This window comes from Neofelis nebulosa, chromosome 5, assembly GCF_028018385.1.
Source record: "Neofelis nebulosa isolate mNeoNeb1 chromosome 5, mNeoNeb1.pri, whole genome shotgun sequence".
Lineage (NCBI taxonomy): Eukaryota > Metazoa > Chordata > Mammalia > Carnivora > Felidae > Neofelis > Neofelis nebulosa.
The window spans coordinates 84,134-228,312 of record NC_080786.1 but is presented as its reverse complement, the minus strand read 5'-3'; the positions used below and the strand labels follow the sequence as shown (position 1 = coordinate 228,312).

The 144,179-nt window shown below is 41.0% G+C and overlaps 3 protein-coding genes and 3 long non-coding RNA genes across 24 annotated transcripts; 2 read left to right on the top strand and 4 right to left on the bottom strand.

The window, feature by feature from the left end:
• Positions 1-3,266: 3,266 nt before the first annotated feature.
• Positions 3,267-16,704, bottom strand: LOC131511524 (uncharacterized). Its single transcript, XR_009261548.1, has 2 exons — positions 5,272-16,704; positions 3,267-3,729 (listed from the first exon to the last, which is right to left on the bottom strand). It is a non-coding gene; the product is annotated as an uncharacterized LOC131511524 (long non-coding RNA).
• Positions 16,705-37,024: 20,320 nt separating this feature from the next.
• On the bottom strand, positions 37,025-48,285 carry LOC131511522 (zinc finger protein with KRAB and SCAN domains 7-like). Of its 4 annotated transcripts, none has more exons than XM_058729185.1 (4): positions 48,147-48,285; positions 41,688-41,779; positions 41,270-41,396; positions 37,025-39,203 (listed from the first exon to the last, which is right to left on the bottom strand). In XM_058729185.1, exons 2-4 carry the CDS (start codon positions 41,700-41,702, stop codon positions 37,762-37,764), a joined length of 1,584 nt encoding a protein of 527 aa, XP_058585168.1. In that variant the 5' UTR covers positions 41,703-41,779; positions 48,147-48,285; the 3' UTR covers positions 37,025-37,761. The 4 variants fall into 4 exon arrangements, with proteins under 4 accessions (XP_058585168.1, XP_058585164.1, XP_058585166.1 ...); XM_058729181.1 differs by lacking the exon at positions 48,147-48,285 and adding an exon at positions 42,581-44,439; XM_058729183.1 differs by lacking the exons at positions 41,688-41,779; positions 48,147-48,285 and adding an exon at positions 39,489-40,167 and having other exon boundaries at positions 41,270-41,369.
• A 5,865-nt stretch (positions 48,286-54,150) lies between these two features.
• Positions 54,151-66,933, bottom strand: LOC131511519 (uncharacterized). Its single transcript, XR_009261547.1, has 2 exons — positions 66,804-66,933; positions 54,151-54,480 (listed from the first exon to the last, which is right to left on the bottom strand). It is a non-coding gene; the product is annotated as an uncharacterized LOC131511519 (long non-coding RNA).
• LOC131511518 (zinc finger protein 660) lies at positions 66,828-98,409 on the top strand. 11 transcript variants are annotated; one of them, XM_058729169.1, is made up of 8 exons: positions 66,847-66,938; positions 67,116-67,191; positions 67,475-67,556; positions 68,716-69,256; positions 73,364-73,532; positions 74,998-75,089; positions 75,381-75,507; positions 77,574-84,137. In XM_058729169.1, the coding sequence occupies exons 4-8, from the start codon at positions 68,834-68,836 to the stop codon at positions 79,013-79,015; spliced, it is 2,253 nt and encodes a 750-aa protein (XP_058585152.1). In that variant the 5' UTR covers positions 66,847-66,938; positions 67,116-67,191; positions 67,475-67,556; positions 68,716-68,833; the 3' UTR covers positions 79,016-84,137. The 11 variants fall into 11 exon arrangements, with proteins under 11 accessions (XP_058585150.1, XP_058585154.1, XP_058585152.1 ...); XM_058729177.1 differs by lacking the exon at positions 66,847-66,938 and adding an exon at positions 93,567-98,409 and having other exon boundaries at positions 67,055-67,191; positions 77,574-78,986; XM_058729172.1 differs by lacking the exon at positions 66,847-66,938 and adding an exon at positions 93,244-93,422 and having other exon boundaries at positions 67,055-67,191; positions 77,574-78,305.
• A 13,960-nt stretch (positions 98,410-112,369) lies between these two features.
• LOC131511517 (uncharacterized) lies at positions 112,370-118,560 on the bottom strand. The gene is made up of 3 exons (XR_009261546.1): positions 118,231-118,560; positions 115,434-115,615; positions 112,370-112,923 (listed from the first exon to the last, which is right to left on the bottom strand). It is a non-coding gene; the product is annotated as an uncharacterized LOC131511517 (long non-coding RNA).
• Positions 118,561-118,631: 71 nt separating this feature from the next.
• Positions 118,632-142,322, top strand: LOC131511515 (zinc finger protein 197). 6 transcript variants are annotated; one of them, XM_058729166.1, is made up of 6 exons: positions 118,632-118,779; positions 125,455-125,933; positions 127,143-127,299; positions 127,728-127,819; positions 128,056-128,182; positions 139,317-142,322. In XM_058729166.1, the coding sequence occupies exons 2-6, from the start codon at positions 125,535-125,537 to the stop codon at positions 141,632-141,634; spliced, it is 3,093 nt and encodes a 1,030-aa protein (XP_058585149.1). In that variant the 5' UTR covers positions 118,632-118,779; positions 125,455-125,534; the 3' UTR covers positions 141,635-142,322. The 6 variants fall into 6 exon arrangements, with proteins under 6 accessions (XP_058585149.1, XP_058585144.1, XP_058585146.1 ...); XM_058729161.1 differs by having other exon boundaries at positions 127,710-127,819; XM_058729163.1 differs by having other exon boundaries at positions 118,633-118,779; positions 125,464-125,933; positions 127,710-127,819.
• The last annotated feature ends 1,857 nt before the right edge of the window (positions 142,323-144,179 follow it).

Sequence of the window (144,179 nt, the reverse complement as noted above, 5' to 3'; positions counted from 1 at the left end):
TTTTTTTGCTCAGTATTGTGATATGGGAGGACTTTTCAGGTGTCTAACCCTCAAGATGCTTATCATGATTCCAAGAAAGTTCTGCTCTTCTAAGGACTCCACAGAACAGTGGCTGTTGCAAGATGGAGTCAGAGTTGTCAACCCCTTCCCTGGCCCCCTCTCTTCTTCCCCCTCATGTCACCGAACTGAAGTTAGTTGCAGTTTTGGCTGTCCCGCAAACAGAATCTGAAACCAATCAGGAATTTCCCGATCTGCATTAGGTAGGTAATCGCTCTGATAAGAACCCCTGCCATCCCCAGAAGAAAAGTAGCCTTGTAATAACCAATCCACCTGTTTGTCTAGTGTAACATTCTTGTTTCTGTTCCCTTCTGTCTATGAAATGTATTGCCTTATACTGCTCTCTGAAGTTTCTTTCTATCTGCTAGACTGTATGTTGCCCGATTTGTGAATCACTGAATAAAGCCAATTAGATCTTTAAATTTTGAATTTTGTTCTTTAACCAACTGGTTTCAGATTCTATTTCTGGGAGACCAAAATGCAAGTAAGTTACCAAAACTGTTAAGTCTTATTTTGGTGATGGGGGGAGGGAGGAGGCGGCGTAGCATATGCAACTCCATTTTGGTCCTGTTGTCTTGTCTTTAACAATCACCCCATTTTAGTCAGACTCTCAGCCTAACTGAGAGATGTGAACAAAATTTAAGACATTAATGCACTACTCCCAGCTATACCACTCTGGAGTTCTCACGGTTTTTGTTGAATCTCTGTGTGGTAATCAAAGGCCACAATGTCAGGTTCACATTCTTTAAATTGATTATTCTCTCTGTTACTTTTCTAACTTGGAAAAAAATTTTTAATGTTTTATTTATTTTTGAGAGAGAGAGAGATGGAGTGTGAATGAGGGAGGGGCAGAGAGAGAGAGAGAGAGTCAGAGACAGAGAGGGAGACACAGAATCCAAAGCAGGCTCCAGGCTCTAAGCTGTCAGCACAGAGCCCGACATGGGGCTCAAACCCACGAACCGCGAGATCATGACCCAAGCTGAAGTCAGAGACTTAGTTGGCTGAGTCACCCTGGTGGCCTGTGACTTTGTAATATTAGGGAGATGATTTCCTTAGTGGTTAGTGGATGCAAGCATGCCTTTAAAGCTTTGAATGAACAGAGTGCATCAGGGGGACTACTATGGTTACCAAAGGTAGAATACCTCCCAGTGTCTGGAGTGCACTTTGGAGTCATGGTGCTCAAGACACAAACCAATCAAGGTCAAATAAATGACCCAGTGAGGAAGACCTCACTGAAGGAGTCGCTTTCTTAAACCAATTGGCTGGGCGAGTGATCTTATTGTAGCTGAGACTCACCCCTCCCTAGAAGCATTCGTCCAAGTGCAACCAGTAGTGTTGGCTACAGCACAAGCACCTCCCTGCACAGCTAAAAGGTAACGAAGGGCTATTCTAGCATGGGGAACAACTCTGGCCAGAGTGTTTAGGGATTTTTGTTGGGCAGTTCTGCTTTAGTAGTAGATTCTGGAATATCTTCAAGAGTTAAGTAGAGGTTCATGATCATAGCCTCATCTGCACTCTAGCTCCTAGAGATCCACCAAAAGAAGCAAATTCTGAATCGTGAATGCTTTCTGGCAATTCCTATTTGTTTCAGCAACACAGATTGAGGGAAATTGACCAGTGAGGTGTTCCAGTTTCATAGTTGGCAGTTTAGGGGTTCAATTAGATAACCCCAAAGGCACTGCCCGGTTAAATGCCTCCCATCTAGGTATTCATAAGCCAAAGAAATATGCTTTTCCTCAAAACCACCACAGACAAAAATAAATGCTGCTGGGACACACGCTGCTCCCATCAAAGTATTATTATTAATGAATTTATTCACTAGGACTTTTCATTTGCCCAGTTAAGCCATGGATCAGTTAGGCTTTCACTGCACTTGGGAAGGTAATTTCTTGTTCTAAAATAAAAGATAGTTCTAAGCTCTTTGGAGAGTGGGTGCATGTGGAGAAAAGTGCAGTTCTAGGCCAGGAGCAGTTTGGGTTTAGATAATCATAAGAACGTCATTGTAAAAATGTACTATACTGATGTTTTCAAAGTGTCCCTGCCTGTCTCAGTCCATACAGTTATGGCAGAAGAAAGGTTAAAGCGAAGGCGCTGGATGTTCTGGACTCTGCAGGTGGCTTTGGTTGCAGTTTATGGTTTCATTGGGAATGGAAGAAAAACTGGTCACAGGGAGGACCAGGGGGGCTCTGGCATCAGGGACAGATGGGAGGGTTTTGATGACAAATAGAGCAGTCCAAAAGGTTATCCCCTTTAAGAGTGGCTTGGGAGATGTGGGTGATGCCATCTCTCCAAGCCAATGCCAACATGAAAGAGAGAAAGAGAAAAAGAAAGGCTTTCATGTTTGAGGCTAGTGAAAGTATGAATTCTTGCTCTGGTGTCTTGAAAGGAAACTGTCTACCATATGAAATCATCAGCTTCCTGGGCAACTTGGCTTCAAGGTCACCAGTGCAAGAGGAGGACCAAGTGTCAGGAGGATCTTTTTCAGCTGGGAGATGTGTGCCCCAAAGTTCAGTGCTTTCTAGTTTTTCAGAAGTATTGGTTATCAGGAGCACTTGGTAATGTTCCCTTCCAACAGGGCTCAGGGACCATATTCCTCTGGGGGCTTTTCCAAAATACCAAATCATGAACAAGAGGATAGTTTGAATTGGGGATATGGAAGAGATTCTGAACCTGGTGTTGAGAGGTTTTAGCATGAGACACTGAAAGAGCGGACCTAGGCCGGCCGACTCCATTTTGTTCTGTGTCCTCCATCTTGAGTGACATAGTCATGTCCGACATGTCCGACATGGCCCCCTTCCCGAGAAAACCGCAGAAAGAAATTCCCGTTCTAAACCTCAGACCACGCCTCCTCCCCTTGAGTAACTTCCCACTCACCCGTTCAAACTTCCCGTTCAAACCACGCCTGGCAACCTGCGTAATGGGACTTGGACCCTTCCTCAGCCAATCGGTTAAGGCCATGACCATTACCCCACCAACTGCCCCCAGATCCCTATAAAACCTTTGTGGTTTTAAAACTCTCTCTCTCTCTCCAACATCTCACCGCTGAGTCGGTGCAGGTAGGGGATTGAGCTCGAGCTAGCTCGAATAAAGGCTCTTTGCTTTTGCATTGGACTGGGCTCCCTGGTGGTCTTTGGGGATCACGAATTCTGGGCATAACAACACTAGACTTACAGTACAACAAGGGATCGACAAAAGGTTGTACACCAAAAGACATTGGTCTACTGGTGACTATCTCACAAAGAGGGTACTGCAAAAGTCAGCAAGGCCAGAGGCAACACCTCAGGCCAAGGGAGTCCAGCAGTTTCAGTGAGTTTGGAAATTTTTGAGATTGGTGATTCCATTTGTTCTTTCAACCTTGCCTGATGACTGAGAGTGATAGCAGCAGTGACAGTTCCAAGAAGTTTGCAAAGCTTTAGTTACAGCTCATCTGATCTTCAAAGTGAAGTGGGTGCCTCAGTCACTAGATAGTGTGAAGGGTAAACTCCAGGTAGGAACTGCATTTGCCAACGGTTTGTTTTGCCACTGTGAGTGTGAGGGTGTCATCCTTTCGGCAAGGGAAGGCTTCAATCCATCCAGAAATTATATATACAATAAGAATATATTAATAATCCATACCGGGTGGCATTTGAATGAAGGTGCTCAGATGGTTCAGAGGAAGAAGGTCTGAGGACTCTGGAAAGAAAAATAATTTTTCCAGGTTAAGAACCTGACAGGTCAGACATAAGACACTGATAAACAGTTTTTATAATTTTTTAGAAGTCTGTCCACCAGTATTTATTTATGGTTTGAGTCATCTTAGCTGCACCACGGTGGTTAAATGAACGCAAGAACAAGAAGGTAGGGTTTGCCAGGGAGTCAGCGTAGGGGCTTAGGGTAGGCTCCCACAGTGTGCCAATTCGGCATATTTGAATATTTTAGCAAAGGTTACTTAAGAAACAATCAGTTCAAGGACACTTAGACACATCTCTGTCCTCCTGAAAGCAGGAAACAAATCTCCCGTATGAAAAATAGCCTCCTTATACTAAGAAGTAGAAAGACACCCTTATCACCAGTGATATGGACTTTAAAGTGGAGAAAGCTGTAGAAATAAACCTTGTTACTTTTTCACCAATCTACTTCCTCAGCCCAAATTTATTTTGCTTTGAATTCCTTACCAATTAAAGCTTCCAAATACCTGTTTTCCTTATCCTGTAAATTCCTCACTAATTTATCATCTCTCTTTATCTAAAATGTGTAAAAATTGCCATCTTGGTCATTTCTTTAGGTCTCAATTTCATTATTGGACCTCCAAGCACACACAATAAAACTTTCTGGTTTTCTCCTGTTAACCTTTCACATGTAAATTTAATTCTTAGTCCGGCTAGAAGACCTTGAGGGTAGAGGAAAAATTATCTCCCTCTTCCACTAGGAAGAAACAAGCAGCCATGTTAAGTCTCCCATAGTCCCAACTGTTCATTCCATTTACAAACATTGTTTGCCCATTGTGATTTCTATGACTCGGGAGCACATGTCACAAGACCTTCAAGAGGACAAAAGGCAATGTCGAGCTCAAAGGGTCAGGGTTTGTTTTTTTGTTTTTTTGTTTTTTGTTTTTTTTGCAGAAGCAAGAATTGACTTCATCCCCATATGCCAAAACCTTTATAGTTTTTGTTGCTCCTACATGAAAGTCAGTTGGGACATTTCCCTAAACTCATTTTCAGTCCTCTTTGTGTGAGCCTCAAATTGATGACAGTAATTTCAGAAAAATAAGAGAATAGCAGCAAGGAATCCTTTGCTTACTGTCCATTTTTCATTGGAGTCCCAGTGGATGTGAGAAAACCTTTTTGTTTCCATTAACATCCAAAAATCATGGTTGATCCTAAAGGCATACCAGCTGTCATTATAAATATTATATCAATAGTTTGTTCTTCAGATAATTGGCATGCTCAGGTAAGGGTGTATAGCTCCGCTTGGTGGGCTGATTTAGCTTGTGGGAGCTTTCCACTCTCAAGTAGTTCATATTGTGTAGTAATAGAATAGCCAGTTTGGAAAGTCCCTTTTTCATTTTTACAGGATAACCTATTAACAAATAAAATTAGATCGGGATTCATCAAAAGAGTGTGTCATAAATCCAGACTTGGTATCACAAAATGGGACATGATTACCTTTCTGTCATGGGGTTCATTTTCATCAGACAAGGACAGGATTAAGAATGTTGCAATGTTGCATACTAACCTGTATGTTAGTAGTGAGAGCAGAAGGATCTCATAGGAGGTTGGTCTGCATGCAGAGAAATGATGAGTCAATTCAGAATTAAGAAGACTTAGGACGGCATGTGGAGCTTGCGAACTAAACATTATTTCCTAGGACTAAATCCATGGAAATATTTACTAACTTTGCAGCTTCAGTAAGGCCTTAAGGCAATTGGGATGGGCACGAGCAAGTGAATCAAGTTGTATGATATAATAGGCAATAGGCCTATTCTTATCAGCACGCTCTTGTGTGAGCATTCACAGGGCTTGATTATCTCTCTACTGCACAAAAAAGGTGAAGGCCGTTGAATAGTTAGATAGCCCTAGGGCAGGAGTTCTTATAGTGCTTTTGTAAATCTTATAATGGTCTGCTCACCGCATTTTCAGGTCATAGAGTGGAGAAGTTGATAGAGAAAAATCAGGAACCCAGAGTCTATGATATCCAGCCAGGGGTAGAAATCCAGAAAGCTACTGCCGATCATGGGCCTAGAGAATGCTTGAATAAGCTTAAAATTATCTTTGGAGACAATTGGATTCCTACAGCACTTAATTATGACTAGGTAAATCAAGTCATTTCTCCGTACAGACTTCCTGTTCTTTCTCAGCTAACTGTTGCAGCAGATAAATGGAATCTTATACAGATGCTTCTTTGGTAACTGAGCATTACAGGAGATAGTCTACATACTGTAGAAGGGTTGATTTCCCAGGGAACTGAAAGAGACTTAAATCTTGATGGGCCACTTGGGAGAAATAAGGGGCCTCAGTGAACCCTTGAGGCACCACTGTCCAGGTATATTACTGATTATTCTAAATAAAAGCAAACAAGTATTGGTAGCTGAGGTCTACAGAAATGCTGAAGAAGGTTGAACATAGGTCTACAACAGTGAATCATTTTACATCTGGTAGTGTTGCATCCACATGACTCCTGAAACAGAATGCTACGGGCACCAGTGACAGTCACAACACAGTTTATTGCAATTGAGAGGCAAGGCCGACCCATCGGGACTGACACTCTTGATCAGAGTGCGGCCTTGAGCAGCCGGGGTACAGAGTTTTTATAGCCGACCACATCATCTTATCATCACCTGGGAACAGAACAAAGAAATAGTTCCCAGTTGGGGGTGGAAGCAGTTCAGACCTTCTGTGGTTAAGCCGCAACCAGTTGACCTCCTTGACCCTGCCTCTGGCCCACTTTTTCAAAGTTCTCAACATGCCCTTGCCCCAATCCAAACACCAATCCAGTTGATTTCCCTTGAACTTTTGTTCCCTTGATTGATAGGACAGGCCTGTTATCTCTTAACCTACAGTGTCAAAACAAAGCTGTTATTTCTCAAGGCTACAGGTTAGCCTTACAGTACAATTTAACCTTTACAGTAGGACTTGTGACAACAGGGTGTTAGGGTTTGGAACAACTGGGAAAGGGGAATAACTCTATATATTTTTTCCCCTAAATAAAGTTCTGCACTCAACATGGGGCTTGAATTTGTGACCCTGAGATCAAGAGTTGTATGTTCTACTTGGGGTGCCTGGGTGGCTCAGTCAGTTAAGCATCTGACTCTTGATTTTGGCTCAGGTGATGATCTCATTGTTCATGAGTTTGAGCCCTGCATCGGGCTCCGCACTGTCAGCGCTTAGGATTCTCTCTCTCTCTCTCTCTCTGTCAGTCTCTTTCTGCCCCTCCCCTACTCTCTCTCTCTTTCTCTCTCTGTCTCTCTGTCTCTCTCAAAGTAAATAAATAAACTTAAAAAAAAAGATTTGTATGCTCTACCAACTAAGCAAGCTAGGTGCTCTGGGAATAACTATCTTGTTTAATAGCTCTCCAGTCTTAGACAAATCTCTATCCCTACCTACAATATTTCTGGACTGGCAAAGTTGATATGTTACAGGGGCTGGGGCAGGGAATGATTAGGCCCTGGGCAATTAGGTCTTCTATTAGCGTGAGGTCTTGTATGGCTTCAGATTTTAACAGATATGGAGATAACTTGGGAATAGTTTTCGTTAAGTCTCTCTGAATTTTTATAGATTCTGTTTTTTTTATTCTCCCAATGTCAGTATTAGAGGTCTCCCACAGATATTTGGACACCTCGATTAAATTAGGGATCTTTTGCTGGAAATTCTCCCCCTGCTTATTAAGCCTGGATTGTAAGGAACATTAAAACATCAGCTTCAGGTTAGTCAGGATATTCTAAGGTAAGCTCTATATTAGGGGCAAAAGAGATCTCTATTTTATAGACTGATGGGAGCTGTATCATAGCAAAAAGGAATGATTTCAGTGAAAGTTCTTAGTCATTTGTACTAGTTGAGATAAAAACTCTCCCTGAATTTAATTGGATACCCATCTATGGAGATTTTTGTCATTGTTGTTGTTTTATATCTTTCTTTCTTCTTTTTAACTTAATTTAATTTAATATTTATTTATTTTATTTATTTATTTATTTATTTATTTATTTATTTATTTTTACTCTGAGGGATTTGTTGGCCTATGAGAGATCAGGTTTCAAGCAGAGTGCAGCTCTGGTATCAGAATTTGGCAAGGTTTTCTATTGATTTTAATTTTAGTTTCCCCTTGGCTGTTTATGAAAATAACTAGCAGCAGTTTACTGGAGAATCCTTCGAAGTCCTGTCACCTCTGGGAGGGGCCCATATAGGGCCCTTCTTCAAAAGCAGATATAGGGGCATTTGAGTTCTTTGAAGGATTTGCACAAAACCTTTGGGGGCAATCTTTTTCCAGTGTCCCAGTTAATTATAAATGAGACAACATGTCTGGGTGTTTTGATGATGGACCCCTAGGAGGGTGCAATAGGAGAAGCCCAGGTATTGTTTTAGGTTTCTGGCCTTACACCTATTAAAATTGTAAGGACACTAACTTAGCAGACCTTTGTTAACAGTCCATTCCAAGATCCTTTCAAAGTGCTCAGCTATGGTCACAAGTTCACTCAGACCTGTGGCTTCCCATCCTATTTTCTGCCTTGTAATCAATCCACTAATCCTAGGAGGTATTACATCTACACATAAGGCAGCTGGAGCAGGTTGGGTAGTATCATCCATTATATAGAAACCAGAATGCTATAGGAAGAGAGTTCAGAAATGCTTTAGTCTGCCTCAGATTCAGCTTTCTTTGGTTCACAGGTTTGATAATAGACCAATCAGTGCAGGCAGGGAAGATGCAAGGAATGGCTTTTAAAATATCTGCTGCCATATTTTGCAAGCGTTTTCTGATCCATAAGGAGACCACGTTGCAGACTGAGAATCTTGAATATCATTCTTGGGGTTATGTCATTCTGCTTCCTGTCTCCTTTTCTGAGCTTCACTGTATGCACAAACTGGTAAAAATCTGGAAGTCCAGGATCATAGGCCCTAATGAGAACTCTAAATTCTTCAGAAAACTTTAGGGGATCCTATCTGGGTTTAGGAAATTCTTTAGGGCCTTTAGTTCAGTCTTCGACCAAGGAGAGGAGAGAACTGAAAATGATCACCAGTTGGCTCAGTGGTCTAAATTTTATTTTTGAGGTGGGGAGGGGCACCAGGGAGAGGGAGAGAGAGAATCCCAAGCAGGCTCCACTCACAGTGTGGAGCCCAACGCAGGCCTCGATACCATGTTGGTGATCTTATTTTAAAAGATAACTCATAGTCTCTTCAAAGTGGAACAGCAATTCAAATAGAGGATTAGTAGATTGCGAGTACTCAGGTACAAGTCACATCAGTCTTACAGTCTTTGGTTTCAGGGACCTCTTGTGTCTTTAATTTTTATTAGCCTTTTGCAATGAAGCTATTTTTACATCTGGAAGCCTTCTGGAGGCTTCTACATACCAATCAACATAGGTATTCCATTCTGTTTGATTTGGGAACCCTTGCTTTCAAGTGCTCTTCTTAAAAGAATGACCTAACTGGAATGTTCTCCATAATGGCCATTACAATTCTAGGTTGTCTTTAGTAAGATTTTGCCATTTTTGTAGAAATCTATAGCTTTCGGGACCACAGTTCTTAGAAGCAAAGTAAGCAGGTGTGCTGGAAGGTAGAGCACTCAACTCTTCAGAATTTGAGGAGCCATCTCTTTAGTTAAGCCCCGAATCTCTTAAAGCCAAATGAATACCTAATTTGGATGGGCTGGGAATTTTATGGTGGTAACTTGTAAAACACACGTTTCCTTGAGATTGACAGATGCCCTAATGTCAATCTAAGCCATTCAGTGACCAGCACAGGAGTCTCAGAGTTAGGTGACAGGTGTGCTAAGTGTTCAACCTACACCCACCAAATTTACAGTTTTGGCTTCTAGGATTCCCATAACAATAGATCTATTATTTCTTTACCTTATGTGCACATTAGCTGAAACCAACAATAACCAACGACATACAATTGTGGATACCATCAGTAACCAAAGAAATGGTACTATAGACTAACCAAGGGCTAGGGACTAGTATGCATTGTTGGAGACTCCTGTCAGCCTAAACTAACCCATTAGCCCCAGACTGGAAAGCCATTAAGGCTAGAGAGTTCCAACAGAAGGGAAAGAGAACTCGGATCTGAGAAAAAAATGACTCATGGCCTTCGGAAACAGAAAGATGGAGAACTAAGAGTTCACAGGCACCAAAGCCTTTCCCATTGTCCACATGGCCATTATTGGTCTCCTTTTGATCCCATCCTTATTGCCAAAACTGCTAAAGAACAAAATTTGGGGTGCTTGGCTGGCTCAGTTGGAAGATCATGTGACTCTTGAGAATACTTTTTTAAAAAAAGAAAAATTGATAAGCTTTAAAAGAACAAAACTCAACAGAGTAAATTTTAAAGGTCTTACTGGCTTTTATTCAGCAATTCATAAACTGGACAGTATCCAATCTAGCAGATAGAAAGGAGCTCTGAAAAGTTACAAGGCAAGAGATTTTATAGGCAGGAGGGAGCAGGAAAAGGTAAGTTATACTAGACAAAAAGGGGAATTTGGTTATTCCAAGATTACTTTCCTTATGGGGGATGGGGGTTTATCAGGCAGATTACCTAACCTAATCAGGAAATTCCTCGTTAACTGATTTAAGAATCCATTTCTGGGACAGCCAAAATTGTAATTAAATTTGGTTTTTGTGAGTTGGGCTTAGCATAAGCAACTCCATTTTGGGCCTGTCATCGTGTCTTCAACATTCCTATAGGTGATTTCTAGGGAGGCTCACCTACTGGATGAACAATGGCATCATATGCCAATATGTGGAATCCTGGGAAAATAGGTTTTGGGGTGGAGTGGCCATGTGAAGAAGAGCTGAAGCAACATCAGCCCACTGCCCAGCCTCTGTTGGAGCAAATGTCTTCTATCTACAGTGCCAGCAACCTGGAGGATGTGTAGGCAATGTAATAAAGGCCATCTGCTGCCTTTGGGGGGTATGCTACAAGCTCCTGTGCCAAGGAGCCAGGTAGCTATTCTGGTTATCTCTGGTATATGCTTTCTAGTGGCAGGCTTCAGCATGTTGCCACTTGATCTTTCAGTAGGAAGGATGTACATCTGTGCCGAGGCTCCACTCCATCCATCTGAAACACCCCAGGATTCTTTTCAATGCTCCAGTCACCAAGGATGGCAACAGAGAATGGAGTCTGATACTAGAGAAAGGGTGATGATGTGGAAGAGAAACAGATGGCATGCTGAAGCAGGGTAACTGAGGAGAGTTCAAAGATGATTTACAAAAGGCGGATGGCTTAAGGAAAGTTGACATGGTGGTATAGAACTCCAGGGCTAGCAACCACTTTCAGGAGCAGGCTAACTGACAGAAGCTGTGGCCTTCAGTGAAGGGGCATAGCCAACCCATGGTCGAGTACAGAGGGAAGTGGAAGAATAAGTATTTTGGACCTGACTCTCCTTCTGATCTCCTGCCAGAGCCTGGCACTGGTTTAACCCAACTGGAAGCTGGAGGGCAGTCCAAGGTCAACCTCCCACATCTCGGGACAGGGTTGGGAAGGACCAAGAATGAATATGGAGTGGCAACTGGAAAATATCTGTGCATTGAAACTGTAGTAGGTGACTGATGTCAGCCTTCTATGACCATCTCGAGTGACCTCAAGGAGAAATCAAGAACAGGAAGAAGCAGAAAACCAGTTAAGCAGAGATATACAAGCAATATTTTTAAACAACCAGATATGATAGAAATATAATGTACTAAGATGACCTAAGGGCCTTTCTCGTGTCTATGTGGAAATCAGTAAACCTTAATTCTTAACAACTGTAGTAGATTACACCTTGTGAAGCACAAGTGTTTGGAGAGCTGTTTACAAGCATGTATACCCCTTTCCCTTTTTTGTATATAATATCCCCCATAGCTAACAAGCTTTGGAACAGTTCTTCAGAGCAATCTGAAAGACCGTTTCCCAGGCTATAGGCTTCAGTAAAACAACGAATAAAGCATTTATTAACCTACTTTGAGGTTGGCTTTCTTTCAGTCGACATATCCAACATAACTAAAAAAGAAAATGGGAACAACTTACCACTTGTCAATGCCTAATTTCTCTATTACTTTCCTTTTGAAATAATAATCTTAGAAAACTTGACTCCAGGAGGCAGGTGGTACCAGGTGGGGGGCGCGGGCAGATTGAATATTTACAACCACCCATGGAATGAGTTTTGAGTTTTGTCTGTTTGAGAATGAAATGTTCCCATCATAGAGGAGCTTGAGAAGGTTCTCTGTGTTTGGGGTGTGCTTACTGGATGTTTTACAACATGACTAGGCAGTCAGCACAGATGACACCCAGACTGATGTGGTGGAACAGATCCATCAGAGTGGCCCCACCGGCAATGCAAAGCTGGCAGCAGCCACTGGGAGAACAGCTCTGTTTTGAGATCCTGCACAGTGTTTGAAGCTCAGCCCACTTCTGCCAGCACCCGATTTCTCTGAGAGCCACAGCATGGAGCCTGTAGCAATGCCTCCTCTGGTCAGACTCCTAATCTCACAAGCTCTATTTCCTGAGTACTTTACCTCCTTACAGATTGGGTCAGTGTGATTGGTATGAGCTCTAGGTAGAGCTTCTCCAATTTTAATGTGCATATGGACACAAATCACCTGGGGTTAACTGGTTAAATTGTAGATTCTAACTGAGGAGGTCTGGGAGGGGCCAAAGACTATTTCTGACAAAGTCCCAGATGTGTCCATGTTGTGTCCTATACGAGGCTTTGAGCAGCAAGGTACCATGTCCATCATTGGCTCTTAACTTGCTGCCCACTGTATTATATGCCCCTGCAAAGCTTTTATTTATTTTTATTTAAAAATTTTAATTAAGATATTTTACATTTTTAATGTTTACTTATTTTTGAGAGAGAGAGTGTGAATGGAAGAGGGTCAGATAGAGAGGGAGACACAGAATCCGAAGTGGGTTTTAGGCTCTGAGCTGTAAGGACAGAATTGATGTGGCCTCGAACCCAGGAACTGCAAGATCAAGACCTGAGCCAGAAGTTGAATGCTTAACTGACTGAGCACCCAGGCGTCCTCTCCCCCACCCCATGCAGAGCTTTTAAAGAAATTGTATCCCATATCAATTAAATCCACAGCATTTTGGGCAGGACCCTGGGGATTCCTAGTACTTTAAATCTCCAGGTGGTTCTCTGAGGCTGAGAACCTCAGAATTTCGGATGCTTCATTTTACCCTGATTCCCTCCTGCGTGCAAAAGCCACATGCTGAAGGTTTTGGCTAGTTTGTTTTCAAGTTAAAATGTATCAGCTTTTTGCATCTAAAAATAAGAGGGGCATTTCCCCCTGAATTTTTTTCCCTCCTATTTTGAAATGCGGAAGGAATTTGGGTATGGTGAGTAGGGATGAATGTCAGGATTGTGACCAGAGAAAAAAGAAAAGAATGTAAAACTGAGAATTAGCTGTGGCCAAGTGACAAGAAATGAAATTGTTCTGATGAAATTTTCACTCCTTTTCTGGCCACAAGCTCTGAGACCCTCTTTTGTGGGTGAAAACAGGAAGTAAAAAAGGTGTCTCCTCTTTTGGAAGGTGATCTCTTTTTAAATGAATTTTTAAATTAGTGTGTAATTTATACTTAAAAAAGTACTGATGCTTTAAGTAGTAAAAAAAGGATTTAAAATGGAATTCAGCTTCACCTCTTATTGGACCCCACCTCACCCCCTCTGTCATCCCTAAATCCTCTCCCATAGTTCTGCAAATAGAGTATGCTTTGCCTAGCAGGGGTGGAAAGAAAGGATCAGGAAGCCAAGAAGGGGAGTTTAAATTCCATTTGTAATGGGGTGGAGGATCTGTCTATCTTTGGGTCAGGCCATAGCCATGGGGAAGAGATTATGGAAACTGTTTTTTGTTGTATCCCAAAGTACTCAGAACAGGATTTAGCATATAGTAGGCGCTTAGTTAATAGTTGTTGAATAAATAAACGAATATTCTCTAAACCTAAGCCAGGTTGGTAGTCCTTTTCTCTCGTGACACTTTTTATATTCAGCCTATACCTTAATTATGTTTTTATAGAACCTATGCCCTTTGCTGGCTTCAGCTATCTTGGATGGAAAGGACCAATTCTGATTTTTATTTTTACATGTCCAAATTGAGATTTCATACTGTTTTCCAAGTAATACCAGATTTGTCATTCAAATAGTGTATTTCGAGCAATAGTGTATAATGGTTTCCATGGTTTTATATCCCTCTAATACAACCAACACTTGCTACTGTTAAAAGATAAGTTGTGACTTGGGGCACCTGGGTGGCTCAGTCAGCTAAGCAGCTGACCCTTGATTTCGGCTCAGGTCATGATCTCACAGTTCATGAGTTTGAGCCCCGCATATGGCTCCGTACTGATGGTGTGGAGCCTGCTTGAGATTCTCTGCCTCTCTCTCTGCCCCTCCTCTGCGTGCACACTCTCTGTCTTTCAAAAGAAATAAACTTAAAAAAAAGAGAAATTGAGGCATATTAACATTTTTAAAGAGTTTATATGAGGAAACATTGCTTTGGACTGAGTAGCACTAAATTGGAACTGGTTAGGAGGACTCCATCAACAGGAGCTAAGGACAACACTTTTATAGAAAAGATTGGTAGCAAAGCAAGGACGTTATTTGATTGGCTATACCTTAAGCAGTTTGCGTTATTTGGGAAAGCCCAGTTGGCTGCTGGTGATTAATTGTTTTTCTTACCAGAAAAACATTGAGGCATTACAGGAATTGACTCTGACTTAGATTTTGGCTTCCTTATGAGGCTACCAAGGCATTAGAGCTACCTCAGTCTAATGGTCTCCTTGTTTGATTTTTTTATCAATTCTCACCTTAAGGGTGACCCCAAATCTGGTATTAGTGCCACTCTTGGTCACTGTCATGTTTTAATTGTTCTTGTCTTGTTGTGAGAAACCCATGAAACTTGTGATAAGTTATGCTATCAGATTTGTGGAAGGATTGTTTCTGCTCTTTACTTCTTTGTCATTTGTTTATCTTTACCCAACCACAGTGAGACCATTTGATATATTGCTGATGTCTCCAAACATGTATTTGAGATTCTTGAGAGAATACAGAGCACCATGGAGACTACAGTGATGGCTATGAGGAGGATATTACTAAGAGACTGAAGTATATCCTTTAGCGAGGGCCCCCATGAACCAAGCCAGTTATCAAATAAATTAAAGAATGTACCTACCTACAGAGGTATCAACCTACTTTAGCCTATTTTAGTGGCTTGTTAATTTCTTGTATTTGCTATAGTACCAGAGGTGTTGATCCAAGTACAGTATGAGGTATTTGCTAAAGCAGAGACTCCTCCTTGTTCAGCTAATAAGTAATTTAAAGCAATTTTATTATCTAAAAGCATCTTAGCAAGAAACCCTAGGGACTTTTGTTGTGCATCTATGGCCTTGGTGCTAGCTTCTGTGATAGTTGCCAGAATTGAGAAGCATAGTTTTGCCATACGTTAGCAGAGAAAAAGCAAGTATCAAAAAAGCAAAAGGAATAAAAGATTTCATATTGCTTGGAGATGAAGATCTTGATCACTGATTTTAGGAGAGTCGTCCACCTCAAGATGCCATCTGCTTCTGTTGAGAAACCTCTCTAGTCAATTTTAATCTTAGATCTTTAGCTGGCGTGCAGGTCCAAGAGTCTGCAAGGGCCCTTTTAAATTCTTTTCAATGTTTTTTTGTTTGTTTGTTTTTTAATTTTTGAGAGACAGAGCACAAGTGGTGGAGGGGCAGAGAGAGGAAGACACAGAATGTGAAGTAGGCTCCAAGCTCCAAGTTGCCAGCACAGAGCCCTGCGCGGGACTTGAACTTCCCAACCGCGAGATCATGGCCTGAGCCGAAGTCGGACACTTCACCGACTGAGCCACTCAAGAACCTCAGGGGCCTTTTTAATTAGGAGATGTGGACCCAAGATTCAGGGCCCTGAAATCTGGCTATTGTCTTTGTAGTGAGGAGGACCTGGTATGGTCCCTTTCTATGAGGTTCAAGGGCAGTCTTTCTTCTTAGTGATTCCAAGTCAGAAGAGTAGGAGCGGGGGCGCCTGGGTGGCTCAGTCGGTGAAGCATCCAGCTTTGGCTCAGGTCATGATCTCATGGTTCATGAGTTTGAGCCCTGCATTGGGCTCGGCGCTGATAGCTCAGAGCCTGGAGCCTGCTTTGGATTCTGTCTCCCTCTCTCTGCCCCTCCCCCACTCACATCAGCTCTCTCTCTCTCTCTCAAAATAATAATTTAACATTTTAACAAATAATAAAAAAAAAAAAGAAGAGTGGGATAAAGTTGGAGAGTCAAAAACAGATATTTGGGAACCTAGAGAAATTCAAAGTCTAGACCAGTTTACAGGTAGTAGCAAAATCTCAAAGACAATGAACAGGACAAGAATCTGATATTCACAAGGGTGTGTAATAGTTTTTTACTGCAAGATAATTTTTCTGTTCACAATTACTCCAATTTTTAGAAAAAATAATCACAGACTAATTTGCATATTAGTCTAGTATTATTAAACTTGGTTTTATTATTTACACAAGTGCAACAAAAATATGATTGACCAGACTTTTTAAAAGTCTCTTTTGCTAAAACTTCTTACAAGGACTCTTAGATTGGACTTTTAAAAGCCTCTTGAGGATAGGAAGCCAACCCAGTGATTTGCTAGATGTCACGTGAAATACCTATAGATTTGGGTGAATTTTTTATTTCTTGAAGTTTGGAAATAGCTTGATATTCCTGGGGCTGCCAGGTATGACCTTTCTTACTCAATTGGTAAGACTGGGAACCCTGTAAGAAAAATTCGAGGAGATTTTTTCGAGGGCCTTTACTGGCTCCATAAAGCCAACCTCAGTTTCTTCTTTTTCCTCTCCTTCTTCTTTTTTTCTCCCTCTCCTTTTATTCCTTTCCTCCCCTGCCCCTCCCCTCCTCCTCCTCCTCCTTCTTCTTCTTTAATGTTTATTTACTGATTTTGAGAGAGTGAGAGAAGGGGTTCATGGGTGTGCAAGCGGGGGAAGGGCAGAGAGAATCCCAAGGCTGAATCTCGCCCTCCCCTGCTCCCCACCCCCCACCCCCACCGCTGTCAGCATGGGGCCCAGTGCAGGGCTTGATCTCAGGAACCATGAGATCATGACCCGAGCCCAAATCAAAAGTCGGACTCTTAAATGATTGAGCCACGCATGTGCCCCGATAAACTGTCTGGTTATATTGAATTCTGTGCACATCATTTCAAACTATGACATTCCATTCAAAGTTGTGGCTATAAAACCAATGTGTCCATTGTGTCCTCTTACAAGGAGAATAGTTTTTTGTTGAATTTATGCAACTCAGTAGAGTCTAAAAAAAAAATACTTCGTAAGAGTTTCAAAATTCTGAAGGGATTAGGTAGGTAGGAAAAAAAGGTAAATTAAACCTTTAATTCTGTTTACAAAGTTATAATTTACCAAACTACTGTAGGGTATATATATATGTAGCTGAAGAGAAAAAAGTGAAAGATCTTAAATCTGGAAGACAAAACATTAAAGAACTAGCAATGTTTCAAACAAAAAAATATATAATCACCTTTATCAGTTATTTTTCTTATATTCAGTCACTTTACATTCATTTGTTTTATCTAACAAATTTTTCTTTTTGGGGGAATTATTGGAGGGTATTATTTATTTTTCAAAATTTTATTTAAATTCTAGATAGTTAACATATAGTGAAATATTGATTTCAGGAGAATTTAGTGATTCATCACTTACATATAACTCCCAGTGCTCATCCTAACAAGTGCCCTCCTTAATACCCATCACCCATTTAGCACATCTCCCATCCACCTCCTTCCTTCAGCCCTCAATTTGTTCCCTATCATTAAGATCTCTTACAGTTGGTTTCCCTCTCTTTTCCCCATTCCCATATGTTCATCTATTTTGTTTCTTAAATTCCATATATGAGTGAAATCATATGGTATTTATCTTTCTCTGATTGACTTATTTCGCTTAGCAGAATACACTCGAGCTCCATTCACGTCACTGCAAATGGAAAGATGTCATTCTTTTTGATGGCTGAGTAATATCCTAGATATATATATACCACATCTTCTTTATCCATTCATCAGTCAATGGCCATTTGGGCTCTTTCTACAATTTGGCATTGTTGATAATGCTGCTATAAACATCAGTGTGCATGTATCCCTTTGTACAAAAACCTGTATTTTTGTATCCTGTGGGTAAATACCCAGTAGTGCAATTGCTGGGTCACAGGGTGGTTGTATTTTTAACTTTTTGAGGAACCTCCATACTGTGTTCCAGAGTGGCTGCAGCAGTTTGCAGTCCCACCAACAGTGTAAGAAGTTCCCCTTTCTACATCCTCACCAACATCTGTTGTTTCCTGTATTGTTAAGTTTAGCCATTCTGAAGGTGTGAGGTGGTATCTCATCGTGGTTTTGATTTGTATTTCCCTGATGATGAGTGATGTTGAGCATCTTTTCATGTGTCTGTTAGCCATGTATACATCTTTAGGAAAATGCCTATTCATGTCTTCTGCCCATTTCTTCACTAGATTATTTGTTTTGGGAGCGTTGAGTTTGATAAGTTCCTTATAGATTTTGGATACTAACCCTTTATCAGATATGCCATTGACAAATGTCTTCTCCCATTCTGTAGGCTGCCTTTTAGTATTGTTTCCTTCACTGTGCAGAAGCTTTTTATCTTGATGAGGTGCCAATAGTTCATGTTTGCTTTTGTTTCCCTTGCCTCTGGAGATGTTTCAAGTAAGAAGTTGCTATGGTTGGGGTCAAAGAGGTTGCTGCTTGTGTTCTCCTCTAGGATTTTGATGGCTTCCTGTCTCAGATTTAAGTCTTTCTTCCATTTTGAATTTATTTTGTGTATAAGAAAGTGGTCCAGTCTCATTCTTCATGTTGCTGTCAGTTTTCCCAACACCATTTGTTGAAGAGAATGTTTTTTCCATTGGGTATTCTTTCCTGCTCTGTTGAAGATTCACTGACCATATAATTGTGGTTCCATGTCTGGGTTTTCTATTCTGTTCCGTTAATCTATATGTCTGTTTTTCTGTGAGTACCATACTGTCTTTAGGAGTACAGCTTTGTAATATAGCTTGAAGTCTGGAAGTATGATGCCTCTAGCCTTGCTCTTCTTTTTCAGGATTACTTTAGCTATTCAGGATCTTTTGTGGTTCCATGCAGATTTTAGAATTGCTTGTTCTAGCTCTGCAAAAAATGCTAGTGGGATTGCATGAAATGTGTAGATTACTTCGGGTAGTATAGACATTTTAACAATGATTGTTCTTCCAATCCATGAGCATGGAATATTTTCCTATTTCTTTGTGTTCTCCTCAATTTCTTTCATTAGTGTCCTATAGTTTTCAGGGTACAGATCTTTCACCTCTTTGGTTAGGTTTATTCCTAGGTATCTTATGGTTTTGGTGCAGTTGTAAATGGGATTGATCCTTTGATTTCTTTTTCTGCTGTGCCATTATTGGTGTATAGAAATACAACAGATTTCCATAAGTTGATTTTATTTCCTTCAACTTTGCTGAATTCATGTATTCTAGAAAATTTTTTTTTTTAATTTTTTTTTAACGTTTATTTATTTTTGAGACAGAGAGAGACAGAGCATGAACAGGAGAGGAGCAGAGAGAGAGGGAGACACAGAATCTGAAACAGGCTCCAGGCTCTGAGCTGTCAGCACAGAGCCTGATGCGGGGCTCGAACTCACGGACCGTGAGATCATGACCTGAGCCGAAGTTGGACGCTTAACCGACGAGCCACCCAGGTGCCCCTAGAAAATTTTTTGATGGAGTCTTTAGATTTTCCATATAGAGTATCATGTCATCTGTGAATAGTGTAAGTTTGACTTCTTCCTTGCTGATTTGGATGCCATTTTTTCTTTTTGTTGTCTGTGTGCTGAAGCTAAGACTTCCAGTACTATGTTAATGAGTAATGGTAAGAAAAGAGCAATGGGGAGATTGGACATCCCTGTCTTGTTCCTGACTGTAAAGGAAAAGATCTCAATTTTTCCCCACTGAGGATATTAGCCATGGGTCTTTTGTGTACGGTCTTTATGATGCTGAGGTATTTCCATCTATCCCTACTTTGTTGAGGGTTTTTATCCAGAGTGGATGATGTAGAGGCGCCTGGGTGGCTCAGTTGGTTGGGCAGCCGACTACAGCTCAGGTCATGATCTTGCAGTCTGAGTTCGAGCCCTGCATGGGGCTCTGTGCTGACAGTTCAGAGCCTGAAGCCTGCTTCTGATTCTGTGTCTCCCTCTCTCTCTGCCCCTTCCCTGCTTGCTCTCTGTCTCTCTCTCTCTCTCTCTCTCAAAAATAATATTTAAAAAAATTTTTTTAAAGAATGGATGCTGTCTTTTGCCCAATGCTTTTTCTGCATCTATTGAGAGAATCATATGCTTCCTATTCTTTTTTTAAAAAATTGATGTGGTGTATCACATTGATTGATTTGGAAATATTGATCCATCCCTGCTGCCCAGGAATAAATCCTACTTGATCATGGTGGCTAATTCTCTTAATGAGCTGTTGGATTTGATTTGCTAATATCTTGTTGAGAGTTTTTGCATCCATGTTCATCAGGGATATCAGCCTGTAATTCTCCTTTATAATGGGATCATTGTCTGGTTTTGGAATCAAGGTAATGCTGACCTTGTAGAATGAGTTTGGAAGATAAAACTGTATGTTAATTGTTCTTCAATTAAAAAAAAATTCCTGGGGTGCCTGGGTGGCTCAGTTGGTTGAGTGTCCAACTCATGGTTTCAGCTTAGATCATGATCTCATGATTCATGAGTTTGAGTCCCACATTGGGCTCTGGCACTGGCAGTGAGGAGCCTGGTTGGGATCCTCTCTCCCTCTCTCTGAAAATAAATAAACTTAAAAAATATTCCTAATATTGCAAAAATTAAAATAGAAAATTATCTTAAAAATGTTTTTGACATATGATTTTATTTTTATATTTTTAAGTTTCTTTTAATTCCAGCTAGTTAATATATATATACACAGTGTTATATTACTTTCAGGTGTACAATATAGTGATTCAACAATTCTATACATTACACAACATGTGTAACGTTTCTTCATCACAAGTGTACTCCTTAAACCCCATCACCTACTTAGCCCACACCCCACCCATTTCCCCTTTGGTAATCATCAGTTTGTCCTCTATATGAGTCTATGAGTCTGTTTCTTGGTTTGTCTCTCTTTACCCTTAACTCATTTTTTCCCATAAATTCCACATATGAGTGAAATCATATGGCATTTGTCTTTCTCTGTTTTATTTCACTTAGTATTATACTCCCTAGCTCAGTCCATGTTGTTGCAAATGGCAAGAGTTCATTCTTTTGTATGGCTGAATACTATTCCATTGTATACATATATACACTTGTTCTTTATCCATTCATGAATCAATGGGCACTTGGGCTGTGTCCATATCTTGGCTATTGTAAATAATACTGGTATAATCATAGGGGTGCATGCATCCCTTTGAATTAGTCTTCTTGTACTCTTTATGTAAATACCCAGTAGTGTGATTGCTGTATCATGAAGCAGTTCTAGTTTTAACTTTTTGAGAAACCTCTATACTGCTTTCCAGAGTGGCTGGACTAGTTTGCATTTCCACCAACATTTCAAGAGGGTTCCCCTTTCTCCACATCCACCAACATTTGTTGTTTCTTGTGTTACCGATTTTAGCCATTCTGACAGGTGTGAGGTCATATTTCATAGTAGTTTTGATCTGTATTGCCCTGATAGTAAGTGATGATGAGCATCTTTTCATGTCTGTTGGCTATCTGTATGTCTTCTTTGGAGAAATGTCTGTTCATGTCTTTCCCCCATTTGTAATTGGATTCATTGTTTTTTGACTGTTGAATTTTAGAAGTTCTTAATATATTCTGGATACTAGTCCTTAATCAGACATGTCATTTGCAAATATCTTCTCCCATTCTATAGGACGTTTTTTGTTTTATTGATTGTTTTCTTTGCTGTGCAGATTTTATCTTGATGTAGCCCCGTAGTTTATTTTTGCTTTTGATTCTCTGGCCTCAGGAGACGTATCTAGTAGGTAGTTGGTACAGCCAATGTCAAAGAGGCTACTGCCTATGTTCTCTTTTAGGATTTTCATGGTTTCAGGCCTCACATTTAGGTCTTTCATCCATTTGAATTTATTTTTATGTATGGTGTAAGAAAGTGGCCTAGTTTCATTATTTTGTATGTTGCTGAACAGTTTTCCCAACACATTTTGTTGAAGAGACTGTGTTTTTCCCATTGGATATTCTTTTCTGCTTTGTTGAAGATTCACCATATAATTGTGGTTTTATTTCTGGATTTTCTATTCTGCTCCATTGATCTATGTGCCTATTTTTCACTGGTACAATATTGTTTGGTTTACTATAGCTTTGTAATAAAACTTAAAATCTAGAATTGTGATGCCTCCAGCTTTGGTTTTCTTTTTCAACACTGCTTCAGCTACTCAGAGTCTCTTGTGGTTTCACATAAATTTGGGGTTTTTTGTTCTAGCTCTCTGATTTGATAGGGATTGCATTAAATGTATACATTGCTTCGGTAGTATAAACAATTTAACAAGATTTGCTCTTCCAATCCATAAGCATGGGATGTCTTTCCATTTCTTCATGCCACCGTGAATTTCTTTCATCAGTGTTTTATTGTTTTCAGAGTAAAAATCTTTTACCTCTTTGGTTAGGTTCATTTCTTATGGTTTTTAGTGCAATTATAAATGGGCTTGATTTCTCAATTTCTTTTCTGCTGCTTCATTATTGTTGTATGCAAATACAACAGATTTCTGTACAATGATTTTGTATCCTTCAACTTTACTGAATTCATGTATCTAATGAATTGTATTCTAACAATTATTTTGGTGAAGTCTTTTGGATTTTCTATATAGTGCATCATGTCATGCAAATAGTGAAAGCTTGACTTCTTCCTTGCCAATCTGGATGCCTTTTATTTGTGTTGTCTGATTGTGGCTAGGACTTCCAGTAATATATTAAATAACAGTGGTGAGAGTGGACATTCTGTCTTGTTACTGACCATAGAGGAAAAGTTCTGTTTTTCCTCATTGAAGATGACACTAGCTGTGGGTTTTTCATAGATGGCCTTTATTATGTTGAGGTATGTTCCCTCTAAACATACTTTGTTGAGACTTTTCATCATGAATGGATGTTATACTTTGTCAAATGCCTTTTCTATGTCTGTTAAAGTGATCATATGGTTTTTGTCTTTTCTGTTATTGATGCATCATGTTGACTGATTTGCAAATATTGAATCACCCTTGCAATCCAGGAATAAGTCCCAATTCATTGTGAAAATTTTTTTAAGGTATTGTTGAATTCAGTTCGGTAGTATTATATTGAGATCTGCATTCATCAGGGATATTGGCCTATCATTCGCTTTTTTAGTTTTGGTGTCAGGGTAATGTTGGCCTCATAGAATAAATTTTGAAGCCTTCCTTCCTTTTCTACTTTTTGGAATAGTTTAAGAAGAATAGGTATTAACTGTTCTTTAATGTTAGAATTTGCCTGTAACACCATCTGGCCCTGGACTTTAATTTGTTAGGAGTTTTTTGATTACCGATTCAACTTCTTTGCTGGTTATCAGTGTGTTTAAAGTCTATTTCTTTCTGTTTCAGTTTTAGTAGTTTATATGTTTCTAGGAATTTATCCATTTCTTGCAGGTTGTCAAATTTGTTGCCATAAAGGCTTTTTTTTTTTTTTTGGCTTTTTTGGCATACACTTTTTAATAATATTCTCTTATGATTGTATTTCTGCCGTATTGGTTATTTCTCCTCTCTCGTTTGTGATTTTACTTTTTTGAGTCCTTTTTTTTTTTTTTCTTGATAAATCTGGCTAAAGGTTTATCAATTTTATTGGTTTTTGCAAAGAACCAGCTCCTGGTATCATTGATCTGTTGTCTCTTTAGTTTCTTTATTATTTATTTCTGCTCTCATCTTTATTATTTCCTTTCTTCTGCTGGTTTCAGGTTTCGTTTGTTGTTCTTTTTGTAGCTCCTGAGGGGCGTTATGTTGTTTGAGATTTTTCTTGTTTCTTGGAACTAGGCCTGTATTACTATAGACTTCCCTCTTGGAACCACATTTGCTGCATCCCAAAGGTTTTGAACCATTGTTTTCATTTTCATTTGTTACCGTGTACTCTCTTATTTCCTGGTTGACCTATTAATTGTTTAGTAGCATGACATTTAACCGCCATGTATTGGTGGTCTTTCCAGAGTTTTTCTTACAGATGACTTCTGGTTTCATAGTGTCATAGTCAGAAAAGACGCATGGTATGCAAGGCTGTGATCTACTTGAATTTACTGAGGCTGGTTTTGTGGGCTAATGTGATCTATTCTAGAGAATGTTTCACGTGCACTTGGAAAGAATGTGTATTCTGCTATTTTAAGATAGAATGTCCTGAATAGATCTGTTAAATCCATCTGGTCCAGTGTGTCATTTGATGAGGGAACTATCAATTAGTTCCCTTATGTTTGTTTTAACTGTTATATATATTTTGGTGCTACCATGTTGGGTGCATACAACGAATTGTTGTATCTTCTTGTTGGATCGCTCCCTTTATGATTATATACTGTCATTCTTTGTCTCTTATTAGTCTTTGTTTTAAAATCTAGATTGTCCAATATAAGTATTGGCACTCCAGATTTCTTTTGACATCCATTTGTATGACAGATGGTTCTCCATCCCCTCACTTTCAATCTGCAGTTGTCTTTAGTTCTAAAATAAGTCTCAGGAGTTAAGATGGTGGAGAAGTAGGGGGACCCTAGGCTTTCCTCATCCCTCAAACACAGGTGCATTGAGGTCAAATGACTTGGAATACCCAGGAAGTCAATTTAGGAACTGGCATAAAGATCTCCACAGTTGTTAGGACACAGTGTGGCAGGTGTGAGGTGTGTGGAAGTGAATTGAGGGGAGAGAAAAACAGTGGTGCTGCGGAGGAGAGGGAACCCTTTCTATAGGGAGAGAAAGAGATAAAGGTTGAGAGAGTGAGGCGTTTTGCACAAGATGAAAACCTCTCCAGACCATGGAGTAGGGAGTGAGGGGTACTGAGTGTTGTGCACTATTTGCAAACAGCATGTGCAGCTCAAATTCTGAGGTTTTGAAAGTGCAAGACTTTCTCTAGGTTGGAAATGTGGTGTGCACTCCTGAGAAGGAGGGAACTGGCCCTGGAGTGCAGAGAGTGGTGGGTTGCACTGGTAGACAACATTCCCCTTGGAGTACATTTGGAAAAGGGTATACTGCCTCTCCGAGGACAAAAGACCCTGCAGGGACCAGCAAGAGGCCCCTCATTGGCAGAGGACAGAGGCGCACACAGAGGGCAGATAACCTGGTTGCTGCTTTTCAGGGGGCTACACCATATGTTCTGCACAGTGCATAGGCGTGGGACTGTTCTTCTGTGACAAAGGACATGAGACAAAGCACAGAGAAGGGTGGCAGTCTTTGTGGTGCTGGGTCCTTTAAGATTTGAAGTTTTGAATCCCAGCTGCACATTAAACATAAAATGCAGAAGGGCTGTGGTGCAGAGCCTGACTGCTCTCTATTATGTGAGGGCTTACTGAACAGTAGGGGGTTTAAGAACCCCTGTCCTGGGACAAGAGTAGGGTGGCACAATTTTCCCACTCACACCCAATACAGTGGGACTTCAGAGAGCAGCACAGCAGCCCCAGTGGAGGCGGGACACCCTTACACCAAACCCCACCCCACTGTGCCTGGCAAGTGCATATTTGCTGGGGCAGGTCTCACTCTGAATCAGTGTAGCATGTCTCTCCTCCAGAACACCACCACAGGCAGTACTCTGTATGAACCAAATCTACTATCATAGAGTGCTTCAAAGCGTCACCTGCAGTTCTGGAGGAAATAGGAAGGCTTACTTTTTTTCCTTTTGTTTATTTATTTTTTTGGAATCAATCTTACAGTTTTTTGTTTGTTTTAGTTTGGTTTTATCATTTCCTTTTCCCTTTTGTTGGATCAGCCTTCTTTTTTTTCTTTTTCTCCCCCTCCCTCCCCCATTATTTTTCTTTGGAATCAGGTGTATAGCTTTTTGATTGTCTGTTTGTTTCTTTTTCATTTCTTCTTTTTTCCCTTTTTTGGGGGTGTGTGATTAGCCCCCCACCCCCACCCCACCCCCACCCCCCGGCCAGGCTTATTTTAACAAACAAATCAAAGCATGCCTAGTTTATTCCATCACTGCAAGCAAGGAGGAGCTCTGTAGAGGACTGAGCAGTGGGAAAGAGCAGTCAAAAAGCAACACTAGAGTGCACACAACATACACCAGAAACAATTCCTGAAGTGCCAAGTCCTGGACAATGTATGACCCCTTTTTAATACAGCAGTACTGTCAGGTGCAGGAAACAGGACAAGATTTCCAACATGCAAAAGACAGAGACTTAGCCAAAATGACAAGATGAAGGAATTCTCCCTAAAAGAAAGGTTAAGAAGAAATCACAGCCAGTGACTTCTTAAACCAGATATAAGCAGGGGTGCTTGGGTGGCTCAGTTGGTTAAGCGTCTGACTTTGGCTCAGGTCATATCTTGTGGTTTGTGAGTTTGAGCCCCATGTCGGGTTATGTGCTGACAGCTCGGAACCTGGAGCCTGCTTCAGATTCTGCGTCTCCCTCTCTCTCTGCCCTTCCTCTGCTCATGCTCTTTCTCTCAAAAATAAATAAACATTAAAAAAATAATAATAAATAAAACATATATAAGCAATATGTCTGAACAAGAACTTAGAACAAAAGTCATAGGACCACTAGCTGGGCTTGAAAAAAAAAATGCCTAGTCAGGCTGAAATAAAAATGCTATAACTGAGATGCAAAACTGAGTGGATACAGACACAAGGATTAAAGGAGCAGAGGAGAATAGGTGATATAGAAGATAAAATTATGGGGAAAAATGAAGCTGGAAAGAAGAGGAAAGAAAAGTATTAGGTCATGGAGGTAAACTTAGGCAACTCAGCTATTCCATAAAGTGAAATAATATCCATATCATATGAGTCTCAGAAGAAAAAGAGTGGGAAAAAAGGGGCAAAAGTTTTATCTGAACAAATTATAGCTGAGAACTTCCCTAATCTGGGGAAGGAAACAGGCATTCAAGTCCAAGAGGCAAAAAGAACTCCCCTCAAAATCAAAAAAAAAAGTCAGCAACACAACATATCATAGTGAAAACTTGCAAAATACAAAGATAAAGAGAGAATTCTGAAAGCAGCTAGGGACAAAAGGTTCTTAACCACAAGGGTAGATACATAAGGTCAGCAGCACACCTGTCCATTGAAAATTGGCAGGCAAGACGGTTGGCAGGGAATATTCAATGTGGTGAATGGGAAAAATATGCAGCCAAGAATTCTTTATCCAGCAAGTTTGTCATTCAGAATAGAAGCAGAGATAAAGAGTTTCTGAGACAAAACTAAAGGAGTTCGTGACCTAACTAACCCAGTGTGCAAGAAATTTTAAGGGGGACTCTTTGAGTAGAGGGGGAAAAAAAAAAGATCAAAAGCAATAAAGACTGGAAGAACCAAAGAATATCACTAGAAACACTACAAGGAATACAATGGCACTAAATTCATATCTTTTACTAATCACTCTGAATGTAAATGTACTAAATGCTCCAATCAAAAGACACGGGGTATCAGATTGGATTAAAAAACAAAATCCACCTACATGCTTCTTACATGAGACTCATTTTAGACCTAAAGACACCTGCAGATTGAAAGTGATGGGATGGAGAAGCACCCATGTTGTGAATAGATATCAAAAGAAAGCTAGAGTAGCCCGACTTATATCAGACAAACTAGATTTTAAAGACTGTAACAAGAGATGAAGAAGGGCATTATAATCATAACTAAGGGGTCTACACCATCAAGAATAGCTAATGATAATAAATATTGATGTCCCAACATGGGGGTACCCAAATATATAAATCAATTAGTAACAAATATAAAGAAACTCATTGATAATAATACAGTAATAGTAGGGGACTCTAACACCCACTTACAACAATGGATAGTTCACCTAAGCAGAAAATCAACAAGGAAACAATGGGTTTGAATGACACGCTGGACCAGATGGACTTAACAGATATATTCAGAACGTTTCATCCTAAAGCAGTGACTTATACATTCTTTTCCAGGGCCCATGGAACATTTTTAATAAAAGGTGAAAAACTTATTTGATCTGAAGAGAAACCAGCGTATTGGAACATTTTTAAGATTATATCACATACTGAGTTACACATCAGCCCTCAACAAGTATAAAAAGATTGAGACCATGCCATGCATATTTTTGGATCACAACACTATGAAATGTGAAGTCAGTCACAAAAAAAGATTTGGAAAGCCCTCAAATACATGGAGGTTAAAGAAAATCCTACTAAAGAATTAATCAGGAGATTAAAGAAGAAGTAAAAAAAAAATACATGGAAGCAAATAGAATTGAAAACATGACAGCCCAAATCCTTTGGAATGCAGCAAAGTCAGTGCTAAGAGGGAACTATATTGCCATTCAGGCTTACCAAGCTTCTTAAAGCTAGAAAGGTCCTAAACACACAATCCAACCTTACACCTAAAGGAGCTAGAAAAGGAACAGCAAATAAAGCCTGAAGTACAAAACATTGTAAGAGAATGCTATGAAAAATTATATGTAACAAACTGGGCAATCTGGAAGAAATAGACAAATTACTATAAACTCACAAACTATCAAAACTGAAACAGAAAGAAACAGAAATTCTGAGCAGACCCAAAACCCGCAAAGAAATTGAATCAGTGATCAAATATTTCCCAATAAACAAGAGTCCTGGGCCACATGGCCCAATTCTACCAAACATTTAAAGAAGAGTTAATACCTATTCTCAAATTGTTCCAAAAAAGTAGATGTAAGGAAAACTTCCAAACTCATTCCACAAAGCCAGCATTACCTTGATTTCCCAACCAGACAAAGACCCCACTAAAAAGGAGAGTTATAGGCTAATAACCCTGATGAATCCAGATGCAAACATTCTCAACAAGGTACTAGCAAATTGAACTCAACAGTACATTAAAAGAATAATTCTTTTAATTCTTATCAAGTAGGATTTATTCCTGGGCTGCAGGGATGGTTCAATATTTCCAAATCAATCAATCTGATATACCACATTAATAAAAGAAAGGATAAGAACCATACGATCCTATCAATAGATGTAGAAAAATCATTTGACAAAAGACAGCATCCATTCCTAATAAAAACCCTCAACAATGTAGGGATAGATGTAACATACCTCAACATGATAATGGGCATATACAAAAGACTCACAGCTAATTGCATTCTCAATGGGGAAAAACTGAAAGCCTTTCCCCTACAGTAGGGAACAAGACAGGGATGTCCACTCTCACCACTGTTATTTAACATACTACTGGAAGTCTTAGCCTCAGCAATCGGACAACAAAAAGAAATAAAGGAACAAATAATAAACAAATCAGCAAGGAAGAAATCAAACTTTCACTATTTGCAGATAACATGATATTCTATGTAGTATCCAAAAAATTGCTAGAATACATGAATTCAGCAAAGTTGTAGGATATAAAATCAATGTGCAGAAATCCATTGCATTTCTATACACAAATAACAAAGCAGCAGAAAAAGAAATTAAGTAATCAATCCCATTTGCAACTGCACCAAAAACAATAAGGCACCTAGGAATAAACTAAATAATCAGGTAAAAGGTCTGTACTCTGAAAACTATAGAACACGTATGAAGGAAATTGAAGAGGACACAAATAAATGGACAAGCATTTCATGCCCATGTACTGGAAGAGCAAACATTGTTAAAACACCTATGCTACCAAAAGCAATCTACACATTTCATGCAATTTCTATGAAAATACCACCAGCATCTTTGGCAGAACTACAACAAATGATTCTAAAATTTGTATGGAACCTTGAAAGAGCCGAAGAGCCAAAGCAATCCTGAAAAAGAAAAACAAAACTGGAGGCATCACAATTCTGGATTTCAAGCAATATTACAAAGTTGTAGTTATCAAGACGGTATAGTATTGGCACAAAAACAGACACATAGATCAATGGAACAGAACAGAAAACCCAGACATGGACCTGCAACTATATGGTCAACTAATCAACAAAACTGGAAAGAATATCCAATGAAAAAAAAGACAGCCTCTTTAACAAATGGTGTTGAGAAAACTGGATGGCAACATGTGGAAGAACGAAACTGGACCACTTTCTTACATCATACATAAAAATAAATTAAAAATGGATGAAAGACTTAAATGTGACACAGAAAACCATCAAAATCCTTGAGAAGGACAAGCAGCAACCTCTTTGAGCTCATCCATAGCAATTTCTTATCAGACACATCACCAAAGCCAAGAGAAACAAAAGCAAACATGAACTATTGGCACCTCATCAAGATAAAAAAAAAAAAACCTTCTGCACAGCAAAGAAAAATCAACAAAATTAAAAGGCCGTCTACAGAATGCAAGAAGACATCTGCAAGTGACATATTTGATACAGGGCCATTATCCAAAATCTATAAAGAACTTATCAAACTCAACACCCAAAAACCCAACAACCCAGTTAAGAAATGAACAGAAGACATGTATGGACACCTTGCAAAGAAGAAATCCAGATAGCTCAACATCACTCATCAGCAGGGAAATTCAAATCAAAACCATTACCACCTCATACCTGTCAGAATGGCTAAAATTCACAACACAAGAAACAAAACTATTACCCAAAGAATACAATATGGATTCTAAGCAGTACATGCACCCCAATGTTTATAGCAGCACTATCACCAATAGCCAAACTATTGAGAGAGCCCAAATGTCCATCCACTGATGAATAAAGATGTGGCATATATATATATATATATATATATATATATATATATATATATATATATATATATATATATGGAATATTACTCAGCCATCAAAAAGAATGACATCTCACCATTTGTAATGATGTGATGGAGCTAGAATGTATTATGCTATGTGAAATAAGTAAATCAGAGAAAGACAAATACCATATGATTTCAGTCCTCTGTGGAATTTAAGAAATGAAATAGACAAACATATGGGAATGGTTGGAAAAAAAAGAGAAGGAACACAGGAAACTATTTATTTATTTTACTGTTTATTTTTTATTTTTGAGACAGAGACAAAGCATGAACAGGGGAGGGGCAGAGACAGAGAGAGGAAGACACAGAATCCGAAATGGGATACAGGCTCCGAACTGTCAGAACAGAGCCTGACGCGGGGCACGAACCCATGAACTGTGAGATCATGACCCGAGCCAAAGTCGGACACTTAACCGACTGAGCCACCCAGGCGCCCCAGGAAACTCTTAAAGATAGAGAACAAGGAGTGCCTGGGTGGTTCAGTTGATTAAGCTTCTGACTTTGGCTCAGGTCATGATCTCAGTTCATGAGTTCAAGTCCTGCATCAGGCTCTCTGCTGTCAGCACAGAGCTCACTTGGAATCCTCTGTCCCCCTCTCTTTCTGCTCCTCCACCCCCTCATTCTCTCTCTCTCAAAATAAATAAAATTTTAAAAAATAAGGAAACTGAAATCTCCATTAAAAAAAAAAGAGAGAACAAAATGAGGGTTGATGGAAGGAAGACGGTGGGTAATGGACTAGATAGGTGATAGGTATTAAGGAGGCACTTGTTGGGATGAGCACTAGGTGTTGAATATAAGTGATGAATCATTAAATTCTACTCCTGAAACCAATATTGCACTGTATCTTAACTAAAAATTTTTTTAACTAAAATTTAAATAAATAAAATGAGTCTCTTGTAGGCAGCATATAGATAGGTGTATTTTTTTAATCCATTCTGTCACATCTTTTGATTGTAATGTTTTGTCCATTTATATTCAAATTTATTATTGATAGATAAGTATATCTTGCCATTTTATTACTTGTTTTCTAGCTGTTTCTGAAGATTTTCTCTATCTCTTTCATGTTTTGCTGATTTTATTCAGTAATATATTTGAACTTCTCTCTCTTTATTCTCTGCATATATATTAGTGGCTTTTCATATATCGTTACCATTAGGTTTGTACATAATCTCTTCTGCATTTAATAATCTATATTTACTTGATGATTGTTTAAGTTTGAACCCATTTTTTTCTCCTCTCCTCTCCACATTGTAAGTACATGTTGTTATATTTTATATCATTTTCTTTATGAGTTCCTTGACTGATATTTTACAGAAGTATTCATTTTTACTGCATTTGTTTCTTACCTCTATACTGTCACATTTGGTCTCTCCTTTCCATTCAACGAGTCTCTCTTAATAATTCTTGCAAGCTGGTTTAGTGGTCACAAATTCATTTAGTTTTGTTTGTCTGGGAAACTCTTTATCCCTCCTTCTACTATGAATGATGACCTTACTGGATAGAGTATTCTTGGCTGCAGATTTTTCTCATTCAGTACTTTGAATTTATCATGCCACTTTCTGACTTGCAGAATTTCTGTTGAAAAATCTCCTGTCAGCCTTATGGGTTTTCCCTTCTGTTGTCTTGCTGCTTTTATCATTTTTTTTCTGTATTACTGTATTTTGTAAAGTTAATTATAACATGTTTTAGTCTTCTTTTGTTGATTCTGTTAGGCATTCTTTGTGTGTCCTGGTCTGGATATCTGTTTTCTTCCCCAGATTAGGGAAGTTTTCAGCTATCATTTCTTCAAATAAGCTTTTTGTGATACTTTGTTCTTCTGGGATTCCTATAATATGAATGTTATTGCACTTGATGGAGTCAGAGTTCTCTAAATCTATTCTTGTTTTGCATAATTCTTTTCTCTCTTTTGTTCAGCATGATTCCTGTCCATTACTCTGTTGTCCAGGTCACTAATTTGTTCCTCTGCTTCTTTCATCCTGTTGTTCATTCTATCAAGTGTGTTTCTCATTTCACTTATTATGCCCTTATCTCTACTGTTATTCCTCCCATCCAAGTACTAACCAGGCCCGACCCTGCTTAGCTTCCGAGATCAGACGAGATCGGGCGCGTTCAGGGTGGTATAGCCGTAGACTCTACTGTTATTCCTTATTCCTATCTTAATGGTCTCACTCATGTCTTCCACTCTTTTCTCAAGTCTAATGAGTATCTTTACAATCACTTTTTAAAATTTCCTATTAGACATGTTACTTATATCTGTTTTGCCTGGATCTCTGGTTTTGGCCTTGTCCTGTTCTTTCATTTGGCATAAATTTCTCTGTCTCCTCAATTTGTCTGCCGCTCTGTGTGTTTCTCTGTGTTAAGTCAACTGTATCTTCTGTTCTTGAGAGTAGTGACTTTATGAAAAAGAGTTCCCAGAGTGCCCTGGAGTGCAGTCTCCCCTGTTCACCGGAACTTGGCACTTCAGGAGAATATCCTATGTGTGTTGCTTATGCTCTGCTGCTGTGTCTAAATCACTTTTCCTTTCAGTGCAGTTGTCTGCACTGACTCTCTGCCTGTTGTGGGGTGTGCTTGCTGTGGTATTAATGGTACTCAGGCAGGTGAACTCAGTGGGGGTGGGAGGTGTGCCTGCTGGGAACCTTGGGAGGGGGGCAATGGTGTTAGCAAAATTTGCGGTAGGCCACTAGTCCTATGCAGGATCCCCTGAAGCACTGCTGTGACTGGGGATGCACAGCTGGGTACGATGTGGCAGCTGGGACTGGCACAGTGTCTGGGCTAGGCTAGAACTGTGTACCTGGTGGCTGGGCAAGGTAGGCAACTGCAGCAGGGGTATGCAACTGGGTGTGGTGTAAAATGGTGTCTGGTGGCGCCTGGCCTGGGGGCACATGGCCAGTCACACAGGCACAGCACACAATTGTGGCCAGCGTGCAGCTGGGTGAGACACATGAGGGTGGCTGGGGGCACACAGCTGGGCAAAGCATGGCAGATATGTGTGACGTGTGGTGGCAGCTGTGTACCTAGCACACAGCTTTAACAAAAATTTCCCGGGGCCCAGTGCACTGCTAACAGGTTAGGTAGCAAGTGGCTATGCTACTCTGCCTCCCCCATGTGTTTCTGTGCTTCTACTGGGGGGTATGGGAAGAAAATGGGACTGCCAACTCTGTTTTCAAACTTGAAAACTCTGTTTTCAAGGTCCCCCAACAGACTCCAAAATCAGTATGAACAGATTCATTTCCTGTTTGCTCATGGTGTTGCACAAACTGCCGTTTTTATGTCCCTTTCCATGCAGGCCACTAAGGGCAGCAACCCAGCTATCACTTGCCCTCCTGGCTTGCCTGGTGCTTCATCAGCTGACCTCCAAAGCTCCACATTCCCAGACTCACTGGTTTTAAAAACTCACAGAATTCAGCCCATCTGATTTTTAAAGCCAAATGCTATGGGGATGTCTTCCCCATGTGAGTTCCCTGGTTAAAGGGCCAGTTCCTCATCCTTTTTGTGTGTGCAGCTCCCTCCCTCCCACAGGCAGCCTCTTTCTGCCTTTCTGACCATTCCAACCTTTCAGATGCAACTTCTCTATATTTACTTGTGGAGTTTGTTCTGAGTCTTTGGATCACTCTCTGGTTTACTGACTTGGATGTGGATGGTATCTAGCTCAGAATGCGGGACGTGGTGAGTTCAGGGTCTTCCTACTCTGCCATCTTCCCAAGCTCCCTAATTACTGTATCAATATCATATGATGATGGCCCAATTATGTCTTTGCCTGTTTATGTTTCAGAAATTATGTAGGCAGATAGATATGATTCAGTTATCATTACTAGATATTCTATCTTCCTAGATTTACCTCAATTTGCTAATTCTTTCCACCTTAAGGCACCAGCACTACCCAGACCCTCTTAACAAACTCCTCTCAAGAATTCCAACAGCCTGCAATGTTCTGGTGACCCTAGTCATACCCATTCCCCCAGACCTTCACAGAGGAGCTGAGGTGGGGAACCCTGGAACATGCCAAGCACCTTCCCTGGCTTTCATTAACAGAGATATACCCATTTTTATAAAATTCTAAAAAGGTAAACAAATCTACAGTAACAAAAAGCAGATCAGTAGTTACCTGGGGCTTTAGCCAGAATAGGAATGGGCTATAGGAGGTCTCTTTTGGGGACGATGCAAATGTTCTGTATTTCAATTGTGGAGATGGATTCCTGCATGGAGTTTCCTATCAAAACTCACTCAATGGTATACTTTAAATAGATGTAGTTTGTACACCTATTTTATGACTCAATAAATGTGATTTTTAGAATGCAAAAAAAAAAAAAAACCTGAAAAATAGAAAACTTACCAACCAACCTAATAAAAACTCTAAGTATTGTAATTATTACAGTGGGTACCATTATTATAGTGTCAAGTACCATTTTAAGTGTCTTACACTTATGAACTAATTTTATCCTCACAACCTTATGAGGAGCTCCCTTTTACAGATCAAAGAACTGAGATACAAAGAAGCTAAGTAACTTGCCCAGCGCCACACACCTAAGAAAATGGTGGAGCCAAGACTTGAACAAGGGTGCAAGGTACAAAGTCTGTGCTCTTAACCACTATACCGTATTACTTCTTCTAAAAACAATGGGAAAAAACTTCCTAAACACAAGAATATTTAGCAGCAACCAACAAGAGTGAACACTGTATGCAATTTCAAAATGCCAAAACATTTCCCCTGAAAGTTACAAACAAGACATGGAATGTCCGTTGACCACTATTCAAAAATTTGGGGGGGGGGGGGCACCTGGGTGGCTCAGTAGGTTAAGCATCCAACTTCATCTCAGGTCATGATCTTGCAATTCAGGAGTTCAGGCCTCACGTCAGGCTCTGTACTCACAGCTTGGAGCCTGGAGCCTGCTTCAGATTCTGTGTCTTCCTCTCGCTCTGCCTCTCCCCTGCTCACACTTTGTTTCTCTTTCTCTCTCAAAAATAAATAAACATGAAAAAACTTTTTTTTTTTTTATTTTTAAAATTTTTGCTAACACACAACTTAAGTGACATACAGATTGGAAATTAAGAGAACACTAACCATTATTTATTGTATAATTACAAAAGCTAGGAAATGAAACAAAAAAACTATTAAAACTAAAAATAATTTAGCAAAGCAATTGGATCCAAATAACATTTTAAAAACTCAGTAATTTTTTTTAATACTAGCAATACCAAAAGAAATTGAGGTATGGCTTTCATATATAGCCCATCTTCCTCCATGCAAGAGCCTGAGTACTTTTCCAGGAGGTAAGGACATTCATTCCTACTGAACACCTATACCAGATTGGTAGTGGGGAGTAATATGAATAGTGCTGGATTTCCCCCTCCAGAGAGACTCAGGATGATAACAAGATGAGCACACAACAAACAGTTACAGCATCCAATAGGCAGGGTTTTTTACTGAAGACATGACCAGTGATGTGCAAATCACAGAGGAAGGATGGGCCCATGTGCTATTACAGAGTCAGGTTCCTTCCCAGCATCTGGGCACTCCTAAGATAAAACACTTTTAAGAAAGTCCTATCTGCAGATTTTATAAAGGAAAATGGAAATAAACACCACAAAGACATCTTAAAACAAAAATCTAATTTAAAAGTTACAGATGGGAAATTTCTAATTGTGTCTTTGGTTCAGCAGTTTTTATAGACCTCTCCAATAAATATTCTTTTGACTTTTTTCTGAGATGCCTCCCCCCAAATGACATGTATTTTGTATTTTCTTGAGACTCAATTCTCTTTCCTTTCTTCTCCATTGTCTGACAGAAATCACAGCTCACAAAAATCTCTCCCCTCCAGGCTACCTATCTAATATTGCCCTTCAAACCTCCTCCTCCTATACCACATTATTAATCCTACTGCCCTAAGAGGAAAGGGTTGGACACCAGAGGCAACAGCTCCCCAGCACTGGGGCCTTCCTGCGAGACTGGGAGAAGATGTTCAAGCTAATGTCTCATATATGACCGTAAGACTCTAAAAAGTCTTACTGTTTCTTATCCTTATAGGGAATCAGAGATGACCCAGAAGATAATTACAATAGCTAAGTGTACTCCTCTCACCTTGAAATTAGATGGCAGTTGCAGGTAGAGAGAACTACCTGATAGGGATATCAGAGTCACCGTGAATTCCAATCACAGAAAACAGGGAAAAGTATGTTATCAGGGGAAATGAGTGCTGACTCCATCACCTGGACAACACGTATACACAAGGACAAACAGAGGGATGCTCTAGCACAAATCAATAGCTCCTTGAGGCTGAGGGAATAGCAGGAAGACTTCCAGAGGTATACTCAGAAAATATGAATGAGGCTTTTGTATGTGGTATCCTATGATATTCATCTTTAAGTCTTTGGTCCAGTGGTGGAAGGGGAGTTCATGCTCAGTTAAAAAGGGCTGGAGAGATGAATTTTTAAAACTTATTTATTAAACAACTAGTATATGAGAATTGTCTATGTGCTAAAAGACAAAGATCTCATACCCGACCCCAAACAGCCTACATTAAATTGGTATGAAACTATACACATATGCATTGAGAATAGTTGTCAAGACAATTTAATAACAATTGCAAATTACAGCACAAAGTAAGTTGAAGCATGAGGTCAAATCAACAGAAGTTTAGGAGGAAGGAAAAGCATTTCAAGAAGAAAGTCTTTCTGAGATGAGCTGGATCTTAAAGGGTCTGAGAGGCCAACATTAACAAATAAAAAGAGCTTTTCTAGGTAGGGAATGCAAGTGATGAGGATCTAGATCACAATAGAACTTTTGAAAAGGCCATGCCCAAGATAGGTAAGTATCAGAGCACTGGAGAGTAACTTTATGTAAATGTGAAATGAATTAGCTGCAATAGAAAAGAAGTATGTAATCACTGTCTTTGACAAGCACACAATCTGACTATGGGATTCAAAAACCAGAGCTATATTTTTGGAGAGAGAGAAGGAAGGAAACCTACAACTACCTGAAATCTGTCGTTCTTACTTCCCTGATAGTGGGGAATGATGGCACTGTGACTCTCCCAACTTTATGACCCAGCAGAATGTAGGGAATGGCTGTTCATCAGTGATACCAAGAGATCAGGGTGAGCATCTTTCTTACAAAAACAATGAATTTAACTCGTTTCTGGCTTTGTTTTGGAGAATGTCTTAACTAACTGAGCGAGCCAGAACTGAGTGCTTCTCTCCAGTGTGAGTTCGCTGGTGGTGATTGAAAGTGGAACGCTGACTAAAGGCTTTCCCACACTCAATACACTCGTAGGGCTTCTCTCCAGTGTGAACTCTCTGATGCACAGTGAGCTGTGAGCTGTCACTAAAAGCTTTCCCACAATCATTGCATTTATAGGGTTTCTCCCCAGTATGGGTTCTTTGATGAACCATAAGGCTAGAATTATGACTAAAGACCTTTCCACACTCATTACATTCATAAGGCTTCTCACCAGTGTGAATTCTCTGGTGTATAATGAGGTATGAGTTCTGATTGAAGGATTTTCCACACTCGTTGCATTTATAGGGCTTTTCACCTGTGTGGAGTCTCTGATGTCGAATAAGACATTTACTGAGACTGAATGCCTTACCACATTCATTACATTCAAAAGGTTTTTCTCCAGTATGAATTCGCTCATGGTCAACAAGTTGAGAGATCTGACTAAAGGCTTTCCCACATTCACTGCATTTGTACGGTTTTTCCCCACTGTGGAGACTCTGATGTCGAATAAGACATTTACTCCGACTGAAGGCCTTGCCACATTCATTACACTCATAAGGCTTTTCGCCAGTATGGATTCTCTGATGATCAGTAAGATTTCTATTAGAACAGAAAGCTTTCCCACATTCACTACACTTGTGAGGTTTCTTACCAGTGTGAAGTACCTGATGTCGAACAAGATTTTTACTCCGACTAAAGGCAGCCCCACACTCAGTGCATTCATAAGGTTTCTCTCCAGTATGGGTTCTTTGATGGTCAAAGAGCTTGGAACTCTCGTTGAAAGCTTTTCCACAATCATTGCATTTATATGGCTTCTCACCATTATGGAGTCTCTGGTGTTGAATAAGATGGGAGCTGTGTCGGTAAGTCTTTCCACACTCACTGCACTCATAGGGTTTTTCCCCTGTATGGGTTCTGAGATGAACTATGAGCTGAGAGGTCTGCCTGAAAGTCTTCCCACACTCATTACACTCATAGGGTTTCTCTCCAGTATGGATTCTCTGGTGCCCAATGAGATGTGAACTCCAATTAAAAGCTTTACCACATTCATCACACTGGTAAAATTTCTGTCCCTTGAGAACTCTCTGATGTTCTGTAGCACTACAGGACAGATTTGGATCCTTATATTCATCACATCCATCTTTTGTGGATTCACCTTTATCCTTGTGTGTTAGTTTGAAGAAGTCACTTTCCAGTCTGCTCCCTTCCTCATCTGAGGGTTGCCCTTCCAGCTTCTCTAAAGCACCTTCACAGGCAGTTCCTGCCTCTGGTTCCCCAGAAACCACCCCACAGAGGCCTCCTGATGTCCCATCAGATGACCCCAGTCCTTTAGAAACTTCCTGCTTTGCAGGCAAATCTGGACACTCCATCCTAGCCTCATTTGCTGCCAAAAGAGAGAAGAAAACAACTTTTATTCATTTTGCATCCTATTAAGGAAACAGAATCATCAGGATCTACGTATCTGAAAAAACCTTCACATTAGGGGACACATTAAGAGGCGACACAGTAAGAACAGGACAAAAGTGCGAACTAGCTCAAGTTTTTCTTCATGGACAGAAAGATGAAGAGGGAAAGGACGATGGGGTGGGGGAGAGTGGACAGAGCTCTGTCCTGATAGCTCTTAATTGCTCCAATTAATTACCCAATTCAAAAGAGCAATCAGGGGCACCTGAGTGGCTCAGTCGATTAGGCATCTGACTCTTGATATCGGTTCAGGTCGTGATCTTGCAGTCGTGGGATCGAGCCATGTGTTGGGCTCCACGCCGAGCAGAGACTGCTTGGGATGCTCTCTCCCTCTCTCTCTGCCCCTCCCCAACTTGCGTTCTCTCTCCCTCTCAAAATAAATAAATAAACTTAAAAGGAAAAAAAAAAAAGAGCAACTGGAGGGCAAGAGAACAGACTGTACAGACGGGTGATCTTACAGAAGTCACTTAGTGAAATGATGAACTCTAACATCCTTTCCAACCATGCCATTGTCTGCTTCCACGGTTCTCAGCAAAGATATTGAGGGGAGAAAGGAGTGGCAAATACCTCAAGTCAAATATGAGAAACAGTGTAGGCAAGCACAATTAGGAAACAAACGGACCAAAAAAAGTGATTCTCACGTGTGAGGACAATGACAAGATTCAGAGAAGCCATGGGTTCAGAAAAGCATGCAGGGGACAGCAGAGCTCTAAAAGTGGGGGTCCTCTAGTCCCTGGCGCACTGAACTGGTAGAAGGCAGTACTGCATTCCTACGAAAATTAAGAAAGGGATCGATAATTTGAAATATGACTCAAAATATGTCTTTGGTATCTTGGTCATCTGGAATCATAGGAAACTGAACAGTTCAATCTTTCCTTTGGAATCTAGAAAAGATGGGAAGAAGCAGGCAATCAGTCATGGCTAACCACAAAAACGTTGGTTCCTTTTAATCACATCTTAAGCAGGGCCACAACCCATCATGGCATTTTAGCACATGGAAAGTTATAGATATCGGGCTCCTTGGCTCCTAAGCCCACCCACCCTCTTCAGATTTGGCTACTGTCCTAGACTTGCCATCCAGAGAACCTGCCCCCAAAACATCCCCCTCCAGGAAGCTGTCCCGCCTCTGTCGTTCCTGAAGGGGAAGCTGAGGCAGCCATGCTTTGTGCCTCATGACAACTGGTCTCATTACATCTCAGACCACGACTGACCAGGGCACCAGGCCCAAGGGTAGCTTCTCCGTACCTTACACATCAGCCTCTGCTGTGGCCAGGAGCAAAGTTTGCCCAAGTAGAGATGATACTTAATGGCTGAACCACCCTTGGAGTCCCTCTCTAAGTAAATCTGCAACTGGAAATGGGGCAAAATAAAGAAAATAAAAACAAGTAGGAGCTCTAAGCTGAAATGAGGCAAGGAGAGAAGCCAAGCCATTAGGAGCCACGGCATGCAAAAATTATGAGGGAACAGAAAGTCTAATCAAGAAGATGCCACGAGAGGACAAAAGGTTCGCAGTGAAGAAAACAGGTAGCCGTGGAAGGAGAAAACAGGTAAGCAGGGAGCAACTACTACCTTCCCTGGCATAAAAATTATTTGCTGTTGTTGCTGAGGACCCTGTGCTGCTCTGGGTCAGGGCCCAGTTTCCATGGGCCCCATTTCCCAAAGGATGGTCTAGCTGGCAGGTTTGATCAGGGTTTCCATTCCTTCAGCCTTACTGAAGTAACACAACTCAGGACTTACAATAACATGAGTGGTTCCCTATCCTTACAACTACAAATTCTAACCAAACCACCTAGCTCAATTAAAAATGAAATAAAGACACTGCTTATAATTCGAAAGCTGAGTGATGGGTGCGTGACAGTTCATTACACTGTTCTCTGTACTTTGTCTTACGTTTGCAGCTTTCTGCAATAAAAACTCGAAAAAGAAGCACATAGCAAAGAAAACGTATAGAATGCAGACTACGTTACTGGGGAACAGAATCATTACCCAATGAGGCCACTCTGCGATAATTTTCCGGCATGAGGCTCCGGTACACGGCTCTCTGACTGAGTGCCGGACCTTTCCACTTCCTCTCGGTATAGTCCACAGACAGGAACTCGTACGCTGCAGAACCCTGGAATGACAAGCTTCTATTGCTCAGGGATATTCCCGGCAATACATCAGGGCAGAGACATCAGGGTACCCAGAGCCCAGGGTGGGGCCCTGGTGGGCAAAGGGGTGCTGGAGGGAGAGAAGCTGGGATGAAACAGAGTTCATGAACTCAGCAGGCAGGACCCAGTTCCAGAGGGTGCGATCAGGCTGGGAAACCACAGGAGCACTTTCAGAATGGGCCAGGGCCCGGAGATGAGTGCTAGCTGTTCCTGCACCACACACGGGAACTCAGGGAAGACAGACTCAAGCTCACCTGGGGCCTGACCATCCGAAGCACAGTTGCTGCTGCCTGGTCTCCTGACTTCCCAGCTTGGGAAACGGCAGGCACCTGGGAAGCACACTGACCTGACGGAGGAAAGAAAGCTGTGAGGACAGCCCTGCCTTGGCTCCAGTAAGGTCTGTGTCCCAGTGAGTGGATTCAAGAGAACCCAGGCGGCTCCACACACTGCCTCTCATCCCTCTTCCAGGCAGGCGTTTTTCTGAGGGTGCAGAGGGTCCTTGGTCAAACCGAGAACTGGCCATTCCTCCCAGCCCTCACTCGCTTCAACCTCTCTGAAGGAAGCTATACTTCTGCCCGCTTTCTCTCCCCATGGCTTCCCTAGCATCAGCCCAGCCTGCTTTTCTTCTCACATCTCTGGCCCCTCGTTCTGGTTTCACTTCCTTCTCTTGCCTTCTCATTATGGACACTGGAGGCTCTCAGACCTCAGAGCATCTCTTTTTGCTCTGTCAGAGATCTCACCGACTATCAATGCTCTAATGCTGCTCTCGCAGTTCCTAGCTCTTTCCTAGACTCCTATCAGAAGCTTCCAGTTACCTACAGGACGTTTCCTTTGGGTGTCCCTCATCACCTCAAATTCAAAATCAAAAATGGATGTTCTGACCATCTTCCTTTCTACTTCCCAAGTTTGTCCATGATTCTAGACATTTCTTATTCTCTCTCTCTTTTCCATAAACTCACATCTAATTAATATCCCCCTATTAATCTGCAGTGTCAATATGGTCTCTGATTGAGCCTCTTTTAGAAACTGAAAACTTGATAATAAAATTCATATGGAATACCAAGGAATTCTAGCATATCCCCCCCCCCCCAAAAAAAATTGGGAACAAATTAGTTGAGGGACTCATAATTCCAATGTCAAGACTTACATTACGAAGAAGCAGTCATCAGAATGCTGAAATGCTAGCATAGGGATAGACACATAGATGATTATCATAAGAGTCCAGAAATTAACCAATACATCGAATATTACTTATTTTTCAGAAAGGTCACTAGAGCACTGAAAGGGGAAAGAACAGACTTTTCAACACATGATGCTGGAAAACTAGTAGTTCATACAAAAAACAGTAAAATTGGACTCCTACTATGGAACATGTATGTAAATTATATGGAAAGCAGGCCTCGGTACCTCTTGTAAAGGGTCCCATAACTGAGTACACCAAGTCACAAATGATGTTCACCGTCCCCTGAAACCATCCTCCATCTCCTGCGACCATTAAATACATTTAAAGAAATCACTCCCTTCACTCCGAAGCCATCCCCTACTTGGTTATAAACCAATACCTATTCGCTATCTCCCAGACTCAGCCAATGCTGTCAGGACAGAGAAAAAAAGAGTGACTAACCACAGACGGAAAGAGCTCATGCCAGAAAGCAGGCTGCCATCCAGCTAGCACACAAAAAAACTACACTCCTGTTCTCAGGGCATGAAGAGTCAGTCCAGTCAAGAACTACATTAGGGATCATGCATGCTGAGGAGTCAGCTGAAGTTCTGGCAGAGAAGTGAAGCTTTGATGTGGAAAAACAGTGGAGAAAAAGAAGAAGTACTGGAGAAAACAAAAGCAAAGGAAAAGGAGGGAAATGATAAAGTAAGTGGCTGAAGGCCTACAGACAGAGCTGAAGACCAGCAACAACAAAAGAAGGCTGAGCCGAGCAAGAGGGACAGGCTCCAGCCGTGCTGAGCCCCAGCAGCAGAAACAACTGCTCAGAAGGCAGCTGAAAGTCAGAGGAAGAGGGACAGAGACTTTCCCCAACAAACCTGCAGAATAGACTGGAGAAGAGCAAGAAACCCAAGTAGGAAAGGACTAGAAAGCTGCTCACAGTGACCAGAAATCTGGCAGTGAGGCTAAAGAGAATGAACTTGAGCCCAGAGACAAATGTTCTGAAGGAAGGCACCCAGCAGGAAATAGAAATGGCAAGACCTATCTCAGGAAATGGAGATCCACAGCACAATTAGCACCAAAAATAAGCCTCCAAGCAGGCCTGTTCTAAAGCAGCTGCTACAGAAATGTCCAAAGAGGCCAGCGAAGTATCTGGACACAGGTGATCAGAAGACTAACTGACAGGAAAATGAGGGCGAAAGCCTAGGAACCTGGCGAGGGGTTCCAGGCCTTCAACTGGGGAGAAAGTGTTGGCCCAGCCTCTGCAACCATGAACACGGAGAAAGCTAAAGACCTGGAAAGACCCAGGGCACAGTAAAGACATGGGGGCCAGTGAGCTGAAGCTGCCCAGTTAAATTCAGGTTTCCTAATGCCTCAGGGTTTCTCCATGTCCCAACCAGCTTTTGAGAACAGAAATAAAACTTCACCCATCCCAGGCCTAGGAGGCAACCTGAGTTGATCGGGCCTCTTCTCCCAGAGCTTCATACCTTAGGCCCAGTCTCAATCCTGCAATGAAAATGGCTTTGTAAAAACAGGGGAAATCCCAAACAATTATCTGGGCATTTTTCAGGGACAGTTTCCTTTTTTGTCATTTTGCTTCTTCAGCTCATACATGACGTATTTCGTTTTCTTTTAAAATCCTCATTTATGGGGCACGTGGGTGGCTCAGTCGGTTGGTTAAGTGCCGGACTTCGGCTCGGGTCATGATCTCACAGTTGGTGCGTTTCAGCCCCGCGTCGGGCTCTGTGCTGACAGCTCAGAGCCTGGAGCCTGCTTCAGATTCTTTGTCTCCCTCTCTCTCCCTCTGCCCCTTCTCAGTTCACACTCTGTCTCTCTCTCTCAAAAATAAATAAATGTTAAAAAAAATTTTTTTTAGGGGCGCCTGGGTGGCGCAGTCGGTTAAGCGTCCGACTTCAGCCAGGTCACGATCTCGCGGTCCGTGAGTTCGAGCCCCGCATCAGGCTCTGGGCCGATGGCTTGGAGCCTGGAGCCTGTTTCCGATTCTGTGTCTCCCTCTCTCTCTGTCCCTCCCCCGTTCATGCTCTGTCTCTCTCTGTCCCAAAAATAAATAAATAAACGTTGAAAAAAAAAAATTTAAAAAAAAAAAAAAATTTTTTTTAATCCTCATTTAGCAGTCTCTTATTCCCGTGTTTTTCCTACCAGTGTGAGGGCACATATGCTTTATTTTATACGCTGATAAGGAAACAAGAAAGACTGCTTCCAGTACATAACTAGAGTGTTACAGTATACTTGAACCCGTACATCAGTTAAGAAGTGAGCTCAAACCTAGCGCCCAAAACTTGGTTTCTCAGTATCATTCTCCAATAAACCGTGAACATGGAGAAAGGAACTAGGGATCTTGGGAGAAGTGGTGGTCTCGGGGGCTGGGGAAGGGAAGATACAACAAACACAATTAATGTATGGGGCCAGAAAGTCAGGGAAAGACACCAAAAAGGATGTGGACACTTTAAGGGGAAGCAGGAGCCACTGCAAAGAGCCCCCAAGGGCCAAAGCAACGAAATAATATTTAAGCAACGAAATAAGTACCATTAGCACCGCATCATAGCCCAAAGGATATGTATCCAACATCACACAGATACAAATAATTGAAGAAATAAAACAAAGGGAAAGAAGGCACAACTCTTCCTCAGGAAATATTCCAATTATTATCTGGAGAAGGAATAACAGAAATCAAAGTCACCACTAGACCATTACAGTGATAAGATCCACCAAGAAGGCTAATTAGTGGGTGAACAGTAAAGAAAAGCAGGATATTGCCATGCAAGGTCTCAAAGTATCTTCCCCCAAATAATCACTAGTTACAAAGGGAAAGTAATCACTCTTTACAATGGTGACACATGGAAGACACCACTAGGTCAAAATCAGTATCGACAGTAATAACACATAGCAACATCATCCTCAATTGAAGCAGGAAAAAACATCTGACAAAACCAAAGTGAGACTCATTCTAAAAATACCCATACAACATACTTGAAAAGTGTCAACGTCATGAAAAACAAGGAAAGATGGAGAGACTGTCACATATTGAAGGAAAACAAGAAGACAGGGCAACTACATGGAATGGTGGAATGAGGGATTCTAGATCGGATCCTGGAACAGAAAAAGGTCATTAGTGAGAAACTGCTGGACTCTGTAATTAAAGTCAGCAGTTTAATGAATAGCATTGTACACTGTAAATTTCTGAAGTTTGAGGACTTGTACTATGGTTATGCAAGATATTAACTCTAGGCAAACTGACCAAAGAATATAAGGGAACTCGGTACGGTTTCTGCAACCCTCTCTAAGTCCACAACTATTCAAAAGAAAAAGGGTTTGGTTTGTTTTTTTTTTTTAAATATATACTTATTTTTGAGAGGGGGGCAGAGAGAGAGAGAGGGAGACACAGAATCGGAAGCAGGCTCCAGGCTCTGAGATGTCAGCACAGAGCCTGACACGGGGCTCGAACTCACGGACCTTGTGATCGTGACCTGAGCCAAAGTTGGACGCTTAACCATTTAGGCCACCCAGGCGCCTCAAGAAAAAGGTCTCGGAATGGAAGAACTGTTATCACTTTTTTTCTGATGTATTTCTATCTTAGGTTTAAAAAAAAAAAACAAAAACGTGGCAATCAAAGATATTAAATATTGTTATTCTTATCTCCAATTTAGATTCATTCTTTTATTAACAGTATTTACTGGGTACCAGCTATGCCCCAGGCACTAAGGACTACATAACGAATAAGGATACCAAAAACAAAACACCACAAGAAACCAAAACAAATAAACAAAAAACACCACCGCCTTGCAGAGCTTACAGGAAGACAGAAAATGAAGAAAACACATGGCATGTTGGATAGGCATGTCTGGTCCGACACACTGTAATAAAACAAGGAAGGAGGGTAAGAGGTGTAAGATCAGGCAGAAGTTTAAGCTCAAAAATCCAATCTTGCAGAGCATCTCATGATTCACCTGGGGAGTTCTTTCAGAGCGTTTCTGATACAAAAATCCTGAAGACTGACAAATAAGGTAAGTTATGGTTACTATACGTTATGTATTTCTACTCCCAAGCAACTCTCCGACATCACCGAATGCCCTTGCACTGATACAGCCTGGACACGAGGAGCCTCAGAAAACTTCAAGTGGCAGACTTAGTATTTGTGATGCTGCTGTCAGTTTCCTTTCTAAGTATATACTGAGGGTTTACCTTCAAAACATTCCCATCATTTCGACCTACAGTAAGGACTACATTTTTAACCAAAATTTGTCTGCCTTTCTTCAGCATTAACACGACAGGTAAGAGCACCCCCATTCATCAGACCCTCAACACACACACACACACACACACATACACACACGTGTAAGCGGATGCAAGTTCTCCGAAATCCCTTCATCAAATTATGACTAAAACCACTCACTGACATTTCCTTGCAAATAATGTACTAATACTAATGCGTTTTCACTTCTGCACTACATACAGCTCGAAACAGGGTGGTGTTCTTTCCTGGCCACCACTTGTAACTTAGAAGGGGACCGACCATTCTCTGACTTCTTAGGCCCATGCAAGTCAGAGACAGTACGGTGGTTTTAAGAGCTGTACCTTATCTTTAAAAAACCCTTTTTGTTAAAAATAAAATCTTTAAAAATGTATATTGAAAAAATTAAAACTCCCTTTTATGTGCTACACTTTCATTTTGAAAAGAGGCAATCACCCTAATACACAGATTCTGCTATTTTCCTGCACAAGCGTCACTTTGTGAGCATTAGTAGTGTGTACTAACTACGGAAAATAAACTGCAACGAAAACGTTTCCTTTTAATTATCCTCACAGAAATATGTCTCGGTGCCGTCCTAACTAACGCTAGCACCAATTTTGACCGCTATGTGAACAAATGCATTCCGCCGGTTGACGGTATCATAATTTTCAAAACGCAAGGGTATGAATGTACTTAATGCCGCTCAATTTTGCCACACTTGAAAATGGTTAAAGTGGTCGATTTTTTTGTACCCTCTGGTAAGTATTATGTAAATTTTAGCACAGTACTTTTGCATCCCACTAATACTAAGTTTTTAAAGGCCACAGTACGATCCCATTTCGAAATGCACATGCACCCGTGTATGAATGTGCATAATTGTGAGCAAATTTTAAAATGTCAGGAAGCATCCAGACGAAACTATTTGCAGACTGCGGTTATTCTCACTTTTCTGGCTCCCGCCCGCGTCATCTAATTGTCCCTAATGAGTACGCTTTGTTTGCATAATTGGGAGAAAGGATAAAGCACAGAAGCCATTACTCCCAACTCTCTGCCCGGGGCTGCAAAGCGCTTCCAGCTACACTCCTCACCGCAGCGGGGACCGGATCCCCGCCCGGCCAGACCGCCCGCCCCGGGCGCCGCCTCCAGGCCGGGCCTCAGCCAGCACCCCCGACCCCTGAGTCTCACCCCGGGCGGGGCCGAGCGTCCCCGCCGCCCTCCCGAGCCGTGCACCCTCACTGCCGGTCGCCACCGTCCCCCCCCCCCGCCGCCTCCGCCGCCCCCGCGCCCCGCCCGGCGGCTCACCTCCCCAGGTCCCCGACAGCCAGTCCTCCAGCCACACCACCCGCCCAGAACCCGTCGCCCAGAGACCAGCTCTCGGTCGGCCCAGGTCGCGCACGCGCGCCGCCGCCCCGCGTCTCGGCGGCCGCTCTAGGAAGCTGGGAGGGCCAACGTCTCGCCTTCTCCCTGGCGCCAGCGCAGTGCTCAGCCGCCTGTGAGCCGGCTGACCAGTCCTCAGCAACCCTGTCTTCCCCTGTGAGCGCCTACCCTCCACTCTCTTTATCAGATATGCCATTGGCAAATGTCTTCTCCCATTTCTGCAGTCTGCCTTTTAGTTTTGCTGATTGTTTGCTTCATTGTGCAGAAGCTTTTTATCTTGATGAGGTCCCAATAGTTCATGTTTGCTTTTGTTTCCCTTGCCTCTGGAGATGTGTCAAGTAAGAAGTTTCTATGGTTGGGGTCAAAGAGGTTGCTGCTTGTGTGTTTGGTCTTTTCACTGCAGCCCTCTATCCTATTTCTTTAGTTCCATCTGCATTTATAGGAAGAATATGGGTGGCATGGCTCTGAGCTTGGAACCCAGAGACAGTTGGAAGGAGGTTGTGGACATGGTTGTAAGGAGGGTTATAAAGACTGAAGTGCAAGTTTCCAAAGAAAACTAAAGACCTTGTCTGAGAGAGGGCATTACCAGTGAAATAGGGATGATCCAAAATATGAAGGTTAAGCGTGTTCTCAAAGATCAACAACAGCAAGCAAAGATGAGGTCAAATCTTACACCAGAAAGTCAGAACTGACTGGTTCCTGGACTATAACCTGAAGAGACTTTGTGGCATTATAGCTTGAGAAGCAGACACAAAACAGTATAAAGTTTAATTTGTACATATGGTTATGAAGCTGGGCATCTGGTTCCTGGACCTGCTTTGAAAGCATAAGCAGAACTATAGTTATATCATTGCATTATTAATTTAGCTCCATGTTTCGTTTGGTTCTCCACCTAATTACCTCTTAACCTCCTGCACAGTCATTAACTTTGCCCTTTTCACTTCTACTCCTTGTTTACCTACTGATTTATTCTGACATACCTGACATACCAGGTCACATATGTCACCTCATTGTTCAGAAGAACACATACCTCCAGATTATTTCAAGGCATCCCCGCTCAAGGCTTCAAGGAACCCCTCACCCTCCTCTCATGTATTCACCCCCTTCCCCAAACATATGTAAGCTATCCCTAAGCTCAACAGGGTGAGGCAGCTTTGGGAATGATCCTCTGCCTTCTCATTGGGTTGCCCTTCTGATAATAGTTTTCTTTGCTTCAAAACTGCTGTCTCAAACATTGTCTTACTAGGTATTGATTGGGTGCACAGCAAAATTTGAGTTCAGTAACAGTTATAGCAATTATGGTTTTTACCATTTTTATCTTACCTTTTTCTTAAGAGTCCATATACCAATTGGTAAATAGATACCCTGACCCTCCCTCACCCAACTGCGGTCCTCCTGAATCATTTACATGATCCAACAACTAAAGGGTTAATGCCATCAAGGGTCCTTCAGACTTACTTTCGTCCACTCAGGCTGGTACAAATTGTTAATATTCTAAATATCACCCCTGTTGCGACCGGCGCAACAAACACCGAGATCAGGGTCCTGAAGGTAGGGGAATGTAAGAAAAAAAAAGAGAAGAGAAGCCAGTTTGGGAACAGGAGGGTCCCCTGGGCTGATGGCCCAAGTGACGGCTTTATTGTTGCTGTACACAATCTTTTATATCAAGACTCTTATGGATCAGGTCATTCTAAGAATAAACAGGTTTCACATGATCGCTGCCAGCCAAAACATTTAGTTCTGTGTACCTTGTGAACTTTCTAAATGGGTCACAACAAGACCTTGTTGATAGATTGCTAGCAAAACACAGTTCCCATATTTGTTTCTATTTGACCTGGGGTAGAAAAAGGGGGGTAACATTACTGCCAACACCCACAGACCACAGGCTTCAGGAATTAGATTTCTCAGCCTTGACAAGGCTTTAGTATGCCTTTGTAAGTGGGGGAATGGGAGGGGGAACCACCGGGTTGCCTGAGTCAACAGGGAGCCATTGCTCGACCCGGTCTCGGCCTAGCACTGGGTCCGGCCTCCCACATACCCCTGAGGGGAATAGAGACCTAAGTAGCCCTTTCAGTTCTGTCTGTGGACTGGGAGTCATTGAAGGGGCCAAAAATCCCTCCATCCCTGCAACTGGTAGAATGAGACCAGGTAGAAGAGACCTCCTTCAGCTCCTCTCCCCATCCCCTAATTAATCCTTTCATTTAGATCATATATATGATTCAGTGTTGGCATGATTATCGAGCAATGAAAGATGAGGTGGATTCACAAGGTATGGCCAGCTGGTTTCAGAGTGCCATGGTGTTAAGGACCTCTTCCATTCTTAACAATGTTCTCTGCACGGGTGGGAGATGTAGCAGTGCATGCTAGGATAGCTAGATGTGTTTCATGCTCATGGCCTCCTACATGACCCGGTTCTCGTTATCTTACTTTCTGGACCAGCAGAAGGTATAGATTCTCTCGTGTGGCCTGGCTGCCAGGGTGTTTGCAGGGCTAAGAGTATATAGAGCAGGGTTATATAGTAGCCATAATTGTTCTGTTGAGCATGCTGGAATATAAGAAGTTGGATGCAAACTTGCACGAGGCAAGATAAGAAGACCAGGGGACTTATTAGGAAGATGTTCTCAAATATACAGTTGATACTTCATACACAAGAGTGTACAGTGTGGTCATTGATCAGTGGAAAGTGGGCAGAGAATGGGTAAATACATAGTCAAAAGGCCTCAACTCTTTTTTCCCAAATCGGGAGATAGACTGCAGACAGTAGTCAGAGATCAACTGGCTGGGGAGGTAAGTCATGGAGGCAGAACATCTCCATGATGAACAGGTGGGCCATAACTGATGGGGACAGGGGACTCACATGAAGAGTGTCAATGCTACCTGCTGTCACCATATGAGGGACATAGGTCAGTGATGAGGTCTGGGATAACCCATCTGAGGTTGGCTTGGGTTCTGGAAGAAGTGTTATAATCCCTAAGGGCTTTCAGGCTTAACCATGGCCAAGATGCACATTTCGTGAGTGGAAGAACATGGGTGTGGGGTGCCTGGGTGGTGCAGTTGGTTAAGCACCCAACTCTGGATCTCAGCTCAGGTCATGATCTCATAGTTTGTGAGTTCAAGCCCTGCATTGAGCTCTGAGCTGATGGCACAGAGCTTGCTTAGGATTCTGTCTCCCTCTCTCTCTGCCCCTCCCCTGCTTGTGCACATTCTCTCTCTCTCTTTCTTTCTCTCTCTCTCAAAATAAATAAATAAACAAAATAAATATATGGGTGTAATTCCTGACAGGAGTAGTGGGTGCTAAAGGCTGACATCAAGATCTTCAAAAGAGGCAAGGGTGGAATGGTGGTATGGATGGAGCAATGGGGCTGCTGCTGTCTTTACAGCCCATGGAGGAACAACACAGTGTTGTGTTTCTCAAGTATGTCCACAACTTTTTGCTACTCCTCCCTTCAAGAGGTAGAACTTAATTCCCCTCCCCTGGAGTGTGGGCTGGATTTAGTGACTGTAGTTTTCCTGCCCTACAGGGCCAGTGATGATGGGAAGAGATATCCAGCTGAGGGAGCAGCATGCAAAGGCCCTAAGGTGGCCATGAGTTTGGTATGTCTGCACACTGAAAGATGGCCAACATGGTAGGAAACTTCCAGAGAAAAACAAATCTAGACTTCGTAAGGAGAGACTCTTATTCAAAAGAACTCAGAAGGGGGACTATTGCAACAGGGAGAATGTGACCATAAGGCCCACAAGTGTCTCAAAATCAAACAGAAAACAGGCAAGTATCTTCTTGTGGTCAGCCGATTCCCAGGAGAAGCTGAAAAGGGGACATGTTCCACATTTTTGTGCTTGCTCTACTTTGGGGGCAAGCAGAGTTCAGGGAAGGTGTATAGGGAAGAGAGAAGCCTGACTAAAATTTGGCTAACAAGCATTTTGTTCCAGTTGATCACTAGGACAAGCAGTACAGCTAATGGGGTACAGAATGGACATTTAGACAGGCTGTGTCTGGTTTTGTTGTAAATGAAAAAGGAGGGCACCTGCAAATCTTATCTAAACCGTATGGGGAAGGGTGGTTCTTTGCAGTAAGCTGTTTTCTTGAACACAAAAGAGTAAGGGGATTTCTTAACCATCACTGTTTACTAGGATCACAGGTCTCAAGCAAAATTCAACATAGCCACAAAAGAAAATAACCATGGCTTCACAGAGGCTATTACAAATCCAGGAGCTGTTCATGAATGACACCTTTACAGATTACCTTTCTTGGGCAGGAGAACAGAAGAGTTAGAAAAACACAATTTAGTTATGGAAATGCCTTGCATTTTCATACCAATAGCTACTTTTTTTCATATTTGTTAAAGATGTTTAAAGGAAGATTAAAATGGTACAAATTTAACTTGTACTTTGAAATTACACTTTATCAGTCTCTGCTTAACTCAGTACTGGTTTTCTTTTCTTGCTTTCTGAAAAACCTTGGGCTTACTACATTGGTGTCACTTGCCCACAGCTTCCAGTAGCTGCCTATTTCTGCCTGTTTCAGCTGCAGAGTCCTGTCCTCTTACTGTCCATTTGCAGGTTATTGCAGATGCAGGCAATTATGTTGCATTTCCTGTTCTCAAAGAAATGTTGGACAGAAAAACTTCCCAAGGAGGCAAAATAGGTAAAGTTAATCAAATAGAGGTTGAAGGCTTTAATTAGCTGATGGGCATCTGGGAGCAACTCAAAAGTAGGTAACTCCCTAAGCCAAAGAAATATTGGAGTTTTTATAGACAAGGAGAAGAAGTGGTGCATGTGTGTTCCTGGCTACAGTTTTCTCTGTAACTGCTATAAAACTTGTGGATGGAATAGTAGCATGTATTTGGTTTTTCATGTTCTTTCTCAGGATCTTTGGTGCAATCTCATTTTGGCAACTGTCAGAACAGTTATTTGGAGAGCTTTCTTTGTAAGTCTTGTAGGTTATCTGTTAATGTTTTTAGGTTCAGGGGAGGAGAGGATGGAAAAGAAAAATGAGAGAAAAAAAGAGAGAAAAAAGAAAGCAGGCAAAGATCTGAAGCAAGGAAAACTGAGTCTGTTTTTGTTCTTCTACAAAACAGAGACATTCTCGAGAGGCGTGTTGGGCCATTTGGCCTCTGTCACTGCTGAATGCCAGCCACCTGAAGTGCCCAGCTCCAGGCTCTACTCTGTTCCAATGTGGGGACATACAAGTGGGGGGTGGGGGTGGAGGGGCCACGCGGGGAACCATCCCCTAGTGGCATTATATTGGTGGCATGGACACCCCCACCATTAGGGCTCCATGGTATAAATGTAAAATAGGGTTCAGGAATAGGGGAATGGGGCACAAACACACAGAGGAATGGAGCTTACACAAATATCCTGTGGAGCTTACACAAATATTCCTATAATTCCCCACAGAGCAGGGCTTAAGCAGAGAAATACCATGATTTCACCTGTCATGGGAAAGGTTCCCAGAGAGGTACCCTGCCACCACAATGTGCTATGTATGAGTAGAGACCAGGGAGATGACTATGTGAATGGGAGCATCCTAGGAGAGTATGGCTTTTGTTAGAAACAGAGCCTTACATCCCAAGGCTAGTGTCAGCCTGTTCTTTGCTAAGTTGATTCAGACCTGCTGAACCATTTCTCTATGAGGGGAGGAAATAAGCCCCTGAGCCAAGTGGATTTCTCTCTCTATATGGATTTGTGAAAGGATTACCACTGACATGTCAAAAGGAATGAGGGGTTGATAAAGGGCTGGCAATTCAGGTCCAGGTCTCACTGAAGAGAAAATGGATATAAGGGTAATGAAGGGGATGGGGGGTAGCATAAAAGAGTTTCTTTATGGTAATGGAAGTTCTATATACTGATCATGGTGGTATTTACATGAATTGATACATTTAATAACATTTCATACTATACACTGTGGGACCCAGAAAAGAGGAATAACTGAAATACAACAAAAGCATTTATTTGATTTCTCAGAATTGAAATTCAGGGAGCACTGATTTGGGTAGCAACCCAAACTGTGTTCCACTGAGGAGTAAAAGCCAGGCTTATTTATCAGCAAATTGCAGAGGTATCAGGAAACTTACACAAGTTGTTTTCCAAAGACTGTGATTGGAAGGTACAATTACGTTTGGCCATCCATTGGTTTGTACAATGAGTACAGTGTGACAGTGACTAGGAAAACATTTTTTTGCAGAGTGTCCAATTTTTATCCAGAATGTGAGTGTAGGAGTCCTCTGTTTAGTCATATGGTTTTGTCCAGTTCAAAATCCTGTTTCAAAAACAGAAAGAAGTTTTAGCTCAAATATAGTCTCTCACGCTCAGAGGTTTTACACAGGTTCACAACACCTGATATTAGTTTCTTGTGGCTGGTATAACAATGTATAACAATGGCTTAAAACAGAAATTTATTCTTGGGGCACCTGGGTGGCTCAGTCGGCAAAGCACCGACTTCAGCTCAGGTCATGAATTCACAGCTGGTGGGTTTGAGCCCCACGTTGGGCTCTGTGCTGACAGCTCAGAGCCTGGAGCCTGCTTCAGATTCTGTGTCTCCCTCTCTCTCTGCCTCCACCTCCCCTGCTCACACTCTGTCTCTCTCAAAAATAAATAAACATAAGAAAGAAAGAAAGAAAGAAAGAAAGAAAGAAAGAAAGAGAGGGAGGGAGGGAGGGAGGGAGGGAGGGAGGGAGGGAGGGAGGAAGAAAGAAAATTTATTCTCTTACATGTAACTTCCAGACACTAGAAGTCCAAAATCAGTTTCACTGGACCAAAATCGAGATGTTAGCAAGGGCTGTACTCTCTTGGAGGCTCTGAGGCAGACTGTTCCTTGCTTCTCCCAGTTTCTGGTAACAGTCATTATTGGTTTGGTGGTTTGTACCACTGGCTTTGTGGCTGCACCACTCCAATGTGCCTCTGTGTTGACATTACCTTCTCCTCTTCAATATGTGTCAATCTTCTGTTGTCTTTCTCTTAAAATGATATATGTGATTCTATCTGGGGCCCATGTGAATAAACAAGGATAATCTCCCTATCTCAAAAATCCTCAATGTAATGGCATCTGCAAAATACTTGTTGCCACATAAGGTAATATTCACAGGTTCCAGAGATTAGAATGTAGATATCTTTAAGGGAGCCATTATTCAGGTTACACCCAAAACCCTCCCATAAAAAGATCGCATGTAAAATCTGGTGAAATCCAAATGAGATTTTTGCTTAGTTGATGGTGTTGTGTCAGTGTCAATTTTCAGGTTTTGACAATGAATTCCAACTATACAGGGTGTTATCACTGGGGGAAGCTGGCTGAAAGGTCTATGAGAACTCTCCATACTATTCGTATAACTTCTTATAAATGTTAAATTCTTTCAAAATGGGAAGCTATTTTTAAGTGGTATCTGTTGACATAGGAGAATGAAAATTACTGTAATTGTCTTCCAATCTATTAACTTTCATAAATAAACTTCTGAAGGTACTAGACTACTAAGATTGGTCAGTGAAATGTTGAAATCTGATGAAAACAGAGAACTGAGGATTGGAAACATTGTGGGTGAAAGATAAACAGAAATAGTTCTTTTAACCATTTCAATTTTATTCTATAAGGATTTCTTTCACATGCCCATTATAAATAGTCAGAGATAAACAGACACCCTGCTCTGAAAGTGTTTGTTTGCAAAATGACTATTTGTGTACAAAGTTACAAGAATGTCAAAAATGGCAAACCGACAGCACAGATTCTGCCCCCTGCCCATCCTATGAATGAGGCTGATCATGGCAATTCATCACATGTTCTTTGTTCTCACTTGGTACAGGGCTTCAGCTGCTCCTGCATCTCTTGTAACATACTCTTTGCCATATTTTCCTCAAATATTTTTGATATTTAACTTGGTTAGGGAAAAACATTTTTGCTGGCTGATTTCACTTTTGATGGATTTGGCACATGGTAAAGTAAGATATTGGCTTTCCATATATACTCCCACAGGCCTCTGAAAAATAGGAGTCCAAACTCTCTCCTGAAGCCTCCCACACACTTTTTCTTGCTTGCTGGACAATTTACTTGGATGTCCCTCAGCACCATAAAGTCAACGTCTAAATTTCATCTTCTTTTCCTATAAAACTAATCCTCTTTCCTCATGCCACAGTTCCAACGTTGGCATCCTCACAACTACCTCTCACAACTGTGATCCCCCCCTCCTTCCCACAGATTATTCCTTGAGAATGCCTCTTATATCCTCCCTTTACTTCACGCCACTCCAGTCCAGGCAGTAATTGTCTCATATCTACTCCACTGCACTAGCTTCCTACTAAGCTTCCCTGTTTTTGGTTTTCTTACCAACTTTTACTATATCAAGGAGCAGAAAGGAGGAATGTAGGAGAAAGCATGGGGTGTAACAGACGCTAGTGTGGTGGCACAAATTCCAAAGGTATCAGCTGATCTTAATGTATGTAAGTACATTAGAAGATATTGTAGGTTGGCTTACTCATCTTTTCCAACCCCTTTTCTCCTTGACTTCTTTTATTTTAAAGCTGTAGCTATACAATATGGTAGCCACTAGGCATACCTAGCCACTAGGTAATTTAAATAAAATAAAATTCAATTCATTTCTTCAGTCATACTAGCTAGCTACATTTCAAGTGTTCAGTTACCACATATGGCTGGTGGCTATCATATTATTAGAACAAATATAGAATACTTCCATCATCAAAGAACCTTTTATTGGATAGAGCTACTGCTCTAGAGGCAAGAAACTGAGAGTAATCAGTCTCCTCACTTCTCTTAGAATTAAGGGTGACCATATGCATAGTTCTAAGATATAAGAGAAAGTTCTGGTGAAGTTGTCTCTTATAACATAGTTTTTTGAAAGCCTCCTGGCAAAGCAGGAAAAATATCCAATGGAAAAAAGATAGTCTCTTCAACAAATGGTGTTGGGAAAACTGGATGGTGACATGCAGATGAATCAAACTGGACCATTTTCTTACACCATACACAAAAATAAATTCAAAACGGATGAAAGCCCTAAATGTGAGACAGGAAAACATCAAAATCCTAGAGGAGAAAACAGGCAACAACTTCTTTGACCTTAGCTGGAGCAACTTCTTACTAGGCATGTCACCAAAGGCAAGGGAAACAAAAGCAAACATGAACTATTGGGACTTCACAAGATAAAAATCTTCTGTGCTGTGAAGTAAACAATCAACAAAACTAAGAGACAGCCTACAGAATGGGAGAAGATTTTTGCAAATGACATATCTGATAAAGGGTTAGTATCCAAAATCTACAAAGAACTTATTCAACACTCAAAAAACAAACAACCCTCATAAGAAATGGGCAGAAGACCCTCAACAAATACAAAAAGATCAAGATCATACCATGCATATTTCCAGACCATAATGCTATGAAACTGGAAATCAACCACAAGAAAAAATTTGGAAAGATAACAAATACTTGGAGACTAAAGAACATCCTACTAAAAAATGAATGGGCTAACCAAGAAGTTAAAGAGAAAATTAAAAAGTTCATGGAAGCCAATGAAAATGATAACACCACAGCCCAAAACCTCTGGGATGCAGCAGAGGTGGTCATAAAAGGGAAATACATAGCATTCCAGGACTTCCTAAAGAGGGAAGAAAGGTCTCAGATACACAACCTAACCTTACACCTAAAGGCTCGAAAAGAGCAACAAATAAAGCCCCAAACCAGCAGAAGATAAGAAATCATAAAGATTAGGGCAGAAATCAATGCTATTGAAACCAAAAAAACACAGTGGAACAGATCAATGAAACCAGAAGCTGGTTCTTTGAAAGAATTAACAAAATTGATAAACCACTAGCCACTTTGATCAAAAAAAAAAAAAAAAAGGAAAGGACACAAATAAATAAAATCAAGAATGAAAGAGGAGACATCACAACATAGCAGAAATAAAAACATAATTAGAGAATATTATGAGCAATTATATGCCAGTAAAATGGGCAATCTGGAAGAAATGGATGAATTCCTAGAAACATATAAACTACCAAAACTGAAACAGGAAGAAATAGAAAATTTGAACAGACCCATAACCAGTGAAGAAATCTAATTAGTAATCAAAAATCTCCCAAAAAACAAGAGTCCAGGGCCAGATGGCTTTCAGGGGAATTCTACCAAACACTTAAGGAAGAGGTAACACTTATTCTCTTGAAGCTGTTCCAAAAAATAGAAACAAAAGGAAAACTTCCAATTTTTTTCTATGAAGCCAGCATTACCTTGATTCTAAAACCAAAGACTCCACTTAAAAAGAGAATTATAAACCAATTTCCCTGATGAACATGGATACAAAAATCCTCAACAAGATTAATATCTTAATAAATATCATTAAAAAATTATTCACCACGACCAAGGGGGATTTTTACCTGGGATGCAGGGCTGGTTCAATATCCACAAAACAATCAATGTGATTCATCATATCAATAAAAGAAAGGACAAGAACCACATGATCCTCTCAATAGATGCAGAGAAAGCATTTGACAAAATACAGCATCCTTTCTTGATAAAAACCCTAAAGAAAGTAGGGATAGAAGGAGCATACCTCGAGATAATAAAAGCCATATATGAAAGACCCAACACTAATAACATCCTCAATGGGGAAAAACTGAGCTTTCGCCCTAAGGTCAGGAACACGACAGGGATGTCCACTCTCACCACTGTTATTCAACAGTATTGGAAGCCTTAGCCTCAGCAATCAAACAACACAAAGAAATAAAAGGCATCCAAATCAGCTAGGAGGAGGTCAAACTTTCACCCTTCACAGATGACATGACAACTGTATATGGAAAACCCAAAAGATTCCACCAAAAACCTGCTAGAGCTGATCCATGAACTCAGCAAAGTCGCAGGATATAAAATCAATGCACAGAAATCGGTTGCATTCCTATACACCAACAATGAAGCAACAGAAAAAGAAAGCAAGAAATTGATCCCATTTACAATTGCGCCAAAAATCATAAAATACCTAGGAATAAATCTAACCAAAGAGGTGAAAAATCTATACACTGAAAACTATAGAAACCTTATGAAAGAAATTGAAGAAGACACACAAAAAAGGAAAAATATTCTATGCTCCTAGATAGTAAGAACAAATATTGTGAAAATGTCAATACTACCCAAAGCAATCTACATATTCAATGCAATCCCTATCAAAGTAACACCAGCATTCTTCACAGAGCTAGAACCAACTATCCTAAAATTTGTATGGAGCCACAAAAGACCCCTAATAGCCAAAGCAAACTTGAAAAAGAAAACCAAAGCAGGAGGCATCACAATCCCAAACTTCAAGCTGTATTACAAAGCTGTGATCATCAAGACAGTATGGTACTGGCACAAGAACAGACACTCAGATCAATGGAACAGAATAGAGAACCCAGAAATGGGCCCAGAAATGTATGGCCAACTAATCTTTGACAAAGCAGGAAAAAAATATCCAATGGAATGAAGATAGTCTCTTCAGCAAGTGGTGCTGGGAAAACTGGACAGCGACATGCAGAAAAATGAACCTGGACCACTTTCTTACATCATACAGAAAAATAAACTCAAAATGGATGAAAGACCTCAATGTAAGACAGGAATCCATCAAAATCCTCGAGGAGAAAGCAAGCAAAAACTTCTTTGACCTCAGCTGCAGCAACTTCTAACTGAACACGACTCCAGAGGCAAAGGAAACAAAAGCAAAAATGAAGCATTGGGACTTCATCAAGATAAAAAGTTTCTGCACAGTGAAGGAAACAATCAGCAATACTAAAAGGCAACCGATGGAATGGGAGAAGATATTTGCAAATGACATATCAGATAAAGGGTTAGTACACAAAATCTAGAAAGAACTTACCAAACTCAACACCCAAAAAACAAATAATCCAGTGTAGAATTGGGCAAAAGACATGAATAGACACTTCTCCAAACACGACATCCAGTAGGTGAACAGACACATGAAAAAATGCTCAAAATCACTCATCATCAGGGAAATATAAATCAAAACCACAATGAGATAACCACCTCACACCAGTCAGAATGGCTGAACTTAACAACTCAGGCAACAACAGATGGTGAGGATGCAGAGAAAGAGGATCTCTTTTGCACTGCTGGTGGGAATGCAAACTGGTACAGCTACTCTGGAAAACAATATGGAGGTTCCTTAAAAAATTAAAAACAGAACTACCCTACAACTCAGCAATTGCACTACTAGGTATTTATCCAAGGGATATAGGTGTGCTATTTCAAAGGGGCACATGCACCTCAATGTTTATAGCAGCGCTATCGACAATAGCCAAAGTATGTAAAAAGCGCAAGTGTCCACTGACAGATGAATGGATAAAGAAGGTGTGGTATATATATAGAATGGAGTATTACTCAGCAATCAAAAGGAATGAAAACTTGCCATTTGCAACTACCTGGATGGAACTAGAGGGTGTTATGTTAAGTGAAATTAGTCAGAGAAAGACAAATATCATAGGACTTCACTCACATGTGGAATTTAAGATACAAAACAGATGAACATAAGGGAAGGGGAGCAAAAATAATATAAAAACAAGGAGGGAGAGAAAACATAAGAGACTCTTAAATACAGAGAACAAACTAAGGGTTATTGCAGGGGTTGTGGGTGGGGGGATGGGCTAAATGGGTAAGGGGCATTAAGGAAGACAGTTGTTGGGATAAGAATTGTTTGTTATGCATAGGGGATGAATCATTGGAATCTACTCCTAAAATCATTATTGCACTATATGCTAAGTAACTTGGATGTAAATTAAAAAATAAATAAACAAAAATTTAAAAATTAAAAAATATATTAAAAATAAATAAATATTAAGATATAGTTGGGCTATTGGGAACATAAACTCAGACAAAAGGGAAAATTTTGATTCAACATGTCTTTCTATTCTCAAAGGAAAAAAAAAAGTGCTCTTATTGTGGTGAGCTCTGAGCAATGTATAGAAATGTTGAATCTTATATTGCATACCTGAAACTAATATAGCACTGTATGTTAATTATACTTTAATTTAAAAAAAAACCCAAAAATATTTTTAAAAATATATTTTTTAAAAAGAACAGGATCAAGAGACATTATATTATGGTGGTTTAGGGGCATAGAGATTTTACACATAAAAACTAGAGATTGCATCACTTTTTTGTTAATTTTCTACAGCTTATAACAGGAAATAGCCTGAATGGAAATAATGATTACCCCCCTCCTTAAAATGTGTCTCTCTCAACATTTGATCATGTTGTCTCCTCTCCCTCAACATCTGTCCAAATCCAACTTCAAGGCTCAACTCAGTGCTGTTTCCTTTGAGGCTGTCTGTGATCCCTTTCAAGATCAAACCTTCCCTTGGCTCTCTGCATTTCTCCTATGTTTGGTTTCACATATTGCCTTTTGCTAGTCATCTCTATCTGCCTTGATATTTTCAAGGTCCAGTCTTACTCCCCTATCTCCCTCCTAGAATCTGACGTTTCTTACATAGATGTTTGTATAGGACATTCCAAAGCTCACAACTTACCTCACTTAATCCTCCTAACTTGGAATGTCAGCAGGCATCGATTTTTTTTTTCCATTTCACACATAGAGACTTAAGACTAAATGGATACATAAGTTGTCACAAATCCCAGATGGTAAGTGGCAGAGCTTAGGTCCGTCATACTCACAGGGCTGGAAAGAAATTCCAGTCTATGTTTGAGACACTTCTGGAAGAACTTGGATTTCAAATCTGAGGTCCAACAAGCTCAAAAACTGAAATATTATAACCAACAGTGTCAAGTTTATTATTTCCAAGACCAAATGGTGCTTCAGGAGAATCAAGGTCATGGACATTGGCTCAGAAAAAGAGACATCTTTGGAATGAGAGGCAGGAGATTTTGGCTCATATCGCTTGTGGTCCCATTTCCCCACCTGTAAAATAAGAAGGTGGTGGCCACACCCCCCAAAAAAATAATCCAGTGAAGAAATGGGCAGAAAACATAGACACTTTTCCAAAGAAGACATCCAGATAGCCAACAGACACATGAAAAGATGCTGAACGTCACTGATCATCAGGGAAATACAAATAAAACCACACTGCTATACCACCTCACGCCAGTCAGAGTGGCTAAAATGAACAAATCAGGAGACAATAGATACTAGAGAGGATGTGGAGAAACAGGAACCCTCTTGCACCATTGGTGGGAATGCAAACTGGTGCAGCCACTCTGGAAAACAGTGTGGAGGTTCTTCATAAAATTAAAAACAGAACTATCTTATGACCCAGCAATAGCACTGCTAGGAATGTATCCAGGGGACACAGGAGTGCTGATGCATAGGGGCACATGTACCCCAATATTTATAGCAGCACTTTTCAATAATAGCCAAATTATGGAAAGGGCCCAAATGTCCATCAACTGATGATTGGATAAAGAAGATGTGGTTTATATATACAATGGAATACTATTTGGCAATGAGAAAGAATGAAATCTGGCCATCTGCAGCAATGTGGATGGAACTGGAGGGTATTATGCTGAGTGAAATAAGTTGGTCAGAGAAAGACAGACACCATATGTTTTCACTCATATATGGATCTTAACAGAAGATCATGGGGGAGAGGAAGGGGAAAAAAAAGTTACAGAGAGGGAGGGAGGCAAACCGTAAGAGACTCTTAAATACTGAGAACAAACTGAGGGTGGATGGGGGATGGGGGAGAGGGGAAAGTGGGTGATGGGCATCGAGGAGGGCACTTGCTGGGATGAGCACTGGGTGTTGTATGGAAACCAATTTGACAATAAATTATATTTTTAAAAAAAACACTTTTTTAACAGGAAAAAAAAAAGGTGGTGGCCAGACTACCTACTCTAAGGATCCCTCGTGCAATCCATTGGTCCTTGCCAACAACCTTGGTGGCTGGGAGCTGTGGGTAGGATGAGACCTGAAAATGCTCTTTGCACTTTGCAGATTTGCAGCAGGAAGGGCCAGAGGGTGAGCTGGAGGTAGGCTGAGAAGGCTGAGGTCAGAATGACAGGCCTGGAGCAGGGATTTAGCCAGAACAGAGTACAGGGGGTATAGCCCCTGCTCTCCTAAGACTACTGGGTTGGATTCCCAGAAAGGAAACACAGTGAGTTGGGATGGTACTAGGCATGGAGGCAGAGGTCAGCATTCCCATTAAATGCCTTTGCTAATGTGCTGGGATCCCTGGATCGTCCCCACCGCTTTCTGGGTGGGTATCCCCATCTATGTCAGTTGTGAGGGTCAATATCAGCACCAAAAATGGGTGGACACAATCCAAGACTGCAGTTCCCACTGCAGGGCTCCGAAATGGCACACCCAGCCCAGCCCAGCCCAGCCCAACCACCACACTACCAGCAGTCACCTGGTTAGAGTCCTGAACCAAGGAAGCACCGGGAAGTGATCCCTTCATGTTCTTCAGGCCCCTGAAGCAACTTCCAGTTCCATGTAGGCAGCTCAGAGACCTGCTCATCTCCTTGGTCTTCCTGCCTGGGATTTGCTTCCGGTAAGTAGGACTGTGGGCCTCCCTGAGGCCTCTACTCGAGGAAAACAGTTCATGCAGCGCCCCTGTGTCTACCTCAAAGCTATGTTTTGTTACTGTCACTGCCCCCTCCCCGCCCCCCACCATGCTCCTAACAGGACCTGGAACTCCATTAGCAGGAAGGAATAGAGTAATAAAGAACAGGAATGAATGAGGGTCAGAGAAAGATAGCATCTTGCAATAGAAAGAGGAGGGGATGGCTATAGACCTGAATTCAAAGTCTTCCTTGCCCTTTTCAGCTGGTAAAATATTTCCCAGATAGCAGGATGTTTGCCAAGCCTCACCTGCAAACTAACGATTCTATCTTACAAAGGCACTGGAATTGCAAAGCAGATATAAGGGATGTTCCTGTCTCTTTCCCTCTAAGCCTCTCAGTATAGCTGGCAATCACAACCCAGCCCTATGATTTTCCTTCTCTGATTAAAAAGTCTTCCACAGCAAGCCAGATCAAGGACATATTTCTTAGTGGTTAGACCAGGCTCTGTGCTGGACACCAGGGAAACAAAGGTGGCCTGACCTTTTCTTCCAACCAAGAAGACAAATACTAAAACCAGCCAAGCCTGGAGTTTGTGCCTGGGGACTCAACTATGAACATGGTATCAGCTCACATTAGGGCTTACTGTACAGTGCAGGAGGCTGACAAGTAAACAGTGTTAACACAGTGTTACAAATATATGGCAGGCCATCACAGGAACACAAAGGAAGGGGCACCTAATCCAGGTGGAGAGATGGGATATAGGGGAGTCTTCCTGGAGAAAGGGATTTCTCGGGCAAGTCTTGAAGAACAAGTAGAAGTTTTCAAGGTAATAGGAGAGTCTCTCTGCTCTTGGGCCCCATCCGCTCCCATTCAAGCACAGTAGCTGGATGTTCCTGCCCATGTTTCTAGGGACACACCTTATTTTTAAGGTGTATAAGAGTTCTTGGCTATTGAAAAGGAGACTGTCCACATAGATAATGTGACAAGGTCTGAGCAGTTTAGGGACAGAGAATCTCCAGACCTGACTGTGCTCCTCTTTTTGTGGTCTCCTTAAATCAAAAGGTTGTTATTGTCATCGCTGTTGTTGTTACATACAAATGGATCAAAGACTCAGCAGGCCTTGGCAGTAATCTGGATACAGTGGATGAAGAAGTGGGAGGAAACATACTAGAAAACACCTATTATACCTATAATCTGCCAGGCACCATTCTAAGTGCTTTTTATATGTTATCTCATCCAGTCCTGTTATTAACTCTATGATTTAGCTACTGTTATCTTTATTTTACAGATGAGGAAGATGCAGCACTGTAGCACAGAAAGGCTAAGTAACTTGGCTATGGTCACCTAACCCATGGTACAGCATCCAGGGTTCTGGTTTGGGGTTCTGGGTGAATGACAGTGTCTTTCACGGTGATGGGAACATTCGTGGAGCTTCAGAGATGATGAGTTCTGCTTTAAGCATCTAGAATTTGGGTTACATTTTCTGTTAGCTCTCATAACAAAGATAGTGTGATGGTTTCTCAAAGAGGTCGGGGTAGTGTTCCCTCAGATCTCCCGAGTTTTTTGGCCCAAATGCAAGTGTCCAAGATGCTATATGGGAGGCAGCATGGAGATGTCTTCCTCACTGGGATTCAATCCAGTCATGGTATATCAGTCCCACACTGCTGGCTACAGAGGGACCTATGAAGTTTAGACACACTGTCCTGATAAAGCTGACTAGGAAAGCCAACCACCTGGGCATGAAACAGCTCTGAGGAATAAAAGAACTCAATCTTGTTTTCCAGATTCTTGAGTCTCCTACACACTCCTAAGCAGCCAGAACTGCAGGACAACACATGGTCAGGGAAACCTGAAAACTGAAGCTGACGCATTTGGTCTGGAATTAAGAAATTTCTTGTTTAAGAACCCTGAGTCTCTGAGGACTTAATGGACCAATGGGCCACATCCAATGGCAATGCCAGGCAGAAGCTAGGATGAGATGGCCAAGTCCTCCCTGTGAGGTTTCCAAATGTAGAGGATGATCTTGATATCAGAAGGCCACTCTAGGCCAAGTGGGCAAAGACTACTTCAAAAGACTTCCTTTAGACTTTGCAAAAACTCTGCAGTAGGTCTTCTGATGTCTTTTTCTGTCCTGGCTTGTTCATGGAACTGAGGGACTCATATCGAGTCCAGACATGGGCCCAGAAACTCTTGAGATATTGGTGACGCTTGGATAGCCCAGGAGACTGTTACTTTGCACCCTGTAAATGACCCACCTGTTGGGCTACAATAAGCTACATAAGATATAGCTAACTATATGGGAAAGGGCCTGATCTTATCTTCTGCCCCTCACCCATGGCCATTACACCTAGAGATTGTGGCTTCAGGGCCTACTCAATCATGTTACCAGCAGGACCTGTTCACAACCTGCTTCTATTGCAAACCATTCTTCCATGTGAAGACCACCTGGGTAACTCCTGCCTCCCAGATACTAGACTAGAGAAATGCATCTATATTATGTTGTCTCCATAGCTTTCCACCTTTTACCTGCTGCTCCACACTCCCTAAGGACCTTTCCATGGACATAGATTGCCAGGACTGTTTTAGGAAAGATTAACTACTTCCAAAGACCAAAATATCACTCACTGGGCCTGTTTCTTCATTAGTAAGATGGAGATGCCCTGTTGCTCACTTCAGTGAAACTCAGATTGGGTGAAAATGCCCTGGGTATCACATATAATGTAAAAATAACTGAACGCTCAGGAAACGCCAGGCCGTTTGCTATGTAGTATCTGTATGTTACTCCCGTCAGCACTCCTAGCCCAGTGAGGCACACTTTACGCTCTACATTTTTCGGATGACAAAAAGTCTCAGAAGTTGGGTCTATTTCCCAAGGTCAGCAGAAGGGGTAGGGGCAGACCCGGGATGAATACTCTGAGAGGAGCAAGTGCGCAGCCTGAGCCCTCATTTGAGTCTCCGCCCTCTCTCCCTTCTAAGGTGGCCCGGCCTGGCCCGGGAGCAGCTTGTACTGGCGACCACGGTCCCGCCACGCCTCCCCCCCAACCCTTCCCAGCCCCCCTTCTCCGAGGGCAGGGAAGCGGGCCCACCTTCGCCAGAGAGATTTCCGGGATCCTGGAGGGGCCGGAAGTGGGCCTTGTTCTCGCTTCCGGCTCTGCCATTGTTTTCGCTTCTGCGGGCCACGGCTGTGTCCCGCACCCAGGGGTCACCTCCACACTACCCCGGTGAGCGGACCAGGGACGGGGAGGGAGGTGCTGCCCGGGCCGGGGTCGCTGGGTTGGAGCCGCGGCCGCCCGCAGCACTGATCGGCGACGCCGGCCCGGCCCACGCTTCGCCCCCGCGGCCGGCGGCGGGTCCCTGTGACGGGAAGCCGCCGGTTATAGAGCCTCCTCTTTGTCCAGTGCCCTTGATCAGCCGTGCCTGGCCAGGAGCTGGGCACCTGCCGGTACAGCGGTTGAAAAGGGCAGACGTGGCGAGGTGAGCGGCGCCGCAGAAACCCTGGTTTAACGCGAAATGTAGGTGGATGTTTTCCCAACCTTGCATTGAAAGACAATAGGAAGCGTCAGAAGTGAGAGTCTCGAAATTTCAAATGTCAAGTGACACTTGGAGACTCAAAAGTGCAGATGAGATTAGCTGCTGAGCATTCGGAGCTGTTAGAGAAGTAGGAAAATGATCAGAACTTTCTACAGGTGTGGGATTTCAGAGCGGAATTAACGGATTATTTTAAAGTGTTTTGTTTGTGTTTGTTTTTTCCTTACAGGAACTGAAGCCTAGAGAGAAGTAGTTTACCGAGGTTCCTGAGTTGCGTGGTGACTAGCCTAGACGCTCTGGTTACAATGAAGGTGCTGATTCTCAGAGTTTTACATATATAAACTGGATACAACTTTCCCCCCCACTTCAGTATCAACTGAATGAGTCACATTCATTTGTCTAGCAAATGTTTACCACTGTATGCCCTGTACGCACACCTATATACAAAGAAGACTGGGAAACAGCCTTGCCGTTTGAGTCCTTCCACAAAGTGGGGGAGACAGCAATGTAAACCACAAACACAGTGTGAGAAGTGCTCTAGCAGAGGTTTGAATGAAAAAGGTGCTGTGGGCCCACTGAGGCAATAACCACACTTAAGCCTCGAGAGATCAGGAAGGTTTTCTAGGGGAGGTGGTTGAGTAGAAAAAGGTCTGGCATTTTCTGACTCCGTTCGGTTCCTTTCCTTTGGTGGCTATCTAGCAGGAGGGTGTGAGTGACGAGTTGTGCATAAACTAGTTAAAACAGCAGTGTTTCAGTGAGAAGTAGAGAGAGGGAGGCTTCCAGCTCTCTTCCTACATGGGACAATCAGGAAAGCACTCAGGAGAAAATGGTATTTGTTTTGGGTCTTGACAGATGAGCAGGAGTTTATCAAAAGTTGAAGAAGAAAAATCCAATCAGGGTAAGAGTATATGTGATTCTAGCTGTGTCTCTGGAGCGTTAGTCTCAATCTATGTTGTGCATTTCTGTCACAATAAAGAAGAGATTTGAGCATTCACTTCCAACATAGGTTCATTTACTTCCAACATAGGTTTACTTACAAATTAAATATATGTACTGTTTTGCGAATTTCAGTACACATAAGACATATGCTAAATAGGAATTAAATAGCAACTTACTATGTTCTTATATACTGTTTGCATCACCTTGCGTATTCCTCATTTGGAGATCATTACAGCCTTTCTAGTCTGGGCATTGGAGAGAGTGTTAGAGGGTGTGGCTAGAAAAGAGGCCCAAGGCCAGGTGGTAAAGGGCTGTGAATGCTAGTCATAGACATTTAGGTTTTATCCTGTAGATGATGGGAGCCACTGAAAAGTTTAAGAAGGCAAGTCACTTGGAGAGATGCTTAGAGAGACTGCCCTGATTGTGCCCTTTTTTTCCCCCCGGAGCTTTGGGTTTTAACTGTGGATGGTCTGTCATCAGCCTGGGACTGAACACTTTGGGACTCTGATTTCTCTCTTGGTGTTTCTGTAGGTGACACCCCATCACCCTATACCCCCACCTCTGAAAAACAGCTCCTGAAACCTGAATTATAGAGCATCATTTTAATTGGACAAACTGCTGCTGAAACAAACTTCTCTTTGAGGTCACAATGGCCACCCAAGGCAGGGGAACTTTAGGCCTCATCCCTAGGGGTGCGGTTCTGCAGAAGCAGGAGTGGCGCCAGACCATGAAGCAGGAGCCAGGGAGCCAGACCTGGGGTCAGGCCTGCAATCTCCAAAAGAACCACCCTCCCGTCTGTGAAATTTTCCGGCTCCACTTCAGACAGTTATGTTACCATGAGATGTCTGGGCCTCAGGAGGCACTGAGCCGGCTCCGGGAGCTCTGCCACTGGTGGCTCATGCCAGAGGTACACACTAAGGAGCAGATTCTGGAGCTGCTGGTGCTGGAGCAGTTCCTGACCATTCTGCCTGGGGAGCTCCGGACCTGGGTGCAGCTGCATCAACCTGAGAATGGTGAGGAGGCTGTGGCTGTGGTGGAGGATTTCCAGAGACACCTCAGTGGACCAGGAGAGGTGAGCAGATGAGTCTAGAATGGCCTCTGGAACCATTCTTTAGTGCTTGGGCTAACCTGGGAATAGTAATTCTCCATTCCCTAAGATCTAGGCTGGTTTGCCCAGAGGATTCCTAAGCTAGTTCCATGGATACAGAGGAAATAGTTTTTGTGCTTCAAGCCAAAAAACAAAAATGCACATCCCAGCCAAGTTCTGTGCATCAGTTTGTGAAATACTGTGTCGTGAGCCTAGCTTCAGCCTAGAGATCCACACAGTACTCCTGGCAGGTAGAAGATCAACACGCTGGTTAGAGTGGGGGAGTACGGTAGGGAGAGGTAGTTTTTGGGGTGTGTTGATCACATGGGCCTTCATTTGATAAGTTCTCACTGCTCACTTCCTCATACTTTTCAGAGTCTGTTATCTCTCTTGCTGTCTTTTAGGTTTCTTATCAGAGGTGATATTTCAGGGCATCATAATCATTTATTTCTTTTCTAGCTTTCCAAACCCAACCGAGGTCTCTCTCTCCTTTTTTTTTTCTTTTAATTCTAATTTTGGTTTATCCTATTTCCTAGGGTTCTTTCAAATTTAAAGCCAAAGGAATTCAAATCAGAGGAAAAGTTGGAGAGTCAGCAGTGTGTCAACAGTGGAAAATCTGGCTTCTAGGACAACAGAGGGAACTAACTCTGTGACCATGTGTATCAGTCAGGGTTTAGCCAAAGAAGCAAAACCAGTAGGAAGTTATATATATTATATACTTACATTTGTGTATATAGTTACATTATTGCCACAAAATGGCTTATGTGGTTATGGGGACTGGCAGGCAAGTCTGAAATCAATAGAGCAGACCATCAGGAGGGGCCAGCTGGAATTGAGGCACAAGCTGAAGCTGCTGTTTACATGCAGAATTACTTTTTCATGGAACTTCTAGCTGTGATTTTAAGGTTTTGCAACTGATTGAATCAGACCCATCCAGATGATCTAGGATAATCTCCTTTACTTAGAGTAAACTGAGTGTGGATTTTGATCACATGTACAAAATACCTTCACAACAACACCCAGATTAGTGCTAAATTGACACATTAAAAGACTATCACACATGGTAAGTTAGCTCTTATGAGTCTAAAATTGCTCTTATAACTAACTGAGTGGGGTGGATTAGGTTCTCCTCTACTTTTACTCCTTTGTACTTTACCAGGGAAAACCAGTATATGAAAATTCCCAAGTACCCAGCATATCATTGTATTCATTGCTTTAAAAAAAAAAATAGTTACAATATTTAGGCCTAGGGAATCAATTCCAGTTGATTGGAGTCTGAGGACTAGACTTTTTCCCAAGAGTACTGGCCATGCCCATTTGGCATTAAATCCATTGTCAACCATTATTTCTTTGGATACGGAAGTAAACGCAGGGATAAATCAGCCATCACCAGGATCTAGAGAGCAACTAGGTTCAACCATGGGCAGAGACTAGTGGCTGAAATGTTCTGAGTGCCATTTAGTGAGGAGGGTGGAAGGAGATTTTCCCTCTTTCCCACCTTCATATGCTTAAGCTGAAGAGAATGTTCCTTCCATCAAAACTTAATCTTTTATCCAGGGAGCCTCAGAAAAAGGTGACTAAGTCAGAAACTCAAGAGAGCAACTTAGAGTTGACAGGGCAGCTGAACACTCTTGGCTCCTGCCTAGGAGTAGGCTCTTTGGACTCTTATTTCTTACAGCCATTATTGTTGGCTTGTTCTCTGACAGGGAGGACATGAAAACGGGACTGTCTTGGGGTGCCTGAGTGGCTCAGTCGGTTAAGCATCCGACTTCGGCCAGGTCATGATCTCACAGTCCGTGAGTTCGAGTCCCACGTCAGGCTCTGTGCTGACAGCTCAGAGCCTGGACCCTGCTTCAGATTCTGTGTCTCCCTCTCTGCCCCTCTCCCTCTCCCACTCATGCTCTGTCTGTCTCTCCTTCAAAAATAAATATTTAAAAATTTTTTTTTAAAAAAGAACACGGGTCTGTCTTTCCTAGCATAGGCTCAGAAAATGTATTTATGGCTAAATGAGTAAACAAGCTTTTTCATGGCAGTTTGCCAGGAGGAGATTAAAGAATATCAGGGCAGATCAGAGTCATTCTGCTCAGCAGGAGTGAGCATGTGCAAATGTGCACTTTGAGGCTGAAGAGGGTTGTAGGGTAGTCCTTGCTGGGCTGTAGAATCGTGCAATTTACAAAATGCTTCTATATCCTGTATCTTATTTCAGCTGCTAGCAGGCTTAAAAAATATGCAGAGAGTAATCATCTCCATTTGACAAGTGATGCAAGGACAGAAAAGTAATTGATTCATCTAAGATGGCAGAGTTAGTGAATGTTCTCTTTGTCCATGAGATTTAGGCGAAGTGTGGTTATTGCTAATTACCATCGAGTGTGGGAATCAGAATTTTCCAGCTCCCTAGGTTCTAAGCCACTAGTTTTTCCCTAGTATCTTGCTGTTGAATGCCATCTTAGAATGAAAATTGGAATGGAGTTTTCTTGCCTACAAAGAAAAGAAACTTAGGAGTTTCTGAGTCCTATATAATAGACAGGAACTGGACCAGTATTTTATTGTTGGTGAATTTCAAGACTGTGTTATCACAATGCAGTTAGGTTCTATCTTCTGCCAGTACTCAGCAATTGTATGTAAGAGCTGGAACTCCCATTTATAAGACTGCCCAGTGGAGAACCTGGGCACCACAGACTCCAGGGAGCCTCTTGGTTCTGTCACTATGCTGGAGAGATACACAATAAAGGAACGGGTCCCTTCATATTTCAGCAGATGTAACCCAGTGGGGCAAATCCAGCAGGGTTTGTGAAGAAGTTATTTGCACCTATGCACCTAAGCTGTACTATGTACGTGTTAGTGCAAGCAGGTGAACCTATAAACGTCATTCATTTAGATAGTGTCTTAGGTTTTCTGCCCCAAATGCTGGTGAAAAAGTAACCGTGAGACTGTGCGGAGATGGTGTGATGACAATAAGCAAGGGTTAGAAATACCTATGATCTGAGGTATTTTCAAGGTCTCTAAAGATTGGTGCTATCTGATCTTATTTGACTTTTTATATAAATTATTTTGGAGGCGTAGTACATATTGACAACTGGGTTTGCAGGTAACTTTAAAAACTAGTATTAAGTATTGAAAGGGAAAAAAAAGTATTAAGAGACGGTCAGCAAATACTAACACCAACATTAGGCCAAGAATTGTTCTAGGGGCAAGTGATCAACACAAAGTTCTTACCCTCAGACAGCTTATATTTCATTGGGGGATAAATAGGCAATAAAGGCATAAATAAGATAATTTAAGGATTAAGACATATAGAAAATGTAACCAGGTTATTTGAGAGATAGTAACTACCCTTGCTTTGTCAGTATGGTCAGAGATGGCCTCTCTAAAGAGGAAACACTTTCACTGAGAGAAATTAGAAACACTGTCATGGTTTGTCAGCACTGTTTTGGGCCATTGCTTCTGCTGTCAGCTTCAGTAGCATTATATATGCACATATATGTACATACATCTATCATTTTTTATTCTCTAGGTACTTTTTTTAAGTTTATTTGTTTATGTTGAGAGAGAGAAAGGGAGCAGGGGAGGGGCAGAAAGAGAGAGAGAGGGTCCCAAGCAGGCTCTAAGCTGTCAGTGAAGAGCCTGACGTGGGGCTCAAACTCAGAAATTGTGAGATCATGACCTCAGCTGAAACCAAGAGTTGGACACTTAACTGACTGAGCCACCCAGCGCCCCAATTTCCTAGGTACTTCTGATTGGCCTTTTCTGTAGGCTAAGGTCACAGGGAGTGTACAGAATTACTCGCCTGGCTCCTTTTTCTAGATTGTTCTTCGTAAGCAAATTTGTGTGTGAAGAATTGACAAAATTCAAATGGTTTTATAATCTGGTCTTCAAGCTCCTACTGACAGGTTCAACAGAGGGATAGCAAGCAGAATTGCATGCTATAGATTGCGCTTGGACAGTTTTTCCCCCAGAAGGCTGTACTGCTGGGGCTGGAAGGACATTGGCTGTTCTTTTCCTGGCTTTCTTTTGGGGATGTTTCTTAGAGGTTTTGGGTTCCATACCTTGAAGGGCACTGTTATGAATCCAATTATAATACTTTGTTCCTAGGTTTCAACTCCTGCACAGGAACAGGAAATACATTTGGAGGAGACCACAGCCCTGGGCACATCAGAAGAATTTCTTCCTACCTCGCCCCTCAGTGAGGGTTCAGCCCCTGGAGCCCACCTGGAGCCTCCTCAGGACCCAGGGACATACCTCCTCCACAGTGGGCACTCTGGTACTCAACTCCCCAGCTCTGGCCTCAAGTGCTGCCTCCCTTTTCTCCTCAAGTCTCCTTTCCTTTATCTCCCTATCTCCCACCCTGTTGGAATCCCTCAATGTCCTGCTCTCTGTCTTTCTTCCCTAGTAACTTTGTCTGTTCCTATTGCTTATTCTCCAATCATTCATGTATTTAGCAAGTTTCAGTCAAGCACATGTCATAGGTTAGGCACTGTTGGGGACCAGAGAGATATAGTATACAGTCACTGCTTTCACAGAGCTTGTTATCCAGTTGGCAGAGAGTGAGTCATAACTGCAAGAAGAGGCATTTTGTAAGATACGTTGAGTGACATCTATCCCCAGGCATTTGATGCCATGAGAGTGAACATAATGGACATCATAAACATTGAGAAAAATCGCTGTGGGCTGGAGCAGATAGGAGATGCTTATTGGAGAAGGAAGCAGTGGGATTGAACAATGAAAAACGGGGTAGCATTTGAAGGGGAGGGAAAAGTGAGCGGCACCAGAGCAGAGGATATAAACAAAAACTGTAAATGAGGGTTCCTTGGACCCCAGTGAAGTGTAATGAGGAAGGACTATTTTTCAGCACCCAGGGTCTGCTTATACAGGGCCTTAGGGTTGACGCTAGGAAAATTTTGGTGGGCAAGAGTTGATGTGTTAGAAACAGTATTTCAAGAGGACTATTCTGACATGTAACCATTGTGGATTGAATGGTAAGACCAATGGCTTAGAGCATCTGTAAGAGGCTAGTGTGCCAGAATGGATGTGAGGCAATTATTGTCTGAGCAATGTTGAGTGGAATAGAAATTGACTGATGTGACACACATATGAAGGAAGAATCCAAGAGACAATGGAAAGGAAAAATTAGGGGGTTTGGCCAGTGTTTGGATTCATTGACAGAAAGAGGGAAGTCAGGAAAGGAAGATGGTCAGAACATCCATTTTTGATTTTGAATTTGAGGTGATGAGGGACACCCAAAGGAAACGTCCTGTAGGTAACTGGAAGCTTCTGATAGGAGTCTAGGAAAGAGCTAGGAACTGCGAGAGCAGCATTAGAGCATTGATAGTCGGTGAGATCTCTGACAGAGCAAAAAGAGATGCTCTGAGGTCTGAGAGCCTCCAGTGTCCATAATGAGAAGGCAAGAGAAGGAAGTGAAACCAGAACGAGGGGCCAGAGATGTGAGAAGAAAAGCAGGCTGGGCTGATGCTAGGGAAGCCATGGGGAGAGAAAGCGGGCAGAAGTATAGCTTCCTTCAGAGAGGTTGAAGCGAGTGAGGGCTGGGAGGAATGGCCAGTTCTCGGTTTGACCAAGGACCCTCTGCACCCTCAGAAAAACGCCTGCCTGGAAGAGGGATGAGAGGCAGTGTGTGGAGCCGCCTGGGTTCTCTTGAATCCACTCACTGGGACACAGACCTTACTGGAGCCAAGGCAGGGCTGTCCTCACAGCTTTCTTTCCTCCGTCAGGTCAGTGTGCTTCCCAGGTGCCTGCCGTTTCCCAAGCTGGGAAGTCAGGAGACCAGGCAGCAGCAACTGTGCTTCGGATGGTCAGGCCCCAGGTGAGCTTGAGTCTGTCTTCCCTGAGTTCCCGTGTGTGGTGCAGGAACAGCTAGCACTCATCTCCGGGCCCTGGCCCATTCTGAAAGTGCTCCTGTGGTTTCCCAGCCTGATCGCACCCTCTGGAACTGGGTCCTGCCTGCTGAGTTCATGAACTCTGTTTCATCCCAGCTTCTCTCCCTCCAGCACCCCTTTGCCCACCAGGGCCCCACCCTGGGCTCTGGGTACCCTGATGTCTCTGCCCTGATGTATTGCCGGGAATATCCCTGAGCAATAGAAGCTTGTCATTCCAGGGTTCTGCAGCGTACGAGTTCCTGTCTGTGGACTATACCGAGAGGAAGTGGAAAGGTCCGGCACTCAGTCAGAGAGCCGTGTACCGGAGCCTCATGCCGGAAAATTATCGCAGAGTGGCCTCATTGGGTAATGATTCTGTTCCCCAGTAACGTAGTCTGCATTCTATACGTTTTCTTTGCTATGTGCTTCTTTTTCGAGTTTTTATTGCAGAAAGCTGCAAACGTAAGACAAAGTACAGAGAACAGTGTAATGAACTGTCACGCACCCATCACTCAGCTTTCGAATTATAAGCAGTGTCTTTATTTCATTTTTAATTGAGCTAGGTGGTTTGGTTAGAATTTGTAGTTGTAAGGATAGGGAACCACTCATGTTATTGTAAGTCCTGAGTTGTGTTACTTCAGTAAGGCTGAAGGAATGGAAACCCTGATCAAACCTGCCAGCTAGACCATCCTTTGGGAAATGGGGCCCATGGAAACTGGGCCCTGACCCAGAGCAGCACAGGGTCCTCAGCAACAACAGCAAATAATTTTTATGCCAGGGAAGGTAGTAGTTGCTCCCTGCTTACCTGTTTTCTCCTTCCACGGCTACCTGTTTTCTTCACTGCGAACCTTTTGTCCTCTCGTGGCATCTTCTTGATTAGACTTTCTGTTCCCTCATAATTTTTGCATGCCGTGGCTCCTAATGGCTTGGCTTCTCTCCTTGCCTCATTTCAGCTTAGAGCTCCTACTTGTTTTTATTTTCTTTATTTTGCCCCATTTCCAGTTGCAGATTTACTTAGAGAGGGACTCCAAGGGTGGTTCAGCCATTAAGTATCATCTCTACTTGGGCAAACTTTGCTCCTGGCCACAGCAGAGGCTGATGTGTAAGGTACGGAGAAGCTACCCTTGGGCCTGGTGCCCTGGTCAGTCGTGGTCTGAGATGTAATGAGACCAGTTGTCATGAGGCACAAAGCATGGCTGCCTCAGCTTCCCCTTCAGGAACGACAGAGGCGGGACAGCTTCCTGGAGGGGGATGTTTTGGGGGCAGGTTCTCTGGATGGCAAGTCTAGGACAGTAGCCAAATCTGAAGAGGGTGGGTGGGCTTAGGAGCCAAGGAGCCCGATATCTATAACTTTCCATGTGCTAAAATGCCATGATGGGTTGTGGCCCTGCTTAAGATGTGATTAAAAGGAACCAACGTTTTTGTGGTTAGCCATGACTGATTGCCTGCTTCTTCCCATCTTTTCTAGATTCCAAAGGAAAGATTGAACTGTTCAGTTTCCTATGATTCCAGATGACCAAGATACCAAAGACATATTTTGAGTCATATTTCAAATTATCGATCCCTTTCTTAATTTTCGTAGGAATGCAGTACTGCCTTCTACCAGTTCAGTGCGCCAGGGACTAGAGGACCCCCACTTTTAGAGCTCTGCTGTCCCCTGCATGCTTTTCTGAACCCATGGCTTCTCTGAATCTTGTCATTGTCCTCACACGTGAGAATCACTTTTTTTGGTCCGTTTGTTTCCTAATTGTGCTTGCCTACACTGTTTCTCATATTTGACTTGAGGTATTTGCCACTCCTTTCTCCCCTCAATATCTTTGCTGAGAACCGTGGAAGCAGACAATGGCATGGTTGGAAAGGATGTTAGAGTTCATCATTTCACTAAGTGACTTCTGTAAGATCACCCGTCTGTACAGTCTGTTCTCTTGCCCTCCAGTTGCTCTTTTTTTTTTTTCCTTTTAAGTTTATTTATTTATTTTGAGAGGGAGAGAGAACGCAAGTTGGGGAGGGGCAGAGAGAGAGGGAGAGAGCATCCCAAGCAGTCTCTGCTCGGCGTGGAGCCCAACACATGGCTCGATCCCACGACTGCAAGATCACGACCTGAACCGATATCAAGAGTCAGATGCCTAATCGACTGAGCCACTCAGGTGCCCCTGATTGCTCTTTTGAATTGGGTAATTAATTGGAGCAATTAAGAGCTATCAGGACAGAGCTCTGTCCACTCTCCCCCACCCCATCGTCCTTTCCCTCTTCATCTTTCTGTCCATGAAGAAAAACTTGAGCTAGTTCGCACTTTTGTCCTGTTCTTACTGTGTCGCCTCTTAATGTGTCCCCTAATGTGAAGGTTTTTTCAGATACGTAGATCCTGATGATTCTGTTTCCTTAATAGGATGCAAAATGAATAAAAGTTGTTTTCTTCTCTCTTTTGGCAGCAAATGAGGCTAGGATGGAGTGTCCAGATTTGCCTGCAAAGCAGGAAGTTTCTAAAGGACTGGGGTCATCTGATGGGACATCAGGAGGCCTCTGTGGGGTGGTTTCTGGGGAACCAGAGGCAGGAACTGCCTGTGAAGGTGCTTTAGAGAAGCTGGAAGGGCAACCCTCAGATGAGGAAGGGAGCAGACTGGAAAGTGACTTCTTCAAACTAACACACAAGGATAAAGGTGAATCCACAAAAGATGGATGTGATGAATATAAGGATCCAAATCTGTCCTGTAGTGCTACAGAACATCAGAGAGTTCTCAAGGGACAGAAATTTTACCAGTGTGATGAATGTGGTAAAGCTTTCAATCGGAATTCGCACTTCATTGGGCACCAGAGAATCCATACTGGAGAGAAACCCTATGAGTGTAATGAGTGTGGGAAGACTTTCAGGCAGACCTCTCAGCTCATAGTTCATCTCAGAACCCATACAGGGGAAAAACCCTATGAGTGCAGTGAGTGTGGAAAGACTTACCGACACAGCTCCCATCTTATTCAACACCAGAGACTCCATAATGGCGAGAAACCATATAAATGCAATGAATGTGCTAAAGCCTTCACTCAGAGTTCCCAACTAATTGACCACCAGAGAACCCATACTGGAGAGAAACCTTATGAATGCAATGAGTGTGGTGAGGCCTTTATTCGGAGTAAAAGTCTCGTTCGACATCAGGTACTTCATACTGGTAAGAAACCTTACAAGTGTAGTGAATGTGGGAAAGCTTTCTGTTCTAATAGAAATCTTACTGATCATCAGAGAATCCATACTGGCGAAAAGCCTTATGAGTGTAATGAATGTGGCAAGGCCTTCAGTCGGAGTAAATGTCTTATTCGACATCAGAGTCTCCACACTGGGGAAAAACCATACAAATGTAGTGAATGTGGGAAAGCCTTTAATCAGAACTCTCAACTTGTTGATCATGAGCGAATTCATACTGGAGAAAAACCTTTTGAATGTAATGAATGTGGCAAGGCGTTCAGTCTCAGTAAATGTCTTATTCGACATCAGAGACTCCACACAGGTGAAAAGCCCTATAAATGCAACGAGTGTGGAAAATCCTTCAATCAGAACTCACACCTCATTATACACCAAAGAATTCACACTGGTGAGAAGCCTTATGAATGTAATGAGTGTGGGAAGGTCTTTAGTTATAGCTCCAGTCTCATGGTACATCAAAGAACCCATACTGGGGAGAAACCCTATAAATGTAGTGATTGTGGGAAAGCCTTCAGTGACAGCTCACAGCTCATTGTACATCAGAGAGTTCACACTGGAGAGAAGCCCTACGAGTGTATTGAGTGTGGGAAAGCTTTCAGTCAGCGTTCCACTTTCAATCACCACCAGCGAACTCACATCGGAGACAAACATTCAGGTCTGGCTCGCTCAGTTTCTTAAGGCATGATTTTCCAAGGAACTTTGAATTAAGCTTTTATTTATAAGAAGGATGCTCATCCTGATCTCTGAAAACTGCTCCTCAAAATGTGCCATTCTCTGCATACTTTCTGGTGGGTCATGAAGGTAGAAAAGTGCGAGTCACCGTGTAATCCTTTCTCAGTCTTGGTAAAGTAAGGACTACACATTTCATGTACTTATAAGTTCATTTATTCGTTTGTCCATTCTTTCATTGGATTTGTTGAGAAATCCAGTTTCTTAGTTATGTATCCCATAATCAGATTGTGTGCTTCTCAAGGACAGAGCTTCTATGTTTCTTAGTGTGCTACATCTCCTCCATTTTACCATCTGCATAAGTCACTTTCCAAGTCAGATTCATCTTTTCCTTTACTCTTGGCAAAGGTTCTCCCTATATAGATTTTAATTTTTTTAATGTTTATTTATTTTTGAAGGAGAAAGACAGGGCATGAGCAGGAAAGGGAGAGGGGCAGAGAGAAAGGGAGACACAGAATCTGAAGCAGGCTCCAGGCTCCGAGCTGTCAGCACAGAGCCTGACGACGCAGGGCTCAAATTCACGAGCTGTGAGATCATGACCTGAACCGAAGTCGGGTGTTTAAGCAACTGAGCCACCCACGTGCCCCATCCCTATAGATTTTAAGCTTCCACAATAATCCAGACCTTCATCACCTGTGTTCCCTATCTATAAAAACTTTTCTTCCTGTTTGCTAATGTATGTCCCTTAGATCCTTTCAGATCCCTCTAATCACTAAAAGGCTTTCTTGAAATCCTCCGTCATCCTTCTTAAACATCTATTTTTTTGACCTTACTGCTTCCAATTAGCTGGTGCTACAGCTGGTACAACTGTTGTTAAACTACCTTGTCAATTATTCTCAGTGTGTATGTGTATACTTTCATATCAACTTATTGTAGGCCCTTTGAGGCTAGATATGATATGTATTTCTTTTAGCATATAGATAATTTTCATGTAGTAGTTGTTTAATAAATAATTTTTAAAAACTCTGTTCTCTAGGTGGACCATCCTTAAATTGGGCCTGATATCCCTGTTCTCACCCCAACTAGAAGTAGAAGCTTCTAAAGATGGAAGCAGCATCTCATTGTGGAATATCACAAATGGGGGCCTTATTGAGAACTTCCCCATGTATTCTGGACATCTCACCACCATTATTTCCTTGTTGGTTTCTGGTACTTTATTGTGTTTAGGAAGTTTCCTTCTATTCCTGTTTTAGAAGAAGCAAGATAGTACAGTAGTATCCTACTCAAATCCTAGTATCCTAACTCAAATCCTGGCTTACCACTCATCTAGGGTATGTGGCCCTGGCCAAGTCACTTAGCTTCCTTGTGTGTCAGTCCTTCCATCTGTAAATTAAAGCTATGGTTGTGAGGATAAAATTAGTTCATTAGTAAGTATAAGGCATTTAGAACAGTGCTTGGCACATAGTACCCACTATAGCAATGATTACACTTAGAGTTGCTAAATTCTATCAAGTTTTTTAAAAATGTGTTGGTGTATGTCATCTATTCTTTTTGTAATTCATATTTTTTTGACAACCTTCCAAATAATTGAAGTTTCCTGGAAGTCCTGGAATAAAATCCATTTGTTTGTGATGATTTTTTTTTTTTTTAATGTAGAGAACTAGATTTAATTTACTAAGGTTTGGCTGGCTTTCCAAAATGTATATGGAAAGTTTATTTCTCTTTTGTTTTCTGAAATAGTTTGCATAATGTGGGAATTATTCATTGAAGGCTAAAAATAGTGGCCAGATCCTTTTTTGAGGAGGAGGTAATTGGGAGGGACATATCTTTAGCAACATTTTGATTCTTCAGTGGTTGTACTCTTTAGATTTCTCCCTCTGTAAATTTTGGTAATATATATCCAGAAATCATTTTTACTGGACTGTTAAGTAGTGGCATAAAGGACCCCCACTTTATTTTTAAAAATTAGTGTGAATTTATACCCAGGAGATAGTTTAAGTGGTCAGATATGACAGTAAAGGTGCTAGGAGCTGGACACTTAATCGTCTTACCTCATATGCACATTATCCTCTTACCTCTTATGCACAGAAAGAAAATATTCCACACCTATACTCTACATCCCCAACCCTAATTGTTCCGCTTTTAAATCTAGCAGGAAAGGTCAAGAGACTATGGGTACTAAAAAGTTACTGAGTTAGACAATACTCAGTACCCATTTCTGTACTAAATGGGAAACATTTCTGTCAAGGCATTGACCTGCTATGAAGGATACTTTCATGAAAACTTTCACTTCATGAAAACCTCTAGTTGTTAGGGACAAATTGTGAGTATTCACAAGGTAGCTTTTGCTTAATGGAAAATATCATCCTCTGATTCTAACGTTAGGACATTTTCTAGCCTGATGGGGCCTCATGGAAGCACTTGTTCCAGCTGTATAAAGAGAAGGTGTCATGTCAGCTGGCTCCAGGTAACTAATGGTACAACTATTTCATCTAGAATAGGACAATGTAGATATTCCTCACTGAACCACAATAGTCTTCCCACTAATGTATGCACAGGGCTACGTAAGATGAGGTACAGACCCCCTGTTAAGGCATGTGAATGCTTTACATGAAACCACAGTAGGAAAGAACTGTGTGATGACCCACCCCTTTTCTGACCTGTGGGTCTTCCTCAAGTGTTGCTTGGTTAGGAATTGTTGGCTCATTAAAAACAATGATAATCTGATAATCTAACAGGCTTTTCCCCCAGATCCCTTCCAGTTGCATTGTCTTCTATATGGATGATACATTTACAGATACTCAGTTTCCCAACTGAATGCCAACTTGGTGCCATATGGATTGTGGATGGAGATGAACAGAGTCAATAGTTATCCAATATTTGGCTATGGTGAGATTATTAGACAAAGTAATCACAGGACAATATATATTCCCCTTAGACTGAAGAGGGAGTGGTAACCATAGCTGCATGCTCAGGGCCATGGGGCACAAATGTACATGGTCAGCCTTTAGATTGTATACATTAATTATATACTTTGAGTCCCATTTTGGAAAAAATTGAAAAATGTTGTATCCCCTTACTGAGACTCTATGTTGCTGTCTATGTCTGTGACTGTCTATGTTGCTTCCCAAGGGTGGAGGGGCCAAAACAAATGCAATTACATCATAACTGTAGCAGCCCTGGCAAGTCATAGAGCATGTCCTGATGTCAAGAAGACACCACCAGTGAAACTCTCCAGTCAGCATTCAGGCTGCTTTGGCAGTGAGCAAAAATTGGTGACACTCAAGCTTTTCCTTGGGAACCACCACACTGGTGCCCTTAGGATTTGGGATGTATGCGGTCTATTACAGGGGCCATTTATGGAAAAGGTGGTCATGGCAGCTGCCATGGTGCTAAATATTAAACCACTAACAACTGTATTCTCTGAGCTGTATGTTTATTATGGACATCTATCCTAGTGAGCACTGGAGCAATGATAGTTGTGGTTTTTCTTTAAGAGACCTTAGAGAGCCACGTGGGAAAAACTAGACAATTCACCTCGTCTCCGGGGTTCCCTAAGTTTTCTTCTGAGAGTGAACATGTGGGATACTTGAACAGTAGGATCAGGAACAGCTGGGCAATTCCCAACCGTCTGCCGGAATAAGAGAAGTTGCACATCTGGCCAGGGGCCTCTGATTTGTCCAGAGCAATATGCTAAAGTCAAAGTTAATGAACAGCTTGTATTGGGGCAGAGGTAAAGGTGTGCCCCTACCTGCCCTGTCCCAAACAAGAATCTTTATGCACTCATCTATCAATAGCACGTTTATTTATTCATCTATCAATGGACACAGATTGCTTCCATATCTTGGCTATTGTATATAATGCTACAATAAATATAGGGGTGCATATATCACTCGAAGTGAAGTATCTTGATCCTTTCTAACAGCCTGAGAGACCTATATTCAAATAGGCTGAATTTCCAAAGGGAAGCATTGCATTATCACTATTTTGACCAATAAAGTAAGACCTGAAAAACTGGATATTGACTTCATTTACCCAAATATGAGTTGGAATTTCTTTAGCTGGCAAATGTCATGATAAAGATGGAAATGCTGAATATTTAGGCAATTGTAACCCTCAAAATACCCTGATTCTGAACAGTGATGTCATTTTGGACCGAGTGGATAGATTTTTGTCGGAAAAAAAGAATACGCTTATAGATAAAGGCAACAAATTGAATGAGGGGCACTGAAATTTGTATTTCTTTTAAGTTTATTTATCTTAGCACACACTAGCAGGGGAGGATCAGAGAGAGAGAGAGAATCCCAACCAGGCTCCACACTGACAGTACAGAGCCCAAGGTGAGGCTTGATCCCATGAACTGTGAGATCATGACCTGAGCTGAAATCAAGAGTCAGATGCTTGGGGTGCCTGGGTGGCTCAGTTGGTTAAGCGTCCAACTTTGGCTCAGATCATGATCTCGTGGTTCATGAGTTCAAGCCCTGCATCAGGCTGCCTGCTGTCAGCACAGAGCCCACTTCAGATCCCCTGTCCCCCTATGTCTGCTCCTCCCCACTTCTCAAAAATAAACATAAAAAAAAAAAAAAGATGCTTAACTGATGGAGCCACCCAGGCACCCCTGGAACTTGTATTTTTAACATGGGTCCAACTGATTCTTATGCTTTCTAAAATTTGAGAACAACTGGGCTAGAATATTAAGGAGAGTAATCATTACCTCCTGGGACCAAATGTAGAGTTACCATGTTGAATCAGAATTAATGACCCCTCCCTCAAATAAAAGAATACATGAAAAGTTAGACTTAATTGGTCATAACTGTCTTAATGTACATGAATATTTTTCTTAAGTGTTTCTTGATATTGTGACAATAGTGTCATGGACCTGAGTTTTACGTCCAGGATCAACTAGGGGGCATGAACTTGTGTAAGTCTTATCATTTCTCTGAATCTCTGTTTCTCAGTCTCCTTCTTGAAATATGGCAGGGTTGCTGTTTCACCTACATGAGCTAATGGATAAGAGAGCTCCTGGTACACTCTTATTCCAACTGCCTGTTTGACATTTTCACTTGGATGTCTAGTTGACATCTTTCACTTAACACATCCAAAATAAAACTATTGATCCCTTTCCCTAAAACCATTCTTCTTTCAGTCTACTCTATTTCTAAAAGGCAAACTTACTGTGGTTGCTCACATCAGTGACTGTAGAGTCATCCTTAACCAACAACCAACTCATTAGCAAATCATGTTGACCATGCCTTCAAAATATAGTTGACCCTTGAACAACACAGGTTGGAATGGGTCCATTTATATGTTTTTTTTCCCCCCAGTAAATTTACTGGAAAAACTCGGAGATGTGGGCAATTTGAGAAAACTCACAGAAGAACTGTGTAGCCTGGGAATACAAAAAAATTTTAGGAAAAAATTGGTATTATTGTAAGAATTCAGTACATAATACATATAACCTACAGAAGTATGAATTGACTTATCTGTAAGGCTTCTGGTCAACAGGCTTAACACTAGCTAAGTTTGGGGGGAGTCAAAAGTGATATGTGGATTTTTTACTGCACAGGGTCAGTGACCCTAACCCCTGCATTGTTCAGGCATCAGCTTTATACGCAGAAGCATTTCTCATCACCTCTATCATTTCTAAACTAATCCAAGCCTTCATCGTTTCTCATCTGGAATACTACAATAGCCTCAACTCCCAGCTTCTACTCTCACCCGCCTACAGACTATTCTCAACAGAGCAGCTAAAGCAAAATTTTAAAACGTTATGTCATCTAGTGAAATGTCCATGTCAGGTTTTTGTCAGAATGACCAGGGACTACCAGCAAGAAATTTGCAGAATTTGTGGGAACAAGTTTCTTGGCTTCTTTTGTATCTAATAGCTAATAAACCTTGAATATGTGGCAAGAAAAGAAAAAGGTAAGATCATGTCACTCCTTGGTTCCCAAACCCTCCAATATTATTTGTGGCACATCCAAAGTCCTTATGGTCTATAAGGACTGAAATGTGTGCCCCACCTCCCTCCTGCTTACAAGGCCTTTGCTCCTGATTGTTCCCTTTGTTAGGAATACTCTTCCCCCAGAGGTATTTATTTATCATTGCATCCCTTGACTCGAAAGTAAGCCTCACGAGGCAGCGAGTTCATTTTCTTCACTACCTCATCTGCAGCGTCTAAAACAGTGACATAGTAGGCACGCAATACGTATTTTTATACGCTGCGGGTAAGCGGTAACTGCACCTGGCTTGGAGGCTGAAAGGCACGGGATCTGTGGAAGGAAAGATGAACGTGACTTCGGGGAGCCTCTCGGATAGAGAAGGGCTTCCCAGTTGATTGGTTCCTCTTCCCGCCCTAACCAAGTCTCTCCCTGGCTCCACCCCTTTTGGAGCCCTCGAGAGTTAATCTTCCGCACTCCCCCAGCCCTTTCATCCTCCCAGCCAATGCCCGGGCAAAAACTGCGGGAGGCGGGGCAAGAGGTCTCCTGAGGGGGCGGGAGGCTCCAGCCTCCGGGACACAGAGATGCGGAAACCTCCAGATGCCTAGAAGGGCCGGAGGGTGAGGATGGGGGTTAGTGGGGAGTCCGTGACGCAGTTCCTTCTCCGCTGTGTTCCAAGATGTGGGTCGGGCGCTTTCGGTGAGGGGTATGTGGCAGGCTGGCGTGGGGGCTCGGTCCGCGTTCTGGGAGTGGGTGGGGCCACCGCCCGGGAGCCGGGCCTCCTTGAGGGCAGCACGCTCGGCGACAGGGAGGAGGTGTCTACTTGGGTAGTTGTGGGCCTCTCCGTGGGCCTCTTCCTCCCCGCGTTCGGTGCTGCCCCTTTGTCCGGGGTCTCCTTTCTCACTCCGCGTAGCTGCTCGCTCTGACCGAGCTGATAGTGGTGACAGAACTTTGTCATCCCCGCCCCTAGTCAGCAGGCTGCCCTGGTCACAGCAGTCGAGATCCCAGCCAGGCTCAAAGGACTCCACCACCCGTCTTCAACACCGGTTTGAATCGGAACACCGGTCCGTTCCCCGCTGTGTTCCCAGGAAGGAAAGGAACTCAGGAGGACAGGGTTTTCCCGAAGGTTGCTCGCTCATTCATTCATTCATTCATTCATTCAACAAATCCTCATTGAGTACCTACCACTAGATGCTAGGTCCTGTGGTTACAGTTGTGTACAAAACAGAGGTATTTTCTGGTAGGGAAGAGATGGAATAAGCTTGAAGGGTTAGAAGCAGAGTCTGGGAATCTGGAGAGGTTGAAAACAAAACGAATTGTGAGGGCCAGTAACTCTCAGAAATAGGTAATTGTTAAAAAAACAAGAAACAAGAAAACATTCTCCTCTTATCCTCCCTTTAAGGGCTTAGTTTTCTCTTTAAAGATATTTGACTCAGCAAGGTTCCCTTCTCATCCCTCTGCTGCAGACGTCTGCTGGAAAAAGTTGGATTGCAGTTGGAATTTATTTTGCGGTTAGAGAAGAATATGGGAATTTTTAGATATCAAACAGAACAAGTGAAAAGGAGCAACTGTAGTTCGATAGAATGAGGATTACCTTCAGACACAGATTTGTCTCTCACCTGCTGCACAACCTTTGTCAAGTCACTCAACCTCTGGGAGCTTCATTTCCTCATCTTCAGAGTGGGAATTATCACCCTTACTGCTCACAGTTCTTTGGGAAAGGAAGGTGCCCAGTATGTGACACTGCCCTGAGTGTCCACTGGGAGTTGAGCTCTCCGAGAACTCAATCATTTCTGTCTGTTTACAGTGATTCAGCATCCCATTAGGAACTTCCACACCAAACTCAAGGAAGAGATCAGGCAAGATTTGTGCTGGGCAGATCTTTGGAGTGAGGCTGTCTGTGCTGGGCAGGTGAGACCTATGCTGTGAAATTTGTTATCTGGGGACAGGAATCCTACATGCTAGAGAAAGGGGACCACAGCTGAAAGGGAGCATTTCTGGATGGCTATTTACTGAGGAGGAAAGAAGCAGAGAAGTGGGAGTGGGGCCTCTGAACCTTGAGGAATAGAGTTTGGGGATGGGAGGAAAGGTAATATAGTTGAACTCAAATTTGGGTGTCAGGAGACTTGGACTTGAGCCGCAGCTTTCCTCTAAGTTTCCGTCTCCCCATCACGACATTTTAATATAGGACACCAGGAGGTCTGGACGATCTGTTCTAGCTCTGACATTCTGAGAATCTCTGATTAGGTCAGTTTCTCAGGGAACTGGGGCCCCTGGATGGCCCCATTGCGACAGCATTGCTGAGATTGCAAATATACTGTCACGGTGTTCAGACAAGTATGAAGGACTAAAGGGATGAACAAGTGGAGGTCAGATGCGATTCTCACCGTCCCTACACCCAGATTGAATTAAAATCTTAAATTTGTTTAACATTTCAAATCATACAACATTTACTTAGTCCTCTTTGTGCTAGGAACTTTGTGGGATCCACATATGAATACCATGGGCCTTGCTCTTTGGGGCTTAGAGCTGAGTGTGTACTTGTGAGGCAGAGTGACACAGGCATATACCCAATTAATTCTAGTATAAAGCAACTCTAGTTTATATTACAGATTTGTTAAGGTGTTTCCTCGAAGTACAGAGATTTCTATATGGTAAAATCTATCCAGTTTGGCCATGACGTCAGGCTTTGTTTTATGTTTAAGGCACAGGCCTTTTTCTTCCTGAGGTCAAGTAGTTCCTCTGATATTTTCTCCCAGTTCTTTTATTTTTTTTCCTTTCAGTTAAAAAAAAAAATTGTTTTATTTATTTTTGAGAGAGAGAGAGAGTGTGGGAGGGGCAGGGCAGAGGAGGACAGAGGATCTGAAGCAGGCTCTGTGCTGACAGCAGTGAGCCTAATGCGGGGCTCAAACTCACAAACCATGAGATCATGACCTGAGCTGAAGTTGGACGCTCAACTGACTGAGCCCCCAGGTGCTCCTTCCTTTCGATTTTTTTGAAATTTATTTATTTACTTATTTATTTATTTGAGAGAGAGGGTACAAGTGAGTGAGAGGCAGAAAGAGAGAGGGAGAAAGAGCTAGACAGAGAGACCCATGAAGGGCAGAGAGAGAGATGGGTGGGGGGGAAGCAGGGCTCACCTGAAGTGGGGCTTGAGCTCACTGGATGTGGGACTTGAATTCATGAACCGTGACACCATGACCTGAGCTGAAGTCAGATGCTTAACTGACTGAGCCACCCAGGCACCCTCATTTTTATCTTTCATTCATCTGTCTGTCTGGAATATTCAGGTGTTCCCTCTTATTCCTCACCCCATTGCAGCCAATCAGTAACCAAGGGCCATGTGACCACTGCTCAGAGTGACCTGAACAGGCAGGTGATGTGGTGAATTAAGGGAATACAACATCCCAAGGTAAAACCTCTTTCTCTTTCTCTTTCTGCTCTTTGTGAATTTCTCACAGCCTGAACTGAATGGTGGTCCTGAGATCAGAACACCCACCCATCCGTCTCAGGGATTTGTGGGTCAGAAATCTGGGGGGCCTCATTGGTTCTCATCCGTTTACCAGTTGTCTGAGAGTGTGCTTTTATGCACAGTTGCTTGGGTATCTCTAGTGTCCTGCTGGCTCTGTGGTCTCATCTATCCCTGCTCCTACTTCTCCAGCCAAGAGTTCACTTTCCCTCCTAGTTTTCTGAGGGAATTTTCCATCCAGTCAGGCAGAGGACAGATAGTTAGGTTTCCATTTGACCAGTTTCTCCTCGGATTGGCCCTCCCTGATCTGATAAGTCTTGCTTCCTTCTCCGGTCCCCCAGAACTGCCCTGGGTTTCCTTATGCACATCCTTGTGCATTTCTCTTTCTCCCTTCCTACTCTTCTAACCCAAATCTCCATCTCAGTGAGCTTATACTTTCTCATGACTTCCTCTGTCACCTCTTATTCTTAAATTTGCATTCCTGACATATTCCTCCTCTTCTTATCTGAAGTGTTTTCCCACATCTTCATCTTTCTCAGTGACACTACCATTATAGATATTTAGACCTGGATCTGATAGCCTTGAATTCTCTCTTTTAGTCATCCTCTGTATCTAGTCTGATAAAAGTGTATGCTTTCCTGGAAACAGCTGGACTTCATTGTTCTCTATCCTGTATTTATCCTGGACTGGGGTCTGACTATCTCATTCATTTGTTCATTCATTCAACAAACATTTATTGGGCACCAATAAATAGAAAGTGGCAGACTCTCTAATGGTCACCCATACTGCATTCCTAAAGTTGTCTCTCAACTCATTTCCCTTCCTCCATTCCTTTTTTTCACCTCTAACCCATCCAGGCTAATCTTCCTAAAGCATTTTTTGTTTTTTTTTAAGATTTTTATTTGAAGTGTAGTTGACATACAATATTATACCCTAAAGCATTCTATTCCCAATTTCACTTTTATGTAGGATGATAGAAAACTTACTGTTCAAACTTGGTATACTTTTGTTAGTTAAGGGGGCTGCCATTAATGATGCTGGAATAGCAAGTATAAACCAGCACTGTTCTGGGACAACCAGGATATATGAGCACCCTACTCCTAGGTAGCGTCTCTTGGATTATTTCTTTTTGTATCCCTCAAATGCGACTCATAGGATACCCAGCTGCCTCTCTCCAGTTTCCTACTTCATGATGCTGAGAGAAATATTAATGTGCTGGGATGTGGAGGGAAGTATGGGGACGAGGGACAATGAATGATAATGCTTGAAAAACTGTATTCTTGACAAGTGAGAGTGAGAGAGAACAGCAAGGTAGAAAAAGAATATAGAATCGGGAAAGAAAATGAGAATGGTTGGTACTCGTTTCAAATTAAATATCAAATATATAATATATATTAAATTATATCCATATATACCCCATAATTTCAGCGTTCAGGCTCATATGACTTCAGGCAATGTAATTTTTTCATTCCTTTATTTGTTCGTGAAAAAAATTTTTTTTTAGTGCCTACTATATGCCTGGAACTGTGCTAGATGCTGGGAAGGCAAAGGTGAACAAAATGGACAGAATTCCCGCCATCGTGAAGCTATGTGATAGTGTAATCTCCCACTTATTTCTAAGTACACTGGCCCTGTGCAAGTCATTTCCCATTTCCTTCTGAGGAAACAGTTCCTTCCTCTTCTGGGGCTCAGCCAAAGGTTTGCCTTTTTAAGGCACCTTTCTCCGAGCATTCCTGGCCCCAATAATCACTCCCTTCCCTAGCCCCCTTCACCTCCTAATTGGGTACTTCATAAATTTTAATTTGGTCTCTTAGTTTTTTGCCATTTATTCTATTGTAAGCTCCTTAAAGGTAGGTGTGATACTTTATGCTTATATTAGTGTGCCCAAGCTGCCGTAACAAAATTCCATAGACTGGGTAATTTAAACAACAGACATTCCTTTTCTCACAGTTCTGGAGCCTGGAAGCCTAAGATTAAGGTGATCACCTGATTCAGTTTCTGGTAAGGACTTAGGACTCTCTTTCTGGCTTATAGATGGCCACCTTCTTACTGTGTGCTCATATGGCTGTCCTCAGTTTGTTGGGGGGAGGGGAGGCAGGAGTGGAAACAAAAGTGAGCTCTCTCTCATGTCTTATTGAAAGGACACACTAATCCTGTCAGATCAAGGTTCCACTCTTATGATCTCATTTAACCCTAATTACCTCCTTAGAGGTCACATCTTCTAATACAGTCATATTGGGGATTAGCCATGTAAATACCTGGCTATTAACATTTTCCATGGATACCTCTTTCTTGAAAGCCACAACAAGATCTTTTCCATAGCAGCCTTGAACAATAGAATAGTTATGTCACTAGCTAACTGGGAAGCTTCAGATCAGTCATGCCTAGAAATGAGACATACTGGCTTCAAGGCATTGTCTCGTTCTGAATCTCTAAAATCCTTTGTTCTAGTAGTTATGGGAATCCATTCCTCTAAAGTCATTTCCCAACTTTTCCTAAGTAATACTTATAAAAAGATACTTATTAAAAATACAAGTTAGCAGAACACAGTTTGCTTAGCAAGATTAGAGCCCTCAATAGCAGTAAATATATAAACTTACCCACTTCTTCATCCATCCATTCATTCATACTACCGAGAGTGTGTATTTTCTACCTTTAGTTTGTATTTTTCTCCTTTTATGCAATAATGCTTTTAAAAATTTTCCCTGTTAGATCCAAAACAGAGATTTGTACAAAGTAGAATGCTCAGTAATTACTACTTTAAAGCATGTATGAAGAAAAGTTTCAGAGAAGATTACAAATGAAAAAACAACTCAAAAAGAACCATCAACTTTCTCAGAGAGAATTTTGGAAGTGGCTTCACTTACTGTCTGACTCTGCTTTGCAGGCCTCTAGCTTCTTACTGATTTTCTTCCTGTTTGATTAGGAGGGGTAGCGGCAGCTGGATGTGAATGTGCTTCAGGATCCTGACAAGAGTCCGCCCCCTTATATCATCGGCACAAGTTCGTATGTATGTGTCCCTGTATGGCATCAGTGGCACCTATGTTCCTGAGATATGAACTCTAACCTCAGTTGGAGGTTCTCATCCTTCCTCGCTGGTCTTGAGCACTCACCATTGGACATGCTTCTCCTTCAGAGAGTGTGACTCAGTTTATCACAAAGCTATGAGACAATGGAAACTGGTCAAACTTTTATGAAAGGCAAAGGCAGTACTGCAAAACAATTTCATTTCTTCTGACTCAATAACTCACTTGTAGAGCTTTTATCCTAGGAATATATTTCAGAAGGAAGAAAACTTTGTCTAAGTGATCATGATAGGGGCTCCTGGGTGGCTCAGTCGGTTAAGGGTCCGACTCTTGGTTTCTGCTCAGGTCGTGATCTTACGATTTGTGGGATTGAGCCCCAAGTTGGGCTTTGTGCTGACAGCGTGGGACCTGCTTCAGATTCTCTCTCTCCCTTACTCTCTGCCCCTTCCCCATGCTTTCTTGCTTTCTTTTTCTCTCTCAAAAATAAATTAATAGACTTAAAAAAAAGTGATCATGATAGCATTATTGACAGTGGTTAAACCTCAGGGAGCAACAGAAATGTCTGACACTAGCAAAATTGTAGGTAAATGATAATGAATTCAGTTGGCAGTGTATTATATAGTCATAAAATGATCTTATGATTAAATAGCAATGTGGAAGATTACGTATGAAAACTTTGAGGAGTAGGATACAAAATTATATCTACCATGTATTTGTGATTATATGACTATAAATATGGACAAGTCTGGAAAGGAACATAGTAAAAGGAACATTAATTATGTGTTCTTATCATGCAGTCATCTTTCTGTTTTCTTTTTATGACCCAATCTTCTCCATATTTGAGATATGCAAGGATTACCTGTATGTCCCAAGTTTCATGTTAAATTCTTTGGGAAGTTCCTGCTCATTCCTGACATGGGTTTCATGTATTGGCCCCTTTTGGTTGTGCCGTCTCCTACTTTTCACCCTTTTGCCACTATTAGATACTTTACCATTGTATCATGCAAGGTCTTATCAGAGTTTCCCGTGCCATATTTTAGCTAATCCTGTTCCCCCCCTCAGCCTCTGAGTTTCACACTGTAGATTTAGTGATAGCTTGTCAGAGTGGTAGCTTGATGAGAAGCGGAATGAGCACATGTGGCTAGATTCAGCTACAGAGCAATCCCTACAAAGTAGGCTATGGTGTGACTAGGCTCCAGTAGGCTCTGGTATTAGAAGAACTGTGTTACCCCTTATTAAGACAGGTCTTAAGAACAGAGATGTGTATAGGGGCCTCATACCTGGACTTAGACCAAAACATGAAATCTTAGTCATACCCCAAGACAATCTCAGTTGCTGATCATTGAAACAATTCTTGAGCATCTGTTTTGTGCCAGCCACTATATCATTGGTATTAGGGGAATCGGTCAGCAAGAACTAAAAGCCAAACTATTTTGAAGAGCTGGTAAACTAAGGATCTTTCAGTTCATTTTGTCTAGGGACCAGATGAGGAGTTAGTTAGATGACTCCAATTCTGGGAGTAGAGTATAAGATAGGAGGAAACCAGGGTGGATTTTATATTACTCATTGCTGATCCTGATCCTGGACCTGTTGGGTTCCTGTCCTGTCTTCCCTTAAGCCTTTACCTCGGCCTCTGGGTCTACCCTTATTTTTCTCATCTTATTTGTAATCAGTTCTCTCTGACTTTGAACACTTCCTCTTCCTTGTAAGGCCCTGTGATCTACCACATCTTGTTATCTTTGGATAATTCTCCTTCCTCTAGTGTAGAGAATGGGTGATATGTGCAATTTCTCTTTCTCCTGTCAGATGGTGAAACTGGGACTGAGGAGGTGTTGATTCCAAAGTATCATTCCTGAAAAGTCAGAATCTCACAGTTTGAAGAGAACTCCACAGAGGTGTTGCCAGGGAAGTCAAAATTTAGAAAGCTCCTCTGAAAGGAAAGAGAAGACTCAAGAGGTCAATGTGATGCTTCAGGCAAGAGAAAATGAGGAGAAAGACCAGAAACTTCAGACATAAGACAGTTAAAGACAATAAAACACTTACAGAAGTGAGTGAGCAAGAATCTGAAAAAGATGGTAGTCAGTGCTTGGATACTGCAACAAACATGAAAATCCATGCTGGAAAGAGACAGTATGTATGTACTGAGTGTGGGAAAGCCTTTAGTCAGAGTGCAAACCTTACAGTACATGAGAGAATCCACACAGGGGAGAAACCCTATAAGTGTAAAGAGTGTGGAAAAGCCTTCAGTCATAGCTCCAACCTTGTGGTTCATCGGAGAATCCACACTGGACTGAAGCCCTACACATGCAGTGAATGTGGGAAATCTTTCAGTGGTAAGTCACACCTCATTCGGCACCAGGGAATCCATAGTGGGGAGAAAACTTATGAATGTAAGGAGTGTGGGAAAGCCTTTAGTCGGAGTTCAGGTCTTATTTCACATCACAGAGTTCATACTGGGGAGAAGCCCTACACTTGTATCGAGTGTGGGAAAGCCTTTAGCCGTAGTTCAAACCTTACTCAACACCAGAGAATGCACAAAGGAAAAAAAGTTTACAAGTGTAAGGAGTGTGGGAAAATATGTGTCTCTAATACAAAGATTATGGACCATCAAAGAATTCACACAGGGGAGAAGCCTTACGAATGTGATGAATGTGGAAAAGCTTTCATTTTAAGGAAGACCCTTACTGAACATCAGAGACTTCACCGTAGAGAGAAACCTTACAAGTGTAATGAATGTGGGAAAGCTTTTACTTCTAATCGAAACCTTATTGATCATCAGAGAGTTCACACTGGGGAGAAACCCTATGAATGTAATGAATGTGGAAAAACCTTCAGACAGACTTCTCAAGTTATTCTACATTTGAGAACCCACACTAAGGAGAAACCCTATAAATGTTGTGAATGTGGGAAAGCCTACCGTTATAGCTCACAGCTTATTCAACACCAGAGAAAACATAACGAGGAGAAGGAAACCTCATAAATGACATGTATTGTGGATAGTAGGCCTAACTGCTACTTTTTGGAAAAACAGGCTTTCATTATTATCAACCTTAATTCAATTTCTGAGACTCCATACAGGGGAAGTTACCAGAAGTAGACAAAGATTAACAAAGGGATATTCATGCCAGCATCATATATAACTGAAGGAAGAGAACTAGATTTTCAATAACACTGGGTTTAAATGAATAATGGTCTATCCACATGATGGTTTTGCAGCCATTATAAACATTTTTAAAGAATATTTAATGCCATGGGGGAAATTATTTGTATAAAATGGAAGATAAAGAAAAAACAAGTTTGATCCAAATTAAAAAAAAAAAAAAATTACGTATGGGAGAAAAATGAGAATGAAATAATACCAAACCAAAATGTTAACAGTGATTACCATTGGGTGATAGAATTATAGGCGAATTCTATTTTCTTCCATATACTTTTCTATGCTTCTTAAAGACTTTTGTACAATGAGAATGTACTACTTTTATATTCAGGAAAGTACAGTATTTTTTTAATTGCAATGAGTATACATGCTCATTTTCACTCAGCAGTGTTAGGAAGGTGTGTAGAACATAGACCCTAAACTCATGGGATTCCACCTTAATATTGGCACTTAGTAGCAGTGGAACCATGAGGAGGTCGTTTCCTTTTAGAAACTATTTCCTGTTTATTAAGTCATAAACACTAGATATTGATCTTTTGCAGTTTTAGAATAAGCTGACTTTACAGGCTGTCAACATGGTGTATAATCCACTTAATCACTGTTAGGTTAAAAGAACAGCAAAAATTCACTATATTCTCTCCCACAGTTGTTGAAGGATCTGCAGATAATAGAGGCTTCATTTTTTCAACATATGTCTACAAAACCAGAAAAAAATGTCCTCTTATGAAACTGAAATTGCAAATTGCAGGTTCCTAACCTGTAAAGATGCAGTCAGCATAACCTAAAACTAGGGAAAGACACTGCCTTCTCACGTTATGTACAATTTAGTAGTTAAAAGCACGGACTTTGGGATCAGAGACATGTTCTGATCCCAGATTTGCCACATACTAGCTTGTCAATTTTGGACAAGTCATTTAACTGCTCTGAGCCTTCAACTTATCTGTAAAAAGGGAATAACTACCTATCTCACAGAGTTGTGGTGATTTAATGAGATAATGCACGTATTGTGTGACAAGGCTAGCACATAGTAAATGAAAATAGCTTAAGTATGGGACATTGGAGCAGTGTTTCTAAACACGTAGAGTGATTCAGGAAAACCCTTACGTAAGGTAGCATTTAGGACATTTTCGGGTGTAATGAACACAGTATCAAGTACTAGTAGCGAAAACCTTAAGAACATTGATTGTTTACTTATGGGGAAGGCTAGAGGTAAGCAGTTCCAAGTTTGGTTTGGCAACTGAGCAATTCACTAAACTTAAGTCTTAACTCCATAATTTTCAGCACATTGGCTTTCATTTTTGGAGCCTCCTGGTAGTAAGATGTTGGCTATAGCTACAAGCTCTTCTCTTCACACAACTGTGTTTCAAAGTCAGGAAGTGAGGAAAGGAACTGAGGTTTTCTGATCTGTTTGCTTTCTTCCTTTTATCACCGAGAAAAACCTTTCTCAAAAGAAGGGCGGGATGCTATGCAGTCAGTACTACAGGCGCTTGCTAGCTTCCTCTGCCTTTCTTTATGTCTGGTCCTTTGAGAAGGCCTTAATCCATTTTCAACCAATATATAAACCTTTAAGTCCTTAGCTCAAAATCCATCTGGGAATACTTAGAATCTGCTCATTCTTAAATGTGGTCCTCCTCTTTCTTTGTATGCAGTGAATCCCTAAGCCTAATGCCACTTGTCTTATGCACATAGTGAAGTATTGTTATCCCATAACATTTGTGCAAGAAAATTGAGCCTCAGTGAGGTTAGGTGACTGCTAGTTAGTGATTGGAATGAGGATTTGAACTCAGATCTGAGTGTTAAGTCCACGCTTTCTTCATTATACCAAAGTACCTCTGCCTGCCATGGTGGTTCTGTACATGAGTGGGAGGCCAGTTGGGATTCTCCTGAGTGAAAGGTAATTGTATCTGGATAGTTATTTGACCATGGTTTCATGAGGAAGATGCTATCTATCTCCTCTGAGTTTGATTTATGGTTTATCTCTGCACCTTGTAATTTAGTTTAATGATTATATATTTCTGCCTTTCTCTTACTGGAGAAAAAGAAGCGAAGGTTGTGAAGGGTATAGTTGTGTGAAAATGGATTGTTTGGTTTTGTCCTATTTTGATAGGATAGTGACTTATGTGCAATTATGTGATGTAATTGTCCCTCTTGGCGCAGTTATTCAAAGCAAGGTTTGGAGGCTCTGGAATGGATTTGCTGCATTCCAGGGATAGAACTGTTGTATCACCATTGGGTAGGCACTTCCCTGAGAGTCTGGGCGGACACAAGAGTAGAGTAACTTACATGGAGCAGTGAGTTACACTACTATAGCAGTAAGGGTCCTTCCATCATTTGTCCCTTGTCACATGTCCTTTTAATATTAAAGAAGGTGTTTGTAATTAGTATACTTTGCCTTTTGTCACGTCAGCCATCCTCACCTGCTGATTACCTATGTGGAAACTCCCCATGACTAATGTCTATTGGCTGTCGAAACTAAGAAAACAGGCAGTTGCCTTCTTGTGTGCCTGTCAGAGGTTATTTTTTGAGCACTAATTATTACTGAGCAGAGTTGTTGATGCTTTTTATATGTTACTGAGCAGGTAACCTCTGACCAAAACATTTTCCTATTACTGTGTCATAGTGCCTGAGATTCTTTCGTCCTATAAGCTTTCTTTTTCATCTTAAAAGACTTTTGTGATCTTCAAGAGGAAATGCCTTCTGGAAGGATACTGTGTCATCTCAAACCCAGCAATCTGAATACAGATCTTCACATTTCTTGTCCCAGGCAAGCTACAAGAATAGACCCTCACCCATTTTCTAGGCTGATACTTGTCTTAGGCTGCAGGAGTACATGTTGATAAGCGGTCCCCATACCCTTTCAGATAAATATTCTGCAATATAATCTGAACTGATAATCCACCTTCCTCCAGGGACTTTTTCAAGACTGTCAGCTGTTGATTTCAGTCAGAGTTTAATTACGAAGTTCTTACCACACTTTCAGGCCTTTTCATGATACACTCTAGATTCAGAGTCTGTGTTTTTTCCAGCTTCCGGTACTAATGGAAACCTAGTTGTTGCTTAATAGCAGTGCTTCCTCTGCAGCCCCTCAATTGTTAGTTTTTGTCTCCCTCAATCCATTTACCTGCCTTTACTGCATTTCTTCTCTATTCTCCATAAAAAAAACCCCAGCTGTTTTGAAATATACATCATTAGACTACTGTGTATTACCCATCCCTGTTTTTATTATCTACTGGCTTCCTGTGCACTCACACTTACTCATGTGTTTAGTATCCAGAATATTCCTGAGGAATATGAAGAGGTGATATTTTTGGCCACAGACATCCCAGTTGCGTAGAATTGCTCTTGTGTGGAATTGAAATATATGTATCTCCTTTTAGTTGAGGAAGTATGGAAATAAAGTTTCATTTTATATAGCCTTGGTTAAAGGGAAATGTGAAAGATAAAGAATTCTGCATACAGAGGAGAGAATCTCCCTAGGCTTAGAGATATTTTTTATTGATGGTGTATACTATATCAGGGCTTACTTGGAACAGAGAAGAAAATCAAAACCCAAAACGGCTTTAAATAACTGAACAATTCTGTTGCATTTAAATCTCATAACACCAAATTTCATGTTTGCTCTATATTCTCAGTGATAAACTTCCTTTTTTAAAAAATTTTTCCACTTAATATAAACAATTCCATTTAATATAAATAAAATAGTATGCTCATATTATTAGATTGTTTTTAGAAACTAGACTGTCTTTAATCACCTCTGATGTTAGAAAACTTTTTGCAGGACATACTTATAATTCCTCCAATAAATCTGTTGTTATTTGCTTGTTTTAAATATCACTGATTTTTTTTTTTCGTGTTGTTTCCTTTGTTCAGAGTGGGAAGAAAACAGTTCAGTTTGCTTTTCTAAGCATCTGTTTTTGGAATGAAGTGATTTGACTTGTGTCTGATTTAAACACAACATGAATGGGGCGCCTGGGTGGCGCAGTCGGTTAAGCGTCCGACTTCAGCCAGGTCACGATCTCGCGGTCCGTGAGTTTGAGCCCCGCGTCAGGCTCTGGGCTGATGGCTCGGAGCCTGGAGCCTGTTTCCGATTCTGTGTCTCCCTCTCTCTGCACCTCCCCTGTTCATGCTCTGTCTCTCTCTGTCCCAAAAATAAATAAAAAACGTTGAAAAAAAATTAAAAAAAAAAAAAAAACACAACATGAAGCTTATTATTTTCATACTCATATTACAGAAATGAGAGCTCTCTAGCCAATATAAAGTGTCCTTTCTCTGGCCTCATCTGTGTTTCAAATCTGTACTATTATGTAGACCTCACATGGGTGTATAAAACCAGCTATGTTCCTTGAAGTCCATTTCTGCTCCAGAAAATAGGCTCATGAGGGGGTAAAAAGGTGATGGCAGACTCCTTTCTGGACAACACAGATGCAGGACCTGACTAGTTCCAGTCCTACTGACCGTGTAAATGCACATGGCACAATTTGACCACAGGGATTGTGGACATGCAAAAGGTGTAACCAGTCTCTGAAACTAAGGCCAGTGAACTCCAAATCCGGGGGTTAACATGAGTTAACAGCACACATACAGATCAGTGTCCCAGGCCCACCAAATCTGGAGCAGAGTCCAGGAATCTATAGGAAATAACACTTTCACAGTGGGAATTGAAAAACATTTTTCATTAGGAGCCTTGACTCTTTACATGACTACTTTTATAATGATTGTCCATTTTTCCTTCAGAAGAACCCATAAATTACACAATGGTTGAGACATATACCAATGTTTGTATGATCATGACAAATTAGCAACCAGTTTACTGAGTATGAAATAAAATGCTGTCACATTTGCAGTGTTTGTTTTACCACAGAATTGAGCAGAGATTCATGTCTTTAAAAAGTATAATAGAACAGTATGGCAAACCAGATAATCATAAAGCCCTTTGGCTACAAAACAAAACCTAGAAATTCTGGGTAGAATTTAAACATCCTTTTAAAGGGCTTTCAAGAAGGTGAGATAAATCCACAGAGCCTAAAATGAAGAGGAAGTGGAAGCCAGAAAAATAAGTGGGTAATGATACCTTGGGTGCTGTGAGGCAGTTCGGTGACCTCAAGGAATGTAGATTTTTATCTGGTTTAAGGGTGCAATTTGAATCTGTGGGGTTGTAAGAGCTGGAGAATTGGCACAGATTTCCATAGGAAGCCCAGATGTTTATAAGTGTACACCCTCAGTGAAAACATGCATTAGAAGTCATGCAGGAGTAGAGGGGCGCCTGGGTGGCTCAGTGGGTTAAGTGTCCAACTTTGGCTCAGGTCATAGTGTCGGGGTTCACGAGTTTGAGCCCCACATCAGGCTCTGTGCTGACAGCTCAAGAGCCTGGAACCTGCTTCAGATTCTGTGTCTCCCTCTCTGCCCCTACCCTTCTCATGCTCTCTCTCTCTCTTTCTCTGTCTCAAAAATAAACATGAAAAAAAAATCAACCAGGAGCAGAGAAAAACATAAGTTGTGAGACTTGTCATGGGCTTTAAGTGGAAAATAAAAGTCTCCCTAGCGGCCCCTGGGTGGCTCAGTCGATTAAGTGTCTGACTTAGGCTCAGGTCATAATCTCACAGTTTGTGGGTTCGAGCCCTGCATCAGGCTCTGTGCTGACAGCTCGGAGCCAGCTTCAGATTCTGTGTCTCCCTCTCTCTTCGCCCATCCCCAGCTCACATTCTATCTCTCTCTCTCAAAAATAAATAAACATTAAACAAACAAACAAAAAAGTCAGGTATTACCTCATGGTAATTTAGGGTTCAAATTTGGGAAACACCAAACCAAGAAAGTAATATAAAATTAGATATGTGCTTTTCCAAGTATTCATGGAACAGTTATTTAAAAATTAACAAATTTTTAAAAAATGAGTTATGTGATTGTTACAGGTTGAGCCTTTTAGGAAGTATATATAGATAAAGGATAACATGCAGCAAATTTGTTGGAGAGTGTTATTGGGATTAACACCCAATAGAGAAGGAGAAGAGAGAGGGGAAAGTAGCGAGAGGGGAGAAAACCAGATTAGTAGTAGGAGAAGTCATCTATGTTGCAGATGCAGTTACCTGTGTTGCCTTATTGCCTTCAGACTTACACTGGGCTGGCCTTTCAGAATGGTCCAGACCTGAGGTGAGAGGTCTGGGCCCTTGTACCCCTTCATCAACAAATCACTGAGTACAAGCTCCATCACACCATCCTAATGGGAACCATGATCTTCAGTGAGGTAGATTTCTTTAGCTGAGGATAGTTGCTGAAGAGAACTGACAGTTGAGGACTTTTAGCCTGCCCCTCTAGTGAGCTGGAGGGCAAGGGGACAATCCAGGGAAATACAGACAGTTTAACAAAATGTCTTCTACACTGGTCATAATGCAATTAGAATAGAAATTAACAAAACCATGTACACTTGGGACTTAAACACAGCATTTCTAAATAATTCGTGAATTAAAGAAGGAAACTTAATGAAAATGAGAAAATACCTAGACATGAATAAAACTAAAGGAGAGACTCTCTCTTCCGGCCATATTGGAGTTATAGGGACCAGAACTGCATTCTCACCTGACACAAAAACCCCAGATAAAATATATGAAACAATACTTTTTAAAAAGTTTATTTATTTTGACAGAGAGCCAGCATGAGCAGGGGAGAGGCAGGCAGAGAGAGAGAGAGAATCCAAAGCAGGTTCCACGCTGTCAGTGAGGAGCCTAATGTGGGTCTAAATCCCATGAGATCATGACCTGAGCTGAAATCAAGAGTCAGATGCTTAACTGACTGAGCCACCCAGGCACCCAATGAGACGATGATTTTTAAGACATTGACCTCAGCAACAAAAAACAATGATCCCTGATAGATGGAAACAAGTGAGGTAAGTCCTTATGTGCCCCAGTTTATTGCCTTAAGAAAGTCCACAGGCAGTGACATAGGGAGAGAGAACCAGGTGAAGTATGGTGAAATTGTTGAGTTGAAGAGAGCTGAGAATCCAAGGAGACTAAGGCAGGTAGGGTTCACAAGATAGTACTGGAGGAGAGAGAACTACACAGAATTTTGGGGATCTGTGAATGGTCCCTGCAGGATATTCAGCAAAGTACTGTATGAAGAAACATCTAAGGTTGGGGGCGGGGGGCATTCCATAGGATTTATGTGAACACTTCTAGGCACAAAAACAAGACCAGGAATAGTGTCTTCCCACAAACCAGACTGAAAAAAAGCAATTCCTTTGTGCATTGGATAAAGTACTCAAAGGGGCTTACCCAGCAGTAGAAAATAAGCCATAGAATAAATCTGAAGAAAACTACTCCAAGGTACATCATAAATTTCTTAAAACCAGTCAAGAAGAGAAAAATTATAAAAACAGCCAGAGGAAAAAAACACATGTGCACAGGAAGAAGATAGGGATTACAACAGATTTCTCATTGTATTCCATGCAAACATGAGGACAATTGAGCAACATCTTTAAAGCACTGAAAGAAAAACTTGCCATCCTGGAATTCTAGACCAGTCAATATATTATTCAAACACAAACCAAAACACATCTTCAGACATTAAAAAGCTAAAAGAACTCATTAGTAGCAGACCTGCAATACAAGAAATGTTAAAGTAAGTCCTTCAAGAATAAGAAAAATGACATCAGATGGAAATATGGATTTTTCAACCTTTGTCTTACATTTTTTTAAACTTTATTTAAGTAATCTCTACACCAAACATGGGGTTCAAACAATCCCAAGATGAAGAGCTGCACACTTCCAACTGAGCCAGCCAGGTGCTTCTCTCTTACTGACATTTTGGACTGGAAAAGTCACTTTTAGGTTGTCCTGTGCATTATAGGACATTTAGCAGCATCCATGGCTTCTAGATGCCCTCAGTTGTTTCAAAAATATCTGTATCTATAGATAGTGCCCCCAGAGGAGAACCCCTACTGAACAAGTTGAGAACCACTGTTATACAGAAAGTGGTATAATATCACTTGAAGGTAGACTCATAAAGATACATACTATAAATCCCAAAGCAATCATTAAAATGACAAAACAAAGTTATAGTTAATAATAAGTTAAAGTTGCATAGAATCATATACCCACAAATTAGTATATACAAAATTGGTGAAATCTGAATAAGCTCTGTGGATTGTAACATACAATTTGTGTGGTTGTGATGTTGTGCTCTGGCTATACAAGATGTGACCACTGGGGGAAACTGGGTGAAAGGTACACAGGAACTCACTGTTTTTTTTTTTTTTTTAACTTCCTGTTATCCCCCTCCCCAAAAAAAAGTTCAACAAAGAAAAGAACTAAATAAGACTGATTGCAATTTAATTCCATCCTATATATGTTATGCGCATATATAATTCTACATTGAAAAAAAGCTATTTGGGAAGGTGGAGTGGCATGGAAGTTTTTTTGTTTGTTTTGGTTTTTGCCTCTCTCATCCCTGAAATGCAGCTAGGTAAACACCAAACCATCTTTCACACCTAGAAAACTGATCTGAGGATTAACACAGTAGTCTGCACAACTTGAGCCACAGAACTCAGCAGGTACACAGTATGGAGAGGTGAACTGGGGGAGAGAGAGGCTGTGGAGGGTAGGGAACTATTTTTGCTTGCAGAGAGGAGGGAGATAGGGGGGAGAGTACAGGAAAAGCACCCCCTTGAAAGCAGCTGGAGAAAAAGAGAGAGTGGAAACACCTGCAAGGGACTGAAAGAAAGGGAGAAAAGAGAAAGGAGAGGGTTTAAATACCATTAATGACTCTATGAACAGGGGAGTGCAGAGTCTGAAACCCTGCAGCTTGATAGCTGGCGGAGCTCCAGTGGGAAGGGCAAATCCCTAGGAGCAGAGTGAGATCTGAGGGGTCCTTGGACCACACAGAGAGAGGCAGCTCCCCTGCTGGGAGGACATTTGGTAGAGACTGTGCAGCCTCCCCACAGGCAAAAGTCTCAGCAGACCCCAGAGTATAGCCATGTTCACTGATGTTGGAACCAGGATGTTGAGGGTGAAGCCTGGTGCCAGATGTGTATTGTGATTTACCATAGTCCCTGAAATGCTGCTGCTACATGATTGCGTGAACTTTTTCAGGGGTGGGTTGGTACCCAGCTGCAGTCTCTAGGTATCTGCAAAGGTGCAGTCATGCGAACCTTCCTGGGAGCAGGTCACCACCCGGCCTCAACCAGAGGGTCTGAGTGGGTCAAAGATGCAGGCCCCTCAGAAGTGAGGGGTTTGGAAAGACAGCCCCATCTGAGATAAAACTCAGGAGGGAGGTGCTGCCTGGCAGGCTGACGGCTTGGTCATGGACAGCACAGAAGCAGGCAGTGGACAGAAGCCAGAGACAAAGGAGGGGTGCTTGATTGCCAGTTGGGGAGAGCATGGAGTTCTGACACTAGAGACTGGGTAGCTGGGTGATTCCATTTTCATCCCTTCCATGCATGCGCATACATGCCTACAAACGCCACAACAATCCACCCCAGTAACTACGCAGTGCCATCTAGTGGAGAACGGAGACATTACACCAAGTCCCATCCAGCAGGGCCAACCATGCTCTAGAGGAACACCAGAAATTTCTCTGCCTGCTTAGTTTACAGGCTATAAAGTGCTTCATAGTTTGACTTCTAGGGGAAACTGGATATAATTTCAAGAGGAACACCAGAAATTTCTCTGCCTGCTTAGTTTACAGACTATAAAGTGCTTCATAGTCTGACTTCTAGGGGAAACTGGATGTAATTTCAATCGTATTTCATTCTGTTTACTGGTCTACCTATTCAAGTTTTTTCTTTTTTCTTTTCTTATCTTATTCTTGAATACAGAAAGAAAAAAACTTTTTATTTTCCGTTTTTATAAAAAAGATTTTTCTTTAATTTTTTCTACTATATTTTTTACTTTTTTGTAATTTTTTAAATTCTATTTTACTTTCATCACTTATTTTTATTCTATTTTATTGTATTCATTTTTAAATTTTTTCAAACAATTTCACTTCCCTCCTTTTATTCTTTTTTTCTATTCCCTTTTTTCTGTATTCTATCAAACTTCTTTCAACAACCAGACCAAAAAATACCTAGGATCTAGCACCCTTTATTTGATTTTTTATGTTGTTTATAATTTTGAAATTTTTAGTTATTTTTTTATTTTATTAATTCTTTTTCTTCCTTCAAAATCACAAACCTAAGGAATTCACCCCAAAAGAAAGAACAGGAAGAATGACAGCCAGGGATTTAATCAACACATACAGGCAGGATGTGTGAACCAGAATTTAGAATCATGATAATAAGAATACTAGCTGAGGTTGAAAAAAGCATAGAACCCCTTTCTGCAGAGATAAAAGAAGTAAAATCTAGTCAGGATGAAATTAAAAATGCTATAACTGAGATGTAATCTCAAATGGCTGCCATGGCTGCAAGGATTGATGAAGCAGAGCAGCGAATCAGCAATATAGAAGACAAAATTATGGAGACTAATGAAGTAGAAAAAAAAGAGAGAAAGCAAGGCAAAGGAGGATGATATAAGAATTAGAGGGGCGCCTGGGTGGCGCAGTCGGTTAAGCGTCCGACTTCAGCCAGGTCACGATCTCGCGGTCCGTGAGTTCGAGCCCCGCGTCGGGCTCTGGGCTGATGGCTCGGAGCCTGGAGCCTGTTTCCGATTCTGTGTCTCCCTCTCTCTGCCCCTCCCCCGTTCATGCTCTGTCTGTCTCTCTCTGTCCCAAAAATAAATTAAAAACGTTGAAAAAAAAACTTAAAAAAAAAAAAAAGAATTAGAGAACTCAGTGACTCATTAAAAAGGAATAACATCTGAATCATAGGGGTCCCAGAAGATGAAGAAAGAGAAAAAAGGGTAGAAGGTTTATGTGAGCAAATCATAGCAGAAAATTTTCCTACCTGGGGAAAGATACAGACATAAAAATCCAGGAAGCACAGAGAACTTCCATTAGAGTCAACAAACACTGACCATCAACAAAGCATATCATAGTCAAATTCACAAAGTACACAGACAAGGAAAGAATTATGAAAGCAAAAAGGAAAAAGAGTCTGTAACCTACAAGGCAAGACAGATTGGATTTGCATCATACCTATGCACAGAAACTTGGCAGGCCAGAAAAGAGTGGCAGGATGTATTCAATCTGCTGAATCAGAAAAATATGCAACCAAGAATTCTTTATCCAGCAAGGCTGTCATTCAAAATAGAAGGAGAGATAAAAGTTTCCCAGACAAACAAAAACTGAAGGAGTTCGTGACCACTAAACCAGTCCTGCAAGAAATTTTAAGGGGGCCTCTCTGAGGGGAGAAAAGATGAAAACAAAACAAAACAAAACAAAACCAAGCAAAAAAGACCAAAAGCAACAAACACTAGAAAGGACCAGAGACCACCAGAAACTCCAACTCTACAGGCAACCTAATAGCAATAAATTAATATCTTTCAGTACTCACTCTAAATGTCAATGAACTAAATGCTCCAATCAAAAGATAGGGCAGGGGTACGTGCGTGCCTCAGTCGGTTGGGTGTCTGAATTCTGCTCAGGTCATGACCTCGTGGTTTACCAGTTCAAGCTCTGCAGAATCATCTATCATGCTAATGGTCGCCAAAAGAAAGCTGAAGCAGCCATACTCATATCAGGTGATCTAGATTTTATAACTAGATTCAATAATTACTAGAAATAAACACTGTAACAAGAAATGAAGAAGGGGATTATATCATAATTAAAGGTTTCACCACCAAGAAGATCTAACAATTGTAAACATTTACACTCCAAACTTGGAATAACCCAAATATATAAATCAGTTAATCACAAACATACAGAAATTCATTGATAATAACACCATAATCATACGGGACTTCAACACCCCACTTACAACAATAGACAGATAATTTAAACAGAAAATCAACAAGGAAACAATGGCTTTGAATGACACCCTGGACCAGATGGACTTAACAGATACATTCAAAACATTTCATCCTAAAGCAGCAGAATGCACATTCTTCTCACGTGCACATAGAACAGTCTCCAGAATAGATCACATACTGGTAAACAAATCAGCCCTCAACAAGCCCAAGAAAATCAAGATCATATCGTGCATATTTTCAGACCACCATGCCATGAAACTTGAAATAAACCACAAGAAAAGATTTGGAAAGACAACAAATACCTGAAGACTAAAGAACATCCCACTAAAGAATGAATTAAAAAAAAAAACAAATGTAAAAAAAAAACAAAAAACAAAAAAACGGATGAGGGTAACCTAGAAGATAAAGAGGAAATTAAACAGTACATGGAAACCGAAGAAACCAATAATACTACAGCCCCAAACCTCTGGAAGGCAGCAAAGGTAGTCATAAGGGGAAAGTATATAGCAATCTCATAAAAGGGAAGTATTTAGGCCTTCCTAAGGAAGGAAGAAAGGTCTGAGATACGCAACCCAACCTTACACCTTAAAGAGCTGGAAAAAGAACAGCAAATAAACCCAAAACCAGCAGAAGATGGGAAATGAAAGATTAGAGCAGAAATCAATGCTATAGAACCCAAAACAAACCAAAACAAAACAAAGAAAAACAAAAACAAAACAAAAAAAGCAAAAAACAAAAACAGTAGAACAGATCAATGAAACCAGGAGCTAGCTCTTTGAAAGAATTAACAAGATTGATAAACTCCTAGCCAGTTTGATCAAAAAGAAAAAGTAAAGGACCCAAATAAAATCAAGAATGAAAGAGGAGAGGTCACAGCTAACACTGCTGAAATACAAACAATAATAATAGAATATTATGAGCAATTATACACCAATAAATTGGGTAATCTGGAAGAAATGGATGAATTCCTAGAAACATATAAACCACCAAAACTGAAACAGGAAGAAATAGAAAATTTGAACAGACCCATAACCAGTAAACCAAATTAGTAATCCAAAATCTCCCAAAAAAACAAGTGTCCAGGGCCAGATCGCTTTCTAGGGGAATTCTACCAAATATTTAAGGAAGAGTTAACACCTATTCTTTTGAAGCTGTTCCAAAAAATAGAAATGGAAGGAAAACTTCCAAACCCATTCCATGAAGCCAGCATTACCTTGATTCCAAAACCAAAGACTCCACTAAAAAGGAGAACTATAGACCAATTTTCCTGATGAACATGAATCCAAAAATCCTCAACAAGATACTAACCAACCGGATCCAACAATACATTAAAAGAAAAGAATTACTCACCATGACCAAGTGGGATTTATACCTGGGATGCAGGGCTGGTTCAACATCTGCAAAACAATCAATGTGATACATCACATGAATAAAAGAAAGGACAAGAACCACATGATCCTCTCAATAGATGCAGAGAAAGCATTTGACAAAATACAGCATCCTTTCTTGATAAAAACCCTCAAGAAAGTAGGGATAGAAGGATCATACCTCGAGATAATAAAAGCCATATATGAAAGACCCAATGCTAATATCATCCTCAATGGGGAAAAACTGGGAGCTTTCACCTTAAGGTCAGGAACACGACAGGGATGTCCACTCTCGCCATTGTTATTTAACATAGTTTTGGAAGTCCTAGCCTCAGCAATCAGACAACACAAAGAAATAAAAGGCATCCAAATCAGTCAGGAGGAGGTCAAACTTCCACTCTTCGCAGATGACATGATACTCTATATGGAAAACCCAAAAGATTCCACCAAAAATCTGCTAGAGCTGATCCGTGAATTCAACAGTTGCAGGATATAAAATCAATGCACAGAGGTCAGTTGCATTTCTATATATCAATAATGAAGTCACAGAGAAATCAAGGAATTGATCTCATTTACAATTGCACCCAAACCCATAAAATACCTAGGAATAAGCCTAACCAAAGAGGTGAAAAATCTATACACTGGAAACTATAGAAAGTGTATGAAAGAAATTGAAGAAGACACACAAAAAATGGAAAAATATTCCAAACTCATGAATTGGAAGAACAAATATTGTTAAAATGTCGATACTGCCCAAAGCAATCTACATATTCAGTGCAATCCCTATCAAAATAACACCAGCATTCTTCACAGAGCTAGAACTAACAATCCTGAAATTTGTATGGAACCAGAAAAGACCCCGAAGAGCCAAAGCAATCCAGAAAGAGAAAACCAAAGCTGGAGACATCACAATCCCAGACTTCAAGATGTGTTACAAAGCTGTAATCATCAAGACAGTATGGTACTGGCACAAGAACAGACATTCAAATCAGTGGAACAGAATATAGAGCCCAGAAATGGACGCAGAAAAGTATGGCCAACTAATCTTTGACAAAGCAGGAAAGAATATCCAATGGAATGAAAACAATCTCTTCAGCAAATCGTGCTGGGAAAACTGGACAGCGACATGCAGAAAAATGAACCTGGACCATTTTCTTACACCATACACAAAAATAAACTCAAAATGGATGAAAGACCTCAATGTAAGACAGGAAGCCATCAAAATCCTAGAGGAGAAAGCAGGCAAAAACCACTTTGGCCTCAGCTGCAGCGACTTCTTACTGAACACATCTCCAGAGGCAAAGGAAACAAAAGCAAAAATGAACTATTGAGATCTCATCAAGATAAAAAGCTTCTGCACAGTGAAGGAAACAATCAGCAAAACTAAAAGGCAACCGATGGAATGGGAGAAGATATTTGCAAATGACATATCAGATAAAGAAAGGGTTAGTATACAAAATCTAGAAAGAACTTAGCAAACTCAACACCCAAAAACCAAATTAACCCAGTGTAGAATTGGGCAAAAAACACGAATAGACACTTCTCCAAACAAAACATCCAGTAGGTGAACAGACACGTGAAAAAATGCTTAACATCAGGGAAATACAAATTAAAACATCACTCATCATCAGGGAAATACAAATTAAAACCACAATGAGATACCACCTGATACAAGTCAGTATGGCTAAAATTAACAACCCAGGCAGCAACAGATGTTGGTGAGGATGCAGAGAAAGAGGATCTCTTTAAACTGCTGGTGGGAATGCAAACTGGTGCAGCCACTGGGAAACAGCGTGGAGATTGCTCAAAAACTTAAAAATAAAACTAACCTATGACCCAGCAATTGCACAAGTATTTATTTATCCCAGGGATATAGATGTGCTGTTTCAAAGGGGCACATGCACCGCAATGTTTATAGCAGCACTATCAACAATAGCCAAAGTATGGGAAGAGTCCAAATGTCCATCAACAGATGAATGGTTAAAGAAGATGTGGTATATGTATATACAATGGAGTATTACTCGGGGAATCAAAAAGAATGAAATCTTGCCATTTGCAACTACATGGATGGAACTAGAAGGTATTATGCTAAGCGAAATCAGTCTGTCATTGAAAGACAAATACCACATGACTTCACTCATATGAGGACTTTAAGATACAAAACAGATGAACATAAGGGAAGGGAAGCAAAAATAATATAAAATCAAGGAGGGGGACAAAGTATAAGAGACTCTTAAATACAGAGAGAACAGATGGGCAGATAGGCTAAATAGATAAGGGGCATTAAGGAAGACACTTATTGGGATGAGCACTGGGTGTTATACATAGGCGATAAATCACTGGAATCTACTCCTGAAATTATTATTGCACTGTATGCTAACTAACTTGGATGTAAATTAAAAAATAAATGAATACATACATAGAATTAACCACAAAAAATGCTATTTGGTAATGGAAAGTTTTTGGTATCTATAGTGGTCATTTGGGGTGCCTGGGTGGCTCAGTCGGTTAAGTGTCCGACTTCGACTCAGGTCATGATCTGGAGGTCCGTGAGTTTGAGTCCCATATTGGGCTCTGTGTTGACAGCTCGGAGCCTGGAGTCTGGTTTGTATCCTGTGTCTCCCTCTCTCTGCCCCTCCCCCACTCAAGCTCTGGCTCTCTCTCTCAAAAATAAGTAAACATTAAAAAATTATAAAATAAAGTGCTCATAAAGATTATTCCATGTAAATCCAAAACAAGTTAATGAAGTTAGTTTTTTCCATGCTATCATAATGAGTTAATAAAATGTATGGTTTATACACAAATAGGTCATTTCCTAATGAAAAGGGGTCAGTTCATCAAGAAGACATGATCTTAAACATTTATACACCTAAAAACAGTTTTAACATACATGAAGTGAAAACTGATCCAGCTGTAAGTAGAAATAGGCAAACCCACATGCATAGTTGATTTCAATACATCTCTCTCAATAGATGATTGAGTAAGTAGAGAGAAAACAAGGAAAAAGAAAATTTGAGCAATACTGCCAACCAAGTGACCAACGGACACTTAAAGAACACTCTAGTCAGCAACAACAGAATATACCACAATGGAATTAAAATTAAATCAATAATAGAAAGACCCTGTAAATCCTCAAATATTGAAACTAAACACACTTTTAAATAAAAAATGAAATCTTTATTTCAAACATAATATAAAAAGTATATTAGAAAGTATTTTGAATTGACTCAGAAAATCAAAATTTATGGAGAGTTGTTAAAGCAGTATTTAGAGGGAAATTATAGCACTAAATGTGTATATTAGAAAGGAGGAGGGGTGCCTGGGTGACTCAGTTGGTTAAGCACCCAACTTTGGCTCAGGTCATGATCTCTCGGTCCATGAGTTTGAGCCCCGCATCGGGCTCTGTGCTGACAGTCACAGCCTGGAGCCTGTTTCAGATTCTGTATCTCCCTCTCTCTCTGACCCTCCCCCATTCATGCTCTGTCTCTCTCTGTCTCAAAAATAAATCAACGTTAAAAAAATTTTTTTTTTAAAAAAGAGGAAAGGTTAAGAAACTAGAATCAGAAGAGCAAATGAGGGTCAAAATAGGAAGAAATGAAATAATATGGTCAAAGTGGAAAACTAGAAAACAAACAGGAAAAGTATAGAGAAAATCAATGAAACCCAAAGTGGTTATTTTAGTTTAGTTTAGTTTATTCATTTTGAGAGAGAGAGAGAGCGTGCAAAGAGGGGAGGGGCAGAGAGAGAGGAGAGAGCAGCAAAATCCTAAGCAGTTTCTGTGCACTGTCAGTGCAGAGCCCAATGCAGGGCTGGATCTCACAACCATGATATCATGACCTGAGCCAAAATCAAAAGTCAGATGCTTAACTAACTGAGCCACCCAGGTGGCCTCCAAAGTAGTTATTTCAGAAATATCAATAAAATTTATAAGACTTAGTAAAGATGAAAAGAAGACAGAAAGTACCTATATCAGGATTGAATGAGATGATGTTAATTAGATGAGATTCCACATCAGTTAAAGGGATAAACTGTTGTGATGGTTAACTTTATATTGAACTTGACTAGGCTAAGAGATACCAGATAGTTGATAAGATATTATTTCTGGGTGTGTCTGTGAAGTTATTTCTAGAAGAGTTTAGCATTTGAATTGGTAAACCCTGGGAGTTTGTTTCATTGACTGGCTGAAACACAAACCAAAAGATAGCCCCCTGGGAGTGAATTGGAAATTCCCAATCTCCCTTTGTTTAATTTAGAGAAAGGATTTTTTTTTTTTTTTAAATGTAGGCTCCAACTCCGCATGGAACCCAATGTGGGGCTGACACTCACAACCCTGAGATCAAGACATGAGCTGATATCAAGAGTTGGATGCTTGGGGTGCCTGGGTGGCTCAGTTGGTTAAGCGTCTGACTTCTGCTTGGGGTCATGATTTCACCACGTCGGGCTCTGGGCTGACAGCAAGAACTCTGTTTCGGATCCTCTGTCTCCCTTTCTGTGTGCCCCTCCACTGCGCTCTCTCTCTGTCTCTCTCTCTCCTGTGCACGTGCACTCTTTCAAAAATAAACATTAAAAAAAAAAAACCCAAAACAACAAAACAAAACAAAAACGAGTTGGATACTTAACTGACTGAGGTGCCACTAGAGGAAAGGAATTTAAAGGCTTAGAGAGACTGCAATGTTCAGAGTGAATTTTTCATTTAAGATGTACTCACTGTAAGGGCAAAATTGTAGTGTAGGGCTAACCTGTAGCCTTGAGAAATAACAGCTTTGTTTTGACACTGTAGGCTAAGAGATAACAGCTTTGTTTTAAAAGTGGCACCAGAGGCAGGGTCAAGGAGGTCAACTGGTTGCGGTGGCAGAACTGTTTCCATCCCCATCTGGGAACTGTTTCTTTGTTCTATTCCCAGGTGATGACAAGATGATGTGGTCGACTATAAAAACTCCGTACCCAGCTGTTCGAGGCCACACTCTGATCAAGAGCGTCGGCCCGATTGGTCGGCCTTGCCTTTCGTTGCAATAAACTTTGCTGTGACTGTCACTGGTGCCGTAGCATTCTGTTTCAGGACTTGTGTGGATGCAACACTTACCCACCCTGGGAGGATCCATAAGACTTCCTTGCTGTCTTTCAGCTTCTTTAAAAGACATAAAATTACATAAGGGTATAATTATAATAATAATAGCACAAAAATGGGGGAAAGAAAAGAGATATGCAGGAACTACACAGTTTTGTATCTCACTGGAAGTTAGTATAAATCTGAATTAGATTCTCATCACTTAAGATATATATTAAGAACAACAAGTAAGTAATAATGTAAAAAATACAGTGAAAAAATCATTAAAGAATTAACATGTTATATTAGAATATTCACTTAATGCAAAAGAAAAGTAAAGGAGGACAAGGCATGAGATGTGTGAAAAACAAAAGGTAAAATGGCAAACATAAATCAAACTACACCAATAATCACATTAAATGTGAATGGGTTAGGAAATCAAATAAAAAGCAGACATGCTCAGACCGGATAAAGAAATAACATACAACTATATATTTCTATAGAAGACACACTTTAGTTTCAAAGATACAAATAGATCAAAAGTAAAAGGATAGGGGTGCCTGGGTGGCACAGTTGGTTAAGTGTCTGACTCTTGATTTCAGCCTAGGTCATGATCTCATGGTTGGTGGGATTGAGCCCTCAGTCAGGCTCCGCACTAGTAGCACAGAGCCTGCTTGGGATTCTCTCTCTTCCTCTCTCTGTCTTCCCCTCCCCTGCTCACACGCTCTCTCTCAAAGTAAATAAATAAACATTTTTTTTAAAGTAAAAGGATAGAAAAAGATATATCATGCAAACAGCAACCATAACAAAGCTGGAGTGGTTATACTAATATCAGACAAAATAGATTTTGAAACAGGAAAAAAGTCATTAGCGATAAAGAGGTACATCTGATAATGATATGAAATGGGATGAGTTAATCCATCAGGAAGATGAAACGATTGTATATGCATCTAATCAAACACCCCCAGGGATGTCTGGGTGGCCAAGTTGGTTGAGCATCTGACTCTTGGTTTTGACTCAGTCTATAATCTCACAGTTGATGAGTTCAAGCCCTGCATTGGGCTCTGTGCTGACAGTGTGGGCCTACTTAGGATTCTCTCTCCCTCTCTCTCTGGCCCTCCCCTGCTTATGTGCTCTCTCTCTCTCAAAATAAGTAAATAAGTAAATAAACAAACAAACAAACTTTAAAAAAGACCCCCAAAATATATGAAGGAAAAAAACGACAGGAATGAAAGGAGAAATAGACATTTTAACAATAGTTGGAAACATCAATACCCTATTTTCAAGAATAGATAGATAAATCAGGTTTGCCTGGGTGGCTCAGTCGGTTAAGTGTCCGACTCTTGGTTTTTGGCTCAGGTCATGATCTCATGGTTCGTGAGTTCGAGCCCTGCATTGGGCTGACAGTGTGGAGCCTGCTTGGGATTCTCTTTTTCTCTCCCTCTATCTCTGCCCTACCCCTGCTCATGCTTTCTCTCTCTCTCTCTCAAAAATAAATAAACATTAAAAATTAAAAAAAAAGGGGCGCCTGGGTGGCGCAGTCGGTTGAGCGTCCGACTTCAGCCAGGTCACGATCTCGCGGTCCGTGAGTTCGAGCCCCGCGTCAGGCTCTGGGCTGATGGCTCGGAGCCTGGAGCCTGTTTCCGATTCTGTGTCTCCCTCTCTCTCTGCCCCTCCCCCGTTCATGCTCTGTCTCTCTCTGTCCCAAAAATAAAAAAAATAAAAAAATAAAAAAAAAATAGAAAAATCAGAGATTAACAAAGAAATAGAGGATTTGAACACTTTTAACCAAAGAGACCTAATGTACATCTCTAGGACACTGAACCTAAGAACAGCATAATATACATTTCTCTCAAGTGCATACGGAATATTCTCCAGGATAGACCATATAGTAGATGATAAAACAAACCTCAATACTTTTAAAAGGATTGAAAGAATGCAAAGCATGTTCTCTGACCATAATGTAATTACCTGTATAACTCTCTAAAAAAAGCTCAAGAATATTCATAGGAACAAAATGTATCCAGACCCCAACAAAGTAAAAATCAAAATATCTGGCATACACTTACTATCAGGCATGTAAACAAACAGGAATTACAACCTGTATTTATAGATATACATGATCAGTCAATCAAAACTGACCCAGAGCTGATATAGATATTAGAATTAACCAACAAGGATATTAAAACAATTATTATAACTATATATCACATAATCAAAAACTTAGAGGAAAGGTTGAACTTTCAGACATGGAAGAAATAAAACCACCCAAATTGAACCTCTAGACATGAAAATTATAATGTCTGAGATAAAATATACATTGGATGGAAAGTTCTGCCTGAAAGTTTTATCACACTCATTACACTCTTAAGGCTTCTCTCCAGTGTGGATTCTCTGATGCCCATTGAGGGATGAGCTCTGATTGACAGATCTGCCACATTTACCACATTGATAGAATTTCTGTTCCTTCAGAACTCCTTGATGTTCAGAAGGACATATTAGGATGTTCCTTACGTTCAGCATATCCATCTTTTTTGTGTGTTTTAAACATTCCTTGTTTATTACTCCCAAGAAATCACTTTCCAATTTACCTGCTTCTCCATGTGAGGGTTGGCCTTTTAGTTCCTCTGAAGTATCTTTACAGGCCTATAGCTTCTGATCCTTCAGGAACCACCACACAGGATCCTCCTGATGTCCCATTCGATGATTCTGACCTTTTAGAAATTTCCTTCTTTGGAGTCAACTCTGAACTCTGCATCCCTGTTCTTATCATCTGCCAAAATAGAGAAGAAAGCTGATTTTACTAGTTTATTTTCCTGTGGTTGAAACAGAATCTCTAAGAAACCTATACCTCAAAACAAAAACAAAAACAACAAAACCCTTCACATATGGGTAAGGAATGAGGTGACACATTGAAAACAGGAGGGGAAATTGGAAATAGCTCATTGTTTTTCTTCAGGGACAGAAAAAAAAATAGAGAAGAGGAAGTTGATAAATTCAGGAGAGTAGAAGAGATACCAGGACAGACAAATGGTGAACCATCATAGTCAAGTTAGAAGGGCAGTTGAAAAGCAGACAACTTTGAAAAGCAGACAGAAGTAAGATCCTTAGTAAAATGATTAACTCTAAGGTCCTTTCCAACCATCACATTGTTTGGTACCATGGCTTGTGGAGAAGATGTTGAGGAGACAAAGAGGTGGCAAGCACCTCAAATCAAATATGGGAGAAGACAGAATAATCATGATCATGATTGCTAAACATGAAAATGTTGATTACTTTCAATCAAGTTGTAACCAGGGCCACAAACTATCATGCCATTTTAGTATGTGAGAAGTTGAAGATGTCAGAGTTCCTGACTTTTAAGCCCACCTTTTCCATAGTTGACTACTGTCCTAGCCTAGTCAATCACAGAACCTGCCTTGCCAAAATCATCTTCCAGGAGGCTTCCCTGGTCCAGTTTTGGCTGAGAGGGAAGCTGAGGTAACCATATTTTGTTCCAAGTGACCCTACTTAGTCCATAATGGACTACAGGTGATTGGACCAGGGTCAGGCACTTGACCCATGTGAAGCTTATCTCTAGGTTAATTATCAACCTCTGCTATGATTTGGGTGGGGCAAAAACTCTGCCCAAACAGAGATGATGTTTAATGGCTGATCCAAATGGAATACCTCTCTATGGAAATTTTCAATTGGAAACAGGACAAAAATAAGGCAGTTAAAAGCAGGAACTGAAGATGAAATGATGTATGGAAAGAGCATTAGGAGCCACAGCAAATAAAGTATGAGAGAACAGAAACTAAAATGAAGAAGCTCTAAGGGGGACAGATGATTCTTCTTCACAGCTGAGCAGCAGTGGAAAAAGTAGAGAGAAAACAGATATACAGGAAACAACTGAGTTACATTCACAGTGAAACACTAGGGTAAAGATTCATTTATTTTTGTTGTTGAGGCTCCCAGACTGTCATCCATCAAGGTACATTCTCCATGAGGACCTGTTTCTCATAGTCTCTTCTAGCTAGTTGGGCTTGGATCCCTTTCCATGTGGTAAGAAATTTTAACCATAGACCCCTCTTTGACCAGGGATGCTTCCTTTTCCTCATTACTGTACCATTCAGGAGGATGAGATGTGTTAAAGCTTGCTAATCCATGTCCCTATAAAAGTCCTATCTAACCTAGAAGTTAAAGAATTAGCTCCTGGATCCTCTGGAACAAGATAATTAGTCTCCAGCCAGACTGATACATGGCTTTTCACAAAATTGGGCATTGATGAAGGCACATTTTTATTTGAATCTAAATTGTTGATTATAAGTTTAGGTTTCTCCAAAAGCATAACTTGAGATAAGGACTTAGGGATAGATAGATAACTGGGGGGAGGGGAGGGGGAGAGGGGTGATCCCAAGAAGCAGAAGAGAGAAGCAGGGAGAATAAGACAGACAATAGAGGAAAAGCCAATAAAGTGTGAGATATTGAGTGGTCCCAGTCTGAGCAACTAAGGCTCAATCTCACTTGGGTCCCCCTAAGAACCCATGTGGGACATAGCTGAGAATTTTTTTGTCAAAGCACAGGAAGCTTGGGTATTTATGTACCAATTCTTATTTGTCATTCTTCTGGGTTGCCCTTGGGGCTGTTATTCTCACCACTTCTTCCAGGCAGTACCTGAGAGGGGCTGGAAGAGAAAGCCCTGAGGCAAAATAACCAGAGATGTCATGGTGCCCACTGGAGATGGAAGAATGTTAAGATGGATAGAACCATTCCTCAAGAGTTGCACAAAATTCACAGGTAGGCCAAAGTGATTATGGTATATAGAGAACAGATGGCATATACTTCAGGTCACAAGCAGAAGGTGCTTTTAATACCTGACTCAAATAATTTAGTATGTAGAAATAATCTCTTCATCTGTGTAGTAACTACTAACATTTTTCAGTACCCAAAAGTATCTGCACAATCTCTTGGATTGGGAAGGGCCTGAGTTACATTTTGTTCTGCTCCCTAGCCACTTTTTTTTTTTAATGTTTATTTATTTTTTTTAATTTTTTTTAACGTTTTTATTTATTTTTGAGACAGAGAGAGACAGAGCATGAACGGGAGGGGCAGAGAGAGAGGGAGACACAGAATCGGAAGCAGGCTCCAGGCTCTGAGCCATCAGCACAGAGCCGGACGCGGGGCTCGAACTCACGGACCATGAGATCGTGACCTGAGCTGAAGTCGGACGCTTAAACAACTGAGCCACCCAGGCACCCCTTTAATGTTTATTTTTGAGAGGGAGAGTGCAAGCGGGAGAGGGGCACAGAGAGAGGGAGACACAGAATTCAAAGCCAGCTTCAGGCTCTGAGCTGTCAGCACAGAGCCCCACTCTGGCCTGGAACCCATGAACTCCGAGATCATTACCTGAGCCGAAGTCTGACGCTTAACCGACTGAACCACGCTGGAGCCCCTCCCCAGTCATTTCTAAGGCTAGGAGACACTAGATTGATTTCAGGACTACCGCTTTTGGGTCTCTCCAAAGCACAGTGTATTTCAAGAGCTATGACCTTCTTCATACAAGTCCAGGTGGTACAAGCTAAGATAGTAGGTTCAGCTCCTTTAGGAGCCAACAAGTGTCCCGAGGGCCTGGGCCATATTATTCACCGTCGCATCCTTTACGTGTGGGATGCAACAGCTTCCATCAGTTCGTTCGGAGTAATGGAAACCCAAGCGCCCGGAAGCTCGGCCGGCATCTTCTACTCTGGCGAAAACGAATCATAGAGATATGGCTTGCCAGAGAGCCAGGGATGGGAGGGGTTGGTGAGCAACCGGAAGTAGCGGTACGAGCGGGTCAGCCATTATTCTGGTCCTCGGCCGCAGTTGCGTCTTGTTCCCGTGTCATCTCTTGGAGTTCTGGTGCCCAGGCGGCGGCACCTACGGCCGGAAGCGCAGCGGGAATCCCGGGTGAGCGGGGTAAGCTGGGGTCGGGTGGGCGGCCGGAGAGGCGGGCGTGAGCTCCCTAGGGCAGCGCACACCCAGCCGACCCCTCCTGGCCACTGGCCCCCAGCACAGCCCCTACTCAGTTCCGTGTTGGCGTGGACGCCGTGGCTTGGACTGGGCAGATGGCGGCGTGGGGAAGGCAGTGAAGACAGCACCTCGGAGTCTTTGTGTGTCTGTGGTGCTCGAGTCAAACAATGAGGACAGCTGCCTCAGTGGCCGGGCCTTTCTGCTTTTCCCCGGTCTTTTCTGAGGCTGGTAGAGACAGCTTGGGAGTTCTAGAGCCGTGGCAACCAGACTCCTGGGGACTTTTTTGGTTTTTGTTTTTTGGTAGGGATGGATTAATTTTTATCTTTTAGTTTTGTGTTATAGTGGTGTTTAAAAAGCATACTTACACACACCACCCATGCCGCCATTATTTAATATATATATTCATTCATTCATTTTGAGACGAAGAGAGAGAATCCCAAGCAGGCTCTGCTCTGCGTTGTCAGCGCAGAGCCGGATGCAGTGCTCCATCTCAGCAACCGTGAGTGAGATCATGACCTTAAATGAAATCAGGAGTCTGTTGGCTAGCCCACTGAGCCACCCAGGTGCCCCAAAGGAATATATTTTAAAGCTAAGTACTGACACTGTAAGCTCGGAATAAATGCCATCCTTTGCAAGAAAGGTCATTGCCAACCTCTGTTAGTCACTGTGTATAGTTACTGTATTTTTTGTTTTACAGTTTGCCAGATTAAATCTTTGTAATGAACTGGTGTTTGGAAACTGTTGCTTTAGAATGGATGTTGTTTGGCTTTCAGAAGTCTTTTAGATGGAAGTATTTTGGACTTTTGGAATTAAAATCCCTGATTTCAGAATTTACTCCCACATATAACCAGTCAGATAGCCTTGAGTGAATTACTTAGCTCTTCTGAGCCTTCTCTTATTCTTTTTTAACTCAGAGCTCACAAATGTTTTGTGGGAAGTAAACAAAATGTATGTTGTAAGATTTATTTATATCTGTGAAGGAAGAGTAGAGTTCTAATAATTTACTGTAGAAGATCCTTTTTTCCCCTTTTATTTATTTTTCTCAAAATAAACTTTAGTTTTTAGAGCAGTTTTAGTTTCACACCAAAAGTGAGCAGAAAGCACAGAGATTTTCCATATACTTCCCTCATTCATGCACAGCTTCCCCCACTTATAACATCCCCCATAGACTGGTACATTTGTTAAAATCGATGAAACTACGTTGTCATGTCATAATCACCCAAATTCTATTGTTATTACATTAGGGTTCACTCTTGGTGGTATACATTCTATGGGTTTGGACAAATGTAAAATGACATATATAATGTATCCACCATTATGGTATCGTGCAGAGTGGTTTCACTGCCCTAAAAATCCTCTCTGCTCTGCCTGTTCATCCCTCTCTTCTCCCACCCCCTGGCAACCATTGATATTTTTACTGACTCTGTAGTTTTACCTTTTTTTGAATGTAGTTTTAGAATGCCATGTATTTGGAATTGTACAGTAGATTGTCTCTTCAGATTGGTTTCTTTCACTTAGTAATGGGCATTTTAAGATTCCTCCACATCTTTTCATGGCTCGATAGCTCATTTCTTTTTGGTGCTGAATAATATTCTGTTGTTGGAATGTATCACATTTATCCATTCACCTTGTGAAGGACATCTCAGTTGCTTCCAGATTTTGGCAATTATTTATAATGCTGCTATAAACATTTGTGTGCAGATTTTTGTGTGGACATATGTTTTTAACTCCTTTCACAATAAATACCAAAGGTCATGACTGCTGGATTGTATGTTAAAGAGTATGTTTAGTTTTGCAAGAAACTGCCAAACAGTCTTCCAAAGTTGGCTGTACCATTTTGCATTCCCACCAGTAATGAATGAAAATTCCTGTTACTTCACATCCTCACCAGCTTTTGGTGGGGTTAGTATTCTGGATTTTGGCCGTGTTGATAGGTGTGTAATGGTATTACACTGTTGTTTTGACTTTCATTTCCCTGGTGGCATATGATGTGGAGCATCTTTGTATATTCTTGTTTAGAATGTGTATATCTTCTTTGGTGAGGTGTTGGTTAAGGTCTTTGGGCCATTTTTTAATTGAGTTGTTTGTTTTCTTATTGTTGAGTTTTAAGAGTTCTTTGTATAATGTATAAAAAGGTTAACAGTCCTTTATCAGATTAAGTGTGTCTTTTGCAAATATTTTTCCCAGTTTATGGCTTGTCATCTCACTCTCTTGACATTGTCTTTCACAGTGCAGAAGTTTTTAAATTTTATCAAAGTTCAGTTTATTATTTTTTTTCACGAATCACACTTTTGTGTTGCATCTAAAGAGTCATCACTATACCCAAGATCATTTAGGTTTTCTTCTGTTATCTTCTAGGAGTTTCATAGTTTTGCATTTCACATTAAAAAAATTTTTTTTGGATGTTTATTTATTTTTGAGAGAGAGGGAGAGACAGAGCACGAACAAGGGAGGGGCAGAGAGAGAGGGAGAAACAGAATCCAAAGAAGGCTCCAGGCCCCCAACTTTCAACAGAGAGCCTGACACGGGACTCGAACTCACGAACTGTGAGATCATGACTTGAGCTGAAGTCAGATGCTTAACCAACTGAGCCACCCAGGTGCCTCTTGCATTTTACATTTAGATCCATTTTGAGTTATTTTTGTGAAGGGTGTAAGATTTGTGTCTAAGTTATTTATTTATTTACTTATTTATTTAGTTAGTAAGTCAGTAAGTAAGTATGTGGATGTCCAGTTGTCTTGGTACCATTTGTTGAAAAGACTATCTTTATTCCATTGTATTTCCTTTGCTCCTTTATCAAATAACAGTTGACTATATTTATGTGGATCTATTTATGGGCTCTCTATTCTGTTCCATTAATTTGTTCTTTCACCAATACCACACTGTCTTCATTACTTCATGTTGTGTGGTGTCAGTCCTTCTACTTTGTCCTTCTTTTTGAATGTTTTATTGGTTATTCTGGGTCTTTTGCTTCTTGTATAAACTTCAGAGTGAGTTTGTTGGTGTCCACAAAATAACTTGCTGAGATTTTGATTGGCATTGCATTGAATCTGTAGATAAATTGGAAAGAACTGGCACTTTGGCAATATTGAATCTTTCGGTCTGTGAACATGGAATAGAAATCCTTTTTGAAAGTTCCTTTCCATCACCCACACCCAGATCAATTGCCAAGAACTGCTCAGTTTTTCTCAATTGTTTTCTCCTTACTGCTGATTAGTGTAGAATTTCATCATTTGTTTAGACTATTGCAAAAACTTTACTGGCCTTCCTAAGATCCAGTCCTCCCTCCCCCATCATTCCTCCTATATAGATTTCTGACCTTGTGAGTTAGTACTTCCTTCACACTTAGAGTGGGAAAATCCTTTCTAACTCTGACACAAAACCCAGAGCCATAAAAAAAAAAAAAAAGAAAAAGAATGATTGCATGGTGAAACAAATATAAACAAAGTCACATGAGATATATGGCAAAGACATGACAAAGGAAAAATTTGCCACTCCTATCGTAACAAAGGACTAATTTTCCTTTTAAAAATACACTCATTTACTCAAAATGCAAGTTAGATTTGGTGAAGGAGTGAGGAAAAAGGTACTCCCATATCGCTCATGCTGGAAGTGTAAATTGTAAATTAGTCCAGGGCCAATGAAGGGCTAATTGGCAATATCAAAATTATAAAGTCACATAAATTTTGATCCAGCAATTCTGCTTCGAGGAACTTTTCATGTATATGCCTACCCACATGCAAATTGATAGATGCCCAGAGTTTTTCATGAGAATATTGTTAGTTAGAAAAGATTAAAAACTGCCCATCTGTGATAGAGTGGGTAAATAAATCATGATAAACCCATACAGCGATACTATGCATCGGTAAAAAGACAGGAGGAGCTATGTGTGAAAGGAAAGATCTCTAGGATACATTTTTTTTTTAAACAGATTTTATTTTTAAGTAATCTTAGGTAATCTACATCCAACCTAGGGCTTGAACTCACAACCCCAAGATCAAGAGTTGCATGCTGCACTGACTGAGGAAGCCAGGCATCCCTAAGATACATTGTTAATTGAGAAAAGGAAGATGCAGTACATGACTCATGGTGTCCTATCATTTATGAAAAAATATATATTATACATTGTTTTATATATATATGCACATATACACATAATAACTGTAAAGATACATAAGATACATAAGAAACTAGTGGGAAGAGGGAAACTTTACACAGTATGTATTTTATAATTTGAAACTTTGAATCAGTATTACCTATTTTAAAAAATAACAAAAAATATAAAGTAAAATCTCTCTATTGGTTGCTTATCACATATAGTATGTGATCACCTCTTTGTTCTGCCTCTTAAGAGCCTTTAGAATTTGACTTCTGTTTACTTCTTGACTCTACTCCCATGGCCTTACCTCCAGAGTTTACTTTACTTCTCTGGTTTGCAAAGTACATTTTTTGTTTTGTTTTTCCTCTTTCTTTTTTCTTTTTTTTTCAAAGCACATTTGTAATAGAGCTATACTGTCATCCCCATGCTTTAGAAAATATAGTTTCTTTATTCCTGGAATGGCTTGCCTAATACTCCAGTGGTCTTTATTTTTCTTTAAAGCCCAATCCAAAATTACCTTCCATGAATTCTTTCTGTGCTTGTATGACCTCCTATTAATTTTACTTCTACATTATATTGAAATTGTGTTTACATTTCTGCCTCCTCTGTTCAGTTATACACATGCTCCTTAAGGGTCCGAGTGTTAAATAAAATTAGTGAGAGTGCTTTCGTATGTCATTGATAGCGTTTTAACCGTTATGACTTTAAAAACTTAAAACTATTCTCAGCTTCCAGCCCAACAGTTTTTTTTTTTTTTTCTGGGAATTTTTCCTGAAAAAATAAGCAGAGGTATAACCAAAAATTCATCAGCAAAGATGTTCATTGTGGCCTAATTTATAATAAGAGGAAATTATAAATAATTTAATTGTTTAACAATAGGGGACTACTTAAGTATGCATAGTCTCATGTGCTCCTAAAATAATGATAAAGACTATATGATGTCATGTTCCTGAGATAACATGTGAGAAGCAAGTTACAGAGCTGTACTATTGGTTCCAATCATGTGATCCAAATCGGTACAGGGAGAAATGATCAGAAGAATATAGTACAAAACAATAGCAGTGATTATTCTCTGGTTTTGTATGTCTTTTCTGATTTTACAAATTTTATGTTTTGTAATGAGAACAATAAATGTTATTTCTAAAAAAAGAAGATTTTTAGAGAGCAGCAAGCCTAAGTTTTGTATAATAAAAGTCAAATGTATCCAAATATTTTGATTAATGGGTAAACAATTTTCAGAGAATCCAAAGTATGTACAGTAAAGCTAACTTAGTTCAGCTTTTCTTTGTTAATTGAGAAGGTGTTAGGGTTTTGTCTTCTGTGTATCAGGATTAAGACCATACTTGTTAGGGGCGCCTGGGTGGCTCAGTTGGTTGAACGTCCACCTTCTGCTCAGGTCATGATCTTGTGGTTTGTGGGTTCAAGCCCTTCATTGGGCTCTGTGCTGACAGCTCAGAGCCTGGAGCCTGCTTTAGATTCTGTGTCTCCTTCTCTCTGCGCCCTCCCCTACTTGTGCTCTCTCTCTCTCAAAATAAACATTAAAAAAAAAAAAAAAAAGAAGACCATACTTGTTGACTGCACAGAACATAGGAGAGAGTGCTAATTAAAGAAGGATAGTAACTAATTTTTGAGTCCATATACCAGGCACTGTCCAAAACTTGAAATGCATGTAGATATCAAATTCTTACACAAGCCTCTGAGATAGGAACTGTTATTACCCCTATTTTGCTGGTTAAGAAACTGAGACTCAAAGGGGCGCCTGGGTGACTCAGTTGGTTAAGCGTCTGACTCTTGGTTTCAGCTCGGGTCATGATCTCACGGTTCATAGGCTCAAGCCCTGTGTCGGGCTCCGTGCCGACAGTGTGGAGCCTGCTTGGGATTTTCTCTCCATCTCTCTTTGCCCCTCACCTGCTTGTGCGTGCTCTCTCTCGCTAGCTCTCTCTCAAAATAAATAAGCTTAAAAAAAAAAAAAAAGAACTAAAACTCGGAAGTGAGGTAACTTATTCAGGCTCACACAGGAGTAGCCAGGATGCCCATTGTTAGAGTGGTAGATAAAGGATTTATTGTAATTAGGTGGAGGAAACACTGTGAATGCAGACTAAAGGAATTTGGGGGCATGTGGGTGGCTCAGTCGGTTAAGCATCTGGACTCAAGTCATGATCTCAGGGTTTGTGAGTTCAAGCCCCGCATGGAGTTCTGCACTGTAAGCAGAGCCTGCTTGGGATTCTCTTTCTCCCTCTCTGCTCTTTCCCTGCTCGTGTGTGCGCGCACACGCTCTCTCTCAAAATAAATAAATAAACATTAAAAAAAAGACTAAAGGAATTTCATGTCTTTGGTTGTAGCAGTGGTCTGGGTAACATGAGTGTCTGTGTCTTCAGAGCCTTGGGCAGGGGCTTCTGTCAGAGGAAGCACTGCTCAGCACCTAGAAACTTGTATTCAGGGAGGTTCTCTTCATCACTAGAAACTGGGGGCTCAAAAACTTGGTTGTTCCTTTGGGTTAATGTTATCAATGACTTCTTGAGGTCTTCTAGATGATGTTCTCCAAGCTTTAAGGAAGAAATCAAGCAAGGATCGAGGGGACCCGGAGAGGAGCCTTTCTTAAATGACAACAATGACAAGAGAAAATTGGGGCCACAATGCTCTGAGACAAGAGGGTCTTGTTAAAGGGAAGGATGATACTTGGAAATGGGGAACCAGCTTCCAAGGAAGCAGCTCCTCTGTTTGGGAGACCTCCCACCTGCACTTTAGACAGTTACGTTACCATGAGACATCTGGACCCCAGGAGGCACTGATCCGGCTCCGGGAGCTCTGTCGCCGGTGGCTGAGGCCAGAAGCACGTACCAAGGCCCAGATCCTGGAGCTGCTGGTCCTGGAGCAGTTCCTGAGCATCTTGCCTGGGGAGATTCGGACCTGGGTGCAGATCCATCGCCCTGGGAGTGGTGAGGAGGCCGTGGCCCTGGTAGAGGAGCTACAGCAAGACCTCGATGGACCAGCACTGAAAGTGAGAAGGGGGGAGGGGAGAGAGTTTGGGATGGAAGGCAGGAGAGAATTGAGCCAGGGCAAGCTGTGCTGGAGGGTGATCCTGTGATTTTCATAAATAATTAATAGCACATTAGCCACCCTAATGCTTATTACAGCAGGTTCATGAGCTATTTCACATCATGGCCTATCTGCAGAGAAGTGGATTTATGACTGGGGCCTTGGGCCCAATTCAGAAGTAGCACAAAGGCATTAACTGTGCTTTGTCCTTCTGGGTGATGCTTGCTAATGCTGAGGTTTGGTTCAGTAATCTGAAAAACATAATGTTTCTAAGTATTTCCCTAAACAGAAGCATAGGTATTGTTTGTATTAAGTCTGGAAAGGCAAGGGGGAGCAAGACTGAAGCTTTCTTAATCTGGCAGGATCTCCCTATGTGTGCCCCTAGGGATTCTCTGACCCAGGGAATCTTACTTCTGGAAAGATTTTATATTCTTGACCATGAAATTGGGATCTTAATATATTTCCTAGTGTGTGTTAGATCTCTTTCTGTCAATCTGTAGTCCACTAGAAACATTTGTATGTGAGGAAGTCTGAACTTAACTTAAGTTCAGACTTAAGTTAACTTAACTTAAACTTGGGAATGGCGCCAGGGATGGGCTTGTTTATTTTTATCATAAAAATGAAGAATTTTAGAGCTAAATATTTCATTATAAAGCACTAATCAATCGTCATTTAAGAGATAAAAAAATGGAGACAGAAAAAGTTTCACTCAATTGCATTATGTCAGATAGCTAGCTAGCAACAAAACCATGTGTCGACTCTAGTGTTCCTTCTCTTGGGGCAAGAAGGGATAACAAAGGGGTAAATAGGTAGAAGAGTATATTGAACCTAAGTCTGATCTAAAACCATGTCTAGAGCTAAAACCCATTCCTTTGTGACTTGTTACTTCCCATTTGATTCTTAGCCCACACCCGGGTCTGCCTTTGTTTCCACCATTCTGTTCAGTCTCAGTGGGGGAGAGGTCACCAGTGCCATGAGTGGAGCTAGAGGGCCAGCTCCATTGTTCTCAAGGCAAAACTTTACTGCTGTTTTGATGCTCTGTACTTGAGGTGGGTCTCTGATCTCATAGTTCTTTCTAGACTGTGGGCAGAAAGAGGTCCATGGTGGTTAGGTGAGTCCATTTTCTGGAGGTACAAGAAGAGTTGGCTTATTTTGTTTTGCTTATTCTCAGGTTCCAGTTCTTGTTCAGGACCAGGACATTCTCCAAGAGGGGATGAGTACTCCAGGAGCAGCAGTTCCTCATGCACCCAGTGGCAGCCACATAGCTGAAATTTGCCAAAATCCTTTTACTGACCCAGTGGTGTTCAATCTCCAGGATCCTCAACATGGTACTTGGTGGCCCTGGCTTTGGACTTTCTCAGAATCTTTATTATGGCTCATCCCTGTACTCCCAGTTAGTTGCTTCCTCTCCTGTCTTGTATATGAAACCCTTGTGGTACCAAGTTCTTTCTGCTCTTCCCTACCTGTCCTTTCCTGGGTCCCTCTTACCTTTAATTTTTTTTTTTTTAATGTTTATTTATTTATTTATTTTTTTGAGAGAGGGAGAGAGACAGAGTGCAAGCAGGGGAGGGGCAGAGAGAGAGAGAGAGGGAGACACAGGGTCACTCAAAAGGTTTGTAAGTCATTTTATAGCCGTCATTGTCTAGCCCTGGGAGTTCTGGGTCTTTCTGAATTCTTTGTTTGTCAAAGATACAGGACTTGGAGTAGTGGGCAGGAACAGCAGTAACTTCACATGTAGCTTTTTCTCCTCCCTCAGATTCTCCTGCCCCTGAAGCTTCTGCCCTTTCCCAGGAAGAAAATCCAAGAAATCAATTAATGGCCCTCATGCTCCTAACAGCCCAGCCCCAGGTAAGGTTTGCATTCTCTTTCCTTCCTAAGGCCCTCTCTGCACTACCAAACTGGCTGAGGTGCCCTCTGTCATCCTAATGTTTGGGGCCCAGTCAGTTCTTGTCTCTAAATCACAGTCCAAGCATTTGGAGGGTAGACTTTATGTGGGGTTTCATTAGGACTCTTTGATCGTTCTTGTTCATCTCAGTAGGGGAGCTCCAGGGCACGGAGAATCTCACATACGCCTGTTATTTCAGGAGTTGGTGATGTTTGAGGAGGTGTCAGTATGCTTCACTTCAGAGGAATGGGAGTGTCTGGGCCCAATTCAGAGGGCCTTGTACTGGGATGTGATGCTGGAGAATTATGGAAATGTGACCTCCCTAGGTAAGGACTCTTTCTTCCCATCATTCTTACCTTTATTTCATTAGTCTTTGTTCTCTGATTATGAAAGTAGTATATTTTGGAACACATAGAATATTAGAAAGAAGAAAATATAACTTTCTTAAACCCACTGTAGACAACTAGTATCAAAATTTTGACATATTACCTTTGTTTTTTTTCTATATGAGTTTTTTTATTGGCTACATAATTTGTGCCATAATTCAGCCATTTCCTTACTCTAGATAATTCTCTAATAGTCTGTCTCTATACCTAGGGTCTTTCTTTGTTTCTCATTATTTTTTAGAAGTAGAATTACTATGCTTAAGTTTGAATTGTTATACGGTTCTTGCCTCATACTGCCAAATTCCTTTCCATAGTGATTTCTGGGATCCCCGCGGAGTGTTACATAAGAACACTTCTTTTGCTCTGCCTTTATTGTTACTGTGTAATCCCATTCTTTTAAATTGTTGCTGGTAGGATTTTCTAAAGTTATATCTTTATACTCTAGTGGATTTTTCTGACTATTAATAAAGTAAGAACATTTAAAAGTACTTAGTAGGCATTTGTGCTTCCAATAGACATTAAAATATCTATCATGTGGTGGAAATGATGTGATTTTGCCATTAGCTTATCATGGTTTGGGAAATGAGCATAGAAAGAATAAACAAAGCAGAGTAAAATAATTGGTATAAGAGTGTGATAAACTTTTTTTCAGATGGAAATGAAGGGGACAAAGCACCCAGTACCGTTTCTGGGATTAGGAAAGGCCATAAAAGAGGTAGCTTTGGGGGTGCCTGGGTGGCTCAGTTGGTTAAGCATCCAGCTTTGGCTCAGGTCACGATCTCATGGTTCATAGGTTTGAGCCCTGCATCGGGCTCTGTGCTGACAGCTCAGAGCCTGGAGCCTGCTTCACATTCTGTGTCTCCCTCTCCCCCTATCTTGCTTGTGCTCTTTCTCTTTCTGTCTCTCAACAATAAATAAATGTTAAAAAAAAAAAAAAAAAAAAAAAAAAAAAGTAGCTTTGTGCTGGACTTTGAAGAAAAAGGTAAGATTTTGTTTGGAGAAATAGACATTAAAAATTGAGGAATCAACTAATGCACTGATCTAATTTATACTGAAATACAGATTTATAATATCAGTTTAAATAGCTGCATAGTAATGTAGAATTCCATTGTTTATGTATCATGCTTTACCTTGACAGCTTTATGATACTGAATTTCTGTTTAAGAACGTTACATGCTTTTCTATTGGTTAAGCACTGTGTTTATGTTTCAGGCCTGTTTAAAATTGTCTTCATCTAGATCTTGTATATTTCAGGATACATTGGTTCTTTGGAATTGGAGTCTTTTCTGATGTTTTCTAATTAACTATGGTTTACATATGTGAAAATACTGATTTTTTTTTTTTTTGCCATGTTGCAACCTTACTATTTTATTGTCTACAGTAATTTATACTGTATATTTTTACAATTAATGAGGATATATCTTTTATGATCTCAAATGTACTGATAGTGGGCCCAACATTCTGTAGATTTTATTTATTTTTTATAAATTTTATTTTTTTAATGTTTTCTTATTACTTATTTTGGGGGGAAGGGGCAGAGAGTGAGGGAAACAGAGCATCTAAAGTGGGCTCCGCGCTGATGGCAGAGAGCCTGATGTGGGGCTCGAACCCATGAACTGTGAGATCAAGTTGGATGTTTAACAGACTGAGCCACCCAGGTACCCTAAGTCTTCCCAGTAAATTTTTTTTTAAATGTTTATTTATTTTTGAGAGATAGAGACAGACAGAGTGTGAGCAGGGGAGGGGCAGAGAGAGAGGGAGACACAGAATGTGAAGCAGGCTCCAGGCTCCAAGCTGTCAGCACAGAGCCCAACATGGGGCTCAAACTCACAGACCATAAGATCATGACCTGAGCTGAAGTCTGATGCTTAACTGGCTGAGCCACCCAGGCGCCCCTAGATTTTATATTACATGTTACCAAACTGCTTTCTACCAGTGATGTACCAATTTACATTCCCATGAAAAGAGTAAAAGAGGGCCCATTTCTCTTATACGTGCTTATGATTTGATCATTGTTTTAAATCTCTGCTGGGTAGATGACAAATACTATTTTTCTGGTTGTCATTTCTTTGATTATTGTGTGGGGAAATCCTTTCACATGTTTGTTGGTTGTTTCACTCCTATTCATATACTTTCTACATATTTCTTTTATTTATTAAACTGCTGACCCTTTGTCAAGTATTGCGTATATTTTTCCCATTTTTTTGCCTTTTAATGTTATTTATGAGTTGTTTTTTTTTAAGACCTAGAAAATCTTTTATGGTAGCATTAAACTTAGCAGTGTTTTCCTTTATAGTCTTTGTTGTCTTCTCAGTAAAATTGTTTTTTAAAAAATAACTCGTATTTTTTTCGGATACTTTTACTGTTTCATTTTTTTTTCAATGTTTATTCATTTTTGAGAGAGAGAGGGTATAAGCCGGAGAGGGACAGAGAGAGGGGGACAGAGCATCCAAAGCAGGCTCTGCACTGACAGCAGAGATCCCAATACAGGGCTCAAACTCTCAAACCGTGAGATCATGACCTGAGCCATTCGGACGCTTAACTAACTGAGCCACCCAGGTGCCCCTACTGTTTCATTTTTACATGATCTAAAATTTATCTTGATCTACAGAATGACATAGGAACCCAGTTTGTTTTTTTAACCCAAATGACTTTTAGTAGTTGCAATGCTATTTACTCAATAATCCATCTTTTCTAAGAGTTTTTTAAATGTTTTATGAGTAAATTGGTGAATTTTATGAACACTCACCATGGATCCGTATAACTCATGCTGTAAGCCAAAATAAATTCTAGATTAGTCTAAGAGTTAAACTAAAGAAGAAGGAGAAGGAGGAGAGGAGGAGGAGGAGAGGGAGGAGGAGGAGGAAATGGAATTGCTTATTCTAGCTCTTTGAGGAAAGAGAAGTTTGAATCAACTTTATTAAATAAGATAATCTTTAACTGCCGTGTTGCTGGGGCTTTAGCAAGCAGATACCCAGGTGTTTATGCCCTTTAACCTAGTGATTTTCATTTGAGGAGGATACCTTAAGGAGATTGTTCAGAAAGAGGAAAATAAATAATATGTCTAAGGATAGTGCCAGTAAAGTATTTATAATGGTTAAAAGTTGAGCACAAGCAAATTCACCAAGATAAAGTACTAAGCAAACTGTGGTGTTTTGACTTGGAATTATACTATGACATTATCAAATATGACAATTCTGTGCACTCAGTTTCCATGCATGGATAAACTGGTAGAAAAGCAGATTCTCGGGGCGCCTGGGTGGCGCAGTCGGTTAAGCATCCGACTTCAGCCAGGTCACGATCTCGCGGTCCGTGAGTTCGAGCCCCGCGTCAGGCTCTGGGCTGATGGCTCGGAGCCTGGAGCCTGTTTCCGATTCTGTGTCTCCCTCTCTCTCTGCCCCTCCCCTGTTCATGCTCTGTCTCTCTCTGTCCCAAAAATAAATAAAAAACGTTGGAAAAAAAAAAAAAAAAAAAAAAAAGAAAAGCAGATTCTCGGATGGCTTGCATACACTGCTTCAATATGTAAAAGATTTGTATACGTTTATTTAAGAGATTGGAATAGAATTTGAAGGAAATTAAAGAAATAGTACTTCCTGTGTCAAAGTTAGCCCCTGCCTTCAAACATTCAAATTGGATTGGTAGACATTTACACTAATAATTACAATACCCTGTGGCAGATGCTGTATAGTAAAATGTGCACAAGCGTGGGAGCCCATAGGAGCTTGGGATGGTGGAGGGACTGGGAGAGTGGGGGCAGGGGTGGGTGGCTCAGGGAAAGATTTATAGAGGGGGTGACTTTTTATTTTAATAACAGTTTTATTGAGATACAATGTACGTACCATGTGGCTCACCCAATTAAAGGTTACAGTGCTTTAATTAGTATACACACAGAGCTGTGCGACCCTCACCACAATTAATTTTATAACAGTTCATCACTCCAAAAGAAACCTTATATCATATAGCAGTCATATTCATTTCACCCAACTGCCCCTCCAACCCAGCCCTAGGCAACCACTGATCTGCTTTCTGTCTCTCTAGATTTGCCTGTTCTATGGACATTTTATGTAAATGAAATCACACAGGTCTTCTGCAGCTGCTTTTACTTGGCATAATGTTCTCAAGGTTCATCCATGTTATAGCATGTATTAATACTTTATTCCTTTTATCCGTTTATTTATTATTATTTTTGAATGTTTTTATTTATTTTTGAGAGACAGAGAGACCGAGCATGAGTGGGAGACAGAGAGGGAGACACAGAAGCCAAAGCAGGCTCTGGGGTCTGAGCTGTCAGCACAGAGCCCAACATGGGGCTCGAACTGGTGAACCGCGAGATCATGACCTGAGCCAAAGTTGGACACTCAACTGACTGAGCCACCCACGCACCCCTACTTTATTCCTTTTAATGATATTCTCTTGTGTGTATATTTCACATTTTCTTGATTCATTCATCAGTTGATGGTGATTGAAAAATGTTGCTTCCACCTTTGAGCTGTTGTATAAATAACACTGCTGTAAATATTTGTGTACAAGTTTTTCTGTGGATGTGTATATTTTTATTTCTCTTGGAAGTATACCAGGGAGTGGAATTTCTGGGTCATATGGTAACTCTATGTTTAATCATAAAAGGAGCTGACACTTCCAAAGTTGCTGCACCATTTTACACTCTCACCAGTAGTGTATAAGGGTTCCAGTTTCTCCAGATCTTTCCCAGCTTTATTATCACACTTTCTGATTTAGCCATCTTAGTAGGTCTAAAAAGATCTCATTGTGGTTTTCATTTGCATTTCCCTAATGGCTAAAGATGTTGTGCAACTTTTCACATGCTTATTGGCTGTTTGTATGTCTTTGATGCAATGTTTTTTCATTATTCTTTGCCTATGTTTTAATTGGGTTGTCTTTTTATTGTTGATTTGTAGGAGTTTTTATATTTTAGATACAAATACCTTACCAGATATGTGACTTTCAAGTATTTTCTCCCATTCTGTGAGTTGTCTTTTCACTTTCTCAGTGGTGTCCTTTGAAACACAAACGTTACTAATTATGATGAATTTCAGTTTACTTTTTCTTTTGTTGCTTATGTTTTGGTGTCATCTAAGAAACTATTGCCTAATCCAAGGTCATTAAAGTTTATGTCTATGTTTTCTTCTAACAGTTTTATAGTTTTAGTTCTTATGTTTAGGTCTCTTTGATCCGTTTTGAGTAATTTTTGTATATGGTGTGATTAAGGTCCAACTTCATTCTTTCCATGTGCCTATTTCATTATCTCAGGACCATTTTTCCCCATTGAATTGTTTCAGTACCCTTTTGAGGATCAGTTAACCATAAATCAGTCCAGCTTATTTCTGGACTCTCAGTTCTACTCCTTTGATTGTATGTCTATCTTATGTCAGTGGCACCCTGTCTTATTACTGTTGTTTTGAAGTACATTTTTTTTTAAGTTTATTTATTTATTTTGAGAGAGAGAGAATGAATGTGTGTGTGAGTGGGGGAGGGGCAGAGAGAGAGGGAGAGTGAGAATCCCAGTATCAGTGCAGAGCCTGATGCAGTGCTTGTTATCTCACATCATGACCTAAGCCAAAATCAAGAGTCCAACCCTTAATCTACCGAGCCACCCAGGTGCCCTTGAAGTACATTTTAAAATTAGGAAGTATGAGGGCCACCTGGGTGGCTCAGTCGGTTAAGTGTCCAACTCTTGGTTTTGGCTCAGGTCATGATCTCACGGTTCGTGAGTTAGAGCCCCACGTTGGAGTGTGCACTGATGGTACAGAGCCTGCTTGGGATTCTCTCTCTCCCTCTCTCTGTCCCTCCACTGCTCACTCGCTGTTTCTCAAAATAAATAAACATTTAGATAATAAAATTGGGAAGTATGAGCCTTTCAACTGTGTTCTTCTTTTTCAATATTGTTTTAGCTGTTCTTGGCCTGTTGAGTTTCCATATTGATTTTAGGATTAGTTTGTCAGTTTCTGTGAAGAAGCCATCTGGGATTATGATAGGGATTGCACTGAATTTTTAGATCAATGTGGAGATTATTGCTGTTTTAACAATGTTAAGTCTTCCAGTCCATGAACATGGGATATGTTGATATGTTGATTATGTTTTCATTTATGTAGTCTTTAACTTCTTTAAACAGTGTTTTATAGTTTTCAGAGTATAAGTTTTGTACTTTTTAAAATTTATGCCTTTCTCATTCAGCAACCTTAAAGATTTAAGGGGCAAAATTTTTCAGGGGTATATGATGAGGGAGCATAAGACAAGCTGATACCCTGCAAACACCCTTACCCCAGGTGAGATAACGTGTGACATTCCTCAGGCATTCAGGCTACCTGGAAAGGGAAAAATAATGGTTAACTGATAGAGACCAGTCATGCAGGATATGAGTCTTCATCAGTTTATGAATGTCTTAGTAAATTATAAGAAAAAGGCAATCTTATTAATAGCCTAATCTCCAGAAACCATAGCCTCAGTTTCCCTAACATCACCCTTCCCTCCAATAGTGGTGTGGGGATCAAAGGCAAGAAGGAAATGGCAGATAAGATTAAATTTCCTTATAACCTGCAGCCCGTTGACAGATACTTGAGGCAAATACGGAATATAACATTTCTCCAAGAACTCCCTACTGTCTTAATGTTAATGCCTTACTGGAGGAAAACCAACCTTAGTTTGACAATAGCTAGACCTCCAGTAGCTTATGAGTCCTCTTTAGCATATGAAAGTCCTTCTGGAGGCCTCCCTTTTGTCTTTACCTTCCCCAACTCCAGTGTATATAACCAGTCACTCTTCACAACCCTCGAGCAGCTCTTTCTGCCTAATAAAATCACCTTTTTGCACCCTTCCCCCAAATCAGTCAATCAATCAATCAATCAATCAATCAGTTTATTCCTAAGTCTCTTATTCTTTCTTAGGCTGTTTTTCTTGATTTCCCTTTAGGATGGTTCAGTGCTAGCATGTAGAAATCCCACTGATTTTTGTTTATTGATCTTGTGTCCTGAAATCTTGCTGTACTTATTTAGTTCTAACAGGTTTTTTTGGTAGATTCTTTAGGATTTTTTTTTTTTCTTTTTTAAATGTTTATTTTGTGAGAGATAGATCGTGAGCAGGGGAGGAGCAGAGAGAGAGAGAGGGAGAGAGAGAATCCTAAGCAGGCTCCGCGCTGTCTGTGCAGAGCCCTACATGGGACTCAATCTCACTAACTATGAGATCATGACCCGACCCGAAATGAAGAGTTAGATGCTTAACTGACTGAGCTAACCAGGTGCCCCTTTAGGATTCTACATGTAAGATCTTGTCATCTGCAAAGAGAATAGTTTTACTTGTTCCTTTTCAATCTGGATGACTTTTATTTTTTTCTCTTGCCTAATTCTCTTGCTAAAACCTGCAGTATATATTGCATAGAAGAGCAGAAATCCTTTTCTTGTTACTGTTCTTAGAGAGAAAGCATCAGTTGTTCATCATTAACTATGATGTTAGCTTTCGATTTTTTTGTAGGTCTTTGAACTTCCCTTATATTCCTACTTTGTTATTCATGAAGGGTTGTTGGATTTTTACCAGATGCTTTTTCTGCATATGTTGAGATGATTATGTGATTTTTGTCCTTCAATCCACTGATATGATGTATTACATTAATTGATTTTCCAAAATTATACCAACACTGCTTTCCTGTGATAAATCCCACTTGGTCATGGTGTATAATTTTTTTCATGTGTTGCTGGATTAAGTTGGCTAATGTTCTGTTGAGAATTTTTAGGTCTATATTCATATATTTGTAGGTTTCTTTCTTTTCCTTTTTCTTTTTTTGTGATATCTTTTTCTGGTTTTGGCATCAGGGTAATACTGATCTCATAGAATGAGTTGTAAAGTGGTCCCAACTCTTCTGTTTCTTGGAAGAGTTTGTGAAAAATTGGTTTTAATTTTTTTTTTTTTGGTATTAATTTTTTTTAAAGGTTGTTAGAATTCATCAGTGAAGGGACGCCTGGGTGGCTTGGTCGGTTAAGCGTCCGACTTCGGCTCAGGTCATGATCTCACGGTCCGTGAGTTCAAGCCCCGCTTCGGGCTCTGTGCTGACCGCTCAGAGCCTGCAGCCTGTTTCAGATTCTATGTCTCCCTCTCTCTCTGCCCCTCCCCTGTTCATGCTCTGTCTCTCTCTGTCTCAAAAATAAATAAACATTAAAAAAAAAAAATTAAAAAAAAAAATTCATCAGTGAAGCATTCTGGGCCTGGGCTTTTCTTTGCAGGTGTTTTTTGTTTTTGTTTTTTTTTTTTTTTTTTTTATTATTATTATGGAGTCAATCTCTTTTTATAGATCTATTCAGATTTTCTGTTTCTTTTTGAGTCCCTTTTAGTAATTTGTGTCTTTCTAGGAATTTGCCCATTGCATCTTAAATTGTTCAATTTAAGCATTTCTAGTATTCCCTTATAATCCTTTTTATTTCTGTAATATTTGGTAATGTCCAGAGAGGGTGATTTTTGAGCTTAAGGGTGTAGGTATTGGGCTTGTAGTGAATTGAGAAGAGGAAGAACGACAATTCAGGAAGAGAAAAAAGCATGGGCACTGATAGGAAAGCAAAAACATAACATGTTTGGGCATCTGCATGTAGTTCTTTCTGGCTAGAGTCTAGGGGCATAAAGAGTACTGGTAAAAAATAAAGCCAGAAAGATAGGCAGGAAGTAGATGAGGGCATCTCTTGGGCTATGCTGGTTATTTGTGCTTTATCCTGTAGGTAGTTAAGAATCATTTGTTTTGAACAGGTGAGTGACACGGTCAGATTTACTTATTGGAAAGATAATTGGCAATGGAGTGGACATGGATTAAAGAGGGGAGGCTTGGAAGTAGGGAAGCCTGTCTGTTTCTTGTAGGCTTCATTCAAGATTGCAGAAAGTAATCAGGTTCCTCTATCAATCTGACATTTTTCTACCAAGTCCTCTAAAACTCAATAGGCCTACAGGTTGTGTGATTTCCATACTGAAATTTCAGATAGTTTAACTAGCAAATTACTGTGTATACAAGAATTGGCTGATTTCCCTTTTTTTTTTTTTTTTTAAGAATTTTAATCATTTTTTTCCTTTCAAGACATTTGGAATATTGAATATGAATTTTAAGGCATTTCTGTCTTTTTGTTTTCAAGTAAACACTGTGCCCAAAGTGGGGCTCAAACTCATAACCCCAAGATCAAGAGTTGCATGCTTGGGGTGCCTGGGTGGCTCAGTTGGTTAAGCGACCGACTCATGGTTTTGGTTCAGGTCATGATCTTGCAGTTCGTGAGTTCAAGCCCTCCTCTGACTGCGCTGACAGTGTGGAACCTGCTTGGGATTCTCTCTCTCTCTCTCTCTCTCTCTCTCTCTCTCTCTCTTTCTCTCTTTCTCTCTTTCTCTCTCTGCCCCTCCCCACTAGCTCTCTCTCAAAATAAATAAATAAACTTAAAAAAAAAAGACTTGCATGCTTCACTGAATGAGCCAGCCAGACGCCCCAAGAATTGCTAATTTCTTAAACAATCTTTCATCTCAGTTAACCACTTACAACACTTCTGCTTCCTAAAAGCACTTCTACTTCTTTAAAACGCTTCTACTTCCACTTAAAGAGAATCTTCCTGAGACCAGCATCCTGCTTAAACTGTGAAACCATTCCTTCATCCAATCACTGTGGATAAGGAAACTGGAGTACCAATACTGGATAGGTATTGGATAGGACACATGCTCATCCCTATAGCCAGATGAAATAGTTTGATTGACAGCCCTGCCTGAATCCTGGAGAAAGGGGCAGTCGAGATGAGATAGGAAAACCTGACCTAAGGATGTAGTTTAAGTTAACATTTATTGAGTATTTTCTATCTTTACCATCTCATAAATTAAAGAAGTTTATAATGAAATAAAATGGCTACTCCTTTCCTATGTCTTTTCTCTCTATTTAGGTAGAAGAACAGTGTTGTTCTACTCTAGTAGAAGATAATATTACTGTTATTCACATTACTTAGTAGGTAATTTGGGGAACTAGTTCATATTTTTTCCTCACGTTTGTGAGGAAAAATGTTTGTAAAAACATTTTCAAAAATGTAAGTTCACATTTTATAATATTTGAGAACATCAGAGTAGAAAGGGACTTTGGCAGTTTACTAGTTCAGCTGCATCATTTTGTAGATACGTTTATGTTTTTAAAATGTCTCTATGTTTTTTTCTTTTCATTCTGTATTTCTTCTAATATGAGTCTTAATCAGGCCTGATGTTTCTGTGAAATTTTAAAATTTCCATTTCTCAATTTTATTTAAAAAAAATTTTTTTTTTCAACGTTTTTTATTTATTTTTTTGGGACAGAGAGAGACAGAGCATGAACGGGGGAGGGGCAGAGAGAGAGGGAGACACAGAATCGGAAACAGGCTCCAGGCTCCGAGCCATCAGCCCAGAGCCCGACGCGGGGCTCGAACTCACGGACCGCGAGATCGTGACCTGGCTGAAGTCGGACGCTTAACCGACTGCGCCACCCAGGCGCCCCTCCATTTCTCAATTTTAAAAGGAGTAGTGGGAGTTATATATGAATTCTAAGCATTAAGTTGCTTTTTAGTGGATTTTTTTCCCTGTAGTTTACTTGCTTTCAAGCAATTAAAAAATGTTTATGCCCTTGACTCTTCAAAAATTAAAGATTGCCTTTAGGGTTCTTAGGTATATTTCTCTCCGTTAGAGTTTCCATCTTCCTAGCATGAAGAAAATAAAAAGATAATTCTTTATAAGCCAAATGATTCTCCCTGTTTAATCTGACTTCCTGAGCCTCATGTCTGAACTGCCTACACATGATCTCATGTTATCTCTTTGTTTTTTTCTTGCATCTAATTACTCAACATCATTTATATTTCTCCATCTGCTCCCTGAAGACAAAATGCTTAGAAGTGTCTGAGTGAGTTCTGTGTTAATCCACTGTGTCAGCCTTGTCAGGGTAGTATTCTGCCTCATACCTTCATCTCGTGAAAAGTTCTTTTTGTATCCATATAAAAGTGTACCTACTGGCTTGCTTGAAAATCATTTGAAGATCTTGTTCTTACTAACGTAGGGATGTGGTAACATTTGCGTTTTTAATTCCTTTTACCAGAATGGGAGACCATGACTGAGAATGAGGAGGTGACACCAAAGGCAAGCATTTCTCAAAGAGCAGATTCTCAGAAAGGAACATCCAAAAGACTTCAAGGAAGTGTTCCCCAGACCCTTGATTTTGAGGAGGAATGTGAATGGCAAATTGTGGCAAGTCAGTGGGGGACTGAAACAGGGGAAAGAGATAAGCCGAAAAAAGGTCCCCTCTGTGAACGAGATACAAAGAAAAGGGCTCTACCAGAAAAACAAGGCCAAAAGTGGAAGGAATTTGGAGAAAGCTTGACTCTAGGTTCAGCTCTTTCTGAAAGTTTAATAGGTACTGAAGGAAAGAAGTTTTATAAATGTGATATATGTTGTAAACATTTCAATAAAATCTCCCATCTTATAAACCATCGGAGAATCCACACTGGTGAGAAGCCTCATAAATGTAAAGAGTGTGGAAAAGGCTTTATTCAGCGCTCAAGCCTTCTAATGCATTTACGCAACCATTCTGGGGAGAAACCTTATAAATGTAATGAATGTGGGAAAGCCTTCTCTCAAAGTGCTTACCTTCTAAACCATCAAAGAATCCACACTGGAGAGAAGCCTTATAAATGTAAGGAGTGTGGAAAGGGCTTCTATAGGCACTCAGGCCTTATTATACATCTAAGGCGCCATTCTGGGGAGAGACCTTACAAATGTAACGAGTGTGGGAAAGTTTTCTCTCAGAATGCTTACCTCATTGATCATCAGAGGCTCCACAAAGGGGAAGAGCCTTATAAATGTAACAAGTGTCAGAAAGCTTTCGTTCTGAAGAAGAGCCTCATTCTACACCAGAGAATCCACTCTGGGGAAAAACCCTATAAGTGTGATGAATGTGGGAAAACCTTTGCTCAGACCACTTACCTTGTTGACCATCAGCGACTCCACAGTGCAGAGAACCCGTACAAATGTAAAGAATGTGGAAAAGTTTTCATTCGAAGCAAAAGCCTTCTCTTACACCAGAGAGTACACACAGAAAAGAAGACTTTTGGTTGTAAAAAATGTGGGAAGATTTTCAATTCAAAGTCAAACCTCATTGACCATAAGAGGATGCACAGCAGAGAGAAACCGTATAAATGTACTGAATGTGGGAAAGCCTTTACTCAGAGTGCTTACCTTTTTGACCATCAGAGACTCCACAATGGAGAGAAACCCTATGAATGTAATGAATGTGGGAAAGTTTTTATTTTAAAGAAGAGCCTCATATTACATCAGAGGTTTCACACTGGAGAGAATCTCTATGAGTGTAAAGACTGTGGCAAGGTCTTTGGTTCTAACAGAAACCTCACTGACCATGAGAGACTCCACAATGGGGAGAAACCCTATGAATGTCGAGAGTGTGGGAAAACTTTCATTATGAGCAAAAGTTTCATGGTCCATCAGAAACTACATACACAGGAGAAATCCTACAAATGTGAGGATTGTGGGAAGGCTTTCAGTTACAATTCAAGTCTGCTCGTACATCGGAGAATCCACACTGGGGAAAAGCCCTTTGAATGCAATGAGTGTGGAAGAGCTTTCAGTTCAAACAGAAACCTCATTGAACATAAGAGAATCCACAGTGGGGAGAAACCCTATGAGTGTAATGAGTGTGGTAAGTGCTTCATTTTGAAGAAAAGCCTCATTGGACATCAGAGGATTCACACAAGGGAAAAATCTTATAAATGCAGTGACTGTGGGAAAGTCTTCAGTTACCGCTCAAACCTTATAGCCCATCAGAGAATCCATACTGGTGAGAAGCCCTATGCATGTAATGAATGTGGGAAAGGCTTTACTTACAACAGAAACCTTATTGAACATCAAAGAATTCACAGTGGGGAAAAAACCTATGAATGTCATATATGTAGAAAAGTTCTTACCTCTAGTAGAAATCTTATGGTACATCAAAGAATCCACACTGGAGAGAAGCCATATAAATGTAATGAGTGTGGAAAAGACTTTAGTCAGAATAAAAACCTTGTTGTACATCAGAGGATGCACACTGGGGAAAAACCATATGAGTGTGAGAAGTGTAGAAAATCTTTTACTTCTAAGAGGAATTTAGTTGGCCACCAGAGAATCCATACAGGGGAGAAACCATATGGGTGTAATGATTGTAGTAAAGTTTTTAGGCAGAGAAAAAACCTTACTGTACATCAGAAAATTCATACAGATGGAAAACTCTGTGAATGTGATGAGTCTGAAAAAGAATTCTCTCAGACTTCAAACCTTCACCTTCAACAAGAAATCCATACTGTGGAGGGATTCTCTTGGCTCCAAAATGCCAATGAGTCTAAGACAGAGATTCAGAAAATCTAGTGTCACATGTAAAATGGGATAGAATTCCAACCTACCTAAATAACTGTTAGACAAATGGCAGTATATCATTCTTGCAAGGAAAAAAAATCATGATTGACTCTTTTGTAAACCAGTGATTTGCATGTGGAAGAAAGCTAACGTAGACTTTCAAGACTGCAACAACGTAAACCAAATTCTAGTTAAAGAATACTTTGTTCCAGACCATTTGTTATGACTCTAGAAAGGGACCTTAGAGCAATTAGACTCTGAAAAAAATTTATGAGATGTAATAATGTAGTTGTAAATGATAGCAAAAATATTTTTGTATTAAAAAATGGACATTGTTTCTGAAAGTGTGTAAATTGTACATTTTAAAAATTGCATCACTGCTACAGAAAGTCTCTGTGGACAGTATGATCGAGACATGTCAGACATGGATGTGGGTGGGCAAGAGTCTGCTGTTTGAGGGCAACTTAAGAAGAGTACTGCATTTGGAATTAGAAGACCTAGTTTTAGGTCCTGGCTCTTTCTCTTACTAGCTATGTGTGAAGTCAGTTTCTAGGCCTCAGTTTCTCTGTCAGTGAAATGTTGATATAATGCCTACCTCACAAGGTTTGAGGATTAAGTAAAGGATGTTTGTGAATGTACTTTGTGAAATAATTTAGTTGTCAATAAAGTTGGATAAAAGAGGTATGGTCAAAATACAGAACATGGCATAATGTAATGTTTGTTCATTACATCAATGAACAATTGAATCCAGGAGCCTCAAAAACACTCATTTTTACAGTAAGAGGAAGTATGGTGGTAGATGGCTAACTTTAGATTTTAATAGTCTAAGAAGACTTTTTAAAAATACAGCTTTCAGAATGAGTTAATAGATAATATGCGTAGTTTGTTTTGATAGCAAAGTATTGGTGTGTTATGGAAAAGCAATATTCTGTTCAGCTGTTAACACTGAAGCCAAGGAAAAGTATTTTTCGACCTTCAAATTTGAAACCTAGCAGATGGTGTATTTCAAAATGGAAGGACAGTCCTATGTTGCTTTCCTTGTTCATAGGGAAAAATCCTTAACCCCAACCCCTGAGCTGATGATCCCTGCCACTTTATTCTCAGTTCTGATCAACATTTCACCATTGCTGACATATGAAAGGTTGTTACTCAAGAAACAACATCCTGTTCCAGTACTCAGTTTACTACATAAGGTTCACAAAGAGCCGAGTTCTTAAAGCTCTAACTAAATCAATTCAGAATCTACCTCTGAGTAATCAGGCCCATCACTCCTTATGAACCAATCTTAGATCTAATTCATCCTGTATTCTTGAGTTGCTAATTTTATACTGTAATTTTCAAAATTCCCAATTCTGTAACTGGACTATAAAAAACCTTAATATCAAGATTGTGTTTCTAATATTAGTAGTATTAAAGTGGTGTGTTGATAAATGATACTAATTCAGCCCCAGAGTTCCTTGAGGTCTGGTTCCCCATTAGACTGAAAGGTACACAGGAGTGAAAAGTGGAAGGAGCCCAAGATTTAAAGTTGTAAGGCCTGGATACAAGTCAGTTTCTGTCACTTGCCTTGGACAAATGCCTTCATTTCTTGAGCCTTGATTTATCTGTTAAACAGGAAGGTGAAAATCTACCTCACAAAGTTGTTATGAGGTAGTGAATATAAAGCTGCTTTCTATTTGTGCTACAGGAGAATCACTACTGATTGTATAATAATTACAAAGGGAAAGAGGTACTTTTAACAATGGAGAAGCTGGCATTCACCTCTTAACCACTTAAAATACAACATCATTAAGACTGAGGCAACCTACATAACATGCCTCCTCATGTGATGCAGTAAGCCAAAAGTATAACCTGGATTTATCAAGCTTCTTAGACCTATTGCCAGTTTACAGGAAATAAAGGAGGCAGAGGAACAAGATAAATGGCACTACAAGAAAATTTAGAACACAGGATATTGTATAAGAAAACTGCACTGGATTCTTCAAAAATACGATGAAAAAGGCAGGAGGTGATAATTGTTGAAGCTGAATGAGTATTGGGAGTTCATTGTACTGCTGTCTGCTTTTGTATATATATTAACATTTCCAAAATGAAAAGTATAAAAGTGGACAAGGGAGGTTTTTTGTTTGTTTTTTTTTTAACTTTTTTTTAACGTTTATTTATTATTGAGAGACTGAGAGACAGAGAGACACAGAGCATGAGCAGGGGAGGGGTAGAGAGAGGGGGAGACATAGAATCTGAAGTAGGCTCCAGGCTCTGAGCTGTCAGCACAGAGCCCTACACGGGGCTTGAACTCAAACTGCAAGATCATGACCTGAGCTGAAGTTGGTCGCTTAACCAACTGAGCCACCCAGGCACCCCAAGGGAGGTTGTTTTTAAAAGGTATTAAAGAGCCATAAGACAGAAAGAGACTCATACAAATGCCCAGTTGATTTTTGGCAAAGGTAGAAGAGCAGTTTAGTAGAGGAGAGAGAGCCTTTTCAACAAATGCTGCTGGTGCAATTGGATATCCATAGCCAAAATGCATACATACGTACATAGGAACTATGACTAAGCA

Coding starts and splice junctions, on each gene's coding strand:
- LOC131511515 (XM_058729161.1), top strand. CDS start 125,535: ATGACAACAATGACAAGAGAAAATTGGGGCCACAATGCTCTGAGACAA. Junction 125,934..127,142: donor TCGATGGACCAGCACTGAAA/GTGAGAAGGGGG, acceptor GCTTATTCTCAG/GTTCCAGTTCTTGTTCAGGA. Junction 128,183..139,316: donor TGGAAATGTGACCTCCCTAG/GTAAGGACTCTT, acceptor TCCTTTTACCAG/AATGGGAGACCATGACTGAG.
- LOC131511522 (XM_058729185.1), bottom strand. Junction 39,204..41,269: donor TCGCAGAGTGGCCTCATTGG/GTAATGATTCTG, acceptor CTCTTTTGGCAG/CAAATGAGGCTAGGATGGAG.
- LOC131511518 (XM_058729177.1), top strand. CDS start 68,834: ATGGCCACCCAAGGCAGGGGAACTTTAGGCCTCATCCCTAGGGGTGCG. Junction 75,090..75,380: donor TTCGGATGGTCAGGCCCCAG/GTGAGCTTGAGT, acceptor TTGTCATTCCAG/GGTTCTGCAGCGTACGAGTT. Junction 75,508..77,573: donor TCGCAGAGTGGCCTCATTGG/GTAATGATTCTG, acceptor CTCTTTTGGCAG/CAAATGAGGCTAGGATGGAG.